Source organism: Carica papaya, chromosome 3 (assembly GCF_054855325.1).
Source record: "Carica papaya isolate Zhongbai chromosome 3, ASM5485532v1, whole genome shotgun sequence".
Classification (NCBI taxonomy): domain Eukaryota; kingdom Viridiplantae; phylum Streptophyta; class Magnoliopsida; order Brassicales; family Caricaceae; genus Carica; species Carica papaya.
In genome coordinates this window covers 6,626,906-6,764,709 of record NC_142311.1, presented here as the reverse complement: position 1 = coordinate 6,764,709, position 137,804 = coordinate 6,626,906, and the positions used below count along the sequence as shown (strand labels likewise).

General features: G+C 33.9%; 20 protein-coding genes and 2 pseudogenes across 45 annotated transcripts in view; 14 read left to right on the top strand and 8 right to left on the bottom strand.

Moving 5' to 3' along the window:
* Positions 1 to 279, top strand: part of LOC110814019 (holliday junction resolvase) — an 11,717-nt gene extending 11,438 nt beyond the window's left edge. For all 5 annotated transcript variants that reach the window (XM_088215350.1, XM_088215352.1, XM_022041331.2 and 2 more), the window contains one exon: positions 1 to 279. This exon is cut by the window's left edge and continues 43 nt beyond it. The gene's annotated coding sequence lies outside the window, so the exon portion shown is untranslated.
* A 135-nt stretch (positions 280 to 414) lies between these two features.
* LOC110814011 (Plant self-incompatibility protein S1 family) lies at positions 415 to 3,918 on the top strand. Its single transcript, XM_088215355.1, has one exon. The coding sequence runs from the start codon at positions 3,332 to 3,334 to the stop codon at positions 3,785 to 3,787; it is 456 nt and encodes a 151-aa protein (XP_088071481.1). The 5' UTR covers positions 415 to 3,331; the 3' UTR covers positions 3,788 to 3,918.
* Positions 3,919 to 9,358: 5,440 nt separating this feature from the next.
* LOC148266643 (Plant self-incompatibility protein S1 family) lies at positions 9,359 to 15,030 on the top strand. Its single transcript, XM_088214693.1, is given in 3 exon segments — positions 9,359 to 9,406; positions 12,827 to 13,135; positions 14,541 to 15,030. Coding segments are annotated over 3 exon segments (843 nt in total). The 3' UTR covers positions 15,027 to 15,030.
* Positions 15,031 to 16,426: 1,396 nt separating this feature from the next.
* Positions 16,427 to 22,134, bottom strand: LOC110813969 (Leucine-rich repeat receptor-like protein kinase family protein). Its single transcript, XM_022041271.2, has 3 exons — positions 21,520 to 22,134; positions 18,023 to 21,015; positions 16,427 to 17,086 (listed from the first exon to the last, which is right to left on the bottom strand). Exons 1-3 carry the CDS (start codon positions 21,534 to 21,536, stop codon positions 16,704 to 16,706), a joined length of 3,393 nt encoding a protein of 1,130 aa, XP_021896963.2. The 5' UTR covers positions 21,537 to 22,134; the 3' UTR covers positions 16,427 to 16,703.
* A 2,727-nt stretch (positions 22,135 to 24,861) lies between these two features.
* Positions 24,862 to 32,464, top strand: LOC110813928 (protein PAM71-homolog, chloroplastic). Of its 2 annotated transcripts, none has more exons than XM_022041212.2 (10): positions 24,862 to 25,234; positions 26,568 to 26,717; positions 27,096 to 27,279; positions 28,890 to 28,937; positions 29,344 to 29,440; positions 30,778 to 30,941; positions 31,088 to 31,153; positions 31,623 to 31,673; positions 31,770 to 31,874; positions 31,951 to 32,464. In XM_022041212.2, the coding sequence occupies exons 1-10, from the start codon at positions 25,194 to 25,196 to the stop codon at positions 32,014 to 32,016; spliced, it is 972 nt and encodes a 323-aa protein (XP_021896904.2). In that variant the 5' UTR covers positions 24,862 to 25,193; the 3' UTR covers positions 32,017 to 32,464. The 2 variants fall into 2 exon arrangements, with proteins under 2 accessions (XP_021896904.2, XP_021896902.2); XM_022041210.2 differs by having other exon boundaries at positions 24,864 to 25,234; positions 26,558 to 26,717.
* Positions 32,465 to 32,751: 287 nt separating this feature from the next.
* Positions 32,752 to 34,519, top strand: LOC110813929 (uncharacterized). 9 transcript variants are annotated; one of them, XR_015817663.1, is made up of 5 exons: positions 32,752 to 33,069; positions 33,273 to 33,309; positions 33,409 to 33,504; positions 33,609 to 33,677; positions 34,323 to 34,519. XR_015817663.1 is itself a non-coding variant. In XM_022041216.2 (5 exons), exons 1-4 carry the CDS (start codon positions 32,809 to 32,811, stop codon positions 33,669 to 33,671), a joined length of 483 nt encoding a protein of 160 aa, XP_021896908.1. In that variant the 5' UTR covers positions 32,758 to 32,808; the 3' UTR covers positions 33,672 to 33,677; positions 34,323 to 34,519. The 9 variants fall into 9 exon arrangements, 5 of the variants coding, with proteins under 5 accessions (XP_088071475.1, XP_021896908.1, XP_021896907.1 ...); XR_002539586.2 differs by having other exon boundaries at positions 34,271 to 34,519; XR_002539587.2 differs by having other exon boundaries at positions 33,609 to 33,682.
* A 160-nt stretch (positions 34,520 to 34,679) lies between these two features.
* Positions 34,680 to 41,950, bottom strand: LOC110813970 (Core-2/I-branching beta-1,6-N-acetylglucosaminyltransferase family protein). The gene is made up of 4 exons (XM_088215342.1): positions 41,222 to 41,950; positions 41,031 to 41,106; positions 40,783 to 40,898; positions 34,680 to 35,567 (listed from the first exon to the last, which is right to left on the bottom strand). The coding sequence occupies exons 1-4, from the start codon at positions 41,781 to 41,783 to the stop codon at positions 35,053 to 35,055; spliced, it is 1,269 nt and encodes a 422-aa protein (XP_088071468.1). The 5' UTR covers positions 41,784 to 41,950; the 3' UTR covers positions 34,680 to 35,052.
* Positions 41,951 to 42,540: 590 nt separating this feature from the next.
* On the bottom strand, positions 42,541 to 44,989 carry LOC110814015 (dirigent protein 18 pseudogene; annotated as a pseudogene). 2 transcript variants are annotated; one of them, XR_015817660.1, is made up of 2 exons: positions 44,347 to 44,989; positions 42,541 to 43,368 (listed from the first exon to the last, which is right to left on the bottom strand). The product of XR_015817660.1 is annotated as a dirigent protein 18 pseudogene, transcript variant X2 (transcript). The 2 variants fall into 2 exon arrangements; XR_015817659.1 differs by lacking the exon at positions 44,347 to 44,989 and having other exon boundaries at positions 42,541 to 44,340.
* Positions 44,990 to 45,554: 565 nt separating this feature from the next.
* On the top strand, positions 45,555 to 48,481 carry LOC110814010 (hydroxyethylthiazole kinase-like). 4 transcript variants are annotated; one of them, XM_088215346.1, is made up of 3 exons: positions 45,555 to 45,864; positions 47,172 to 47,686; positions 47,801 to 48,481. In XM_088215346.1, the coding sequence occupies exons 2-3, from the start codon at positions 47,213 to 47,215 to the stop codon at positions 48,191 to 48,193; spliced, it is 867 nt and encodes a 288-aa protein (XP_088071472.1). In that variant the 5' UTR covers positions 45,555 to 45,864; positions 47,172 to 47,212; the 3' UTR covers positions 48,194 to 48,481. The 4 variants fall into 4 exon arrangements, with proteins under 4 accessions (XP_088071472.1, XP_021897009.1, XP_021897010.1 ...); XM_022041317.2 differs by having other exon boundaries at positions 45,558 to 45,964; XM_022041318.2 differs by lacking the exon at positions 45,555 to 45,864 and adding an exon at positions 46,002 to 46,795.
* Positions 48,482 to 48,868: 387 nt separating this feature from the next.
* LOC110813946 (dirigent protein 18-like) lies at positions 48,869 to 49,721 on the bottom strand. Its single transcript, XM_022041236.2, has one exon. It carries the CDS (start codon positions 49,695 to 49,697, stop codon positions 48,975 to 48,977), a length of 723 nt encoding a protein of 240 aa, XP_021896928.2. The 5' UTR covers positions 49,698 to 49,721; the 3' UTR covers positions 48,869 to 48,974.
* A 770-nt stretch (positions 49,722 to 50,491) lies between these two features.
* LOC110813986 (hydroxyethylthiazole kinase-like) lies at positions 50,492 to 52,867 on the top strand (annotated as a pseudogene). The gene is made up of 2 exons (XR_015817658.1): positions 50,492 to 51,529; positions 51,634 to 52,867. The product of XR_015817658.1 is annotated as a hydroxyethylthiazole kinase-like (transcript).
* A 107-nt stretch (positions 52,868 to 52,974) lies between these two features.
* LOC110813945 (Serinc-domain containing serine and sphingolipid biosynthesis protein) lies at positions 52,975 to 55,822 on the bottom strand. 3 transcript variants are annotated; one of them, XM_088215344.1, is made up of 13 exons: positions 55,661 to 55,822; positions 55,400 to 55,578; positions 55,245 to 55,321; positions 54,923 to 55,082; positions 54,789 to 54,813; positions 54,480 to 54,569; positions 54,199 to 54,370; positions 54,012 to 54,085; positions 53,830 to 53,896; positions 53,664 to 53,735; positions 53,356 to 53,489; positions 53,208 to 53,281; positions 52,975 to 53,113 (listed from the first exon to the last, which is right to left on the bottom strand). In XM_088215344.1, the coding sequence occupies exons 2-13, from the start codon at positions 55,575 to 55,577 to the stop codon at positions 53,022 to 53,024; spliced, it is 1,215 nt and encodes a 404-aa protein (XP_088071470.1). In that variant the 5' UTR covers position 55,578; positions 55,661 to 55,822; the 3' UTR covers positions 52,975 to 53,021. The 3 variants fall into 3 exon arrangements, with proteins under 3 accessions (XP_088071470.1, XP_088071469.1, XP_088071471.1); XM_088215343.1 differs by having other exon boundaries at positions 55,665 to 55,822; XM_088215345.1 differs by having other exon boundaries at positions 54,923 to 55,091; positions 55,263 to 55,321; positions 55,665 to 55,822.
* A 1,235-nt stretch (positions 55,823 to 57,057) lies between these two features.
* On the top strand, positions 57,058 to 64,638 carry ING1 (RING/FYVE/PHD zinc finger superfamily protein). Of its 2 annotated transcripts, none has more exons than XM_088215340.1 (8): positions 57,058 to 57,368; positions 57,973 to 58,290; positions 59,801 to 59,872; positions 60,600 to 60,787; positions 62,918 to 62,993; positions 63,076 to 63,175; positions 64,143 to 64,305; positions 64,397 to 64,638. In XM_088215340.1, the coding sequence occupies exons 2-8, from the start codon at positions 58,263 to 58,265 to the stop codon at positions 64,505 to 64,507; spliced, it is 738 nt and encodes a 245-aa protein (XP_088071466.1). In that variant the 5' UTR covers positions 57,058 to 57,368; positions 57,973 to 58,262; the 3' UTR covers positions 64,508 to 64,638. The 2 variants fall into 2 exon arrangements, with proteins under 2 accessions (XP_088071466.1, XP_088071467.1); XM_088215341.1 differs by having other exon boundaries at positions 57,140 to 57,368; positions 62,918 to 62,981.
* Positions 64,639 to 65,119: 481 nt separating this feature from the next.
* Positions 65,120 to 69,756, bottom strand: LOC110813944 (chaperonin CPN60-2, mitochondrial). 2 transcript variants are annotated; one of them, XM_088215338.1, is made up of 18 exons: positions 69,582 to 69,756; positions 69,276 to 69,303; positions 69,059 to 69,190; positions 68,343 to 68,502; positions 67,969 to 68,144; positions 67,794 to 67,889; positions 67,604 to 67,708; positions 67,430 to 67,516; positions 67,139 to 67,228; positions 66,960 to 67,040; positions 66,794 to 66,862; positions 66,587 to 66,664; positions 66,346 to 66,441; positions 66,123 to 66,222; positions 65,940 to 66,043; positions 65,720 to 65,825; positions 65,541 to 65,619; positions 65,120 to 65,435 (listed from the first exon to the last, which is right to left on the bottom strand). In XM_088215338.1, the coding sequence occupies exons 1-18, from the start codon at positions 69,617 to 69,619 to the stop codon at positions 65,318 to 65,320; spliced, it is 1,743 nt and encodes a 580-aa protein (XP_088071464.1). In that variant the 5' UTR covers positions 69,620 to 69,756; the 3' UTR covers positions 65,120 to 65,317. The 2 variants fall into 2 exon arrangements, with proteins under 2 accessions (XP_088071464.1, XP_088071465.1); XM_088215339.1 differs by having other exon boundaries at positions 69,276 to 69,300.
* A 701-nt stretch (positions 69,757 to 70,457) lies between these two features.
* Positions 70,458 to 74,253, top strand: LOC110814004 (NADH dehydrogenase [ubiquinone] 1 alpha subcomplex subunit 13-A). Its single transcript, XM_022041309.2, has 3 exons — positions 70,458 to 70,802; positions 73,698 to 73,769; positions 73,872 to 74,253. The coding sequence occupies exons 1-3, from the start codon at positions 70,588 to 70,590 to the stop codon at positions 74,014 to 74,016; spliced, it is 432 nt and encodes a 143-aa protein (XP_021897001.1). The 5' UTR covers positions 70,458 to 70,587; the 3' UTR covers positions 74,017 to 74,253.
* Positions 74,254 to 79,609: 5,356 nt separating this feature from the next.
* Positions 79,610 to 96,470, bottom strand: LOC110814001 (uncharacterized). The gene is made up of 4 exons (XM_088215337.1): positions 95,925 to 96,470; positions 87,044 to 87,148; positions 86,866 to 86,922; positions 79,610 to 80,135 (listed from the first exon to the last, which is right to left on the bottom strand). The coding sequence occupies exons 1-4, from the start codon at positions 96,267 to 96,269 to the stop codon at positions 79,815 to 79,817; spliced, it is 828 nt and encodes a 275-aa protein (XP_088071463.1). The 5' UTR covers positions 96,270 to 96,470; the 3' UTR covers positions 79,610 to 79,814.
* A 2,988-nt stretch (positions 96,471 to 99,458) lies between these two features.
* LOC110813942 (putative glutathione S-transferase) lies at positions 99,459 to 100,742 on the top strand. The gene is made up of 2 exons (XM_022041232.2): positions 99,459 to 99,842; positions 100,229 to 100,742. The coding sequence occupies exons 1-2, from the start codon at positions 99,534 to 99,536 to the stop codon at positions 100,580 to 100,582; spliced, it is 663 nt and encodes a 220-aa protein (XP_021896924.2). The 5' UTR covers positions 99,459 to 99,533; the 3' UTR covers positions 100,583 to 100,742.
* A 376-nt stretch (positions 100,743 to 101,118) lies between these two features.
* LOC110813976 (putative glutathione S-transferase) lies at positions 101,119 to 102,403 on the top strand. Its single transcript, XM_022041277.2, has 2 exons — positions 101,119 to 101,487; positions 101,718 to 102,403. Exons 1-2 carry the CDS (start codon positions 101,179 to 101,181, stop codon positions 102,069 to 102,071), a joined length of 663 nt encoding a protein of 220 aa, XP_021896969.1. The 5' UTR covers positions 101,119 to 101,178; the 3' UTR covers positions 102,072 to 102,403.
* A 124-nt stretch (positions 102,404 to 102,527) lies between these two features.
* LOC110813941 (putative glutathione S-transferase) lies at positions 102,528 to 104,357 on the top strand. The gene is made up of 2 exons (XM_022041231.2): positions 102,528 to 103,627; positions 103,875 to 104,357. Exons 1-2 carry the CDS (start codon positions 103,319 to 103,321, stop codon positions 104,229 to 104,231), a joined length of 666 nt encoding a protein of 221 aa, XP_021896923.2. The 5' UTR covers positions 102,528 to 103,318; the 3' UTR covers positions 104,232 to 104,357.
* A 1,637-nt stretch (positions 104,358 to 105,994) lies between these two features.
* BLI (protein BLISTER) lies at positions 105,995 to 122,939 on the top strand. Of its 2 annotated transcripts, none has more exons than XM_022041311.2 (13): positions 105,995 to 106,645; positions 107,896 to 108,580; positions 108,688 to 109,292; positions 109,837 to 109,956; positions 110,729 to 110,794; positions 112,697 to 112,807; positions 114,446 to 114,522; positions 115,728 to 115,795; positions 115,901 to 116,014; positions 120,288 to 120,472; positions 120,648 to 120,716; positions 121,426 to 121,581; positions 122,402 to 122,939. In XM_022041311.2, the coding sequence occupies exons 1-13, from the start codon at positions 106,580 to 106,582 to the stop codon at positions 122,480 to 122,482; spliced, it is 2,403 nt and encodes an 800-aa protein (XP_021897003.2). In that variant the 5' UTR covers positions 105,995 to 106,579; the 3' UTR covers positions 122,483 to 122,939. The 2 variants fall into 2 exon arrangements, with proteins under 2 accessions (XP_021897003.2, XP_021897004.2); XM_022041312.2 differs by having other exon boundaries at positions 105,996 to 106,645; positions 120,291 to 120,472.
* Positions 122,940 to 123,905: 966 nt separating this feature from the next.
* On the top strand, positions 123,906 to 132,582 carry HCAR (coenzyme F420 hydrogenase family / dehydrogenase, beta subunit family). Of its 2 annotated transcripts, XM_022041205.2 has the most exons (19): positions 123,906 to 124,067; positions 124,166 to 124,268; positions 124,437 to 124,521; positions 125,404 to 125,515; positions 126,141 to 126,225; positions 126,327 to 126,368; positions 126,450 to 126,528; positions 127,192 to 127,243; positions 127,339 to 127,401; positions 128,209 to 128,306; positions 128,508 to 128,543; positions 128,627 to 128,688; positions 129,604 to 129,631; positions 131,180 to 131,259; positions 131,417 to 131,486; positions 131,567 to 131,624; positions 132,025 to 132,089; positions 132,167 to 132,261; positions 132,336 to 132,582. In XM_022041205.2, the coding sequence occupies exons 1-19, from the start codon at positions 123,986 to 123,988 to the stop codon at positions 132,424 to 132,426; spliced, it is 1,386 nt and encodes a 461-aa protein (XP_021896897.2). In that variant the 5' UTR covers positions 123,906 to 123,985; the 3' UTR covers positions 132,427 to 132,582. The 2 variants fall into 2 exon arrangements, with proteins under 2 accessions (XP_021896897.2, XP_021896898.2); XM_022041206.2 differs by lacking the exon at positions 123,906 to 124,067 and having other exon boundaries at positions 124,166 to 124,272.
* Positions 132,583 to 135,148: 2,566 nt separating this feature from the next.
* On the bottom strand, positions 135,149 to 137,598 carry YUC7 (YUCCA 7). The gene is made up of 3 exons (XM_022041230.2): positions 136,853 to 137,598; positions 136,378 to 136,749; positions 135,149 to 135,666 (listed from the first exon to the last, which is right to left on the bottom strand). Exons 1-3 carry the CDS (start codon positions 137,513 to 137,515, stop codon positions 135,439 to 135,441), a joined length of 1,263 nt encoding a protein of 420 aa, XP_021896922.2. The 5' UTR covers positions 137,516 to 137,598; the 3' UTR covers positions 135,149 to 135,438.
* Between the last annotated feature and the right edge of the window lie 206 nt (positions 137,599 to 137,804).

Genomic DNA, 137,804 nt, shown 5'->3' with positions numbered 1-137,804 from the left:
TTGAGGGAAGACTGAATCCACGACTTCTGTAGTGTTATCATTAGTACTTGCCAGAGTGTCAAAGTGGTATAGTAATTTGCTCTTTATGTTCGTTGGCTTGTTTTTGGCTCAAAGATAAGGGTTTTTTCTTTTATTTCGAAACACAGATGGCTAGTTTTGATTGCTATGATAAGTGAGATAATAGCTAATTTTGACATTCAATCTTGAACGTTCTTTTCATAAGTGAAGAGAAAGAGATAATCAAATAAATAGAATCCTAACAGTAATTGATTTAAATAATTTGCTGTTTGTTGGATTGCTTACCATGCAGTTGAATTTAATTTTCTTATATATTGAGTAGAATTATTGTTAGAATAAGGTCAAACTATTATAGATTTTGGATAAACTTGTTTTATATTCTTTGCAAACACGTTGATGCCCGTATGCAGAGGCTAATATGAAGTTTGGAATTAGATTAATCTCGGACTACTAACAATTGATTTTGTTCATCTCTTAATCTATTGCTATTTTCTGCTTTGTTTCTCTTACACTTGTGCTTTGATCAGATTGAATATGGATTAGTTCATTGCATAATTTAATCTTTACCACATAACAAGGGAAAATTTTTTAATCATGCTAATTGCAAGGGTATGAGACTTGAGTCTCACAGAAAACGCGTGGCTTTGATGTGCAGTTTATGAGTTTGAGCTATTCATATTTTAATAGCTCCTTTTGTTTGTCTGAGACTAGTTAAAGAGAGATTGTGTAAAACCAGCCCCCGTGGCCGTTTGCCCAGGACTAGTTCAAGACAGTTAGTGAAAAGCCAGTCTGCATGGTGTCAAGATTACAGTGTGCTAATTGCAAAATATGAAGACTTGTATTTCACACTGAAGGTGTATAACTTCGTTGTGAGATGTATGAGTTTGGGGTTTCCAACCTTAATAACTAGGTTTTGAGCAGTTCTCCTAAACTCATCAATTTGATTATGAGGATGGCTGAATGCAGTTGTAGAGAGATGCTATTTGCAACCACTGACATGATGGGAATGTTACTTTGCGTGAAGGCCAGTTGTGCAAGATGTTGACGGCATGACTAGATAGATAACAGGGTTTTGGATGGTGTATGGCGTGAGCCATTTGAAATTCCAATGCAGGCTTAAGAATCATTATGCTGGAAGGGGCAATATAGTCATCCTCATCTTTGTAGATAAACATATTTCTAGATTTCCAAACTAACCAGGCCACAGTCACGAGGACGACCTTCCCAACTGGTGACACCATGTGAGCGCGTCTCCGTCCCCATGTTTTGAAGAATCCACCTGTCAAAAAGTAAGAGAAAAGAAAATATCATCAACTAAGTCAAAGCAAAATCTATTTAAATGACATGGAGAATAGTTCTGCTATCGCTATGACATGTAGGGTAAGAATTATCTTGAATTATAATTAACTTTAACATCATGTGAACTGACACTAAACAACTGTTCAAAAAACAATAATTAATACTATCGAATAATAACAAATAATAGTGAAAAGAAAGTTTATAAAAAAATGCTAGTGAAAGATGATAGCAAATTGTAATGAAAACAGCAATAATAATAGTCAAATTGTTCATTAGTTTTAAACAAATTTTGAGAACAAAAGAAATATCACTACTACCATTATATATTACTACTAGTATATCTCAGTTTGTAAATCTTGCCCTTTTATCTCTAGTGGCATGTATAGAAGAACCCACCTATTTTATTTATTTATTTAAAATTTTACCCAACTCATCACGAAAATTTTGAAACTTGACTTTTCTTAAACCCAAATGAAAACTTCGACCAGCAAAAAGCCCAAATTACTTTAAAGTCAAACCCAAATCAGATTCAAATACAGCCCAAGATTATACCCTTCTCAGCCCACGAGTTTCTTTTCTTTTTTTTTTTTGTTTCGTTCAATCCATGAAGCCCAAGGCAACAAATAATTCAAGCCCAAGCGAGCATCCACTTCCTTATGTTCCTGAAACGACATCGTTTTGGAAGATATTATTTTCTCCTGACGTCAGTTTCAAGAGAGAGAGAAACAGCGGGAGACGGCAGCGGCAGGGCATGGGGAAGGATGGTAGGGCGGCCGACAGAGCAGAGAAGCGAGGACGCTTGAAAGAAAGGGTTCTGAGGGAGAAGAGCAGAAAGTCAGGGAAGAGGGAGGTCGAGTGAAGAAATAAAAAGGGAGAGGGAGAGAGACTATAGGAAAAAGGAAAAGAAGGTTAGAGCAGATTCGGGTTTAAGTCTCCTTGCCTTGAGGAAGGCGAGAGAAGAGCAGAGAAGGAGAAAGGAAAATCAGTGGAGAAATTGAGGGTTAGGGGAGAACCAAGAGTGAACAAAGAACAGAGGAGATAGGAATGAAAGGGAGTTACTGTTGGATTATTGATAATTCATTGTTATTCAATGAAATCGTAGTCGACATTGATAATGAGTTGGCAAGTGCTATTTGCTATTTAGTTTATTTCCAAAAAACGAGTTACACTTTCATTTGTTCGTATCTGGTTATTTTAATTTTGGAATTTAGCTTCGTGTTGATACACAGAAGCATATCCCAGATACGGTGGTGGTGATCAGAAGTCTCATTTGGATTTTTATGGGAGAAAAGAAATCCTTTTAAAAATGATAAGAGGTTTTGTTGGGTCTGCTCTGTTGGATAGATATAAGAGAAGGGATGAGTCTAGACACAGAGTCATTGTTTTTTTTATAAATGTCAAATTTTAACATCTCATCCTGCTTCTTATAAAGTCCGGTGACAGTTCTTATTGGTTTTGAGATTGAGTCAGGTGTTAATAATAATGAAATGTAAATTATATGTTTCAGGAAGGGGTTGTCACATGGTGTAAAATGGTAATTATAATCAGTCATATTATATTGTATCTAACAATTTTCTTATTTAAGGCGGTAGGCTCCATCTAAACTCGCATCAAGTAGTCAAAGTTGGAAGAGGCAGGTCAGCTTAACTTGCTTTAATTTATATTTTTATCAAAAGATTGTGTGAAGTACAAATTGATAAATATCTATATGTATATATATATATATATATATAAAGTCGAAGCAAATGATTAAATCATATAGAAAATATATGGTGGTGTGTGGCTGCTTGCTCACACCAGTTGGAGTTGCCATTATATGTAAACACCATATCGGATTCACTTTTATAAGTGGATTTCAATTGTGTAGATATAAGGAATGAGATCATGAGATATTAAAGAGAGAATTTGGCTATACCTAAGGAATAAGATCATGAGATTTTAAGATTTCGTGCATGTACACTTAGATAAACAGCGCGGTGAGATAGAGGTAGACATTTTTTTCGCATCACTAAACATGGCTACCTTTGCAAACCAAAGAAACAGCACAAAGACACTGACGACCATTCTGCTTTTATCATTTCTGGGCCTGTGCATCTTCTTCTTATCCATCTTTGAGCCTGAGCAGTTCTACGGTATGGAGATCGATGTTCGTGTAATCAATGGCTTTAGGAACAACTCATCCCTACCTCTGGTGATTTGGTGTTCATCGCAGGATAGTGATTTGGGCGGACGAGCCCTTCAAGAAGGTGACGACTTTGGATGGAGAGTAAGGACCAACTTTTGGGGAACCACCCGATACTTTTGCACGATGAAATGGGACTCGAAGAGGAAGAGTTTTGATGCGTTTAAGGCTCCCGAGGATAGCCATCGATGTAGCCTCTTCAAGAAATGCTCATGGTTGGTGAAAGAAGATGGTTTCTATTTCAGTAACGATGAAGTTGTCTGGAAGAAAGACTTCTCCTGGGTATGAACTATAATAATGATAATCCTTCAAAGACACTGTAAGCATAATGTGATTCAGATTTCATTATGCACTTCTAATCTTAGTAAATTTAACAGTTTTGTTATCAATATAATCTACTTAAGAGTACTTATGGTTTATTATATACATATACATATATATATATATATATATATTGTTCTTAATCTTTAATTATCTAATTCGGGTTTGTCTCAATAACATTAAGTGTCTTGAAAGTACAATTAAGTTGACAAATTCTTCAAATGTAATTGATTCATTTTAAATTTTCGTCCAAGAACATTACAAAGACCACATATTTTAAAACTATGTTATTTCATGTTCTAATTAAGTTTCAAGAATTAAAGTATTAGCTTTAGGAGTTCGAAAGATTTTATCCCATCGATTTTTCATTTTGATACGAACTAAACTCATTATTGTTGGTAGTTTAGTATATTCTAGTGGAGTATCTGCTTTGGATCAAATTGGAGAAGAATTATAATTTTGATTATTGTATCTGCTTCTGGGGTTAGATCTCTATCCTGTGCCAAATTATGTGTGCGTATATACGCGTGTATACGTACAATACATACATACATATATATATATATATATATAGAAGTCAACAGTGGAAAAATGTTTCTGAAATTATTAAAAAAATGAAGGGAAAAGAAAAAAGATTGCTAATATTGATGTGACCTTCAAGATTTAGCTGGTGACCACATGAAGGAAACATATCCTTAAAGTACCTACATATGTATATATATTATGATATTGTATGTATATATATATATATATATATTATATTTGAACTCTTTTTTTTTTTTTTTTTTAATCTCCGATTGAGTCAACTGTCTGCTTTCACTAATCATCAAAACTTTTTATCCCAACACTGTTAAGAAAAGTTTTTTCGACATTTGCAGGTTCTTATTAACTCAAAAGAAATTTGCTGGTTAATTTAATTGGGTAAGTATATATTTATATTTATTTGTTGGATTTATTTTGTACGAAGATGAAAAACTCTTTTTTACTTGCCGACAGAGAATGTAACACACAAAGAGGGTAGGTTGATAATATATATGTATATCGTGCTTGCCACTTAAATGTTAGCTTTGACAGATTAATAAAATCGGACTTAGCCTACCTATATATATATATATATATATATGTATATATTCACGCTCACGCCCATGCCCATGCACTTTATTACAATACCCTTACACAGACACACACACACACGCATATATATACATATTTATCAACTTGCATTTCCTCCTTATCGACAAAAATAAATAAACTAAGTGGATATATTATTTTAGGTTGCTAGTTGTGATTAGAATTAGTTCGAAAGGTGAAGTCCAGCTTTTGTCGTTTCCTCAATTTCCATGCAGGGAGTTCATCTTTGAATCCAAAATCACCATCTTTTCATATTGCTTTCTTATCTTTACAACTTTATTTCAACTCATTCCACCAATGATTTACACTTAAATGCTCCCAAATCTTTACCTTTTACAATATTCTATACCCAAAAACTTTCACCCTTCCCATCCAAACTATATATACATATATATATGTATATAGTTTTTATCTTGATATGGGTTCTATTACAGATAATATAGATTTGTTTTATTCATATTATGTAATCTACATTTCTATAATATTTGAATCAAACTTTTCTTTTTCAGAGTTGAGAGATATAACCGAAACTATTATTATTTAATGATACATCTTATTTATTTAATTTTTAAGTTATCGATACTTTAACTTAATTTTTAGAATTTAGTAAGTATTTGATGTAATTTTTTGTATAGTTAAAAATTTACTATCTCATTTCGTTCTTATTTTAGATGAGAACTTTACAATTTAAGTCCATATATTTTTTTTTACCTTTTTCATGATATGACGTTATATTAATATCTTTATTAAGTACAATATCTTACGTATTAAAATATAATAATTCATTTAAAATTTTGTTATAATGCTTAAAAAAAAACGATATTTGTTCACATTTAATATTGTCGATTGTAATAATCTTATGAAGAAATTAATTAAGAGAACTATATAATACATTTTAATCAGAGAATCAAATTATATTTTTGTCCAAATAAGAGAATATTTAGAATTTCTTATTGTGTGGGCTCTTATAGCTCGAGTTTAAAGAGAACCAAATTAGTTTGAATATCAATTTTAGGAAATATGTTGTTTGGCTCCTTTAGATATGATATGTAATAATTCAATACTTATATTAATGTATAACTTGAAACCAATATGGATTAATGGTTATAATTGTGGGTCTTGTGAAAGCCAACTTTTCATAGTGGATAGTTTTGTTCAATTATGTGAACACAATGAGAGGTCCATATTCTCACCTCCATTTTATATTTTTGGTTGTGATATTGAGTAAATTGTAGATAAGAAGGCTACAAAACTATTTTGGATTTTCTAATTTTAAGAAACAGTCTCGCAACTCATGTATACGATGTTCAATTTGATTGATATAATTGTACAATTGTTAAAATTTTAATGGTTTTATCGCGTTCGTGTTATAATTAATGTTAATATCTTTAAAAGAATAACTCTCTACTAATTTCAAAAGAGTTAAAATGTAATTTACTATAAGTAAAAATATCAAAATCATCATTTCTTCACTATCAAATTAGAGGATAACGCCAAGAATCCAAATTAGATATTTTTTCAATTTTTTTCTCACACACCCACCCACCCAAATACGAAATTCAACATTTGTTCTATTAGAAGTTAAATATACATATAAGTTCGAGATAATATCTCTAGAAAAATTAAGTAATTTTTGGACCACCAAACCCTTTCAATTCTAAATCAATACTTTTTTAGAAAAAAAAAAAAAAAAAACATAATCTATCAAACATCTATTTATTTTTATTTAATGATATTTAACCAAATAACGAAAAAGAAAAATTAAAAGCCTTAAAAGAATACTCTCGAATCAAAAGTATCTCAAACCCTAAACACTCTTTAATTAAAAAACTATTATAATAAATTAATTTAGGATTTAAAAAAAGTGACAGTAATTCGCAATTAACTCTATTATCAGCAATATATATATATATATATTATTGGGTTTAATTAATTAGTAACAAATTTACATACAATTATATTCTTCAAAATGTGATTAAGAAATTCAATAACTTTTCTAGCATTTCAAAAAAAAAAAAAAAAAAAAAAGAAAGAATATAGTGGGGTGGAAGACAAAGTCCCACAAGAGAATAATGGGTGTAGTCTAGAGATTGAATGAGTCACCAATGGACTACCATGATGATGATTTATCAAGCTATCTCACTTCCTCTTATGACATATATATACACATCATACTAAGTGAACAAAAAGCAAAAGCACATCACACCAATATACATGACCATATAGATATACATATACATACACACACACATATATATATATATATAGAGAGAGAGAGAGAGAGAGAGATCTATAAGAGTGTATATATATAGGAAGTAGAGGATAAGATAAAGAGCCCCTACCTTCCTCCTCCATCTTCTCCTGGGATTTCTGTACTCCAATTATATATTGCACTTCCATCCCTTGAACAGTAAAACATATAGATATAGATATAGATATGGATACGTACATTTTCTTTTTCTCTGAAACAAACAAAAGCCATGCGCGTGCGCAGGACACTCCAGACCCACATTATCAACTTAATCGCCTCCAACAGTTCCCTCACTGTGAGCCTTTTTTTTAAAAAAATAAATAAATAAATAAATGTTATTAATATAACAAAAAAATATTAAATATATATATATATATAGTGAAGCCTTCTATAAATATAGAGATAAATTAATAAAATAATACTTGTTACAATTAAATTTATAATATATACTTTTTTTATTTATTATAAGATATTTTATTTAAAAACTTATTTGTTAAGTAATAGTTGCATGCAGGAGTCACTACTAAAAGGAACCCAAACATATATGTACATGTTGACACAACAAAAACTGTTTTAGATTGTGGGAGAGCGCATGCCAAGAAAGCATATATGTATATGTATATGTATATGTATATGTATATGTTTCAATTGGAATTCGACATGATTATGATATAACTCTATCATCGTTTACTACACATCCACATCATTCCTCACATGTTGTCATTTCATGGCATGACCATAACATTTCACTCCCATAAAACCTAATAATAATAATAATAATAAATAAATAAATAAATAAAAACATTACGATCCAATTTAATTGTAATTAAAATAAAAAAAATAAAATTCTTGTAAAATTTTATATTATAATTCGTGATTTTGAGTTAGTAATTTTATTATTTTCTAATTAAAAATAGATTACAATAAAATTATAAAATTATTTTGAATTTATTTTATGTAAATATTTGGAGAAGTCAAAATTTATAAATAAGCTACTTCGTTCAGCCCAGCTTATTGGATCTTTACATGGCCTTAATTTTTGGGCTTAGGCATTATCAAAATTTTAGGCCCAGCTTGATTCCACTGCCAATACAATTTTATCTACATATTAATTTACTCCAAATATATATATATATATGTGTGTGTGTGTGAGGTCATAATACATTTTTTGAAGTTAAATATATCTCATTTTGTTTATGTAACATTTTCTAATCTTTTGTAAAAATGTATAATTAATATTTATGGCAGAATATAATATTTTCAATTGCAACCCATTAAATATTTTCTTTAATTAATTAATTAATTAAAACATTTAATTTAATTTTCAACAACATTCTATGCGGCTGTGATGGTTTTGGTTTTAATTGAAAAACTCTACATAATTTGCACCTCTAAATCTGGTAAGAAATCTCCCAAAATTAATTCTCAAATCCAGTGAGATTGATTCCTAAATCTCTTTAGGAGAGATTGTTTTTGAAATTTGTCAACACCATACATTAAAAACCATTGACTCATTCGTACCCACATACCAAAATAACGAGATCTATTATATATATATATATATATTCACATGGGTACTGAGAGAGAAGAAATCCATAAAAGAAAATGACGCTAGGCCTTGCACTTGCAATGTACCTGTTGACAGTACGAGGTGATGAAGCCGGGAAAGCAAACCTAGACGTGTTGAACCAAATGCCAAACACGATAAACATAGGGTGTCCAGTAGAGGAGGATCCGGGAAACATGGTGAATCCCGGAGATCATCTCCGATGGAAAGCATTCCTCAAAGATACATGGAAATGTGGGGCAAAAGCCGGGAGTACTGAATTCTCAAACTGGTACGTGTATATGCCGACGAGAGATGCAGGGCACGAGAATGTGTATTGGCAGGTGAAAAAAGAAGGTTTCTTCATCAGTTATGATAATAGTAAATGGGAGCTCCAGTATACATGGCCAACTTCTAAGTTTATCAATCACGTTTCTGGAAATATTGCTTCCTGATCATACAAATTTACATGTTTCTCAGCCACCTTTCACTGTAATTTCTACTTTCATACTCTAATAAAATTATATACTCAAACGTGTGGTTTTCGGGTGCGTTCTCGACGGACACCTTATTAGGTACCTTCGGATGTGTTATATACATACACATATATATGATTTTTAAGAAGAATAAATATATATTTATTTTTCTATATTGATTATTAATTTGTTATATTAATTAAGATAAAATTCCAATTTGTTATATTACATTTTAGTCTCAAAATATTCTTTCTCCTTATAAACTTGCACATGAACCCTACACAAAACATATTTCAGTACATGATTTTCTAAATAATTTATTTATTAGAATACAGAAATTCTTATCATCTTGCTTCGTTAATATATAAGAAATTAATCAAAATATATAATTTTTTGTTTAGGACTAAAAATTATAAAATAATTTTTAAAGCCGTGTGTTGATTCAGAATTATTTATCGTAAAATGCAATCAAATCTTCCATAATAGATTCGTGTACGCTTCCATTTATTCAATTTCATTGATTCGGTACGAGATTATATGTTTAAATTTATTACATTTGGTTTGATTTAAAAAAAATTTCTAACAGAAAAACCATATATACTACTACATAAAATGATGTCTAGCCGTGTCTCAAAACTTTTTTTTGATGCAATACAATTATTCCAATTAAGAGAATTTAACAATGTTTATTTTACTATAAAATATAATAGTTTTGCAAAAATTTTATTAAATTTAATCACTGTAACCTCAATAATATATTAGTGAGTTATGTCATAAGTTATATTGAATTAAATATTATAAATTATACACTCATAAAATAACGAACTTAATATTCTCATTAAAATTCGACATTTAAATATTATTATAGTCTAATTTTAGTATATACTTATATTTAAAAATTTTGGCAAATTAAAAACTACTAATTTGGTAAATTATATACTCCCTTCTCCTGAGGTTGAAAAACTACTTTCTGAAACGGTCTTGTAAAAGTAATCAAATTTGAGTAAGCTTCGCGGTCTTAATGCATTGCTTGTATTTGGATCGATTCATGTTCTTTTAAGATAAAAATATAAAATGTGTTTGATTGAGAATCAAAATAAATAAGTTTTTTTTTTTTTTAATTAATTATAGAAGATATCGAAACAACGGTGAATTCAGACATAATATCTAATATGATTTATTTTTTTATTAATTAATTTTTTTATACCAAATTGATTTTGACAAATTTGGTTTGAATCGAAACATTTTAGACAATTTGCTCTTAACAAATCTCTGAATTCTAATTTTCCAAATCTGTTAAAAAATCTCAAAAAATTAATTCTCAAATCTAGAGATATTGATTCCTAAATCCATTGGGGATTATTTTCCAAATCTGTCAACACCATACATTAAAAACCGTTGACTCATTCATACCCATTTACCCACATACTAAAATAGTGAGAGCTAATATATATATTCACATGTTGTGTATTACATTATTTCTCAAAACCCTATTGGGAGAGAGAAGAAATCCATAAAGGAAAATGAGCAGGCACAAATGCTCGATGCTAGGTCTTGCATTTGCGATGTGTCTATTGATAGTAGGAGGTGATGAAGCCGGGAAAGTGAACCTAGACGTGCTGAATCAAATGCCAGACACGTTAGACATAGGGTGTCCGCTCGAGGAGGCTCCGGGAGACCTGGTGAGTCCTGGAAATCATCTCCGATTGGAAGCATTCCTCAAAGATACATGGAAATGTGTGACGAAAACTGACAACACTCGTCTATTCTCGAATTGGTACGTGTATACGCCGACGAGAGATGCAGGGCATGAGAATGTTTATTGGCAGGTGAAAAAAGAAGGTTTCTTCGTCAGTTATGATAATAGTAAATGGGAGCTCAAGTATACATGGCCTAATTCTAAGTTTATGACTAGAAAAATTGCTTCCTGATCATTCAAATTTACATGCTGTTGGACATGGAATGTTTTTCTCAGCCACCTTTCATTGTAATTTCTAGTTTCGTACTCTAATAAAATTATATACTTAATATATGGTTTTCGGGTGCATTTTGGACGCCTTAACAGGTACCCTTTTGGGGGTGTTGTATATAGATATATACGTATCCACACATATATACACATACATATATATAAGATTCCTTCAAAAATATTTTTGAAGCATAATATAAGATATATATATATATATATATATTTACTCTTGCAATAAAGTAGAGAAATATCACTCTCGAAAAGTTAAATTAACGAAGCAATTTTTCTATATTAATTATTAATTTACAATATTAATTAAGATAAATTGTCAATTAAGTCCGTGTATTATGGATTATGTTACATTTTAATCTTAAAATGTTCTTTCGTTATAAACTTTTGGATGAACTTACAAAAAAATATATTTCAGTACATGATTTTCTAGATTTTTTTTAAAATATTTTTTAATTTATAAACTCTATAATAAATATGTAAAAAAAAAAAAAGAGTATGTGTTTTCTTTTAAAAATTTTATGTTTGTATAAAAAAAAAAATTGCAAATTGGAATAATTTTATAAGTTCAAATAAGAATTAAGTGGTAACAAAGAAATTTTTAGACTTAATTCTAACATTAAAAATAATTTCATCCTAATTATTGATTTTTTTTATCTCAATTATTACGACTTAAATTTTTTATGTTATATTAATTATTTTTAATCTTTAAAAAATATAAAGGACACTTAACTATTGGTCGTGTTTTAAGAGAATTTAACAATGTTTATTTTGTCAAAAAAGTATAATAAATTTACTGAAATTTTGCTAAACTTAATCAGTATAACTCTAACAATATATTAGTGAGGTATGTCGTAACTTATATTAAATTAAATATTACAAATTATATTCATAAAATAACAGATTTTATATTCTCGGTGAAATTCAAACTTTTAAATATTATTATAGTCTAGTTTTAGTAAAGATTTATATTTGAAGATATGGCAAATTGAAAACTACTAATTTGGTAAACTGCATACTATTTTCTCCTATAGTTGAAAAAGTACTTTATGAAATAGTCCCGTAAAAATAATCAAATTTGAGTAAGCCTCGTGGCCTTAATACATTGCTTGTGTTTGGATTGATTCATATTATTCAAGATAAAAATATAAAATGTGTTTGAATGAGAATCGAAGTAGTAATTTTTCTTTTTTTAATTGATTGTAGAAGATATCGAAATAAATGTGAACACAGTATCTTATATGATTTAATTTTTTTAAAAGTTATTTCATGTGATTCTGATAGTATTAATTCTAAATTAAAAGAGGATATTATTTTTTTTTTCTTTTTATATTAATCAATATTTTTAATACCAAATTGATTTTAATAAATCTGGTTTTAATTGAAACACTTTAGACAGTTTGAACAAATCTTTAAATTATAATTTTCTAAATATGTTAAGAAATCTAGAGATATTTATTCCTAAATCCGTTAGAAGATTATTTTCCAAATCTGTAACACTATACATTAAAAACCATTGATTCATTCACACCCACGTACTAAAATAGTGAGAATTATTATATATATTCACACGTTGTATATTATTTCTGAAAACCCTATTAAGAGAGAAGACATACCATAAAAGAAAATGAGCACCAACAAGTGCTTGCTGCTGGGCCTTGCACTGGCAATGTGCCTGTTGATAGTAGAAGGTGATGAAGCCGGGAAAGCAGACATAGACGCGTTGAATCAAATGCCAGATACGATAAACATCGGGTGTCCGCTGGGGGAGGATCCGGGGAACATGGTGAAGCCCGGAGATCACTTGCGATGGAAAGTATTCCTCAAAGATACACGTAAATGTGGGGCAAAACCCGCCAGCGGTGCTGAATTCTCGAATTGGTACGTGTATATGCCGACGAGAGATGCAGGGCATGAGAATGTTTATTGGCAGGTGAAAAAAGAAGGTTTCTTCATCAGCTATGATAACAGTAAATGGGAGCTCAAGTATACATGGCCTAGTTCTAAGTAAACTTAACATGCTGTTGGACACAGATCCATCGTACTCTAATAAAGTTTTTATTATGATTTTGTGTTGCATTTCTACACACCTTATTAAGTACCTCTCTCTCTCTCTATATATATATATATGTATATGTATATGTATATATTTAATAAAAAAAAAATAGAATTTTTTACTTACAATTTGATAAATGTTTAGTAGTGTTTGGATGTAAAAATATATTGGGCTAATGGTGTTTGGGCCGAAAGGACTCAAAAACTATAAACTATCTGTTTGAATAGTTTAAACCTTATTTTCTTTATAAGAGATTGTATGTTTGAGTTGAATTATATATTTTTACTAAAAATATATATTATGATGAACAAGTATGTGTCCCGTAATTATAAAAAAAATATGTTCAAAATTTAAAATGTACATATGAGTTTTTGAATAGAATAAAAAGTTTTTCTTTTAAGAATAATTTTACTCTCAATTTCCAACCTAATGGATTTCATTTTCTTTTCTTTTAAGGATGGTTTTATTTTTTCAATAGCTATACGTGCATATATTTATAATATAAATTTACAAACATCTTATCACTTTATTCTTATATATCTACTAATTTTTGAAAGAAGTAAGTTTGATTTAAATTATCAAAATCCGATTTAAATGAAATATACGAAATCGGTTTAATTTAAAAGATTATCAAAAAAATAATAGGAAAGTCTTGAGATGTATAAGGCCAATTATATTATATTGCAACATGATTTTTTTCCTCTCTCTCTCTCACATAGTAACCAGTAAAAAGGAAACTACATTAAATTATTGAGGAACAATTCTAAAAATACAAGACAAATAATTACGCCAATATTATCGAATTACAAGGAAGAAATTAATGTACAAATAATTAGATTTTGCACAACAACAACTAATCACAAACAGCAAATATATACATACATTATTATATGCATTTATCTGGTCAATAAACAGAGAGCAAATTAAGCAATTGAAAACAAAAAAAAAAAAAAAAAAAAAAACTGTAGAAATTATGGATTATTATGATCACCATTAAGAACATGGATCCTCGTTTAGTTGTGGGTTTGATTTAATTCACCATTTAATTAGCATTCAAGAGCAGAGTGCAATCATATGTTTATTATGATATTCTTTTTTTTTTCTTCTAGGGAAAATTAAGTCCAAAACTAGTAACTTGCAGATATTTTGCTCAAACAATCAGTCTGATCTCTAGCTAATTTATAGCATTATTCTTTTTACGAGAGTGAATCTTGTATAATTCTAATCTACTTACCAAAATCAGCAAACACATATGTGTATATATGTAGTGAATAACAGCTAGAGAGAAATTACTGAGAAAACGAAAATGAAAATAGGTTGCAGTCCGAAAACCCTATCATTATTCAACCTTGTTGTATTTGTATTGTTTATAGATTCGTGCGATGCATGGTCATTTTTCCTACGTAAAGAACACATTCATATCAAGAACACTCTTGGAGAGGGTGTTGACCTAATTTTCCAATGCAAATCGAAGGACGACGATCTCGGAGCAAAACGACTTGCGTCTCAAGAGAGCTGGGAGTTTGTGTTTCGTCCAAATTTTTGGGGGACTACACTTTTCTACTGCAACTTTTCATGGAATGGACGGGTTGAGTCGTTTGATATTTATATGTATCGCAGGGATTATAATAGGTGTAATGATCACACTTGTTTGTGGGAGATAAACCAGTCTGGACCTTGCAAGAAAACTAGTCTATACGGTGATCTTTGCTTCGACTGGACTAAACCTAATTTTTTAGCTGAATATGACTGGAATACACAATTATAACTATGACCCGAAGTCAATTTCTTTTCTTCATTACTAATAAATTCTTCTCTGTAATCTTTATACGTACCTTCTTCTGCTATGGAATAATAAAATCTTCCTTGTAATTCTTTTTTTTTTTTATTTATTGTTTTTGATGTTTCTGTTTTAAGCATAATACATACACATACATATATATATATATACACACTCAAAAATTGAGATATTTTTGTAATAAGTACTTTTATACAAAAGGAGAGTAAAGTTGCAGATCATTTATTTATATATAAATCTTTCTCTTATATTAAAATAAATATTATCTTTTATTTATTAAATAAAATTTTACGAAAGATGATATTAACTCGATTACCAAGTTAAAAATAAAATTGAAAATTAAATTAAAAAAAAAAACCGATACCTACCCTTTTCCGAGGATCTTTACAAGAATAGCATAGATAATAAAAACATGCTATATTACAGAAAAAAGAAAGATTAATAAAATTACCAAGTTTTTGAACGAACTTATTGTAGAAATTTTAAGTAAAATCCAACTAAGTAAAGTGTGATCAGATTTTTTTTGGAATGACAAATGGAAGATATGATTAGATTTAGCATTCATTATCTTTCAAATAAGCATCTACGTATCTCCCAACTCTATGTTTATATAAATTGAAGAACATAAGCTAAACAGAAAGAGAAAAAAGAAATTCAAAAGTCTAGCAGCATGAAGAAAGAGAGGAATCAGTAGTGCATTATAATAAATAGATGAGCACTCTACCAGGGAACTCTCTGGTTCTGCTAACATGGGCATTAAGCCTCACTATTTGCTTTCAAACCGCAGCGTTAGCGTTCGATGAGAATCGTATACTCTTCACATATCGGGTTCACATTATTGATAATTTACCTACTAGTAACCCAAAATTATCGGTACATTGCAAATCCAAGGACGATGATCTCGGTGACAAGATTCTGACACCAAATCAGGAGTTCTCATGGAAGTTTAAAATTAACATATGGGGGACTACTCTCTTTTACTGCGATGCACAATGGGGAACCAGAAGGAAACATTTTGATGCTTTTGTGGTGACCAGAGACGAAAGGCGGTGTCAAAGGCCTCTTCTTTGTTTGTGGTCGATAAGAGAAAATGGATTTTACTTCAGTAATAATAATGTTACATGGTCGAGTGAATATCTTTGGAACAGTACGGATGACAAATCAAACTAATAATTTAGATTTGTCATCTAAATTTTCAAACAATAAATCTTGGTAACCCTCGCCGAATAAAATATTTTAGTGTATTATTTTTTTGTTGCATACAACTTTTACAGTAAATACAAAATAACAAGAGGACTGAAAGATAAAAGAAGAAAGAGACAGTGAAGAAGAGGTGAAGTGCAAAATAGCACAAGATGCATCCAGCTGGGTAAAGAATTCATCATCAAAACCTTTGAGATATATATACATGTATATAAATTGTACTAACTGTCAACTGTATACAATTTCCTGTACTGTTTAAAACAAAATGAAATACAGATTCAGGGAGTAAAATCAATTACTCCCGTAATGTAATCACAGAAATGTGCAGTATGTACTTTCTTCTAAGAAAGATGTACAGAAGGCCTTACACAAATAACGTGCAGAATCAGTGTGAAAAGAAATAATCTCAGTTAAAAAACAAAGCTGGAAAATTGTCACATACTTTCATGAGGTATCCTTCAAAGGAAGATCGTAAGTTATTGGTAAAACATACTCTCCTTCTCCTTCTCCTTCACTAGATTCAATAAGCATAGACACAACTTCCCGCATTGAAGGTCGCTTTGCAGGTGATAGACTTGTGCACATTATAGCAATTTTTAAGACAGCAATCATGTGATTAACCATATTTTTATCTTCAAGATTCAATCGTTCATCAAAAATCTTATATGTGAATGAATGGCTTCGAATATAATGTCTCATCCATGTGACAAGATCGCCTCCTTGATCCAGATGCTGTACAGGCGTTCTACCAGTAAGCAACTCCAATAGAACTACCCCATAGCTATAAATGTCACATTTTTCGGTAACCTTCATAGTGTAGGCATATTCTGCAGTGAAATAGAGGTCAATGATCAATTTTGATATTTATTCGGAAAAAAATAGAGCAAGAAGCTAAGAAACATGAAGGAAGCCCAGCCAAAACAGATGTCCTTAACTCTCTAATCTGTATTGTATCTCCATAGAGAGATGAAACTCTAGTCATTCAAAGAAATCCCAAAGAGTTAACATCAAAACGAATCAATACAGTTTCAGGATTATAAGACTAGGAATCAATTCAGCCTTCTGCTTTCCTTTCTGGTGTTTATTCCCCTTGTTTATTCCAAGATTCATCTTATAGGATGTTTACTTCTTGTTCCTTGTTTCAGTAATAAGCATCATGAGTGGGCTGTTTAGTTTCATCATGGTTGGATTCCTTTGTAAACTACTAAACTCTTTATGCTAAAGAATATAACTTTTACATTTCAAAAAAAAAGAAAAAGAATCAAATTCAGTAAATATAATATCATGCTCCAAATATCTCTAATATATTGAGCCAACTAACTTTTCTGGGAGATCCAACTTTCTGAAGCCATCACAAACTCTTTCCCCAAGAAATGCAGAAAAGCATATAAATTATCAAAAATACACATAACATAAATCATTTTAAGAACATTAGGCAAAATAAATCTGCATTGGAGACTCAGCTCCCCAACAACAATCTTTTACGTCCCTTTTTCTCTCTGCTTCATGGACATCAACTGATAGTAAAAAGACCTTAATTTTCCAAAATAGTATGAAGATAAAAAACGTAACAAAGAAAGAATCAAAACTCATGTGGGATTGGCTGGCGCTTGCAAAAATTAATATGTACTGAATGCAACAAGACATCCGTAATCACTAAAAGATCTTAAATATGCATAAATATATGGATGTAAAAATGTCTATTCATAAACAGTAAACGTTTGTAGTGCGTCTTATCTTATATTGTGAAACAGGGAGCTTACCGGGAGCAATATATCCATATGATCCTGCAATAGCTGACATTGATTTAGACTGAGGCATATCAATCACTTTTGCCAAGCCAAAATCACCGACATGGGCTTCAAAGTTTTCATCAAGTAGAATATTGTTGGACTTAATGTCGCGGTGAATAATCCTCGGCTTGCAATCATGATGTAAATAAGCAAGACCTTCAGCAGCTCCAAGAGCAATCATGAAGCGGATTGGCCACTCTAAGACACTAGAGGCCCCATGAAGCAATTCTCCCAAGCTTCCCCTTTCCATATATTCATAGATAAGAAGATTAGAGCCATGGTGATAGCAAAAACCATAAAGCTTCACAATATTGCGATGCCTGATCTTTCCAAGGGTTAAAATCTCAGCTCGGAAACTGTTCTCAATGTTGTTACCCTCCCTATTAGATGCTAACCTTTTAACAGCAACCGTTTCCCCAGAATACATGGTTGCCTTGTATACTGTTCCACACGCACCCCTTCCAACAACATAGCTATCATGAAAATTGTTCGTGGCCTCAACTATATCTTGGAAAGTGAACCCTTCCTTTGGAGGGAAGTATATGTCCGAATCAAGGGACGGTACCCCATTATCTTGCAACGAAGGAACTGTCTCAACAGGACGTCTTATGAAATATAGGATAATAATTATTAGAATAAAAGAGACACCACCTGTTGTAGCAGCAGCTATTGTTATGATTCTACCTGTAGGAGCATTCACGCCTTCCAATGATGAAAGTGAGGGAGAAGATGTATCTGCACTGCAACTGGGAAGAGGCCTACCACAAAGCCCTTTATTTCCAATAAAGCTACTAGTAGCCATATTCTGGAATAGCGGAATGGAGGGTAAAGGACCAGTAAGGTCATTATAAGAGAAATTGCAGCCCAATAAGCTCGAAAGATTTTCAAATGAGCTGGGAATTTCACCACTCAAATGGTTGTTATTAAGCAGGAGGAGTTCAAGTACGTTAAGATTTCCAAGATGGGGTGGTATACTCCCAGAAAAGTTATTATTGCTGAGATTCATTGCAATCTGCAAGCTTGAAAGAGCACCTAATTCTGGAGGTATATCACCAGAAAGTAAATTTCCCCCCATTTGTAGCTCAGTCAAACGAGAAAGGTTTCCTATACTTGCAGGTATCTTCCCCGAGAATTTATTTTCAGAAAGCTTGAGAAGTTCAAGTTGCATAAGGTTTCCAAGTTCATCTGGCAAAGCATTAACAAAGTTATTCCGGCTGAAATCAAGTCGTTGAAGTTTCTTGCATTTAACAATTTGAGACGGAATCCTCCCAGTAAGAAAATTCGATGAGATATTGAAGATCACCAGTTGAGACAGATTACCAATTTCCCTAGGCAGCTCAGATGTAAAATAATTTGCTGCAGCATGAAGCCTTTGCAATTTTTGGCAGTTCCCTATCTCTGGAGGAATTGGTCCACTGAACTCATTCTGGTCCAAGTCAATAGCAGAAAGGTTCACTAATTTGCACAGTTCTGCAGGAAAGCTACCAGTAAGCCTATTTGCTACCAGACGGAGTTGTATCAATGTTTTGCAATTCATGACCCCAGTTGGAATATTTCCATACAGGTTATTAGAACCAAGGTTCAACAAAATTAGGTTCGAATGCCTACAAAGATAAGGAGGTATTTTTCCAGAAAGGTGATTATTTGAAAAATCAACCACCCAAAGTGGACTATGTAGTCCGAGCCTCCGAGGAATGCTGCCACTCAGAGAGTTGTCAAAAAGCTGCAACTGACGCATTTCTGTCAAATATTCAAAACCAAATGGAATAGGGCCTGTCAAAAAATTGATGGAGAGGTCAATCTTTGTTAAGTTCCTCAAGTTACTAAACTCGTTTGGTATAATACCAGTGAGCTGGTTCTGGAACAGATACAACAATTTTAAACCTCTTATCTTGCCCAACTCAATTGGAATTTCACCAGTTAAATAATTCTCTGATAAATCAATTTCTGTTGTCATAGATAGATTTCCAATTTCCTTTGGAATGGTTCCATTCAACTTATTTCTATATAGGTACAACTTCTTCAGAAACTTGAGATTCCCAAGTTCTGCTGGTATTTGTCCCACCAGACAATTTCCATATAATGCAAGGGTCTCCAGATGAGAGCAATTTCCAAGCTCCTCAGGGATAAAACCTGACAATTTGTTATCCCACATAATAAAATCTTTCAAGCTCCCCAGTACACCAATTTCCTTGGGAATTTGCCCTCCAATAACATTCTGGGCAAGACCAAGTACTTCCAAGCTTTGACACCCTCCAATTTCTGCAGGGAGGCTACCAGAGAATGCATTCTGTCCCGCTCGTAATACTCTCAGATGCTTCAGATTTCCTATCGAACGTGGCAGTGGACCAGTCAATTTGTTGGTGAATGCCATAAACTCATCCAGGTGATATAAGTCGCCAAGCTCCTCTGGAAGAGAACCAGATATTTTATTATTGCAGATATCCAAACTTTTCAGGTAGAACAGTCTACCCAATTCAGCAGGAATGGTCCCACTGAGTTGATTATCGTTCAAATAAAGGAATGCCAACACGGAACAGTTTCCAATCTCCTTAGGCATGCTTCCAGTTAACTCATTGTCACCAAGGTCCAGATATATTAAGTTGATCAGACAACCAATGCTGGGGCTCAGTGTTCCAGACAGATTCATGGAACTCAAATTAAGAGACACGACCACCGGGTCATAACCTGAAGTGCAATTCACACCTGTCCACCTACAAGGTGTGTCATCAGTAGACTTCCAGTTCTCCAGATAGTTGAATTCATCATGGAGGCCATTCTTCAGCTCTAATAGGCATTGCCCCTCATGATTTAAACCCTCTGAAGTATGGAGAAAAAGTATAGCAACAAGAATGAACCCTGCAAATCCAAGATCCAAAAATCTTCCTAACTTTAAATTCCTCAACATTTTAGTGACCCTTGGTTCCATCAAATTCATCACACAATCTGATAAAATCTTGAATCTGCATATGAAGGGATCTCTTAGTGAGAAATTCTTAAAAGCAAAAAAAAAAAAAGCTTTGACACTCGCCAGAAAGTCATATTCTATCTCATAATTTCCAGAAGAGCCAACTTCAAAATCAACTCCAAAACAGAATGTTCAAAACCAATTTGTGGATAAGAGGAATTTAAGAATATAGATGAGAAATAACTTTTAACATTTCTAGAAATCTAAATTGCAATATACGTATTCAGAAACAGATATAAGAATTGTGAACATGAAGCTAGAAAACTCAAGCTCCAAGGAGAACAAAGAGATCAAAGTAAATGCTCAACCATGTCTGGCAGGCATGCTAATAAGAGTGTTCAATCATTTGAATGCATCAAACAAATCTATATTTAGAAAACACGGAATTTAAGAAAGCAAGCATTGTAAATTTTAATCAACAACCACAATGGCAACTGCTATATGACACTGAGAAACAAACCCAACAAATATCAAAACAAATACAAGTTAAGTTTCTTACCTGGAAAAAGCACTCATCCATCAAAGAAGAGATAATAATTAATAGCAGCAACATTCAGACCAACTCCATGAAAGCAGAAAGAAAGAATAAGGGAATTCATGAATCAGCAGCACGTACAAGAAAAACCCACTTCACTTCAAACCAAAAATAAGATCTGAAAACCGCCAAAAGGACGCAGGAATCTACTTGGCCTTTTTTTTTTCCCCAACCCATGAAGATCTCCCTCAACATAATAAAGAGAAAAAGAGGCAGAGAGAGAGAAGTCCGTTATGGGTAAGTGTAAATTATATTAAAGATACTGAGAATCAATGAAAAAGATAATGAGAAGGGGATCTACGGTTGAATCAAAGAGACGGGTCGTAGCTCCATTCTTTGAAGCTCTAATGGCCGACAAGGCATGCCACCATTTAAATATATATCTCCCTCCTTCCTGTACGTACATAGATACTTTACACACAATTGTTATTTTCTCAAGAAGCTGAACAGTTTCTCTCTTTTTCTTTTTTGGTTCAAGTGGTTGCAAAAAGGTGAAGATAACTGAGAACTTTTTCGGCTTTGAAATTTTCTGGAGAAAATTTTGGACTTTCTTGATTGAGACAGCTTGCTTTGGTGGGTTGCTTACACTGCAATTTCGAACTCCCAAAACTCACGTGGTTATACCTAAAATACGGTGAAAAATAATAAACTATTTATTAAATATTAATCACTCTGATAAATTATTTAATTATATAACCTATTTTTTTCTTAGTGTAAATAAATACATTTAATTAGTTTAATCATTTTTAAAAATTTTGCTGTTTATTTTTAAATATGGTTAATTAAATGTTGTATATAATCAATTATTCATATTTATTAAAATACTTATTTTTAGAATGTTTATCATATTTTAGAAATAAATATGTTTGCATTTAAATAATATAACGTTTGAATTTTGTATGAAATTCTTTTCTAAAATTGAAATAAATTGAATATATAAATATATACATACATATCATAAAAAATCTTAAATACAATATAATCATATTAATATCATTTAACTACAAATATTAAAAAAAATCGAGTTAATTAATTATATGAATAATAAATAAGAAAAAATAATTTAAATTTTTTTTTTCGAAAAGGTTGGCGGTGATGGATAATGTGGAAGCGCCTCCAGCAAGAAGGATATTATGATGAGAGAGGATCATAATATCCTGTGCCCGGACCCACACACTCCGTCCAAATCAGACGGTCAATATTATACAATCCTGTGGGCCCAAAAAAAAGCAAAATAAAACTAAATGTGACTTTTTTTTTTTAATAAAAGACAGGTTAATTTACACTAAATGTTTTTTTTTTAAAGTACTTTTTCTTTCCTTAGTCAAATAATATAATATTTATGAATAAATTCAAATTCTATTTTCATTCTGTCCAATTTATTTTGAAGTATTTGGGTATTATGATATAATTGTATGTTATTTTTAAAAATTTTTAATATAATATTTTACTTTATTACGTATCAATTAATTTTTAATACATCGATTATTACTTGCGTATCAATTAATCATAATATAAAAATAATATTTTAATCTAAACTTTATAAATTATGAAACACTAGTTAGAAGCTTGGTCGGAGATGGGTCCAAATTCTTTTATCTTATAATAGATTCTTATGGCAATGTCTTCTATGTTTTAATACATTATATACTTTCAATCAATTCAATCATAAACATAAGCTTGTTACTCCCAATTATATCGCTTATTTTCAACAACAATTTAATTTCTTTGATAATAAATATTTTCAATTTATTCAAAAAAAACTAACAAATTTTTTGTATTAAATAATTTTATCTTCGCTATTTATTTATACAATTTAATTCATAGTAAATTTAAAATTTATTATTATTATTTTTTTCTGTATTATGATCAAGCCGATTTTCAAAAATATATTTTAATAGTAGAATTAAATTTATATATTCAAAATTTATCCTCTAATAATCTATTTAGTTCATGTTGGTAATGATGGTTTATTGCATAAACTTTGCAATATATTCAACAATTGATTATTTTATGTATTACTATAGAACTCTATGTGTTTAATATTTTAATTTGTTGTAAGGTTAAAAATGTCTTCATCTTCCCTCAAGTTAGGCAGCAATAATATGCATTTAAAAATATTTAAGATTGTTCGTAATTAATCCATAAGTAGGCAACTATACAAAATAAATTATATTGTCATTGTAGAGGAAAACAATATGTATAACTATTAGTTATAAAGTATGAATGAAAAATTATAATTAAATAAAAATAATTGTAAGAATGAATATATGGTAGTGATTAGTATGCTGATAGAACTGTAATGATTAAATTAAAATAACTATCAATAAATTTTTTTATATTTTTAATAAAATAAATATTTTATGATAATTAAATTTTTTAAATATTTTTTAAAAAAGATAATACTGTTAACTAAAAATTTTATAAAACTAAAAAAAAAAGAATTCAAAAAGAGCATGCTAAATTTAACGTGAAAGAAAAATCATTCAGAAATGATAAAATATTAATTTTTTTTCTTTCCAAAATTAAGAAAATTTTAATAAAATTAATTGACAAATGTATAGAATAAAATTATCTGGATAATAAAATCATCAGAATCTTTTATCTTTAATATAATAAGATGAGAAGATAATATAAAATATATTTATAATTATTGTGGACCAAGTTATTAACAATAAATACCTTCTAAAACATGTTCTTACACAAATCTCAAAATTCAAAACCTTATACATACTCTTCAATCTAACGACAAACTTATGTGATGCATATATAATTAACTTTAGATGCTTACGTTTGCTGATGCAAATAAGTTCATAAATAATTACACACATATAGATTTTCATATCATGTACACATACATATGTAAGCTGGGTCACTCTCATTTTAAAAGAACTAATTACTTAATATAAAGATCACCTTAAACCTTATAAAATAATCATATATGTGTTATTAAATAATAATTATTTCTACGGGTGTTACACAAATAGTAAACTTGAAATTCAACTTGAGTTAAAATTATTTTAATATCGAGATCATATTTATAATAAATATAAAATTTGTGTGATATCTATTTAAAAATTACATTTACTTCAATTAAAATATAATAAAAATTCACATATAAAATCATAAAAATTGAACTTCTATAATTTAATCAAACTTAATAGAATTTAAAACCAATTTAATATTGTCAATTATACACAAAATTTTCATATAATTTACTTGTCCATTTGTCAAAGTTTCATTACAAACATGGATTTCCTCTAAACGGGCAAAACGTCGTCGTTTAAGTCTTCGTTGAGCCTCGAAGTTCAGGAGACTTCCCATTTTATCTCTCGCGTACGCATACACGTGGCAGACAGCCAAAGCTCCATCCTCAATAGCAGTAAAAACTTTCCTTCTCCTGCGTTTGCGTGCTCCGTCTGAACTGAGAATCGGCCTTCTCAGCTCCTCCTCGATCCACTCACTCAAATTTCGACTGTTCAGTAAGAGAACAGCCGATAGGGAGATGGAGTTGTGAAACCAGTGATTTTCTTGTTCTCCAAAAGGAAAAAGAACATGCAGGGTTGCGCTGTTAATAAGTCACCACCAATCATTTCAAGAGCGAAGCTTCCTTTTTGTGTTCTTGTAGGCTCATTACCATGTTTTCGTACCATATCGACAAAGCCTCTCTCTCCCTCATGTAAGTTCACTCTTCAGATTTTGTTTTGTTTTTGTTTTGGTGTTTTTGTCTTTTATACTAGAATTTTTTTATGTAATTAATGTAGTAAATTAAATCAATGGCATAAACTCGGTTTCTTGATTGAACTTAAGGGCTGATGTAAGTTAACTTCTTTTGAAAATTAAATTTAGATTAGTTATAGGCTATTCATAAGCTTGGGTCTTTCTGTGGGGTGGAATGGGGACCTAAATTTGATGTGCGGAAGGTAAAATAATTCACAATAATTTAGTTATGCGGTGTGGAAAATATCGACAGGCAATTGAGATTTCGAGAAGAGACCATTTTTAACTGCTATATATAATGAGGAATTATTATGTACGACGAGTATATACTGATATACCATCACACTTTCATTAATAGCTTATTGGACAGCTAACTTGTCTGGTATAAATTTTTATGGTGAAATCTTTTTTCTTCTTGTTAATGAAAATGTGATACTATATGGATAAGTACCTATTACATAAACTAATTTTTCATATGAACATAGCATTTTGGGAGTTTTATATGTCTGAAATTGTCTTTGGGGTGGCAACAATTATTTGAATCTTGGTGCTTATGTTAGTGGTTCTGTGTAACCTTAAAGAAGTTGCAAGCGATGATGATATAAATCCAAGTAATTTATATTATTTGGTGTTTCTACATTATCTTTCTATAGCATTTGGCTTATAGGAAGCGAGAGTGCTAATGAATTTACTGATTTTTCACAAATCTGTTTATGGAACATGATGAATGGCAAGCTCTTATTATTTAACCTTGATGGTTTGCAGGGTTACAAATTTGCATCGGATCATGTTCAGTTATCAAAAATGATGTTTTCATTCTCTTACCATGTTTAAATTCTTAGACATTGGTTGCTAGCCAGAATCCAGAAGAGTACTCCATTTTTTTTTCTCTCTCCTAGGATTTCTAGATATGTACTTTATTATTCTGATTTTGTCATGTGAATTAGAATTTTTTTTTTGAAATAAATATGAATTAGTAAAATAATTTTGTAATTGTACATTCTGGGGAAAAAACGATTTTGAAACTTCCAATTTGATTTTATTAAGTAAATAATTTAAATCATGTTGCCTCATACAGTAGTTTGGATGATACAAATTTACTAATGTTGGATTGAAGCTGTTTCTGGATAATATTCTTGGACCATATTTGTATTTTTAATAATGCTGTGCTCTTAAAATAGTCTACTTTTTCCTGTTTTATGTATTGGTATTTTTTCCATTGGAAAATATTGTTTTCCAAAATCATTACATGTAATGATGCATACACCTAACTGTTTTATAGTAAGATGTAGACAAATATCAAGGTTGCATTCAGCATGCTGCAGATTTAGAGCGCAAGCATCCAATGTTAGTATTGGATCTGGAGGCTATGAAGGTAGAGAGGAGAAACATGATCAAGAGAGTTATGTCAATGATCCGTCTGGTGACGGCTTAACTAATATGTGAGTGTTACCTAATTGATGGTTTTTGTTTCTACTTTTATTTCAGTTTCTTTTTGGCCTATACTTTGCATGTACAGAAAAAAAATGAACTCATTAGCTTTGTCTTTACCCATGATGAATTTCCTTCTAGAGAAACTAGTGATCCTTCTGCATATTGTATTAGTCTACCAATAACGTGGTTAAGTGTGAGACTTCATAATACCTTGAATGGTTACTGCCTTGCCCATAAATGCATAGGTAGCTGTCAATATGTGAACAAGAACCAGATAGGTTGGCCTCTGCTTTTTATTTTCAGGCAGATGTCATTAAAATGAAATAATTTTAACAACTGTACCTAATTCATTTTTAATCTTTGTCCATATGTTCACAATTTTGCAGTGTGAAGCCTCCCACTCGAATCCCTTATCCTTTGTCTGTAGCCCTTGTGCTATTTGGATGTGCTTTACTATTTTCACTGATTGCCTTCGGGAAGGGAGGGTCATCATCAGCCTTAGCAGCAATTGCAAAGTCTGGATTTACTGCTGCTTTCTCGTTAATATTTGTCTCTGAAATAGGGGACAAGGTAACTAATCCACTCTGGCAAGATTTATGATTGATACATTAAATCAACCATAGAGATAACAAAATTTATCTTAAACCCCATCCATGTTTGTGCTTACTCGTGTGCTCGTCTGCTTCTTTTGCTGGGCAGGTTGTACATCTTTGATGACTCATTTTCTGATTTATTCAGATCAACTAGATTATTTGTGTCTTCACCACTTTCAAATGTTCTAAACAGCTGAAAGCTGTACATTGATGCTAAATGTGCTGGCTTTACAACTTACATGCTTGAATTTATTTTACCCTATATTACTCAAAATTGAGTGCGAGTATCCATTGGGAGTAGATCTAAGTGTTTATATCGATAACTCTAGGGTGAAAGATATGGGAAGTTGGTCAATAAGAATGCAACAGTTGGGTTAAGCTTTTGGATTCATATGAAAAATAATAAAGCTAATATAAGCAATAGGAAACTAAGATGATGTCGTATCCATAACAGAATATATCAAGTATATAGAGCAACAAAGAAAAAACATCAGATTTATATTTGTAGTGAAAATGAAAAAAATATCAATTAGTAATATATAATTCAGTATTTAGTAATTAATATATTGCAAATTGGTATATATATATATATATATATATATATTTTTTTTTTCATTTAGACATTCAAAAGCTAGTTTTTTCATTCTCGTATTCCTTTTCAACATCTAACCTAAGAGTCTTATGACGTCTTCATATTATTATCTATCATAGTCTCTAGTTCTAGATCATCAAGTGTCTGAGATGCATCAAATGTTGGACGTAAATCTAACACCACATCTATATTGGGCCATATTTGACACATTAATGGTAGCAACAGGGTTTGCAGGTTGATACATGTGTTATGTTACTATGCGATAGCCTGTGGTATTGGGTGCTAGCATGTTCAGTTTTCAGCTTGTCTAGTTAATAGTTTTTCCATTAGTGGAAGTCTCCAGTGGTCATACTCTTAGAGTATCTCAAGTAGACACGGATACTTCTAGGATGAAGTTTGTGTAAAAATGCTTCTGTGATCTTTGTGCAGCAGAATTGACAGCTGTAATACCAAACTGAATTTTATACATGAGGAGTATATCTGAACGCCACTTCAGTTGGTTATAGTCAAATTTGAAGTAGACTGAAATGAACAATAGCAAAGCAGACAATGTCAATACATTTTGAGTTTTGAAACTAACTTCCAAGTAAAAGGGAAGGATAATATAAAAAGATTGAGTTTTCGAGTTAAAATAAACTTTTTTTTATCAACCTCAAAACATCACGCAAAATGAGTAGAATATTTATACTGACTAATAAGCTAAACGGGTTAACAATATGTAGCTTGCTGCTTTTTTTTTTTTTTTTTTGTGAATGTAGCTTCCTGCTTTTGTAAGCTTCTTTATTGTGCTTTACTCCATGGAATATCATGAAAGTTGTTTTTGTGCATATTCTATATCTAATTAGGAGTTTTTTTTTTGTTAGTTTACTATATTTAACTGATTGGATGTATTCATTGGATTGAAAATTTAAACATGAGAAATTTCTCCGACACCTATTTTTCGCATTTCATATTGTGGAATGGTCCTTAAGTTTGACTTTTTATTTGTTGATCAGACGTTCTTTATTGCTGCACTCTTGGCCATGCAATACGAGAAGGCACTGGTATATTTTCTTTTAACTCTCTCTCTCTTCCTCTTAAATGGTGTTTATGTACAGTAATTTTATTTTTTATTTTTGATAACTTTTTGTTTCTTCTAATAACCGAAGCTTTAAGAGATGAATCCACCCAAATTTTAAATTTTTGCTTTCACTGTTTCCTAACAGATTGAACATTTGACACAGAAGTGCTCTTACTTATTACCTAGTTGTAGATTTGTGATCATAAATATATCTATTTTAATGATCTTTCTGCAACGTCAAGGTATATGATGTATGCATCACCTGCATGATGAATTTCTGAATATAAAAGTAAGTTTTATTGCTAAGGTTTGTAGGACTGTATGAAAATTTTATTGGCAAATGCATGCTTTTATAAGACGTTACTAATAAGAATTAAATTGTTGGCAAGGTTCTTTTGGGGTCAATGGCTGCTCTGTCTCTTATGACAATTTTGTCAGTTATAATTGGGAGAATTTTTCAGTCTGTGCCTGCTCAGTTCCAGACTAGTAAGTTTTACTTCGGTTATCTATCATTTCAGTGACATTATTGGCATGTTTGATAACTGCTACTCCAATGTAACAACATGAGCCTTTGGGTGACTCAGTAGTAACATTATGCTATAACTTCGTGACCATCCTTGATTTCAAGATGATCACTTTGATTTGGTAATGGCACCAATGAAGATCTTCAAAATTTAATTGGCTTTTTTCATGTCAATGTAGTGATTCAGCTCTAAACCATTTTGCTATTCTAGTATGTATTTTTTTATTTATGTAGTTTTTTTGTTTCCTCAGTGCCTTGACAGACTTTTATGACCTTGTCTGCCACTTATTTCTGTGATTTCTGTCACTTGATTGACACCCACTTGTGGTTTAATTTACTCATATTGGCAGTTCAACTGTAAATGTGTTATACACCACTATATAGCTTGAATGCAAGTCGTTGTGTACCGTATAATTGCAAGAAAGATTTTTTGTCTGATGATATTGTTATGATAATCAGAAATGCATACCAAAGTTCAGAGAATAGAGATTGTCAGAGTATATCAACTTAAGTGTTTGGATTATTAGTCATTGAAATCTATTATTCACATGGTACTTAAGCAAAATATCTTAGGGTTAAATCTTTGGATCTTCACCCCTATTACTGTTTGCTGGTTTCTTGCTCATAGTCGGGCATCTGTGCCTGTGTCTGGCTTGCACCAATTCAGCTTTAGGTTCATATATTAAGTTTATCCTACTTCATGCAAGATGTTATGTTAGAACACATATAACAAAATTAGATTCTTTCCTGCTATAAGCTTAAGCTTTTTGATTAATTTATCTTGCCTCCACTGATAATTAATCTGTCTTTTATATTGTATTATTATTTTAGATTTAAGCAATTAGAAATCCTTCCTTCAAAGGTTCCAAACCATGTAGAGTCATTGTGGTAGAAGAATGCAAATTCTGTCACAATTTTTTGTAGTTTAAGAATAAATTAATTCCCACCACCTTCTTTATTTCAAAAATTTTCACCTTCTTGGTCCCAATCCTCATGATGAAAAATTTCAACCTTAAAAGTTTTCTAGTAACTGCCATTTGTTAGCAAATATTAGTTTAACATGAGAAAGGTTGCAAGTCTCTAGTGGTACAGAAGTTAATATCTTTTGATACTTCCAGGCTTCATATTTTTGAAAGGTTGTAGGTCCGAATCCTTTGTAACTTATGATGCTATGCTTAAAATTCTCAAATTCATTAGGCTCCATATTTTTGAAATCTGATATTTTTATCTGATGTGCTAGAACCTAGCGGTTACTTTTCATACAAAATAATCTAACATGTGTCATCCTTTGGTAAAACAGCTTTGCCAATTGGAGAATATGCGGCAGTGGCTCTTCTATTGTTTTTTGGTCTAAAATCTATTAAAGATGCATGGGACCTTCCATCTAGTGATGTAAAGAGGGGTGAGAAAAATGGCCCTGAACTTGATGAACTAGCTGAAGCTGAGGAACTTGTGAAAGAAAAGGTATTGTTCTGAGTGCTTCCAATACATTTACTTTTTATTATTTTTCTAAACAATTACTACAGATCTCTATGTTTGCATGTATTTTTTTTTTCTTTCTAGTATATTTTGCTAAATATTTTGATGTTTTCTGTTCAAACTGTTCTCAGGTGACCAAACGACTGTCAAATCCGCTTGAAATTCTCTGGAAGTCATTCAGCCTTGTATTCTTTGCTGTAAGCATTTCTTTGCCATTTCTTTCCTGAGAGAACCTATAATGGGAAAAAGTTTCTGCTTGAGTTTTATTTCAACAAATATGGCTGCGGTAGTCTCCATTATATTGGGGATTGCCAGCCTTTTTTAGCCTAATGTCTGGCTGGAGGTGCCATTTTCTGAATTCTGGGAAGTCCTATTGTGAAAATGTATTCATAAATGTCATTTTTGTTAAATAGCCACGCATATCTGTGCACATCTTATGTAACATACAAGTGGAATCCTTTCATGCCATGATATGGTTGTTTTATTCTAGATCAAACCCATTGTAGCAGATATGATACTAATAGATGGATGCTGAGTATTGTTTATCATGTCTTGATTTGAATGTAACATTCTCCTCGAAATCTTTTTTGTTTTGGTAAACGCTCTTTAAAAGTTTCTGTCCTTAAGCATGTTCTCCAATTTAAGTATCTGCCTTATTGCTCTTAGGAATGGGGGGACCGCTCAATGCTTGCAACAATTGCTCTTGCTGCTGCACAGGTGCAATTTTGCGAACTTTTATTCATGATAATAATATGAACTTGCTCTTAAGCAAGTCAAAGTGTCTCTTAACATTCCCTTGTTTCCCCTTTATAGTCTCCATGGGGCGTGGCAAGCGGAGCCATTGCTGGACATCTAGTTGCAACATCGCTGGCAATTCTAGGAGGAGCATTTCTTGCAAATTATGTTTCAGAAAAACTGGTAATAGTAACAACAGTCTTTACTCTGGAGCTAAAAATGTATCTCGATGGCTACTCAGTTTGTCTTGTTTCTCCAGGTTGGCTACTTGGGAGGATTCTTGTTTCTAGGTTTTGCTGCCGCCACATTTTTCGGAGTTTTCTGATAAATCATCGGGAACTCGAAGAGAGAGAGAAAGAGGAAAATAAGGAAGAGTTTTTTTGCAACCATCCTGAAACATTGCGTTTCTTAAGATCAGAACAGTTTGATCTGACAGAGAAATTGTAGGAAATGGAGAAGATAATTGGATCTAGAGATTTGGGGGTGGGGGGAGTAATCATATTATTCAAAAGTCCAAAGTTCGTTGAAAGTTATGCTTCTTGTAACAATTGAGCATGCTCAAGAGTAATCTGATCTGAGGAAAAGATTAGTTTTTGTAACATGAAGTTCTTTTAGATACAGTTAACTGTCGTTAATTAGCTTCATTGATCTATTATTTCTATTTAAAAAATCTTGACATTAGAGGGTCACTGAAAGTTTAATGTACCATATGTAATCATATTTTTTATTTTTATTTTCGTTTTCTGAAATAAATGTCTTTTTCAATAAAACAATGCTTATTTCAATATATATATATATATATATATATATATAATTTCTTTAAGACTAGATGCGAAATTAGATGCAGATCCAGTTAAATACCAAATAGGACGTAACCCTTTTAAAATTCCTCTGGTTTACCTTGTTAAATTCTATGATTTAGAATAAACAGATGAAGAGAGATTTACTTATGAATTCACAGAATCAGATGGCATGATGTAAAAAAGCATCTTGTCTTGTAGCAGGGAGTGGTGAAGAAGTGGCCACGCCAGCAGCAACCAGGTCCATTTTATCACTACATGTACAACACTGAATCACTAACAAAAATTGCAGAAGCAGAAAGAAGGATTTTCCTTCAATGGAGCTGGCTACTTTCCCTTCTCAATATTATCACCTGAACCGACTATACACACCATTACCATTACTTCTGTGTTGCAGAATCAGATCCAGGAATAGACTAGTTCCAAAGTTCACACGAAGAACTAGTGGTATTATAAACACAAGTAGAAGAAAATCATCATTCTTAACAGCATCAGCATCAGCAGCAGGAATCCCACTTCCACCTTTGGATTTGACCGAAGAAAACATTCAACAAGTCTTAGCAGATGCCCGTGTTGAGGTAATCATCTCCCTTCTCCTTCGTTCAATAACAATGCATGGTTTAGATTGATAGGTTAAGACTTCATTCGACCTTACTGGTGCTTGTGCTGTAAGTAAAAGTGCTTTGAGGAGAACTTTCAGATTTTAGAATAAGGAACATTTTTAACGTTGATGCTCTATTTGGGTTCAATGACGTAGTGGAGTCTACTTTGTTTGTTGCAGCTGGGACAACTGTTTGATACATCAGTTGGCATAACAGGTGATTCTCTATAAGGTAGTTTGTGGGTTTGGTTTATGCTAAAAGATTTGTTTGTTTTTTTATAGATTAAGATTATTTGAGAGTGTAAAATTGTTGTAGGGGAAGCTGAATTGGCAGAACTAGATGGACCATTTGTAAAGATACGTCTGAAAGGTAGATTTTGGCACATGCGCTCTACTGTTGTTGCAAGAATTGGTAATTATCTGAAGCAGAGGATCCCTGTAAGTCATGTTCGTGTAACTTGTTATCGATGAGACGAATGTATTGCCGTAACTTCGTTTGATGTTTTCTGTGATCAGGAAATCTTGGAGGTTGACATAGAGGAGGAGAAACAACTAGATGACAGCCCTGAAAATTTTTGAGAACATGTAAGGTAAATTACATTAACCTCTTGTTCCAAAAGCATACGCTTCCGCCCTATATTACCAACGAGTTCCGTTAGCCATAACGAAATGATATAAAATTACAGAATTGTCTTCATATAGAATTAAAAAAACAGAGAAAGGTCAAAACTTTCTTTCTGACTCAAACAAAAAGCCTCAAAAACCCTCTTCTGCTCCTAATGGGAAGCAGAGAAGTTTCTCCACACCCTGCAAGTATTGCCCTTCCCTTGATTGTTGGAAAATCCCTTGAATTTTTTTTGGCTTTTATCTATAAGGAGAATACTATAATTTTATATTTCTTTTGGTCATAGTTAACAAAATCTGTTAATGATAGAGCGCAAAGTTTTATGTTTTGAAGTTAAGAGGGAGGAAAGTGTTAGATATAGAAAACTCAAGGGTACTTATTGTAATTTATCCTAATTATTTAGGCTATTAGCTTCTCTCTTTTTTTTTTTTTTCTTTAAATTGACAATTAGGATTACAGAAATGTTTTCTTTTTCCCTTTCATGTGTTATAAAATGCTGCAATTAATTTTATTACCTTCTTCAAGGAAAATTAATTTTTGATTATTATTGTAGATGCTTGGCAAGCTAACAGAACCTGCCTCATCTTCATCCTCTTACTCTATAGATGTTACATGTTGTTGGGAGCACAATAAATCCATCAATGGGCAAAGAAGATGACATTTGGCTGCAAACTGCATCAGAACATACTTCAGTGATTTTTGAAATCGAAACTTCTTACCGACATTGAAAGCACCAAATAAACTCAAGTTTATCCCCAAAAGAACTCAAGTTTAATCGGTAATATATGCTATTTTGGATAAATTTAGTAAGTCTGTACAATTTATTTATAAAATTTACATCTATGTTAATTACCAAAAAAATATAACTTCACCACAAGAGAGAAAACAGCTCGATTCATACGTTTCAAATCCCATCAAAACTAATAATGACAATAATAATAATAATAATCTGACACAAGTAATGTTCTGATAAACCAATGGTGGGAGAGATTATCATATTTACCAAAGAAGTAATCAGAAACTTTGAATTCCCAAACCCCAATTCACTTGACTTTGTGAGAGTAATACAACAATCATACACTTTGATTTTCTACTAGTAGAGGTATCAAAAGAAATTGTTCTGCAGTAGAACACTGGTCAGGGTCAGCTCAGCTCCAATCCTAGCATAAATATCTGCATTTGACTTTACAATAATTTCAGATTGAATGATCTAAACATCTAAACGTGGCTACAAAAAATAATGGGCAGGCGGCTAAAATTAATTTCTTCCATCCAAACTGAAAATGGTAAAAGGAAAATCTCCATCCATTTTCTCTTCTCTCAATGAGCGGCATATCATTCGTCTATACACTGGTGAGACCGGAACCAATTGTTTGAAAGCAATTCAACTATGCGCTTTTCAAGTCTTGTTGCTCCTGGCCCAGGTCTCAGAATATCAGCATCACCCCAGACTGAACAAGTACCATTCCCAGGCTCACCTAAGCACCATCCACCAGGTACAACTTTACCAGGACTGCGTTCCAATATTTCGCGGTCAATTCGATCAAGAACTGAATCATCAAATGGAAATTCTGTGGCAAAGGCAGCTCCACTCTCAACCATAATATCAAATTCCTTAGAATTAAGTTGGCGATGCTTCTCTTTTGAGGAGTCATTGAAGGTTACATATAATAAGTTGTGGTTTATGACAGTCCTGTTAAACTGCGGTGAATTACATAGGATAGTGGGGAAGTAGTTGGATAGAGAAGAAGGTGTGTTTGACAAATACATCAGTAGAGTCCTAGGGAAGTTGTCTGCACCCAGGACGCAGAACTCAATAAAGTTACGACTTAAGATAGAGAAAGATGGACCTGCAAGGGAGAAAAACACTCCATATAGCGATGACATTCTACCAACAAATAATAATTCTCATGAGCAGAATTTACCAAAAAAAGAATCTGATAGGCACCCAAAAAAAAACCCATGCTGTGATGCATATCTTAAATAAATCAGAAAAATGTATAAAATATATTGACAGGATTTTTTATGCTTCCAGGCGACTTATTAAAGTAATTGCTAGAAATTCTGCTATTCCAAAAGAAAAAAAACAACTTTCTTATAATCATTCCGTGATTGAAGGTGTAACATACTAGCTGCATAGAAATTCACACCTACTAGAGGCAAGCACTTCATCCATAATTGAGCTCAAAATCTAATGGCTGAATGTAAGTTCTAGATAACGTCGTTCAAACTACGAGACAAACTTGAACCACGGCATTCTAGAATCATGCATAAAACTGAAACAGCTCAAAATTTTTCCTGATATCTAATGGATCCTAAGGTAATAAATGGTAGGAAAAGTTCGTAACCTTCTAGATAAGCATACTAGAGAATTAGATGACGTCCCAAATGTTCAAGTTTTCAGGATGCTATTTTTTTTTTTCGGCATGCAGTGAATACCACTTTTGGGCTAAGATTCTGACATTAGTGCAATTCATCTGAATCTCAAACTAAAATTGTTCTGCGCAGAATTGGGAAATTCAGTTGAGCATAATTGGTAACTTCCAGATTGACTTCGTAATGGCTCCTATGACTAACAATTTATAGGAAAAGGATAAACTAGTGAGTTCAACAAGAAATAGAGCAATATTGCAAGTTCATTAGAGATTCACAGGAAAATAGTTTGAGAAAATATAAAGGTCTAACTCCTATATGCATCCCCAATGACCCCTGAGCACTGTGACAAAAACACCACTTGCCATCATGACGATTAATGTCTCTTTGCCATAGACTGAACTTTATGAAGACTACACAAAGCTACTTGAGACTGAAACCTATACGTTGCTGTCACCGCCAATGTAACTGGCAGGCCCAAGGACATCACTAAGGAGGAAATCCAAGCTGGGACATAGTAAGTGATCCAGCCCAGACATAGTTGATACCACAGTTCGGTTTACTTGATTTCTTTATTGCTTGCTTCTAATAATGTAACTGATTGATTTGAGAATTAGGTGGTATCGTGGCAGCTGTCAATAAGTTGCAATATTCATCTGGTACATTGTTTCAGTTCTGGGTTCTTGCTGAGTCATTGAATTCTATTGTTTCAGTTCTGGGTTCTTGCTGAGTCATTGAATTCTATTATTGGTACTGTAATAACCTAATTTTGCCCAGTTGGGGTCTTTTGTGAAGTTTTTGATCTCCTCTTTTTTGGTACTTATTCCTAAGGTAGAGGGGGCAGTTAATATTAAGTATTTCCTATCAGCCAAGTTGGTAGTGTTTACAACTCATTTTGAAGTTGTTAGCTAGAAGAATGGGTAAGGTGTTGGGTAAGATAGTTGGTAAATGTCAACACATCTTTGTGGAAGGAATGCAAATTATGGATGCAGTACTAGTGGCCAATGAAGTGGTGGACGATTTGATTTTTCGGAATAGAGAAGGGTTCTTACGCAAACTTCATATGGTCAAAGCCTATGATCATGTTAATTAGGACTTCATTGAATATATACTCAAGAAATTGGTCTTTGGAGATAAATGGTGTAAGTGGATCAATTCCTGCATTACCACGTCATCTTTTATGGTCATGGTGCACAGGAGTTCATCTTCTTTCTTAAGGCATACAGTAGACAAGAGGATCCATTATCTCCTTTGCTATTTATAGTTGTCATAGAAGTTATGTACTTCAAAAAAACAAGTTGCCGTAGAAGTTTTGAATAAATTTGCAGTGGAGTTGCATCATCATTTTCGGAATCCATCTATCCTCGATTTGGCAGAGGATTTTAATGATCGAGATAATTAGATCAGTCACCAGCCATCAAGAACAATTAAAGGAGCTAAAATCCATTATGCAACTTATTAACCATGGTCTTAATGAACCCTATTTCCTCTCAAGTTTCATCGGTGGCTTGGATGAAGAATTAAGACTAACAATGAAAATCTTTAAACCATAAACACTAAACCAAAGATTTGAGCAAGCTATCGATACATCAAGAACAAACTTTTGAAACCATACTTAAGAAACAGATATTACTATTGAAATGTACCACAATCTCATCTAGAAACTATTATTCTAAGATTGCTATTCAATCCTCTAACAAGCGTACCTCAGCTTACCATGAATCCATGTCTAAACCATCCAAAACATCTCATCCTGAACCCACTCAAATAGAACCTAAACGTTTCTCAACCAATGGTTCAAGCGTGATGACAAATATTATCCCAGACGGCATTGCAAGTTTAAAGAGTTGATGCTTCAAGAAGAAGAGTAGGAAGAGAAAGAAACTGGAGAGAGGGAAGTGGTTGATGATCCAGAGGAAGAAACATGGAGATTTTCTATCCATGCAATTGAAGCTCATAGCGGGGCTACTACTATTAGGTTAAGGCTTCATTGGTAATCAACCTATAATTATATTAGCTGATAGTGGTAGCTCTCACACTTTTATAGATGAAAGTTACATATAGACAGATGAAGGGAAATTTATGGCAAAAAGGCTACTTTCCTTAGTGGTAGTGAATGGTGGTAGAGTGATTAGTTGCTTAAAATTTACTAGTATCAGATGAAGCACACAGGAGTATACTTCAAACACATCTTCAAGATGCTTCAATTGAGTTGGCAATGATTGATTCTGGGATGATTGGATGAAGTGTTTCAACCAAGTCCTTTCTTATATTTTACACTAGCAAGTGTCATTTGAGAGGGAATGACAGAAGTTCACTTTGCAGAGGATATTCCTATAAGCCTAAATTATAGCCCCTATCCTGCAATTCATTATAGAGGATGATAAGATGGAGGATGGGATAGTAATATGGGGGTGCTTCTTTTTCTTTTGTGTGCGGTGGGGGGCCTCTAAGGTGGTAGATGAAAGCAGATCCACCAAGCCAGACTATGGGTGAGCTTAATTATCAGCAATTAACAAAAGGGATAATAGTAAATGACACTGAAAGCTCGCTTGCCTCCAGTAAAAATGTGTGATAGTGCCAATTCTCTATCGCTTGGTGTGCCACCAATTAACCTGAGGCTTCATAGATACTCACACTTCCAAAAGCAAAGACTGAAAAACATAGTTCCTAAATGCTGGAGTCATCTATTTTTACCTCAACCACAGCCCCTTTGCCTCGTTTGTTCTGTTAGTCAAGAAAAATGATAAAAATAGGCAGTTTTGTGTTGAGTACATGGAGTTTAACTCGATCACTATCAAAGATAAAATTTTCATCCCAATCACTAATGATTTGTTAGATGAATTACATCATTAAGTGTCTTCATTTCTAACATTGATTTAAAGTCAGCCTATCATCAAATTCAGGATAACCTAAAGATGTTTTCATAACAACTTTTTGGACTCTCAGGAATCATGTGTTCATGGACCATTTGAGAGAGTTTTTTTATCAGTATTTTCCAATAATATTTCAGTTTGAAGCCCTTCATCCAATACATACTTTGGAACACTTAAAATATATTCGTAAAACTTCAAAGGGAGTACTAATTGTTTGCCTAATCGCTCCAAGTGCTCTTTTTGACAGGCTCAGGTGCAATACTGCAACACATTATCACTGCAGATGGTGTGCTGACAAATCTGGTAGCCATGAACTCCTAGTGATGTAGAATGGTCTAACTCTAGATTGGCTAAATAGATTAGAAATTATAAATTTTTTAAATATAAAATTTTGGACATTTTATGAGTATATTATTGTAATTTTAGTAAGTTTAAGATTTTATTCTTTTTAGTATTTAGTTTTTCTATTTTTATTATTTAAATCTTATTAGTATTATATTTCTTAGTCTAATTATTAGGTAAAGGATAGTTACTAAGCCTATAAGTGTTTTTTGTAATTTCACTTGTTCTAAGAATTCAATTATTCAATAAAATATTTTGAGAGTTTTATCAATTTTCTCATCGTGAGATTTAAATAAACCCTTGAGTGTGATGCTTAAGATTTCTTAAATCTGATGTTTAAGATACTGTACATATAATGTCTAGGTTTATCCATAAATCCTTAAGAAAGAGAAAACTTAAATTAAGGACTTTTCTGGGGTTGCCAGGATATTATCACAACTTTGTGCAAAGATATGGTTCTATCAGTAAATCGTCTATACACCTGCTCAAAAAAAAATTTGCAGGATCGCAATCCTGAAAGTAATGATTACGGACAGTTCAAGGTTGAACCCTTTGGCCATTTTGCAACAGAGAGCTATCCACAGGCAGGACAAGCATGTGGATCAAGTCTTGGTTCAGTCAGTTAACCTCAGTCTTGACTTAAAGAAACTACTTGGGAAGACATCACTTATTTGATGTAGGTTCCATAAATTCAACCTAATGATGGACAATGGCAGGTGGTTCAGCCACCAGCAGCTGATGCTATAATTTGATTTGCTTAATGTTCTCTGTTGCTTATAATAATGTGATTAATTGATATGAGATTTATTAGAAAACTTTAGAGCTATCAATAGGTAGCAATATTAGTCGGTGACAGTGTGTTGGTTACAGTTTCTTGTAGAGTGACACAATTCTGTTACTGGCATGAGTTAAAGGGCATTGTAAAGCTGAGGAAGAATCTAATGAAAGTACATTAGAAAATAATAGTTTCTGAATTTCCAGGATTCTTGGAATTTCTTTCGTATTCTTTCTTCTTCCGCCCTATTCTTTATATTCTACCTCTATCTTCTTCTAAAATTCCTATCCTCTATTATCTTTATCTGGTTAATGCCCCTGGATCCTCACAGTAACATATACGACTTCGAATTTGCAGCAAGATGCTAATAGCAAATTTATCCAATTGTTGCTTGTGTGCCATTACTTCAAAGAATATTAATGAAGTCTAGTTATTCGAGTCTATATCTTAATCACTATATTGACCTAAATTCACATTCATCATCACCTTCCTTTCTGGTAAGATTATCTTGTGGTCCATTCCATATGAATATGAGCTTGTAAAATTTCAGGTCGAACAAGAATCTCGATGTATTAAACTACACAAATAAGTCAATCCATGAAAAGATTAGCTCACAGTTGGTGGTTACTTGATTCAAAATTCAAACATTTCCACTGAGCTTAAGATAAGAACTTATAAGCGCAGAGATAGAGAACTTACCTAAGAACAATCTGAAAGCATTGGGCAGTTCTCGCTTTTGAGTACCATAAAACATTGCAGATTTGTCCAAAAGATAAAGCCCCGGATCAACAATTATAGGTTTCAATTTCTTCGACCTGGAACGGATTTCAGAACATAAAAATTCACCAATTGATTTATTCCATAAAATCACTTAAAAGATAGCAAGTCAAAATCCAAAAGGGAAAAAAATTAACAAAGTCATAAATGTAGTAAGTGAAGCGTCGTACTCTCTCCAGCCAATGTAACTTGTATGATTCACAAAGTTGAGATCTTTGGGCAAATACGATAAAATGTGAAGAAGATCTGCAAAAGCATTACAAAAAAAGGATCAAATCCCCAGGAATCCCAAGAATTAACCCACAATCATGTCCGGCTAAAAAGGTAAAAACAAAACTGCAGTGCAAAGAAAAGTATTTACCATCTTGAGTAACAAGCGGGTAATCACCAGCACTGAGATTGATGAACCAATCCCAATTAGCCGATAAACGCAAAAGAATGGAGGCACCGTGAAGCGTGGAGGAAATGGGAGAGGAGCCTTTCGTGTAGGCAAAATCGGCCTTGCCGATAACGTCAACATTCTGGGCGGCTCGAAAGACAGGCACGGACTGGACCGTGATGGCCAGTCGGTCGCGGTCGGTCTGCGGAGCGAATCGGTCGAGGTGAAGAAGGTAGTGGTTCTTGGGATGGTAGGTGGCGAAGAGAAGACGCAGAATACGACCCGAGTCGCCAGACGATCCGGAGATGAGATAAGCGATGGAAGGAGGAGTAGGGTCAGTCGGGATCTTGGTGGCGAGAGGGGAGCGGGAGGGGAAGAGAAACGGGTCGGGTCGGGAAGGGCTTGGGGCGGATGAGGTGGAGGAAAGAGAAAGGATGACGAAAACAGAGAAGAAGGAAGTGGCGAGAATAACGTAAAGAGTGGGTTTTGATTGGGCGATGGCTGCAAAAGTTTGTTGCGGTGGTGATTGTGGCGGGCTTTGCATTGTTATTGGCCTCAGTTTCGTTCCGCTTCGTCTTCTTCCTTTTCTCTGAGTTTGCTTCTCTGCGACTGGTTAGTTTATTACAGGCATCGTTGCAGCTGTACCTTCAATGTTACAGCAGTCAATCTGTCTTTCTCAGAAAAATAAAATCATTAAACAAGTTTCTGTTCATTAGCAGTGTTAAATAATTGTTTCTTTTCTTTTGACAAAATTGAATTTTAAGCCACATTTATTTTTCAATTCATTAATATTAAAAGTGTATAAAATCATTGGACCAGTTATACTTATTAATTTTTTTAAATATTTACAGTCTAAATCAGTTTATTTTGATCTAGTCAGAGAGTGGACTGAGATGAATATATTTTTTCATTCTCTATATGTGTCAATAAAGGATTGGACAAAATAATATTTGGTATAGTCTCCAATCAAACGAGCTAATCCACTCTGATTTTAACTTCCAATAGGGAAATGCACACTCTTAATCTTGATTCTGAGCCAACTTATGAATGAATGAGATATATATAAATATAATATTTAAGAACAACTAAGACACATTTTGCAAGATCGAATATACTCATAGTAAAAATTTTTTAAAAAATATCATGAGTCTCATTATTATTCTTAAAGATTATTCTACTTCACTTTTGGTTGTTAGATTTCATCTTTGATAATGATATTAGTTCTTAGTGCATAGAGGGAAGCTGATTTGTTTAGTTTGAATTTTGCATCTTCTTTCGATAAAGTAGCATTACAATCAGGCTGCAAAAACATAAAAGTTTTACATGCCAGTGTCAAATTTCATCATAACATTTAACTTTGTCTTGCAACAAAGAATACAAATGAAAATTTTGAATCTTGAGAATCTTCCAACAGTTTTGACCTCAATTTACACAAATCTCTTTTCAATAGTTAAGATGGACAGTGATCCTGAGTAGCATCTCTGCTCCATCAGTAACATGTTGGCCAGGAGGAATAAGCGCCCTGAGTTCTGCAAATCCACTAGCATTCTTAAACTTACCTGTCCCTCCGGTCACTGACAATCGCGACATGGGACTGCCAATCTTGAATATGCCATAGAAGTTCAGAGTGTCACCATATTCACCTCCTTCAATCATGGCAGTGAATACCATCATCTGAGTAGTTCCATCTAATGAACTTGCTACATACACTCCTTGAGCTTTACCAATTCCCTGTGATTCCAGATCAGGACCAGTGGTCAATATATCATCAATAACAGTGATTGTTCCAAAACCTAATCCCAGTCCATCACCACCTAAAGTTGTCTGAGTATTTTGTGACTGTCCTGCAAATGTTGTGCCAGCCAAACCAGTTCCTAGTGGAATCCCAGTAAGACCATTTACGGTTGGAATGGCTCCGTTGGTATTAGGAATGGCAACTCCACTTGGAGGAAAGAATCCTACTGGTTTGGCAAATGGCACTTGTCCATTATATATATTCCCAAGCAAGCCAGTTATAGGCCTAGCAGTTGGGCTGCTGCCTCCTAGAATGTCATGCATATAGAGCTCAAGAATTGTTTCTTCGTCTGTGGCTGTTGCCATTGCCACCCGCAAAACAGCAATGGCCAGTGCTGCAAAGAAATGAAGAGGTGAGATTCCCTTAGACATCTTGAATGAGAGTTTGTGGTGGTAAATTGGGTTTGTAGGATTTTAAGAATGAAAGTCTTCGATGAATATACAAATGGGATAGAGTTCATGATCTTTATATACTTGATTGAATGGAGTTGGTGTTATTGCAGAAATGGTGAGGTTGTTGGAAGACTATTCCACTTTGGGAATCTCTTCAGCCACTAGTATTTATCTATTTTTAATCAAGCTGCAATTGGAAGGCCACGAGTGGTTGAGGACCTGATGTAATATTCAGTCAACTGGTGATTTTCTGTGACGAGAGAGTTTAATTTTTACACTAAGTCAATACTAAAATGTTCTGCCATTTCTAACCTGTTCTATCATCTGGAAACTTACGCACCCAGAGAAAGCGTCACAAGTTGCTTGGTGCAGCAGGCCCAACTAATCCAGAATATCAATCTTAATGCAAGATTTAACATGACATATATATATATATATATGTATACACACACTAGTGAAGAAGACTGCAAATATGTGACTTCTACATATATACGTGCGTATCATATACATGTATATATATATATACACCTGATCTTCTATTTGTAGATCATAGTGTTCATTACTGGAAAATTAAGATGCAAGATAAGCGACCATTTATACAATCAAAGGGGTCCATATGCATCCCATGCAGACCCAATAACCCATATTGCAAACTGATCAAAAAGCTCTTCATTATTTCTAAATGATCCTCCTTATTAATCATACACAAATCACAGTTCTCAGAGGCATTTATACAAGCAGGTAACGTACACGCATTATAACCATATCTACCACAACCGAACCTACAGTTCGCCTGCTCAACAATACTCATGAAAGAGGAAATGAATCAAAACAACATGGAGAAATGTCAATTGAACTGTAATGCAACTAACTAATTCATTGATTGGAAATTTGCAAAACATAGGAGAAGGGAATTTTACCAAGACATGATATAGATAGTCCGAGCCATCTTTCTCTTTACTTTCCACCAAACTGCCTCAATCTCACGGCGTCCTTTCTGCTCTACTTTCCCCTTTTAGAACTCTCAAAGGAAACCCGGAAATTTTTCTCGTCTGGATTTATTTTTCCCTCGAAAAGCTCTCTCCTTTTCCCAATCAGTTCTCTCTCTTTTCTTCGCTTCTCTCTGATTGGGACCGGAACATAACCATACGCCTATCCTCCTCTAACCTGCTCTTTGTTCGTTGTCAGAACCTCTTTCTGTTCTCCTTGTTCATTCACACCCGAAGCCCCAGATCCTCCCCTTTTCTCCTATATCCTTCACTGCTTTATAAATGAAAAACGCCAAAGGTCAACGCATCTTTTCCATTTTCCTCCGCTGCATCTCGGTCCCATCGCAAAAGACTTGTCTGCTTTCTAAATCCAGGTGCCTCCCTGATTTTAGCTTCTTCAGGCTTCCTTCATCCTCGAGCCAGACGCCTGCTGCGAGCCTTTCGAGTCACGGATCCTTCCCTGGTTTGCCGTTGCTTCTCTGCCAAAACGCGTCGAGTTAAAGAATCCTGGTTTCTGCTTCTGTTTTCCATTCTCGTGTAGAGAAAGCACGGGAAGATGGAGGGAGCGGGAGGAAATCTGTAGGGACGGAAGCAAAGAAAACTAAGGTTTTTTTGGAGTAAAACGGTGTCGTTTAGAGACTATTTGATTATTTTTATTATTATAATTTAAGAGAATTTGATAATTTTTATTTGCTAAATTTCAAAAATTTCTCCAACTTTAAACATTTTGTAAACTGAAAATTAAATTGCTAAAGAATCAATTAAATTAAAATATTATAATAGGATTTTAATTATTAAATTATGAATTTAGAACTTAAAATGTTTCAAATATATAAATAAATTATTCATAGCACTTAATATATTGTACCGTAATTGAAATTCCTAAATGAATTTACTTTTAACATAAATTATCAATATAACTTACGAATTACTCGTTACATTATAACTATTTTAATTTTTATTATTATGACTTGGTCATTAAATATAAAGCATTATTTTAATTTATAATTTGGTATATAATTATAAGTATTTGAGCGTAAAAAAAATTAAAACTTAATTGCAACTCAAATTAAACCCAATTCTTGGCCCAACCCATTGTTCCTTCACAAGAAACGCCACCGTTTTAGGGTCTACTGACTTGGAATCACCGTCAAGAGGGAAGGAGATAGAGAGACCCTTTGTTTTGGTTGCTAGAGAACGAGAAAGTAGAGACGACAGGATGCACCCGTGAAGAGTTCACACTTACAACCTGGAAACGATCCATGTAGAAGCGACAAAGGGAGAGAACGAAGCAGAATTCATGCAATCGCAGAGTTCGCTCGCCACCATTTGTTGCAGAAGGTATATGGCTTTGGAAAGGAAGTAAAAGAAGCAGAAACAGAGAGAATAGAAGGAGAAGAATTGGCTGCGGTTTCTTTTGAGATTCAAAAATCAGAAGGAAATTTCTTTGTGAGTTTTTTCTTTTCCTGTTTGTTTTGGGTAGACTAACAGAGAGGATCTGGGAAAGAAGAGAAACTCGGGTTTTCCTGTTCATCATAATTCATAAAAAGTAAGAATCGACATGCTCTTGCTTTATATGCTGTATCCTCTTTTATGTACTTGGATGGTGTTGTTGATTGATGAATGTTGAATATCAATGCTTCCCTTTCCTCTTATTTCCGTTATTCTTCCGTTTGATTCTCATTTACTATATACAATTGTTGCCTTATCTGTTTGGTTCTGAAATGTGGCCATGGAATAGTAAAATATGGTGAGTGATAACGTCCCATCTGTTTGATCAGCCCTGGGAAGTGCATACTCTTCTGGGCAGATTAATACATGACTGATTGAGCTTACAAGATATTGTTGTACTCCTGGAAGATGGTTCCTTCAAGTTTTGAATGCATGAACACTATTAGATTGCTCAATGTAGGATTTGTAGATTTTCCTTTCTTTTCTTGTTTCTGCATGTCTTGTAGCATGGTGTGATGTTTACTATTTTTGATTCGGTATTCCTTTTTTTTGGCATACATTCGATATGATACTAAAGCGTAGTTGCTCCGTGCGTAAACTTAACCATGAAGCCAGCTGAGTTCATGGTAGCTAGAGTCATCCTTGCTATATTCCAGACATCCTTCTTAAGCATATTTTAGGTCCATCCTTTAGGTTCCTTTTTCTATATTCGCCTTTTCTTTTGTCTTTTCTATCTCTCTTTATTTTCTTCACTTTTATGATTTAAAATGACTTTCACTTGGCTTTTGCATCTCATTGCTAGTCCAGGCATTTAAAATGTGTGAATTGCATATAGTCATCTACTCAGAGTTCTCCTCATTCTTTCACCGTGTGGCTTATTTTTTTTTTAACAAAACTCTATTTTGAAGTTTGTTTCTTTAAGAAACAGGTATGCAATGCAAAATTGCTCACTCGTTCCGTTCATTTTTAGCTATTATTTTGGCAGTAATTTTACCATGTAGTTATTGTTTTGAAGGTTTTTATAGTTTGGTCTGATTTTGGTATAAGAACTTTAGTTAGTCTCATGGTTCTTTAGTCTTTTGATTTAGAATGTAAATAGAAAAATTTTAGCCAAAATTATTTAGCCTAGTTATCAGATAGGTGCCTTACCCATTCTGATCCTATTTTTCTGAAACAACTTTTTGAATCTAATTTTTCCAGAAATTAACCAATGCATGTTAAATTTAGCATCTGATCTTGTTCTAATAAGATCCATGACGGTTCTTCCCTTTTGATTTTGAATTATTTAAATTTAATTTTTGCAGATTTGCGACAGCTTACCACTATTAGACACTCATTAAATTTCATGGAGAGTGGAAGGCCAGATGCCGATCATAGCAGGGAACCCAAGGAAATGGAACCAAGCGGCTGGGGCCCAACAGCATGGTCACATCTCAGCTTGCTCCGCTGCCAATCACCACTTGTTCAATGCATCACCAACTTTGTCTCCATGGATCTTGTTGCCAACACACTCCTCTCAGCTGGTGCATCACCTGCCATGATCCACTCCCCGCATGAGATCCCCGATTTCACCCCCAACACCAGTGCCCTTTGCATCAATGTTGGCACTCTCTCTGCCGACTGGCTACCACCTATGAAGATGGCTGCCAACCTCATCTCCAAGTCCTCTAAACCTTGGGTTCTCGACCCAGTCGCTGTCGGCTCTTCCACTTTCCGCTTACAAGCTTGTTTGGAGCTCATCAAGCTCAAGCCTACTGTCATTAAGGGAAATGGCTCTGAGATTATCGCACTTTCGGAGGCATCGACTGGTCATGCTAAGGTATTTTCTCGATTTTGATTCATGATCATGACTTTATATAAATGTGTGCAACTAAAAGCTATGATCTCCATTAATCTTAATTTCAGAATAACACTTTGCTTTTCATGTACAAAGGGTGTAGACAGCGCCCATGAGTCAATGGATGCAGTTGAAGCAGCCAAGTTATTGGCTCAAGCCACTGGTGCCATAGTTGCAGTGTCGGGGGCAGTTGACATTATCACAGATGGGCAACGAGTTGTTGGTGTGCGTAATGGAGTGCGCATGATGCAGAAGATCACTGCAACAGGATGTGCAGCTTCTGCCCTTGTGGCTGCCTTTCTTGCTGTGGACCAATCACATGCTCTGGAGGCAACAGCCTCGGCGATGTCCGTATTTGGTGTTGCTGGCGAGATGGGGATGAGCATGGCCAAAGGTCCAGCTTCTTTGAGGATGCACTTGATAGATTCTCTGTATGGGCTTGATGAAGGTGTTGTGCTTGGTCGCACTAATATCAGTAGTTTGGCATGATACTTGAAGGAATTCAGTCAATTAACATCAAATATAAAAGGCATGTCAAAAACCTGACATATCCAGAGTTTTGTTTACTCATAGTCAATAACAGACTTTAGGAATATGCTCGATCAATCTGCTGGGGTTCTATTTATGCAGTATAACTATTTATAGGAACAAAATGATGAACTTAGCGTTATAGGAGTTCACTGGCCTAGCTTAAGGGCTTATTCTCATGTAAGATGTTCAAATTGTGGGACCAACTGGCAAGAAGGAAATAAAAATTCTCTCTTTAACGCTGGCAAAGGATTATGATGCGTTCATCATGTGGAATACCTTAAAGGGTGTTATAGGTTGTTGATAAGTGTCTTCCTTTATTTTCATTAAAAAAACTAACTGGACCGTTCGACAAAGAGAGCCGGTACTCCCGCAAAACTTTATGAACTTGAGAACCAACTTCATTTTATGTGCATCAAAACTGTGGAGGTGCTCATATATACATCTATTCTTTTAGAATCTTTCTTTGATTGCTTGGTGTTTTCTTTTTTTCTTTTTCCTGATATTTTGAAGAGATATGGAATGCATTTCTATGGTTCATGTTTGCTAAGAAAATCACAGTTTGATTATCATTGGAATTGAAGTATTCTGAAGGAACAATAAAAGACCTTATGGTAATCTGGTGGGGAAGTGATGTTTTACAAAGTTATCCATATTAACTTTTCATTAAGCAAAAGAAGCTTCAGTACATCACCAAATTCATCACACACAAACAAGTGATATAATTCTTAGCCGTACGTTCTCAGTATTTTAGATGGACAGTGATCCTTAACAATGTTTCTGCACCATCAGTGACATGTTGACCAGGTGGGATTAAGGGACGAATCTCAGCAAACCCATAAGCATTCTTAAACTTGCCGGTCCCACCAGTCACCGACAAATGTGACATTGCGCTTCCAATCTTGTAAACTCCGTAGAGATTGAGGTTGTCGTTGTATTCTCCTCCTTCCATCATGATTGTAAATGCCATCATCTGTGTAGTACCATCTGCAGAGCTTGCTACATACACTCCCTGAGCTTTCCCCAGTTGTTGTGACCCCAAGTCAGGACTGGCTGTCAATATGTCATCAATGACAGTTATAGTCCCAAAACCTAGGCCAAGACCATCCGGTCCTAGTTGGGTCTGAACATTATTAGGATTGCCTGCAAAAGTTGAACCAGCCAAGCCTGTTCCCAGAGGGACGCCATTGATACCGTTGACTGTTGGAATGGCACCGTTGGCATTTGGAATTGCCACGCCACCTTTGGGAGGGAGGAAGCCTATCTGCTTAGCAAAGGGTACTTGACCATTATAGATGTTTCCCAGCAGGCCAGTGATTGGCCTTGCTGTGGGGCTGTTGCCTCCAAGTATGTCATGCATGTAAAATTCAAGAACAGGTTCTTCTCCTCCTGCAGCAACAAATGTTGCCAAGAGCCCAACTGCAGCTAGCACTGAGAAAGTATATGATAATGATTTGTTGCACATCTTTGCCACTTTGGAAAGTGTCTAATGGGTTTGGATAAGTTTTTGAGTACGGGTGATTAGGGGCTATCGTTTCTTAAATAGGAAAGATGGGTGGAGTTGTTTTAGGCTTTAGAACGTGAAGTTGTTGTAGCAGTTACTATGCAAGTTCCCTAATTTTGGTCTTTTAGCTTGTTTTGGCAGTCGATCTTTTTCTTCCCCCACTTAAAAACTGATAGTACAATACTCAGGCTTATTCAGATTAGTGCCCCACTATCTTCATTAGTAAAATGTACTAGAATGTTAAAAGTAGTTCCTTCAACTCTATCCCATTTGCTTGTAGTCTCATTTGGCCAACTAGATGTTACCTTACTAATAGTACTCTTCAAATTATAGCTTTTAGTTTCTTTTAACTACAAATCCGATCCCGAAAGTAGCGAACCGCATATAATCCAGATGAAAATTTATTTACTGCAAGACACCATGTTGAGGATTGATGGATAGGTGTTGGTCGTAAATGAACATAATTCTGCATCTCAAATTTTAAAAGTTGGAGTTGTTGAACTGAATCTTCATTTTAATGGAGTAGACGACATATTTAAACAAATGATGGTTGCTGACAGTTAACCTTGATATATACATACCCCTTTAGATCATGTTTACCAATTATTTAATTTTTACAAAATTTTAGTGATAAAAAGTCAATTAATTACTTCAGGGAAGAACCATATACTTACTTTTCCAAAACAACAAAATTAGCCTATACAATATCTATAAATCCCCAAAGCAACATATGTTTAAAAGACAGTAGCATTAACTGAAAGTGCAGATTGCAAAGGATCTCAGAATAGAAAAGTTCAGTCTTAGCCCAGATCCAATTATTCATTAAAAACCCAAATCTGGTCCGAATTCGAAGATTAAGCCCAAAAAGAAGGGCCGATCTTTACACGTTTTCTTCCCGCCATCATTCTGCACGTTCTTTGAGTTGTCCCTTCTGCTTCATCAAACGAAAAAACAAGAAAGAGAGAGCTGCAACAAACCTACAGCGAACGGAGACGACCAGACCCAGACTAGCACCGTGAAGAAGACGCATGTAAGTGATATGAAGAGCTGCCGCTAAGCGACAAAGAGCAGAGAGAATGCGGCGAAAGCGACGGGACTGAGGAAGAAGACAAGGAGACATCTGCATATGGTGAAATCAGAGCGGAGGAGGTTGCGGCTAGGAAAGGAAGAAGGAGACGCGATCGAGATGGAGAAGATTCGAGGGCTTCGATTTTGGGGGCGGGCTTCTGGGAATTTCTTTAAGAATACGGGCGCGGCTGAGAGAGTGGGAGCCGAGGAATTGAGCGCAGAGGAGAGGAAAAAGAGAGGTCTTTGTCCATGGAGAGTGGAAACCCAGTTGCCGATGGTTGCAAAGGACCCAACAAAACTGAACCAAGCAGCTGGAGGCCTACAGCATGGTTTCATCTCAGCTTGCTGCGCAGCCAGTCACCGCTGATTCAATGTATCACCAACTTTATCTCCCTGGATCTTGTTGCCAAAACGCTTCTTGCTTCCGGTGCATCACCTGCCATGGTTTCCACTCTACACGTGAGATCCCTGATTTCACCACCAACGCCAATGCCCTTTACATCAACATTGGTACTCTCTCTGCTGATCGGGTACCATCCATGAAGATAGCTGCTAATCTCATCTCCTAGTTCCACAAGCCCTGGGTTCTCCACCCGGCCGCTGTCGGCTCTTCCCCTTTTCGGTCACAGGTCTGTTTGGAGCTCTTCCATCTCAAGCCCGCGGTTATTAAGGGAAACGGCTCCGAGATTATCGCGCTTTGGGAGGCATCGACAGATCATGCTAAGGTATTTGATTAATGATCATGGATTTATATTAGTGACTACAACTGAAAGTTCTGATCTTTATCGGTTTTAACTTCAGAATAGTACTTTGTTTTTCGTGTTGAAAGGTTGCAGACAGCGCCCACGATTCAATGGATGCAGTTGAAGCAGCCAAATAGTTGGCTCAAGCAACATGAGCCATAGTTGCAGTATCAGGGGCAGTTGATATTATCACGGACGGGAAACGAGTTGGTGGTGTGCATAATGGAGTGGGAATGATGCAGAAGATCACTGCAACAGGATGTGCAGCCTCTGCCCTTGTGGTTGCCTTTGTTGCTATGGACCAATCACATGCTTTGGAGGCAACAGCCTCGGCAATGTCCATATTTGGTGTTGCTGGTGAGATGGGGATGAGCATGGCCAAAGGTCCAGCTTCTTTGAGGATGCACTTGATAGATTCTCTGTATGGGCTTGACGAAGGTGTTGTGCTTAATTGTGTAAATATCAGTAGTTTGGCATGATAGGTGAAGGAATACAATCATACACATCAAATATAGAAGGTATGTCTATAACCTCACTTATTCAGTGTTCTGTCTGTGTAAGGTCAATAAGGACTTTAAGAAGATACTTGATCAATCTGCAGAGTTTGGCCCCTTCTCTGCAATACCATTATCTATAGGAATAAAGTGATGAGCTTGGCCTTAAAGGAGTCCATTGGTCTGGTGTAAGACCCTGATGGTTGTCCAGAGGAAATATAACATTTTACAAAGTTACCAATGTTAGCTTTTCATGAATCAGTAGAAGCTTCAATATGTTACCACATTTATTCGTGCACAAACTAGTGATATAATTCTTCACCATTCATTCTCGGTATTTTAGATAGACAGTGATCATTAGCAATGTTTCTGCACCATTAGTGACATGTTGTGATAGAAGGGACGAACCTCGACAAATCCATAAGCATTCTTAAACTTGCCTGTCCCACCAGTCACCAACAAATGTTAGATAGCACTTACAACCTTGCATACTTCATGGAGATTGAGGTTATCGTTGGATTCCTTTCCTTCCTTCATGACTGTAAATGCCATCATTTGTGTGATGCCAATTGCGGAGCTTGCTATGGTAACTCCTTGGACATTCCCCATTTGGTGTGACCCCAAGTCAGGATTGGATGTCAATATGTTTTTATGGACCTTGCTATGTTTTTCTAGAGCATTAACCTAGAATGCAGATTGCGAAAGGTCCATAATAAAATTCTGCAACTCAGAGTCATGCTAAAGATCAAGATCACTATTCTGTCATGTTCTATTTGTTAGATTATAGTGTTCAAAACTTACAAATTGATACGCTTATACATCACAAGCATACCCAATGGACCATATTATCGTACACCACTTCATGATTTCTCAATTATCAAGATTTTATGCGTTATATAGATGAATAGATAGACAGATATAGATTAAATATAGAGGGGGACAAAAAACAACAAAGAGGTAAGGCGAATTTTCAAACAAAATCAGGGCAAGTTTGAATCATTTGTGTGTTGTCCAGCCTCCTCATGATTCATGACTTTATTCTGTCTCAGAACAGGTGCAATCAATTTCCATGCTGCATTTAAACAAGAAAAAACAGACGGAGTTAATCATTATTATCTTACGAAGTTCATGTAGTTGGTTCATTGTTACTATAAATATTCTCTCACAGTATATTGCAGCTGCAAACCACTCGTTAACAATTTTCACCCAAGTACTAGTCCAGCCAATATCAATACTCCACCTACACAACCAGATGAGAATAAGAAAATGGCATTATTTGTAGATTGAATATCGACAAAGTAACCCGTTCCTTACATCTTTGCTGATTTCTGTAGATTCCAACTGATGAACAACATTGCAAAGTACATCGCTCCCAATGAAAATACAAGGTGGAAAAATCCATAATTGTAAGGAACATCATCTTCCTGTTGCACTACATCTTTGCGAAACTGAACACCATTGTCATATAAACGAAGCTCTTCTTTACACTTCCACAAAATATTAAGGATGACTATTTGTTTATTTATGTATAGACAAGTATTAATTACGGAAAAAAAAACAAAAATCTTCAACTACAAATGACTAAACTGAAATTTATCTATTGATATATGTGTATTCAAGACCTGAAATGATTGCGAGTCAATCCCAGTTGAGAAGGTTGCCATGACAATGGCACATATTGCTATCAAGAAGCTCTGTAAGCAGAGAAAAAAGTGAACATAATCAAAAGCTCCAAGTTTTGAAATTTAAAGACAATCTAGAAGATAGTAAGACTAATAAAAGTCTTACAAGTATGGTAGTCCAATCACTATTTCCAGTTTGCTCGTGTGAATTGCATTTTGCATCAGCAGGCTCACTGAAAATCATGTCAATATAAAATTATGACTACCATGGAAGAAAAATATATCAACATTTTAATTATTATTGAATAAACCCAAATAGCTAACTCATACATGAACTAAATTTCTGACCTTCTGATGGCAGACCAACAGAGAAATACAACATAGGAAGCCATTATTCCTGAAGATAAAAGGCCTCTGTTCACCTGTGTTAACCATCCAAATCATAGACATAATGTTTGTTTATGTATATAATCGTTGTCCAGTTGCGAACGCTCATGTGATTGTGCAATTTATTTAACATGAAATTTTACGATACCTTCGAATGTAAAGATATAGCCATCATCACTAGCAGCAGAATTGCAGTCCAAGTAATGAAGAAAATGTTGAGATAGCATGTTGATCTTGAGGTATACAGATAGTACATCAATATAATTCCACATATGGAAGCAATGTAAAATATTGTTGACATGAATAATCCGAAGAAGCAGCTGTGAAATATCACAAAAGTAAAAAATATATATGTATATATATCACAAAATAATATTTTAAATGAATAAAATGAAAAGAAGAGTTGGAATTTGGTGATGGACTGTATACCTTTGCTTCCTCTCCTCATCTGGCATCCAGTAGTTATTCCACCATGTGATAAACTCGATCACGCTCACTAGTTGGAGAAGAAGAAAAACTCTGTACCAGAAAATGGAACAACTTTAGCATTCACCCAGTTCAGAATCCCAAAAATCAAATGAGATTCAAATGATGGCTGGTAATTCGTTTGTTCTTATATCTTGGAAGCTTTTGTCTATCATCTATCATCTACTTTCCCAATTTTGTAATATAGTTATATATATGCATGGTAATTAAATGCAGTATTTGTTCAAAGGATATGAAGAATATTTATATTACCCAGCACCAAATCTTGCAAACTCACCTGCAAGAAAATCAGATAAGCTTGTGACTCAACTGACATTATAACCATAACTTGTATTGAAATTGAAGGTGGGATTTGAATTCTTGGTTCTCAACTAAATGTCACGTACCATATAATTGTATATAATCTGAAGGAAAGACGAAAGGAAGCAGCATTGACAGAATCAATATGAAAATTTTGAACGGCCAGTATCTAGAATGCCATTTGTTGCGAGCTCCATATAGCTTGCTCGTATTAAATGTAGCGAGAAACATAAGGAAGAAAAATATCTGAGCTCTCTGTCAAGGATACGAATATAGTTTTTTCGTATTTTATCATCAAAATTATATGATATATGGAAGAATTGTCTAATATGTATATAAACTAATATAAATTCTCTCGCACTTGGTCTACGTGAAATCACATTTTTGAACGTGAAACATAAAGAATACAAAGCATCCTAAACTCACACGAAGTACTCCTAACGTATGAAAACAATCACCTCCATCAACTCCGCAAGTTCGTATATCTGCAAAAGAAGCTCGCACATTGAAAGAGAAATATATATAAAACATCAACCTGAAAGTGAGAAAATCATTCTGCTTACAAGTAATTTCAGTTAAAAGAATCTGCCCGTAGTCACGAATAAACCAGGCAAATAGATTTGTTACTAAAAAAATAATTCCGTACGAATAACGAGCTCTCAGACATTTCTTTTTTTCTTCTTCAAGAACAACTTCAGAGTTTGTTTGTACTTGTCTACTTCCTCCCCCAGACAAGCTCATTCTGCAAGTTCAAAGCAGTAAAACACAATTTGCAGAATGTAAATGACAAAACCAGTTACATTATCTCTAATCAACATACATACTTACAGACACCTCTAGTTTTGTGCCATGAGGAATTGGAAATCTTCAAGTTGATAATTTGAGCTCAAGGTATAGAAATGTAAACTAGCAAGGGGACAGCTCAAATCTGGAAAACTGGGCAAATTCAAGCACCCTACTTACTTTCTTGTAAGTGAAAGAGAAGTATGAGTCTGAAAGAAAATAATTAATTAATTAACCATTTAATAGTTAATTTGTAAACCCATTTATTGTCGTGTTCTATGTTGTCATTATTTGTAAATTGGTTTATAGCACATGAATTCACCAACTTCTTTTCTTAAATCTTCAATCCAACATTTATATACGAACACACACATATATATATATATACACACACACACATATATATTCAATTTCCTTATTTTCTATATTGTCTTTTTGACTTTTGGACGTCTAAGAGATTAATTTCTGGGTTTCTTTTTTTTTTTTTTTCTTTAAACGTCTTGAAATTAGCAACAACATATAAAATAATTTATTTAAAAAACAATATAAATATTGGTTACTTATGGTACATATAGGTAAGTCTTATCATAAATTCAACAAGAAGCAATAATATCAATACAAATATATATATATATATATATGTCTATACAAAATTATTTTAATAAGGAGTGTAATATAAAATTCAAAACTTGAATAGGGAATTTTTATATAAAATATTATATTATTTGAACTATAATTTTTTAATTAATATAATTTAAAAAATTGACTAATTGATTTAATTATAATGATATGATTTATGAGAGCTGGAGCAGCGTGTGGGACCAGAGCCTGTAATCACCGGTTTAGTTAACTAATACCAACAAAATAGATAATTTATTTTATGGGTTAAATAAATCCACTTTACTTGTGAGACTAATCATACTAATAATTGGGTTTAGCTTTGCCTTGTAGAATTACCAAAACTCATCTTAATCATATTGATTAGAGATTTGAACTTAATTAACATTCAATTAGAATTGGTGAAAGTTGGCAAGACCCCATGAAATTATATATATATATACAAGAAAAGGATTTCCAACTATGTTTATAATTTAATTTAATATGTAAATAAAAACACAATTAAACCCAGCCCAAAATAGAAGGTCTCAGCCCAGCCCATTAAACCTTTTATCGAATGGGCCCCAACGAGAAGCTCAGCCCATCAAGTTGTCTCAGTCTCTGTCCTTCTCCGGACGGCGTCGTTTTGAAGTTTCTTGTTTCGCCTTCCTGGTTTCTTCAAGCTCCTCGATGGAAGACGGGGAAAGACGGCCTAGGGTTTCTTCTCTGAGGACAGAGGGCAGGTACACATGAAACGAGGTCGAGGCTTCGCGAAAGAATAGGGGTATTCAAATCAGAGGCAATCCGAGGGTATAAAGAAGGAAGAGAACACGGGCTTGAAGGGGTGTTTATCAGAAAAGAAGAAGAGGGATATAAAGGAAAAAGAACGAGAGAGAGAGAGAGAGAGAACTAGAGAACTAGAGGAGTCGAGCAGTGAAAAAGAAAGAGAGCAGTTCATCAGTAGCTGAAGGAAAACAGAGAGGGACGAGGAGGGCGTTAAGAAAAGGAAAAGGGAAGAGCTCGAAATTGAAAGAAAACAAGGTGATAGAATAGTGGCTGAAGCGAAGAGATAGCAGAAGAGGAGTCAACCACCGAAGGAGGAAGTTGGTACTGGTGTTCACATACTGTTACTGGCTTCTGTCTTGTCTAGAGGTAATTTTCTGTGGACTTAAATTTTTTAAAACGTATCTAATATAGTCAGCTTTTCCCTTATTGAATGATTTGTATTAAATTTCCAGCATTGTTTCATTTCTTTATCCATTTCTGATATAGATTATGCTTCATTATGTTTGGAGGTTTAATATGATTAAAAATAGCCCTTTTAGTTATTGTTCAGTAACTTCCTATACCATTGAAGTCTGGGCTTTTGATAATTTCCAATTGTGCGCCTAATGTCTTACGAGATCAAACACTCTTTCATGTAGACATAGTATGTATTAGTCTCTCTGAATTAAATAGTATTCATGTCATGTTGGTCTCTTGACCTGAGATGTTTAGAAACTATATTTAAAGTTAAGGCATCTCATAACAATCACTATCCAAATAGTATTGTATATTTAATAATATTTATCATTTATGAATTTGAACAGTTATTTTTTAAACAAGTGATTTTTTCTTTTATAGTTGAATAACAATTGTATTCATAATATTTAAAATAAACTGTGATGGTAATATTCTTAATTTTATTGTATGATTGGCTTCTAGGCATGCTATTTACTAGCACATTTTAATTTAGTTCCTATGTATATGTAAATAGTGTAAAGACACAAAGAGTATGGAAGGGGACTTAAAGAGATATTGATCCGATTGAGTCCAGTTCAGTCTGAATCTATCTTGAAATACCAAAAGCAAAAAGGGCAAAGCAAAACTTAAGCGGCATCGTTCTTACACTCACCGGAAAATTCTCTGGCTGTAATTGGTATTATGGTGGAAGGAGAAGACTATTGTGGCCTTTCTTGATCACAAAGCACAACATCCTCTTCTCCAGCCTTGAAATTGGAAAACTTTTGCACCTCTATGATGAAAACAAAACCCTGACTCCACAACATGTCTTTCATTGACGAATTCGAAGCCAGTAAGCCCCTTCATTTTATCTAACATAGTCTCTTTATTATTGCTTCTGTCATCATCTTTCAATATTGTATGGCTTGCATAGAGATAAAGTGCAGTTCCAGGAACCCTAACTTTTTAATTGACATAGAAAATTAATTCAACAGTTCTTACACTTCATTTCACTTTTTGGGCTCTGCTTGCATTTCTGCATTTGCTTAGGGACTGTTCCGTAAAAAGAAACTAATTTGTTTAAAATAACTTAGCTTTTTTAAGTGAAATGTATAAGATCTTGTCTTGTATTGGCTTCATGAGTTTTAGCTTCCCATACTATTCTATTGAAGAAAAAATTATTGGTATTAGATGTAAGGAATTTTGGGTAAAGAGCTTTAGAAACACTTGAATCTGCAGAAATTATATGAGGTCTATGTTTTTGTCCTTCATTTTTTGAGTTCATAAGTTGATCTGTTAAATTAACAATGGGACAAATCTTCCTGTCAATTCAGGTGTCTTAAACATTTCTCTTTTAAAATTTGGGAGGGGAGAAAAGAGGGAGATGTCAGCATCATGTTTGGAAGTTTAGAGAATGCAGCTTGATCTTGGTTTGGATAGAGCTCACAAGACAATCTCTAAGCTTCTTACTCTTAAAATCCTACAAGTAAAGAATTACTAAATTGCAACTATCATAGAATGGTTAGCTCAATATAAATATCAAGACAATGAAAATCATATCCATAATCGAGAGAAATATCATGATGTTGGTTTTAACAGTATGCCACTTCCTTCCTTTCCTATGAGTAATTAATAGAGCTCACAAGACAATCTCTAAGCTTCTTACTCTTAAAATCCTACAAGTAAAGAATTAAACTAAATTGCAATTATCATAGAATGATCAGCTCAATATAAATATGAAGACAATGAAAATCATATCCATAATCGAGAGAAATATGATGATGTTGGTTTTAACAGTATGCCACTTCCTTCCTTTCATATGAGTAATTAATTGCAAACTATGCTCAACTTTACCAAAGTTTGTTTTGATAATTTTATAGATGTTTCTCTTGTTTAGAAATGAAGTTCTTCCAAAATCCTAAAAATTCCATTTAATCATTGCAAACTAAGTGAGCATAAAGTTTCAAGCTTAATAAACGGAAGTATAATTCTATGTTAGCTTCAACTCCTTCATATCAGTTCAACTCAAGAATGCATAAGCTATTGATGAATGGTTTTTATATTTGAATCCATACTGGAAAGAAAGCTAGACATCAAGGGTTAGTTCTAGTGTTTGCTCTTCTACTGAGTTAATATTACAATAAATGGATTTTTCTTTTGCCTTTTCTTTCTGATTTCCAAAAATGGAAACTGGTTAGCTTAAAAGGGGAAGTATGTTCTCTTTCTTTTTTTTTTTTTTTTTGATAAAGATGAAGTATGTTTAATTTACTTGATTTTAGTTTGCTGCAGGTTGATTTAGATTGTGTTGTTTCAATTAAAGTTGTCTTTGTAACTATAAATCTTGTTTCACTGACTTTTTGCAGATCTGGAATCACTGCCCCATATTCTGCAGAAGAAATATGCGTTGCTACGTGATCTAGATAAAAGTTTACAAGGTATCGTAAGAGCAGTTCTTATTGGCTCATCATGTCATAATCATTGTTACTGTTAAGGTTAATGTCAAAATTTTTTGTTTCTGCTCCCTTTGTCTTTGCTTTGGCTGGTTTCTTTCCCTTTCTACTCAAATTGTAATTGTAAGAGAAAGCAAATTGGTAGGTTTAGAATGTTAAAAATTGAAAAAAAAAAAACACTAGTGAATACCTTTTAACTTCAATTTGTTTGTACCCGTTTCTGTTTCCCATGGATGAGTAGATTTTCCTGATGGATGATACTGAAACTGAAATCATAGTTGCCTCCTGTTTAGAATCAAATTTATGCTTATTATAATAGCAACCTGTGAGGAGGTGTACCATTGTTGGAAGCAATCTACTAGGTATAACCAAAAGGAGAATATTCATGTCCCCTGCAATTAACTTCTTACTTCATACTTGAAATGTTATTAAGCAAGATGTTTTATTAGCATGAAATAATATGTTTAGCGTGCTAATTTCTTCAATATTTTCTATAAGATTCTAGTTTCTATTTATTTTTATTTCTTTTCTCCATTTTGTGTAAATCTGCAATAGCATGTTAATTGTGCCAAAAATTTCTTCCTCATATTTCTGTTAAAAGCATATTGATATATTGGCTTGCAGAACTAGAGATTTTAAAGCTTTTATGCCCATGCTTCCATTCCCTGTATCTGGATTCTCAGCTCCACCGCTTTGTTCTTTATATGAACAGAAATTCAGAGACAAAACAAACAGCGGTGTGAACAAGAAATAGAGGATATAAGAAAAGGTGTTAGGGCTGGAAATATTACACCAAATACCTCATTAATTAGATTTTCAGATGATGCACTTGACGAGCAAAAGCATAGCATCAGGATTGCTGATGAAAAAGTTGCATTGGCTATTCAGGCATATGATTTGGTATGTGAAGTCTCTGTTATGCCTTCGAATTTCATCAGCTTATTTAAAACTTGTTTCCAACTGCAATAACAATGGCTGAGACCTTTTTTTTTCATTTGTTTCTGTTCTCTTGTGATTCTTGTTTTGACTCGGTCTTTCTCTTCCTAAATGCACAGTATATGATTCCTAAGTGCATGGAGTGCCATGTAATTTTTATTCTTAGTATATATTATATAAAATTTTCTTTTTACAAATATTTTTAAGGTGGAAGAACATTCTTTAACTTTTACGATCTAGCAGTGGTTACATTGTTAATTTGAGTTAAAAGGCATACCTCAGAACAAATTTTGAGTCAAAAGGTTGGGACGAAAGATGCATATCCATGGAAGCAGGAATTAGTAATTATAAGAAGATTCACTTTATTTTCTTTTAATTGACACAAGTATTTCTGTATTATGCTGAACACTTCATTTTTTTCCTAGGTGATATACTAAACTCAACTTGTACTGAGTATACACATAACATGTATGCACCCATGGGAAAGGGGGTGTATATATATGTATATGTAGAACCCATCCATTTATAAAAAAAATATTACTAGTTTAGTGGCCAACAGAGCACTAAACAAGTGTAGGGTTATTAATTGTGTGTTAAGGCTCACCCTTCAACTAGTGCCTTTTGAACCATGAACTTACCAGCAAAGAACTACATACATCATGCAATTTTATGTAGATGTACTTAGTGTTCCTTTGAAGTAGCTTTAATATATAGTGATAATTCATGCCATAAACAAATTCTCAGAATTTTATAATTTGAAATATATTAAAGAATACAGATCATGGAACCGAACTGCTCGTTAAAGTGTTGGTTGGGAGTTATTTGCTTACTATATGTTGATCAGCCACACGCAATGGACTTAGGAAATTATAAATAAATGGACCTGTTAGGTGAGCCCAACAAGATAGAGCGTAAAGATTACCAATTTCTGTACTTTGGGCTAGGGGTTTAATCGAGAATGATTGGTATATTCAAAGGTTTAAAATCTTAGAAAATAGTGTTGTTCATAGTCTTCCTAATAGATTTATTAACTCAGCATCCTACATGGATGGTGCTTTGGGCAAAGTAACGGTATGCATTTGTGGTCTCCAGTTCTCAAAAACAACAATCAACTAATACTTTTAGGTGACAGGCCCTTGTTTTAGAGCCAACCTAACCTACGACCTGTTTTGGATTGAATATGTGGATTCCTTTTTATGTGTCATCTGAACCTGAAAGATTTGAGTGTATCTTTTTTTTGAGGTCTGTTGAGATGCCAGTAGCTGCAACCATTAAGGCCAAAGGATACTTTTGAGGAGACTTCTCATCAGTTCTGTAAAGGGATTGACTTGCTGTTCTCTCAAATGATTACCTAGTCTTTCTCCTCTATTTTGCTTTCTTTTGGAGGATATCTAACCCTCTTTGTTTGTATTCCTTCCGCTTAATTCGATGTATTCTCTTTTTATCTTAAAAAAATATTTATGGACTAAATAGTCATGGTATTACACAATCATTGCAACTAACAAGCAATTTAGCAAAAAGCTGTAAGACAGTGGTTAACATGGTCACTGTGGTGAAGATGTGAGAATGCAATTGTTTTTCGTAATTTTGCTGAACATTGCATTTCTGGTAAATTTTTATTTTATCTATGTCTTCATATTCTGCTGCTCCTTTTAACAGTTGAAGGCCTTTGATCTTGGGTTGTATTTGTTAAAGAATATAAAGAATTAAGTTGGACAATCCAATTAATTATTTCATATGGTATCAGAATTAATAGGGCAAGAAATATTAAATCCTAGCTTCCCTTTATATTAGAAATTAGGTTTATGCATTATACTTATGGACAAGAAGGCATGTTGAAGTATATAAGTAATTAGTCGGGCTCTTTTACATCAGTTTAACCTTTTCGGTTAGTTAACTATCTGACTCAATTATTTTACAATTTTGCTATTCTTTAATGACTTGGATTTTTCTCCACGATGTATACGAACCCACTTTGTGGGGATGTGCAGCATTTGTGGAGACAGAAGGAGCCCGATAGGTTCCCCTTATTGACTTAGCCCTGGCCTACGTAAGTGCTGTAGTGTTAATCTTGTTTAATATCTGGTGTTTCAGGTGGATACACACATACAACAACTTGATCGATATTTGAAAAAATCTGATGAAGAGCTACGGCGTGGTACCATACTCAGTTATTACATCTTCTTTGTCTTTGTCTAGTGCATATTTGGTTGGAATTTTCCTTGTCAGGGCTCATAATTGGCTTCATGCAGAAAGAGAGATTGCTGATACAACTTCATTCCCTGCCTCAAGTCAAGATAGTAGTAAAAAATCTGGAAGGAGCAATGACAGTGGAAGAGGAGGGCGTAAAAAGTATTTCCCTTTCTTAGACATGCATGTCTACAGTGTTCTTAGAGATTCATTCACATATGTTTCTTATTTGAGGCTTTTGAATCTGGGCTTATGTTAGATTAATAATGCAAATAAAAGACAATTTCAATATCAACCTCTTATCCTAAAAAATTATAGAAAAATTATAGACTTTTTTTTCCTTTTCTTAATTGTTATTATGGATTAGTCTAGTTAAATAATCAAATGACCTTGGAAGGTAACATGCTTGAGAAAGGTACATGGCAACAAGGGGGTTTCATGCTATAAGCTAAAAAGGTCAGAGAAATGATATTATTATCACTAGTTATTTTTCTCGTAATCATGCTGCTTATATGGCTGATTAATAGGATATCTAGTTCATATGTAGACTGGATTGAGAAAGAAACTAATTAGATAGAAATATTTTATTATTCCTGAAACTGACATGAAATGAAGTTCAGGGAGAAAGCAACAGTCTGCTGGCATTATTTGAGAAATTGTTCTGTTTGACAAGAGTGAAATATTGAAAGCAACTGGATATAATTGAAGAGAAGGATTAGTTTGCCAAGACACATGTTATGGCAATTTATTTTTTCAATATGACAGATGCCAATCAAAGAAAATTTTTTGTTGGGTAAACATATGATCCACTCTTAAGTCAACTTATTAACTAATTTGTTTGGATCTGCCAGCTACTGATGTGATCTGTCTAACCCGTCCTTGTTTTCCAGATAATTTAATCTCAAAAGTGTATACTGGCATTAAGATATATTTAATATGCAATCTAGTCGCAGGAATGAATATATAGATATGTATCTTGTTTTAGAAAGCCTGTGGAATGTTGTAGAAAACAGTTCTTGGTAAACTACCTGCATATTGAAGGATGTTTATGGAACGTAACATTTTGGTCCATGGTGCTTTTTTAAGGATTTTGTTATAGCACTAATTTTGTCATTATCCATCACTGCAGAACACGCCTTGCAATGACTGCAGCGGCAGCAACAGATGTGACAGCGGCAGCTGCAAATCCTACAGCTATGGATTTAGATTTGCCAGTGGATCCAAATGAACCCACATACTGTTTCTGCAACCAAGTTAGCTATGGGGAGATGGTTGCGTGTGATAATCCTGATGTATGTCATCATGGCCTTGTTTCTCCTTGTCATTTCAGTTCTTTGATGTCCTCTTTCAGTTATTTGATTTGAGGAATGGTTCATTATGCAGTGCAAGATAGAATGGTTCCACTTTGGCTGCGTTGGTCTTAAAGAGCAACCAAAAGGAAAATGGTACTGTTCAGACTGTGCTGCTGTCAAGAATCGTAGAAAAGGTAGATGATGCGAAGCAGTTATTATAGGACCCTGTATGTTTATGAATTTTAGACGGGCTTAACGCAGAATTCTCTGTTGAATTCTGTGTTTCTACATCAAACGTGTGATAATTTCATGTTTCAATAGTCTGTTTGATAATGGTTCTCAGTGTTTTAGGTTTTTTTTCTTCGGTAAAAATTCTGTAGATAATCCAGTCCTCGGCGAAGCCTTCTTCCCATTCATAAAATGTTTATGGCTTTGAATTGGGGATCATTAAATGCATAAGTTCTTACATCGAGATTTTGCCTGGCTAATTGTGGGATAAATCTGTTGTAGATTGGTAAATGAATGTTAACATTCAATTTCATCAAGAGACATTTTTTATTAATGAATATTAACACTTTACCATAAATAAATTTTAATAACACTGTCTAAATTTGTTAAGAAACTAAATTTTCTTTGCATCTGTCTGATTTTCACTCAACTAGAACAGCTGCTTTCATCTTGACTTATGGGAAACATGGACAAAATACAAAAACTAAAACACTTAGTTGTAAATCATGCAGGAAGAACACTACTTTTATTTCTGAAAAAATCATTCCCCTACAAAGCCCAATTCTTTCCAGCACTGGAAGTCTGATAATTTAAAATAACTAATCTACACCTCTAATTTCTCATTATGGTTACATTAATGCCTTGGACCATACCATTAACAATCTCCCCAAACTGGTAACAAAAAAAGAGGAAAAAAAAAAGAACCCACGTACATTATGTTCGTGGACTTGGGGAAAATATTCTGTAAATGGGAAATTTGTAAATTGGAATTTATCTAGAGACCTCAATAATCCATGCCACCCATGCCACCCATGCCACCAGGACCCATTCCTGGAGCCTCTTTCTCATCTTTGGGAAGTTCAGTCACAACTGCTTCAGTTGTTGTCATCAAAGATGATACACTGAGAAAGGGCAACATATAATCGTTGGTTAATTAGCTGAAAAATCAAATTCACTTTGGAAGATTAACAAGGACTTCTTAACTTAAATTGCCTTCTCTAGCTTACCTTGCAGCATCAACCAAAGCAGTTCTAATTACTTTCAATGGGTCAATAATACCAGCTTTGACCATATCAACATATTCACCTGATTTTTCCAAGGACAATGAAGCCCAATGGTTGTTAGCATATGTAAAAGTGTGTGTTACAAATAATGGCCAAAAAAGCTGGCGTGATGTCAAACTAACCTTTGGCAGCATCATAACCAAGATCAGAGTTATCTTGTTCCAACAGCTTACCAACAATCACAGCTCCCTCTACCCCTGCATTAGAAGCAATTGTGTACACGGGTGTCTGCAAAACCAAAGTTGATTCACTATCAAAGTTGGTTTAAACAAAGAGCCAACTTACATTACAAGTTTCATACAGAACCGGACCCCCAGTTCACATGAAAGAAGATTTACAAACCTTCAGAGCATTTTGAATTATCTGAACACCAATCTTCTGATCGAAGTTAGCAGTGGGCAGCTTGTCCAACTCTTTTGATGCATAGAGAAGAGCAACCCCACCACCTGAGAGTAAATTTTTATCAAGGATCTGAAATAGTATCTGAAATTTAGACGAGAACTTACAGAATATTTAAATAAATACCTGGCAGAATACCCTCTTCTACAGCTGCTTTTGTGGAATTTAAGGCATCTGTTACTCTATCTTTCTTTTCACCAACTTCAGCTTCACTTGCTCCTCCAATCTGTGACCACAAGTAGATTTCCATATTTTTATCCATTATATGCTAACTTTAGAAATAGCAATCAATGAACTGCTGTACAATTATAATGAACCCATTGGATAGGACATAAGAAAGCAGACAGACCTTCAGCACAGCAACACCTCCGGAAAGCTTTGCCAATCTTTCTTGGAGCTTCTCTCTGTCATAATCAGATGTGCTTAATTCAATTGCTGACCGGATCTATACAGCAGTTAGCAGGCAAATCAAGTTAGCAATTGGAAGATTCGTTAAAAGACTTTTTCTGTTCTTATGCTTAACTTACAACAAATAAACCATCTAACACGTCCCCAAGGAAGCACATGTTTTAGAAGGAAACAATACAAACCTGCTCACATCTTTCCTCAATGCCCTTCTTGTCACCAGCACCATCGAGAATAATACTATCATCCTTCGAGATTGTAACCTGCAACAACAAAAATCATGTATCAGAGAAAATCTAAAGATTGAAAAGCTGCATTCACTAAATGTTCTGTAGGGTAACATACTGACTCTAGAATTGCTACATAAAACTTCCAAGTAGAAAAATGCTCACCTTCTTACAAGTGCCAAGCATATCAAGGTCCACCTTTTCCAGATTCAGGCCAAGCTCTTCAGTTATAAGCTACAAAAGAAAAGTAAGACAAGCCATTACCTAATCAGGTTCACAAGATGCAGGCATCCTTTTATTTTACATTACATAGGACGGGCAGCAAATTTACTTGGCCTCCCGTAAGAACAGCAAGATCTTGTAAAGCAGCTTTCCTGTTCTCCCCAAAACCAGGGGCCTTGATGGCACAGACCTAGAGCAATCATAATCCATATTAGAGCCCCAACAACAACACCAGTAAATAAGATAAATATAAAATTCACTCTCATAATCAAATGTAAAAAGATATACCTTGATTCCAGCACGAAGCTTATTTAGAATAAGAGTTGCAAGTGCATCACTTTCCACATCTTCAGCAACAATCAGTAAAGGTCTTTGCCTCTGCACAAAGATAACAAGAACAAAACTTCCTTAAATGAAGTAACCTATCAACAAGTTAGACTAAAATTTCTCTTTTTTTGGAGGGGGGATGGGGTTAGCTAAATTCACTTTTCAGATAGGAGGATAATGAAAAAAAGTATATCCACAAAAATACGCATGTTAGAGAGCAAAAAGAACACACTATAGCTTACCAACACCTACCTTCAGAGCTAATTCTAAGACTTTCACCACGGCATTTATGCTTGAGATTTTCTTCTCATGGATTAGAATTAGAGGGTCTTCTAGTTCCTGTCAGTATGAACACATATACCCATTCATTACAGCGATCATGTATATGCCATTTTGGTATTAAAAAAACATGCTTTGAGGCCTTACACATTTTTGGTTTTTCTGGTTGGTGATGAAGTAAGGAGATATATAACCTCTGTCCAGCTTCATGCCCTCAACAACTTCCAACTCATTATATAAAGTCTTCCCATCCTGCAAGTGTTTTGAAATATCAGAATCCTGAGAAATTTTCGTTAATTATCTCCGATGATTAATGAATGCATTAGTAGCAGCTTACTTGGATTGTGATTACTCCCTCTTTGCCAACTTTCTCCATGGCCTTTGCAATTAATTCACCAATTTCTCTTTCACCATTTGCTGATATTGTCCCAACCTACACAAGTACACTTAGCTTATAGTTCAGGCTAAAAGTTACAGATTTACAATATATTTAGACCTTTGTTTCAACCAACCTGTGCAATTTCTTCTGATGTGCTAATCATTCTTGCTCTGCTTTTCAAGTTTGTTACCACAGCATCTACTGCCATTGAAATTCCACGCCTTAGGTCCATTGCATTCATCCCTGCAGCAACAGACTTGCATCCTTCTGTAAATATTGCTCGCGTGAGGACTGTAGCACATGTTGTCCCTGCAAAGCATAAAAAGAATCTCAGATCATGCATTCAAATAAGGAAAGAATGATGCAAGTGTGTATTGAATATAAATTAATTGCTCTGGAAAACTGAAAACACGAAAGTCATACAACACTGGACTTATTATCAGAAAAAATTGTACAATCACTAAAGTTGTTCATTTGCAAGCATCTTATCACTGGATGAAGCCTTACCATCACCAGCTTCGTCATTAGTAGCATTTGCAACCTGTTTGACAAGACTAGCACCAACATTCTTGACTTTATCTTTGAATTCAATACTCTTTGCAACAGTGACACCATCTTTTGTCACTTTCGGTGCACCCCAACTTTGTTCAATTACCACATTCCGCCCCTTCAAAAGTTTTAGAAAAACGTAAATAAAAATGCTCAAAAATGAACGCCATGGCAATAGCCTAAGAGAAGCACAAACAAAAGAAATGCAAATAAAAAACGATGCAAAATAATGCCGTCATCTTTGCCCCTATAATATGAAAGCTGCCAGAAACTCACTATTTACTATTTCCTTAAGAGATATTTAATATATTTATTACCTAGAACAAATTTATCTTTTCTCCTCAAATACATAACAGTTAAATTTTAACAGCACAAAGTTCTTAAAACCAGGAATCTTTTCCACAAGGTGAAGCTAGTGATAAGTCTCAAAACCATTGGGCGTCAACCCCAAAGTACAGAATACAACTAAGCTTGGAAGATTGCTATACAAACAGTAAATCACTATTTGTTTATTAGCCTAGATAGATCTATGATCAACTAACTTACTCGGGGAAAGCTGATTTTTTTTTTATAACATGATTAAAATAACAGTGATCCTTCAGTCTAAACCAGCGCCAGACTATATATCTCTTAAAGCAAAACTAGAAAGCATTGGGTGACATTAGCAACAGTACCTTAGGACCCATAGTGACTTTGACTGCATCTGCGAGCTCTTCAACACCCCTGAGCATCAAAGCTCGAGCCTCCACGCCAAATCTTATGTCTTTCGCGGCATAGTTCCTGCTCCAACTTAATCTACTCCCAACCTGATTACCAACAAAATTATAGATCAGTACAAACCCATCATGATTACGAACAGTAAAATAATAAAAACAAACAGCTGGTAATCACCTGATGAGTGCTGTTCCTAGCAATCCTGCTAACCATTAAAAAAGTGAGAAAAATTAAAACCCATTCACAACGGAAATTAAATAAAATTAAATCTGGGATCTCTTGCTTTGGAACTGGGTTTAATTTCCCAACACAAAAAGATATAATTCAACTAAGCTATGTAGTTCATTTTCATTCCCTCTTAATTGTTTTCTTCTTCCTTACACTTAGGAAGTGGCATTTTCCAATAGCTGGATAGAAACAAAGAAAAAAAATACAGAAGCCACCTGCATAAGTGTAGAAATACGGTATAACAAAGCAAAATACCTTGCTTTGGAGACGAGACCTGAAGCAAAACGGTGCATGGTGGAGAAATGGAAGATGACACCGGTGGGTCTAGACAGCAGGAATGGAGAACTGAGCGTGTCGTACAAATGGAAGGTATTGAGGAGGAAGGAGCGTGGTCTTTTGAAGGGAAGAGAAGAGTCTAGAAGCAGCAGCTTCTAGTTTTTACTTGCTGTTGTGGCTAGGGTTTAGGGTTTTGCGCTTCAGGCGGGTTAACTGTTAAAAGGGTTTTAGGGTTCAGGCCTGGAAGCTCAAGCCCACAAGTGTTGACGAATCGTACACTTAAGCCAAAACAGCGTCGTTTTAGTGGAGGCTATTTAGTGAGCCCAAGCCCATTTGGGCTCACTAAAAAGTTAAATAAATATTTTATTACATATAAAAATTACATTAAGTTTATCTTTATAGTTCAAAATTTAAATAGATAATAACATTTAAAATATTATCTTCATATAATAAATATAATTATAATAAATATTAACATATTATATTTATTTTTTATTTTAAAAAATAAAAAAAATATTATATGAAAATTTTCAGTATTATATACATATATATAATTGGTATATTAAAAAAGATATGTTAGAATTTTACTAATTACTACACCAAAATTAAAAATATGCAATTAAAAATCTAAAAAATTATATTGTAGAAAAAAATTAAGAAAATGAAGTACATGCGTTATATTTTTGCCTACTATATATTATTAAAATAAAAAATTTAAAATTATAATAATTAGCGTATTAAAAATTTTATTATAACTAAATCAATATAATTAAAATTAATATTATTAGATAATTGCATAATTTGCCCGGTTTTCTATTAATTAAAAAAACCGGTTTACCATTTCACCGTCTTTGTTCTCCACTGATCCCTTTCCGTCTTCCCCTCAAAAAATCATCAGGGAAGCGAGAAACGAAATCATAGAAGCCCTCTAAGTCTCATCGCCATCGCAAAGAGAGACTCAGATAGCAAGTACAAAGAAGCAAAGATGACGGAGGCAATGATAAGGAACAAGCCAGGGATGGCCAGCGTCAAGGACATGCCGATCTTGCAGGACGGCCCGCCTCCGGGAGGATTCGCTCCGGTTCGATACGCCCGGCGGATCCCCAATAAAGGGCCCAGTGCCATTGCTATCTTCCTCGCTGCCTTTGGTGCATTCTCTTATGGCATGTACCAGGTCGGCCAGGGCAATAAGATCCGCAGGTGTTTCCCTAACCCACTTTATCATTTAACCTAGATGAACATTTACTTTTGCTATCTGCCGTTTCAGTTGAATTTCGCTTTTAATTCAAGTCAAGTCTTTTTTCTTGTGATTTTATTCTGATTTACGCTTGTGGTTTGGTTTTTGCCATTTTGGATTTAATCTGGCATTTAAGATAGTTGGCACTGGAAATATGGATTCTCCCTATTGATTTCTACTGCTTGCTGTTAGAAACATCGTTTTAGTGCTTCTTTGACTTCTCATTGGTGATGGTCTTGTCATCTGGGGTTCTGTTGGTTCTGGAATTTGACGCTGGAAAAGTGTGAGATTTGGTTATAATCATAATTGAGTTCAGTCTTTGAGATGGGTTTCTCTGCTATATGCTCCTGCGTATTTCTTGGAAAGTTACTTGTTTTCCAGGAACTACCTTTTGGAACAGGTGAAGCTAAATTACCTACTGCTACTAGCGCTACAATGACATTTCTCTTTAAATTTAGTTTGCCCTCTTAGGAACAGTTTGCTCCTTTCTCCTGCTCTCTGTGGTCTTGGTTGGTGGAAGGAGGTTAAGTCTTTATGGCACAATTCACTCCTTGTCTGATTCTCCGGAATCCATTGTCCTTCTTTAGTGTTTTTTTGGGCTAAGGCAAATGTAATCAGATTGACTGGCTTATTGTTAATCAAGAGATGACTCGTTTTGCTCATTTTAAGATGCTATGTTCTTTTTGCTTTTTTCCTTTTGAGAGGATATCTAGTCCTTCAATGCTGTATTCTTCTTTATTAATCTATTTCATTTTCTATCAAAGAGATGGTTTGACGTGGTTTTAGTTAGCCATTTCTTTTCCCCAATATTGTATTCGAATTCACTAGGGATCTTGTAGTTGTCATGGGCTTTCTTTGTTGGTTTATTTTTAAACCTGGGTTTTTTATTGTGATGTGTTCTCTGGTTGTATTGGAAACAGATGCTGGTCCATCTTGTTGGTTAGTTTTGTTGTATGTACCGCCATCTTGTTCTTTCTTTTTGTCTTGGTTACTTTTGCTTATAGAGATTGCTATTGTTGTTTGGATTTTTGTGTGCAAAAAGAATGAGCTGTTGTTTGGACCTTACATAGATTTGCTTGTTGTCTGGAAAACCTTACTGTTTGATTGGTTGTTTTGGACCTTTGTTATCATTTGAATAATCTGCATGATGTGAATGGTTTTGGTTGTCATGATTGAATGATCTTTGTGTTCAAATTTTTACTTTTGGGTAACTTTTATTAATTAGACTGCAAGGGTTTGATAGTTCTCTGGTAGGGGGCTCAGAAATGTTTAATAGGATTCACAGATTTGTTGTTTTAGGGTGACTAGATCTGTTTTATCCTTTGTTATGATATTTATATATTAATCACTGAACAATCACTAGAGATATTGAGCATCTTGTTGGTTATTTGAAAAGAAATATGTTACATCTTAAATTTTACTGAATGATCTTACTTCCACTTATGTTAAATTACTATATTTCAGAAAAAAAAAAACTTATGTTGAATTACTATAAGCTGGGTATATTTTTAACTTGGGCATAAGGGACTTTTAACTTGGGTATATTTTTAACATGTGACAAACTCACTGTGGTTTTTTTGAGACTAAGAAGACCTGGTGGCATTAGGAGATCTTTCGAGACATTAGAGGGAGCAATGATATTATTGGGGAGACCTCTATTCTTGATAGAATGGTTTTGAACTATGTTCTTGATGAAGATCAATGAGTGTGTTTGTGTACATTTAAGAATGAAGCTTAGAGCTTGAGGATGATGCCTATTAAAGCTCTTCAATGGGTTGGTCAATGGGAGGAAGAACTACTATTTAAAACAAAGGGAGGAACAATTACGTTAAGGAATCATAGCTTGAGGGTGGTGTTTTTGGAGAGAGATTAAGAGGCGGTTAACCATTTGACTGTGGATTTCTATACTCCAGTTTATTCGAATGAGATAATTGATCACTCTTTTATTCAAGGCACTGATTGGTGTCTGATTAACGGGGAGAGAGCGCATTAATGAAGAGACGCTGTGAGGAGTTTGAGATTGAGAGAGCAATGTGGGAACTTGGTTTGGAGAAAGCTCCTGGACCAGATGGTTATATCATAGCTTTTTCTTATACCTATTAAGAAGTCATAGAAGGTGTTTAAATTGAAGCTTTTGGGAGGAATTTAAGCTTAATGCAATGATGAGTTTATTATATATTCCGTTTCCATTAGTTTGATTCTTAAGAAAGATTGCTCAGCTGAAGTTTTTGATTATTCAGCCTACGAGTCTGGTTATGAGCATATACAAGATTATCAGTAAGGTGCTCTATTTAAGGTTGAGTGAGGTTCTTGGTAAGACGATTTCTGCGCCACTAAACTGCTTTTATTGGGGGGTGAACAGATTCTTGATGGCTTTCTTATTGCTAAGAGATGGTGGAGGATGTTCAAAGGAGGAACATGGGCTGATCTTTAGATTAGATTTCAATAAAGCCTATGATTGAGTGAAATGGGATTTCCTTCATAAGAGGTGTTTTAGTCCCCACACAGTAATTTTTTGTTAAAGACTATACTTATGGTAGCAGGCATGTTTGTTATGAGACTATATCTCAAGATTGCATGCAAGATGGGGCATGGTCATCTCTAAGAAATTCATTGGTGTTGTATTCTTTTGATTGGTTTGGTGGTCCCGATTTTAATACAAAATTTTGGATAAAATGGATTGATACTTTCTCCTCTATGTTCAGATATCTTATTCGTGATTCTGCTTCAGTCTCACGGATGAAAAGTAGAAATGCTGCTAATTGTTTATTTATATGAATAAAATCTCAAGCTTGCTTCTTTTTCAGAATTAGATATATATATATTTACTGTAGGCTTGGGATGTTTCTTTGACGTAGGGCGCTTAAGGAGGAGAAGTATGCTGCCCGTAGGGCAATACTCCCCGTGCTTCAAGCTGAAGAAGATGAAAGGTGTCATAGCTCTTTTCTACCACATGCTTATTTGCTTCTCTTCCCATCTATGGAACAGGGAACCTTTTTTTTCTTTCCTGATCTCCTTTATTTTTTCTTTAGATTTGTGAAAGAGTGGAAGAAGTATCTTGACTACGAGGCAGAAGTGATGAAGGATGTGCCTGGTTGGAAGGTTGGTGAAAGTGTGTACAATTCAGGGAAATGGATGCCTCCAGCAACTGGCGAGCTCCGTCCAGATGTCTGGTGATATTTGTTTTTGTTTTCTTTTTTTTTTTTTTTTTTTTTTTCCCCTCAGCGGTGCATATTTTACTGTTGGCATGACCTCGTCCGGCGTATGGCATGTGAAATTTCTTTAGTTACTTGGGTCTTGCTCTCTTGCCAGGAAAATAAAATGTAGTTGGATGCCTTCTTACATTAAGAATACTGCCAATACTTTATTGTCTTTCATAGCAGAATAACATGTAAGACAATATACTTCTAGTCATTTCTTGTTTAGTTTTAAATCAAATAACTAAGAAGCATAAAACAAATTGATTACTACATATAAAACTTTTATTTGAAGGGTAATATGACCTACATAGATGTTGTCATTATTATCCTTACTGCGGCATGAAAAGTTCACAATTCTTTATCCCAGGTATAACATATATCAAATTTGGCAGTATCATAATTGAGCATGCAGGGACCATTTGGTTTTATGTGCCACACACAATCTTTAGAACATTTAGGATAATCTCTATTTTGAACATAAATATCAAACCTGTGATACTGATTCTTCCATGTAAAGCCACAAAAATATAGAGTGGTGCCCCAAAAATCTGGTCGAAACACAAACACCCAATTACCTTGATATGGAATTATCTGTGACCCAAGATCATGATGGGCATCTTTACAGTGCAATGTCAAGTCCAATCCCGCACCTAATTCATTGTAAATATGGATATGTTCTTTCGACAACAAAAAGCCAGCATCGCATGAGCCTGTTAGAACGATTAATGCCGCATGAAACACCAACAAGGTTCTGACCATAGAAACCATTTTGCATAAGGATTTGGCTACTCTATTTTACCTTTTCTTTATTTATAGGTCAAATTAGATACATAATTACCACATTCAATTATAGAGAAAAAAAAAATCCTATTCATTTATTTATTGTATCATAAATGCAAAATGTCTGAGAATAAATAAACTCATCATAAATTTAATATGAACATCTTTTATTTCTTTAAGAAATATATAGAACCTACTATTTTTTTTTTAAATATGTAATAAATGAGTATGTCTTTTAAACCGTAACGTTATTATAATATTATAATAACATTCCAGATTGTTCGAAATTATTATAATATGATAAGTTATCAAATTAGTTTTTTTTTTTATTAAATATATAATAGATGAGTAATAAATGAGTACGACTTTTAAATTATAATGTAATTTGCAGATTATTCATTTTTAAGCATTATATTTAAAATAATTTTTTGGTCAAACATATGATGTAATATTCGAGATTATTTAAAATTGTTATAATATCATAAATTATCAAATTAGTTTTTTTTTTTTTTTGTCAAATGTATAATAAATGAGTACGTTTTTTTTTTGGTTAAACCTATGATGTAATATTCGGGATTAAATTGTAGTGTAGTTTGCATGTTACTTATTTTCAGACATTATATGTAAAATAACTTTTTGGTCAAACCTCTTATGTAATATTCGAGATTGTTTGAAGTTTAAAATTATTATAATATAATAAATTATCAAATTAATTTTTTTGGTCAAATATGTAATAAATAAGCAATAAATGAGTATGATTTTTAAGTTACAGTGTAGTATGTATGTTACTTATGTATAAACATTATATTTAAAACAACTTTTTGGTCAAACATTTAATGATCAGGATTGTTTAAAATTATTATAATATGATAAATTATCAAATTAATCTTTTTGATTAAATATGTCGTAAATGAGTATGTCTTCTGACCGTAATGTAGTTTGTATGTTACTTATTTTAAAATATTATATTTAAAATTATTTTTTTTTATCAAATGTCTGATATAATATTTAAAATTATTATAAGATAATAAATTACCCAATTAATCTTTAAAATATGATATCTATTATTATATAGTCTTTAATATTTTTTTATTACAATTTGATCCACTACCTTTTTGATTCTATTTTAAAGGTTTGGTTTTTATCTATTTATTAACATAAAAAGTTTAAATTATTAGACTATGTTTGAATGCTTTTAAAAAGAACTCGTTTTGGATTTTAAAGTGAAATTAAAGAAATAAAAAAACATTTCATTTTGAGTAAACATGAAGCTATTTTTAATTTTTTAATTACTTTAAAATTTAAATTTAGTTTAGTTTTTTTGTAAGTTTGCAAATATAATATAATAATTTTAAGTTCTTTTTTTTTTATAGTTTGAAGATAAATAAAAATTGAACGTTTGAAATTATAATAATAAAAAAAATTAGGAATTAAACTATAACACGTGCAAAAATTTAAGATTAATTATGTAATTTGTCGATAATAATATTATAATACTAAAATAATAATCCTAATTACATAGTTAATATACTATAAAATATTATCTAATGAGATATTTAATATTTGTTTTTTTTTTTTTGTTTGATAAAAAAGCACAAAAGATTAAGTCCTCAAGGGATTTAATATTTCAAACTCCAAATTTTATATACATTCACATATAAATTATTAAATTATTGTAAACATTGATGTGAGTTAATAATATATATATATATATATTGACATATGTCATATCAATTATATTAAGTAAAATTTCAGCATAATGTCTCATGAATTGTATTCCATTTGCTTTGATAGTAGTCTAAACATATTAAATATTTAAGAATTAAAAGATTATACAATTATTTTATGAATTTCATAGTTTATAGGAGTTATGTAGCAATTAACTATATCATTATTTATTTTTTATGATAAAAATAAATATCATATGATATTCGTTATTATTTTTTTGAGCTACATAAAAAAAAATAAAAAAATAAAAAAACTATCTCAAAGTTAATTCATTATCTTTTTTTCCATCTTAATAGTTTTCTATTCACTTTGAAATTAAACAATTAAAGAACATAAGAATAATTGATTATTACGTACGGGTAAAACTAAAATTTTTATCAGAAGTAAAACGATTTACATACACGTCGTCATTATACTACTGAAAACATAAAAAGTTCACGATATATTCCACGGATAACATATATCAAATTTGCCCGTCTCATAATTGAGCATGCATGGACCATTTGGTTGTATGTGCCACACACAATCCTTAGAACATTTAGGATAATCTCTATTTTGAATATAAATATCAAACCAATGAAATTGATTATTCCATGTAAAACCACAAAAATATTGAGTGGTGCCCCAAAAACCAGGTCGAAATACAAATACCCAATTACCTCGATATGAAATTTTTTGCTCCCAAAGATCATGATGTTTATCTTTACAATGCACCCTCAAGTCCAACCCCGTACCTAATTCATTGTAAATATGAATATGGGTTTTCGACAGCAAGAAGCCAGCATCGCATGAACCTACTAGGATGATTGATTCTACAAGAAACACCAACAAGGTTTTAATGATAGAACTCATTTTGCAATAGGTTTTGGTTCGAGTTTTTTAGTTTCTCTTTATTTATAGGCTAAGTTAAATAAACAATTGTCATAATTACCACGTTTAATTATGAAAAACAAAAAAAAAAAAAAAGAATCTCATGCATGTATTATATCATAAGTACGTGTCTAAAAACAAAGAATCTTATATATTATAAGAAAATCTTTAACAATAAAGAAACTTATTATAAATATATGAGTGTAATAATATCGAAACTCATCGTAAATTTAATAGGAGTATGTTTTATTTTTTTAAGAAATGTACAAAACCTATTACTCTTTTAAACATGTAAAAAACAGAGTAATATTTTAAAACTGTAATATAGTTTGCACGTTACTTATTTTTAAACATTATATGTAAAATATCATTTAAATCAAAACCCTTATATATAATATTCGTGATTGTTTGAAATTATTATACAACCCGACAAATTATCAAATTAGTTCTCAGAAGTACGACATTCATTATTGTCTAATCTTTAATCTATTTTATTTATTATTATAATTTGGTTAGGATATATTTGAAGGTTTTTAAAAAACAATTCTTTTTCGATTTTGAAGTAATTAAAAATTAAAAAAAAAACAGTTTATTTTGTATAAACATGAGCTATTTTTTAATTACTCTAAAATTTAAATTGAATTAGTTTTTAAAGTCTCTAAATATAATTTAGTCATTTTAAATTTTTTCTGTTAGAAAATAAATAAAAACTGAATTTTAAATTGAATTAATTTTTGATTAAATTAGTTTAATTATTTATTAATTTGTGTAGTCATTTTAAATTTAATGTAATTTAAACATTATTATGTACTTTTACTGTGGAATCGTTGTGATAATTATTTCATTGATTTGTTACACGTATGCATTGGAGGCCTTCGTAGTGATAATTATTATGCTGCGTCACCAAAAAAACATTAATTATTTCCATAATTAATTTACTAAATGCATATGTATATGTATATGTATATTTCATATTCAATTTAAGTGATAATTAGCTATAATTAAACATTTTAAACATTATGATTATAGTGTCAGATTAAATTGATTATTATTATTTTACTCAAAAGTTAAACTTTTAATCGTTTTTAGAAAGTATTAAAAATATTATTCTTTTTAATCTTCTTGACTCTATATAACATTAATTGAGATTTGAAGAGCATTTACTTCACATGAGAGTTTTAAGATTATATATTCTTAAATAACTTTTAAAGTAAAAATTCATATGTTGTTTTATTCATCCACTTCAGCTCTAACTTGTTAACCTAAAGTTTATTCTTCACAAATCTACTAATTATAAGAATTCAAGAATATACTTCTTGAAATTTTACAGTCCATTGATAACTTATCTACAATGTTTATATTATTTTAAAAATTTAAGACTCACTACAAAAATTTAAAGATGATTCAGAATCTTAAATTTTATTTAGATGATGGTTCGATAATAATAGTATAATTTTTTTTTTTGATATTTATTTACATTTCCAAATATATGATATAAATTTTTGGTGGTTGAATCATAATTCTCAAAACTAGAATTTTTTTTTATTTTTTTAAACTACCGATCCAGTAATTTTATGAAAATTCGCTTATTTTTTCTTGTTATACCCTTAATTTTTTTTTTTATTTTCTAATTTACCATTTATTTTATTATTATTATTCTTCTTCTAAACTCGACGCAGAGCCACACACCGCAAACCATCTTCATCTCCGGCTTCTCTTATTCAATTTTATTGTATCTATATATGTTTATATATTTAATTATATATAAATATAGATTTATAATATTTTAATTGTATGGTATGTTAAGATTTCCACTAAGGGTTTTACAGATGTTAGAAGGTAAAATTGACCTTATGAAGGAGAATGAAGAAATAAAATTTAACCACCAATTTTCTCCCTCCCAATAACGAACAACAAAACAAAAGAAAAATAATAATAATAATCGATTTTCTGTTCCCTTTTTTCCCACTGCCAAACATACCTTTAGTAATAAATTATAAAGGGGATGTACACCCCCTCAACAAACACACACAGAAGAAAGAAAGTAGGGTGTCAATATATAACAAGAAAGCAGAAAGTAGATAAAAGTGTTTTTTTTCTTTTTTTCTTTTTCCCTTTTAGATAAGAAGTATTCTATGTAAATTACATTCATATGCATACCATAGCATGAGGCAATGGTTGACATATAACTATACAGAACCGATAATCTTTTCATGAGAATGTACAAACATAAAAGACAACTACAGAGAAATATACTATATGAATTTGAGAAACATGGATGCAAAAAACTCATGTATATAATTCTAAAACATAACGGATGTAATCTAAGTAGACAAACGAAAAAAGGACTATTGTATATGATCCTAAACCAAAACGGATGCAATGTACATAGAAAAACTAAAAAGGAGGCCCAGTCCCACCTTCCTTGTCAGCATCAGGAATGCTGGAGTAGCAGCAGAGGCTGTTGGACATCTCCCAGCTCCAATCTTGGTTCCTAGAAACAAACATCGGTGGCCATCGGTTTATTCTCACATAGTGCTCCCTGATTTTTCCTTCACCAATGAAACTGGTAACAATGCAGTAGCAGCTTTCATGACCACCCCATACACTGTCACCAGGATCCCCCGTCTGACTTCCATCTGGATGGAAGTACCGACGCATGGGAGGGCCAGTGCCCTTCCAGTAAGGATCCAGATTTCGCCAATATTCTGGAGCCTCCTGATCGAGAGCAACATGCAATATTAGAAATAATGTTGACTAGACTCGTGCAAACTCCACCACTCGAACTTGCTCAAAAGTTAAGATCCAAGTGTTGGTCAGAACTATATGCCCTCTGAAATTTAATAATTAGTAGAAGTACAAGCTGAAATCACTTGAAATTTCTTGGTTCTGACAGGACTAATGATGCCAATGCAATAAGAGCCTCGTCCAGTTACTGGGATGGACGGCACAACAACACTTCTTTTCAAGAAGACTTTGATGAAATTAATAACAATATTTTAAGATTTGTAAGTAGCAAATATTAGTTAGTGAAAAACAAGTCTTTGAATTATATGCAACTCTTTGTAATAGGACAATAAATGCCAAAAATAGTTCACGAGTTGCTCTTCTTGATGATTCAAGATTTCCTCCGAAAAGCTCCAAGTGCTAACAGTGATAACAGCATAACAAACGACCAAAAATGTTTTGATACTTGTATATTTTTGAGAATCCTAGGTTAAGTTTCAATCTCTTGAATAATAGTTCATCATATCATAAGAATATAAGATTGTTTTCCTCTTTTTCTCATGCTAAGAGAAAAACACTAAGGAGATTCTTACAAAATCCTGAAGTTCAATTATTAACAACGAAAACTTTGATGATCCCTTTGAGATGTAGGAAACGGAGGAAACAGGAGGAAAGAAAATGGGGATCTGCAGAATGCTTTTAGCTCAAGATAGAAAACTCCCAGGACCAGTTTCTTTTAGGGATATAACTAGAGACTTCGTGAGAAATGATATTAGTTTAAATTGTGAGTCCTAGAAAGAGAGAAAGTCTTAGAGTGTAGCTGGTGTTTCTTCGTGAACTATTGCTGAGCGGTGACGGTTGCTCGGAATACTATGGTTGTGGGCCTGAGGTGATTTTTAGTGGTTGAGCAAAAGTCTTGACGTGGTAGGAGGGGGTAGTGGAGTTAGGATCTACGAAAACAGAAAGGGCTTTCAGAAATCAATTTTCTTCTAGCATGGTGATATTGAATGGCTCATCCAGTGTTTTAGAGAGTTCAAATGGAAGAAGGAGAGAGCTTGAGGGAGGAGCAAAAGAAGCAGTTGGAGGAATCTTTGGATGGCATTGAGTGGTAACAAAAGAGGGAAGTTTCTGGTACTGTCGGAAGGCATAGATGGACCCAAGGGGAGAATCAACAGGATTGTCCTTCCGGAGGGGGAGAAAGTTGAGGGGTGTGGTGGCAAATGATAGAAGCAATCCATGAGGTGGTGGGAGTGAAGTTAATCCCTCCTGATTGGGTTACGAAGAAAGGAGGTAAGAGTGCACCGATGTTGGACAGTATGAAGGATTAGGCTATTTTTATGTTCAGATGACCGGGGTGCTGCCTAGAATTAGGTCTACAAGAGGGGGAATGATTTGGAAATTCGTTCGCTGAGGCCTTGCTGAAACTGGCGACTAATGCCACTCGGGTAGGGCAGGAGAGTCTGTCGGGTTTGAATGAGGTGGGTCAGATCAATTCAAATTTTGAATCTAAAAAGAGAAGGGGGCACGTGAGGGAGTTTGAGCGGGAATCATATGGTGGAAAGGTTGATCAACCTGGGCCTAGTAGGAGTTGGGGTAGGAAGCAGGTCAAAGTCTGGAGACCGAAGTAGGTTAAACCCGATACTCCAAGAATTAGGTTACCTGAGAGCCAACTTCAATCGGTTCCCGAGGGCTCAGAAAAGAAAGAGGAGGAAGTAGTGAGGGTTTCTCATGGTGTAGAAGTAGAAATGTCAGAAAGTGAAATGGTGTATAGGGAAGTGGTTGCAGAGGGGAGGGAAGAAGCATATTTCGATGATTCCTCTGTGGGTACTCATTCTGACGTTGAAGGAGAACTAGTTAATGAAGCCCTAGCCCTGACAAGAGGTGAGATGTACTCTAATGAAGAGGTGTCTAAAGTTGTACGAGATAATGGTTCGAGACAAAAAAAGTGAAGAAGGCCTGAATGTGACACCCATCAATTGTGAGAACCCATCAATTGTGAGAATCAGTTGGTTCATGCACCGGTGTCTCTGACGGAATAGGGAAGTTTGGACAAACAATATTCTGATTGGGTCCCGAGGAATTTCTTAAAGGTTAACAAAATATTTGGTGTTTCTTTTCAAGGTCTGGAAAATAGAATTCTCTCTCTGCTTGAGCAAATCGAAACTAGATTTATAGAGGAAGGAAATGAGAGGAAAATAGTGAAGAAAAGCAAAAAGAAGCAGGGGGAGGGAGGAAGCCGAGAATTAAAAAGATTGTAGTGGTCTATCAACTATGAAAAAAAGAAGAGATGTGGGAAGGAGAAGGGAGTTCGTTTGTTGGAATTGTCTCCATGATAGGAAAAATAATCTCTTGAAATGTGAGGGGTTTGAATGATAGAAAAAAAAAGGGGTTATCAAAGGATGTATTAGAAAATGGAAGCCTGATGTTATGTACCTGCAAGAAACGAAGATGGAGAAGGTTAATCAGTAAGTGATTAACAATCTTTGGAAGGAAGGCAAAATCAATTGGGTTCGTCTTTCGGCGGTGGGGACGACTGGGGGCATTCTGTTGATGTAGGATGGGGATAAAATGAAATGTAAAGAGGCAGTGAGGGGCAGGGTCTCCATTTCGTGCCTTTTTGAATGGAGTGACGGGGGGAATGATTGGGTTTTTTTCGATATCTACTGTAGAGGTTCCAGGGAGGAGAGAGATTGCTTATGGGATGAGCTCGTGACTTGCAAAGTGAAGTGGTCTGATCGTTGGATGATTTTTAACATGATTTTAAATAAGGGTAAAAGGTCCAGGGAGAATGCTAATCAGAGGGAAATCGAGGAATTTGGAGAGTGGGTGGATAAGCTTGAGTTGGTAGATATCCCGTTGATGGAGGGAAAGTGGACGTGGTCCAACAATTCGGAAAGGCTCACTTGGTTGAGAATCGACCGGTTTTTGATTTCTAACAGGTTGCTTGTGCAGCTTGCAGGGTTAAGTCAAAGGGTATTACAAAGATCTATTTCAGACTACTTTCCTATTTTCATTATCCCGGATGGTATCATTTGGGGACCGGGACTGTTTAGATTGGATAACAAATGGCTGAAGATGGAGGGTTTCAGGAAGTTGGTGGAGGAAGTGTGGAATTAGAAGAGTGAAAGAGGTACGACCAGCTTTATGTTTGCTTCCAAATTGAAGAGGTTGAAGTTAGAGATTAAAAAATGGGCTAAGGAGGAAGATGGCAAATCTGTCAGAATACTTAATGACAATTTAGAGGAGCTGCGTGAGTTGGACCGATTGGAGATGGATGGGCTGTTAGAGGAGGGGGAAGGGGGAGGAGAGGGGAACTAGAATTGTAAATCGCCACCAAGATGAACTTGGAGGCGATTTCATGGAGGCAAAAGGATAGAGAGAGGTGGAATAACAAGGGTGATATAAATACAAAATATTTTCATAGTTTGACAAATTTTAAGAGGAAGAAGAACTATGTTGAGTGGCTGGAGTTTGACGGGGATACTGTTAGGGATAATGCTGTTTTGAGGGAGAAAGCTAAGGATTACTTTACTAAGCTTTATATAAAAAAGGAGGAAAGGAGACCGAGACTGGATAAGCTTCCTTTTAGGCAACTATTGGCTTGCAGCAAGGAGAGCCTGGAGGTGCTGTTCACGGAGGAGGAAACTCTGGACTGTTTGAGGCAATGCAATGGCGACAAAGTCCTGGGACCAGATGGATTCAATATGAAATTTTTTCAAGATTTTTGGACTGTCATTAAGTAGGATATTATGGCTATTTTTCATGATTTTTACAGAACTAGGGTTTTTTTCCAATCTATTAACACAACCTCCTTGATTATTGTCCCAAAGATTGCTGCTGTTAGTAACATAAAAGATTTCATACCAATTAGCCTGGTCGGTAGTATTTATAAACTGATCTCTAAAGTTCTGACTAAAAGAATGTCTAAGGTCTTGGGCGAGATTATTGGGGAGAACTAAAATGCATTTGTGGAAGGAAAGCAAATCCTTGATGCTGTTATAGTGGCTAATGAGGTAGTTGATGATATGATGAGACAGAGAAAAGAAGGTATCATCTGTAACATTGATATGGAGAAGACTTATTATCGTATTTGTTGAGATTTTGTTATTTACATGCTTGAGAGGATGAGATTTGGCTGTAAATGGAGGAAATGGATAAAGAATTGTCCCTCTATGACCTTTTTTGTTGTGATGGTGAATGATGGTCCTTCGTCTTTCTTCAGGGCGTCGAGGGGCCTTTGCCAAGGTGACCCACTGTCACCCCTTCTTTTTCTTACTGTTATAGAAGCTTTTAGTAAGCTGATGGAGAGGGCTGGAGAGCTTGATCTGGTGAGAGGCATATCAGTTGGGGAGGGTGATTCAAGGGTGAAGGTCTCATTTATTTTTTGCTGACGACATTTTTTGTGAATCGGATTTATCCTCTTTGCTCTATTTGAGATGTATTTTAATTTGTTTTCAAATGGTGTCCGGCTTGAGAATCAATATGAGAAAGACGGAAATGCTTATGATGGGGGATAGGAGGGATGAGCTGGAGATGGCTAGAGTGTTGGGCTGTAAAATCATTTCGCTGCCCATCAAATATTTTGGGATTCCTTTTATGGCAAAATTTAAAGATGTTAGAACTTGGGACCCAATTGTGAAGATGGTTGAGAGGAGGCTTACAGGATGGAAGAGGAGTTTTTTGGTCTAAAAGGGGGAGATTTACCTTAATCAAGAGTACGTTAGCTAACCTCCCAATCTACTATCTTTCTATATTAACTATTCTGGTTAGCATTGTTTCAACGCTTAAAAGGATCCAATGTAGATTCCTTTAGAGTGATGATGATGGTTGTAGAAAATATCATTTGGTAAGGTAGGAGGAGGTGAAAAAACCTATGGATAGGGACAGACTTGGCCTTAGTTCCATTGTGGATTTGAATGTTGCACTTCAAGGAAAATGGCTATGGAGGTATTGTAATGAGGAAGACAAACTTTGGAGGAAGATGGTGGAGGCGAGATTGGGGGATTGGGAGCGGGATGGTGGGAGAAGAGGGAAATACAAACCACATGGGATGAGTTTATGGAAGAGAATCAGTGGGGAAGGCAGTAGATTTTGGGAATGTATGGGATGGAAGGTGGGAAATGGAGAAAGGGTGAGATTCTGGCAGGATGAATGGGTGGGGGTTTTTAAAATGAAAAACAGATTCCCTAACATCCATAATATTGCTTGTGAGAGGGACATTACAGTGGATAAAGTGCATGGAAATGTTGGTGGAGGAAGGGGGTAGAGTGTACAAGTCAAAAGGAATTTGTAGAACTGGGAGATTGATTAATATTGTAATTTACTCAATGTACTGGATATTAATATGGATGTTCGGAAGGATAGGAGGATCTGGAAGTTGGATGAGAAGAATGGGTTTTCGATGAAGTCCTATTACAATTTTATATCCAAAGAGGACAATGAGAATAATATGGCAGGTCCATTTAGATAAATCTGAAAAATTACAGCTCCCCATAGGATGACTTCCTTTACTTGGGAAGCCTCAAGAGAAAATATTTTGACTATTGATATGTTAAAGATGCGGGGCAACATTCTTATTAATCGATGTTACTTATGCAAAGCTGATGAGGAGAGATGCGACCACAATTTATTATTTTGCCCGGTTACTCACAGTTTATGAATGTCGGTGTTCAAGTTGTTAGGGATGAGATAGGTTATACCGGATAACGTAAATAAAGAGTTGTGGGCTTGGACAGGTATTTGTAAACAGAAAAAACATTTATTTTTGATTCAACTTACCATTTCTTGGGTTGTGTGGAAGGAAATGAATGTTAGAGCTTTTGAGAGAATCGAAATGGACTTTGTAAACATCAAGAATAGATGATTTCATATTTTTGGTTTCATTTTGCTGGGTCATAACATATTAGATTGGGAAGATTTGGGGTGCGTCATTGATTACTTAATTGATATGTAACTATTTTGTAATCGGGTGATACTTCCTTAAAACCTTTGTGAATAATAACACTTTCATTTTTATTTCAAAAAATAATTAGAGACTTCGTACCCTGGTTGAACATTATTTTGAACCACTATGCCCCTTATTAGAATGAAAAATTGGAATCCTACCACTTAAAAGATAGAACAATACCACTTTAATTTTCACCCGAAATTTTCAGTTGGATATATTAAGTACTTGGAATTGAATTCACCTTAAACTTATATTGAGAACAACTATAGAAATAGAAAACTACTTTTCTTTTCATAACTTCAATTATTTTTTATATAATAAACATAATTAATTTTAGACAAAAACTAATAAGATACTCATAAATTACTTAAAATTCTTATGTTCATAAACTTTATTTGAAATTATTTTTCAAGTATATTTTGCATAAAAGGTTACATAGGTAACTTTTAATGAAAAAAACAATTAAGGTCATTTTTTTATTATTTTAATTTCAACTTAACCTCTTAATTCTACCAAATTCCTGACAGCCTTTTAAAGTTAATCCAAATGGCCGCACCATAAACCATTATCTTTTTCACGCGAACCATTTTTATTTATGTACATTCTATCTTAATTAACGTGTTATTATGAGGTGAGGAGCAAATATACTTTTTATTTTCAGGGGAAAAAAAAGGAAGTACGGAATAGAATCTAAACAACTTCCCATATTGAAATGTGTAGTATAAACTCCAGTTTCTTCCCTTTTCAACAAATGTGTAGTATAAACGCACATACCTTGTTAAAATGAAATACCCAAACATGGTCACAAAGATCGTCCTTCGTGATACGCGTCTGACAACGAAAAGGAAAACAAATTAAGTGCAAGTATCCGAACACGAAAACTCTATTCATCTAGGCAGAGGTGCCTCTGAAAAAGAAAGAGAAGGATCTTGCCGGTTCAATCATCACTTACACGTTTTCCATCCATAACAGATAATGAATAGGCAGCCAGTTTCGATAATCTTGGGATCTGTGACAAGCGAGGTATATGTGCTTTTCCCTTCCAAAGCTCCTTGCACTGAAAAGCACATCGAGGTAAAGTAAATCTTGAATTACCAAGATTCAGCTAAAATTACTTCACATGCACCACATAGCATAACCATAAAAAAAACCTTCTTTTAGTGAAACTATCAAATACCCTTAATTTCTCATTTGGTTGTAATCAACTGAAATATCAAACAATGGTAGATAGGTAAAAGTTTTTAGCAGATATATCACAAAAATATGCAAGAACATCCAACTTGTAACACAGAGACTACATAACATCTGCAAGTATGCAACTCATGACAGATAGACTACATAATGTGTGCAAGTACACATCAAAATTTGTTGTACAGAACTAACCAAAAAATGTGTAAGTGTACAAAATATTTGCCAAGTCCTATATTAGAGTTGAGGAAATCTCCTTATTCACAAGAAGAGGCCACCTCCCTCGAGCAATATTTAACAATTCAAATTTGCAGATAGGATGGTACTTCCCTTAAGCTCGGCCTAAGTTTTGGCCACATCAGTACCTATTCAAGAAAAAAGGTAAAACAATCCTAAACCTCAAATATATATTTTAAGCACATCAGCCAAGGTATGATCCTGAACACCTGGATTTGATCCATATCAGTTCCTATCCGCTATGCCCATAAAAAGACATAACTCATGACTACTCAGATAAATCATGATCTTGTCAAGTCCAAATTAAATACAATGTAAGTCAGGAAACATGTTCTCTCGAAACTTTCCATATAACCAATTATCAAAGTAGGTAGGAAAAACATATTTTTTATGGAAAAGAAAATCCAATAGAAAGAATGATCTTATAAACATGAAACTTAGTAAGAGAACCCTGTCAGGAAACTTGTTAGAGATTCAGATAGCATAACACTCTTATACCTTATAGGAAACCTAAATTATTTAAGTTCAAGTCCTATCCTCCACCCATGTTTCAAAAGAAAAGTTAAAAGTACCAAGGAAATAAATTTTATCAAGTTTGTTTCTTTTGCTTGGACTTTAATTAGGATGTTATTTTATGCTCAATGGATTACTGAGGGTTGAGTTTGTTGTGGAAAAAAAGACTATTAATCATCAGATATGAGAAGGGGATGAGGGAGAAATTAAAATTGAGGAGGAAATCAACCATCATTCTTATAAGATGAGTTGGAAACACAAGCAGTAGAATGGATGAGGAACAGCTTAAACAACATGCTCTCCAAGGAAATAATCTGCCCTCCAGTTAGTCTGTCAAGTGGCAAAGGAATATCTGCTGGCAGAAATCAATCAAAAAAGAGGGGGAAGATTTCTGGTCTTGTCGTGTTGTAATGGAAATCGACAGAAATGTATATGTTGTGCTGGCAAAGTGGTAGAAAAGTGTTAAATTAGGGTGTTGGTCCAAAAGGTCAATGGTTCAAATCTTACTTCAACATTTAGAGAACTTGTTGGGGTCCTTCAAAAAACTTTACCCCAGCCCACATCTGATCATTTTCCTATATGCCTTATTGCTGATGGTGTCCAATGGGGTCCTGTCCCTTTTAGATTTGACAATAAATGATTAGAGAATGACTATTTTAGATCCATGGTTGAAGAAAAATGGAAAATTTATGAGTTCAGGGGGTGTGCAAGCTTCAAGATTGCTTCTAAGTTGAGAGAACTGAAAAATGACTTCAAAGGTTGGTCTAAGATTGAGAGGGAGAAGGAAGCGGTTATATCTGATTCTATTTTGGTTGAGATCAATGAGCTGGACTTAAAAGAAGAGAGTGGTGGGCTTAATGATGTTGAGCGCGAGAAGGTAGATCTAAGGTTATAGATAGCCTCTTCCATGAAAAACGAGAAAATCTCGTGGAGACAGAAATTCAGAGAGAGGTGGATTGCTGAGGGTGACCACAATACAAAGTATTTTCATGTTCTGGCCACCCATAGAAGAGGTTGTAACTTTATTGATGAAATATGGTGTGGGGATAGGATGATCTCGGTCAATGAGAAGTTAAGGGAGGCGGCCAGGCAACACTTATTTATGCTTTTCAATGAGGAGGCCTGTGTTCGGCCTGCCCTTGATGGCTTGCAGTTCAAAGAATCTTCGAGAATACTTCCAGTATGCTGGAGGAGGAATTCTCTCTAGAGGAAGTGGAGGGCTGCTTAAAATCTTGTGACGGCACCAAGGCTCCCAATCCTGATGGCTTCAATATGAAATTCCGCCAAATTTTTTAGTACTTATTGAAAGATGATGTCATGGGTGTTTTTAAGGACTTTTATAAAACTGAAAAATTTATTAGATCACTAAATTCCACATCATTGTCTTCATTTGAAAGAAAATGAATCCTAAAGAGTTCAAATATTTCAGAACTATAAGTTTAGTGAGATGCATCTAAAATTGATTGCTAAAGTGTTGGCAAAATTACTGTCTAGGGTGCTTAGCGAGTTGATTGGGGAATGTCAGCATGCCTTTGTGGAAGGCAGACAAATACTGGATGTTGTAATGACTACTAACGAATTTGTGGATGACCTTAGGGGTAAAGATGGCCTGTTGTGTAAATTGGATATGGAGAAAGCATATGATCATATCAATTGAAACTTTGTGGGTTACATGCTTAATAAGTTAGGGTTCGGCCAAAGATGGTAAGCTTGGATGAAACACTACATGTCCACCTCTTCGTTTGCGGTGCTCATCAATGGTAGACCATCCAAATTCTATGGCGCATCCAGAGATTTAAGACAAGGTGACCCCTTATCCCCATTATTGTTTATCATTATCATAGAAGTTCTAAATGACCTTTTAACTTGGGTTGTTGACCTTCAACTTGTGTGTGGGATCGTGGTAGGTAAAAAGAATAATGCGGTTCAGGTGTCTCACCTATTCTTTGCGGACGATACGCTCATATTTTGCCAACTAGATGTGAGATGCTTGCCGAATTTGAGATATGTTTTCCTTTGCTTTCAGGTTGTATCTGGTTTAAAGATTAATCTCGATAAGTCTGAATTGGCCAGGATTGGTGGGAATGGGGAGGCAAATTTGTTTGCTAGGGTGTTAGGGTGTAAAACGATTAGGTTTCCCATGAAATACTTGAGAATACCTTTGGGGTCTAAATATAAAGACATTTCCTCTTGAGAGGTGATATTAGAATTATTTGAAAGGAAACTTGTTAGGTGGAAGCGTAACTTCCTTTCGAATGGTGAAAAATATACTTTAATCAAAAGTACATTGGCCAACCTTCCCATATATTATCTTTTAATCCTTAACAATACCGGCAAAGATGGCCAAGAGACTAGAATCAATTCATCGTCGTTTCCTCTAGAGTGATGATGACGGGAACCAAATACCACTTGGTAAAGTGGGAGGACATTAAAATGTCCAACTGTCTGGGCAGACTTGGCATTAAATCTTTGGTGAAAATGAACGATGCCTTCCTTAACAAATGGTTGTGGAAGTACATAAATGAGGATAACAGGTTGGGATGAGGATTGTGGAGACTCGTTGGAGCGACCTCAATAAGATCCTGAGAAGTAGACTCTCCACCCCTCATGGCAAGGACTTATGGCAGAAGATCTTAACTCAATTGCCTCAGTTCAGCCTATGCTCACAATGGAAGCTGAGGAGAGATAATAAAATCAAATTTTGGACTGACGAATGGTTGAAGGGTGGCAGTTTCAAAAATCGTTTTCTAAGAACTTTTTCTATCGCCTAATTCAAGAAAATGCTCATTAAAGATGCATACCAGCGGTCGAATAGAAATGTAAATTGATTCATAAATGTTGTAAGAAACTTAAATGATTGAAAATAAGTGATTATGTGAAAATTCTTAAGGTGTTATCATCACAACAAATCTCTCTAACTCCTAACAAATTTGTTTGGAAATTAAAGAAGTTTGAAAGATTTTCGGTTAGATCCTACTACAACTTTTTAATAAAGGATCCTACTGTGGTTCACCGGAACTTCCCTTACAAACAGATCTAGAAAACTAATGTCTCTCTAAGGGTTGCTTTCTTTGCTTGGGAAGCCTGTTGGAAGAAGATTCTCACAATAGATAAACTCAGAGTTAGAGGACAAATTCTTGTGAACAGGTGTTATATGTGTCTGATGGCTGAGGAATCCTGTAATCATCTACTGCTTCAATGTCCTGTAGCTCATGACCTATGGTATAGGATTTATGGGTTATTAGAGATTCATTGGGTGGTGTCGGGTTCTGTCCGCGAGGAAATTTGGGCTTGGGATGGGTTATATGTAAAAAAAAAACATTGTAAACATTATTTCATTAACTGTTTTTTGAGTTATCTGAAAAGAACGAAATTTGAGAGTTTTTTAGGATAAAATTAGTTATTCAAATCGCATTAAAGATATATGGCTGTATTTTTTTCAGACCATCTTGTTAGGTCATGACATTATTAGTGATGTGTATTTTAATAATGTCAATGATGCTCTAACTCTTGTGTAAATCTTTTGAATTGCTGGAACTCCCGTTTTGGTATCATGTTAATACAATATTTCACACTTTTTATTTAAAAAAAAAAATAATGAAAATTGACGGAAGTTCAAATTATGTATGACAGAAGGAAAAGACGGCACGAGGTGGAAAGAGATGAAGGAAGTGCTGACTAGGTTTGGAGGAAGATAAGAAAAGAGAGATGGAATGCTACCATTGATGGAGGGCTTGGTAAAAACCAGCATAGTGAAAGAGCAGAGGAGAGAAACACGAGCAGTGCTGCTCTTTGCAACTAGGAAACATATTATGAATATAAGAACAGGTTAGGAGAAGATAGAGTGGCGACTAGTGGCTCTATCTCGTTTAATGACATCAGTTTGGTACCTGTTAATTTTTTTAAAAAATAATAATAATTTTATTATCACCCTTTATGTTATTATACCTGAAGTATTTATAAAATTCTTAACCTATTAATTAGAAAATAACTATTCTACTAAAATTCTAATTACATGATATTCATATTCTATTAGAATTTTAATTATATAATATCAACTAATTAAATTATAAACTAAAATAATAAAATAAGCCATAATTTAGATACTTTGATTGGAAGACACAAACAACCCCATCAGCCAATTGGATTTTAGGCTAGTGGGGAGTTGGGAAAGGAGGTGAGGGTAGTGGTATCATTAAGAACGTAAATGCAAAGGAAGAATAAGGTGGTATGGGAAATCAAGGAGGTAGGGAAGAGGGTAGCATTAGGTGGGTCAAGGACGGAGAGGGGATTATCAAAATGTACATGAAGATTGAAAGCTTGAATGTCAATGGGATAGAGTTGGGATTGAAAAAGAAACAAATGAATAAGTAATAGTGAGATCAAAAATCCGGAATTTGTGATGATTCAAGAGACAGAGGAAAGAGATTAATATCATGAAAATCCATACTGTGTGGGTTCCCGACTTAAAGGTTGAGTTTTCCTCCATTAGTAGGGGCATTAGGAGGAATCTGTTCATTTTGGACACTAGGTGGGCAGCAAGGGTTGATACTGTGAAGAGGAAATTCTCATTGTCAGTCTTGCACAAAGTGAAAGACCAAGGGTGTCAGTGGTTTACAAGTGTCTATGGGCCAAATAGACCTAGCCTTGGACCTCTCTTTCGGGAATAGATGTCATATTCATCCGGCCTTTCAACTCTTTTTGATGTGTAGAAGGGACTTCAACTTCTGTAGGTTTCCGTAAGAAAAACTGAATGATAACATTAATGAGAAGATTTAATGATTTTATTCAAGATTGTAAACGTAGAGATCTTCCTTTAGCAAATGCCCGAGTCACATGGTCGGTAGATAGGCGAGGTACTATGTCATCACATCTAGACTGATTTCTGATATCTATGCATTAGGAGGATAGCTATCCCGATATGGCACAGGAAGTGATCCCATGTCATGTTTCATATCATTTCCTTATCATGCTGAAACCCCACGGATCAGATGGGTCTTACCCTTTTCCAGTTTAAAACATGCAGCTTCAACACCTAAAATTCATCCAAAGGATAAGAAAATGGTGGCAGGAAGGTGAAACAAATGAGTGGGACGGATATAAGTTTATAAGGAAATTGAAGTTCACAAGGAAAAAATGAAAAGGTGGAAAAGGAGGTGTTTGGAAATATAGGAGTAAGAAAAGCAGAGATCTAGGTGGTAGAGAATAATATTTCTGAAAGCCAAAAGGATCACTTAATAGGACCAAGAAACAAGTTAGATGAAGCGATGCTGGAGGAGGAGACTGCAGACAAAAGCAAGAACAAGTGGGTAAAGGAGGGGGATACAAACACACGTCTCTACCATAGAGTTGTGAATGGTTGTGGAAGGAAAAGCCTAACAAAAGAGTTGGAGCACAAGAATAGGGTTGTTGAGAGGAATGTAGAAACCATAAAGAGAGCCATTACTCAGTTTTACAGGAGCCTATATACTGAAGAAAAGGTGAGAAGGCCATTCAAGAAAGACTGTTTGAGGAGGGGAAATAAGGAGTGTGGTGTCGAATTAGGGAATGACAAGACCCAGACCTATACAACGTTTCCACGCCTTTCTCCCAAAGCTGCTGGGATGCACTCAAAATGGTCGTAGTCAAAATGTTAGATGAAGTTTAATTGATTGCCAATATTTGTAAAAGCATGAACACGACATTTACTACCCTTATTTCTAAAAAGGACAAGTCTCTAACGGTCTCTAACAGTTTAGTGACAAGTGTATGCAAGAGGATCAGTAAGGTGCTTTCTTTAAGAGTTAGTGACATTCTGTATGACACAAATACCACTGACTTAAAATACCTCTGTGAAAGATAGACAAATCCTTGACACTTCATTAAAATAGAAAACGAGGTTATGGAAGCCATCAAATGGCCGAAAAGAAAAGGTATGATGCTCAAGCTTGATCATGAAAAAGCCTATGGTATGGTAAATTGGAATTTTTTTAGATGGAATCATGGAGCATAAGAGGTTCAGGTCTTGATGGAGAGGGTGGATAAATGGATGTTTAACATCTGTTGCTTTGCAGTAATGATAATTAGGAAACCACATGAATGGTTTCAAGCATCCGGAGGTGTGAGGCAAGGAAACCCACTCCCAACTTTACTGTTTACCCTAATGGTGGATTGGAAAATGGTACATTGAAAGGGTTTCTGGCAGGGAGAGATATGAAAGAGATATTACACGATCTTATTTCTACAACCGAACAAAAGAATTATTAATAACAAGCTCACACTTATCCCAGTTTCCAGTAAGTGTCCGGCTTACAATCAACTTGGCTAAGAGTGGACTAATCAAGATTAATGTACATGAGAGTATAGTCAAGTAGATAACAGGTTTGATAGGATGCACTAGATTAGCTTGGCACATCACATATTTAAGCGTCTCATTTGGGTAACCTAGGAGTAGGAGTTTTTAGACTGGGGTAGTAGACAAAGTGGCTAAGTGGTGGGAGTGTTGGAAAGACAGATTTTCTCTCTAGCTGGAAGGTAACTCTTATTCAAACATGTTTGTCTAGTATCCCTATCTATCATTTGTCCTTATTTAGAATTTCCATAGGGATAGGGAGAGAACTTGAGGGGTATATGCGTCACTTCCTATGGTAGGCCAGGGAGGAGAACAGGGACTGCTTAGTGAGTTGGAAGTAACATTATCAGTCTAGTGTTTGGAAGGGGCTTGGTATTGGGAATTTAGATAAAAAACTTTATCTATATTGACTAAATGACATGAATCAAACTCTTTGTGGCATAAAATGGTTAACAAAATTCACAGGGTTGCAGGGATGGATGGAATGTCTTAGCAAGAATCCAGTTCTTATAGAAGTCCAGGAAAGCCATCTCCCACGTACAACCATTGTTTGTTCCATTCACTCACCTAAACTCCGAAGACAGTTCTAGAGTGTTGTTTTCGAAGGATAAATGGATTAGCAATCAACCTTTGGCTAGCGAATTCCCACAACTGTACAACCTATCAACTAAACATCATGCTCCTATATCAAGTTTTACACCCACCATAGAGGGATGGGTAGATTGGAACTTTCATTTTTATCTTAACGCATCCAATAGGGAGACTCATAACATGCTCTACCTCCTAAACATATTGGAACCAGTTCACCTAACTTCCCAGTTAGATACCAGAACTTGGTCATTTAAACCTATATGTCTAGACACTTTTAATCTTTCTTTTCTCACCTCATCAACCACCCAACATCCAACCATCACATTGTTTCCAAGGACTTTTGGAGAGCTCCAATTCCATCAAAGACAAGGCTCCTAGACAAGTGCTGTTTGCTTGCACAACCATTCATCACAGGCTCAACACTTATGAGATACTTCAAGTCTGTCGGCAAAACTAAGTCTTGTCTCTTGGTGTCTGCATGACGCATTATAATGGAGGGAAGACGAACTCTCACTTATTCATTTATTGCGAAATAATGTGGAAATTGTGGACAAGAATCATTAACTGGTTTTGTTTGTTCAGGTGGGTCCTCCTACGGCTGAGAGCTTTATGAGATTGTGTTTTCGTGGAGAAAGGATCAAGAAGTTGGCAAAGGTCTCGTTTTTGCTGCCTTGTATTTTATGTGGCTTGCGAGGAACAGAACTGGAGGATTTTTCAAGACACCACTCGTCATTTCAGGAGACGTGGGAGGGCATAACGTTCTTGGCCACCTTATGGGCCAAAGCTAATGTAATATTCTGATTTAGAGATATCTGAGCTAAAAAACCTATTTCTGAATGTAAGAGAGGTCTAACAAGTAAAAACAAATTCTCAAATTCTCAAACCCCGAAAACAAAATTCAAGTCTAGTCGCAAACAGGAGACATGAGAATTAAGGAAAAAAAGTTATTAAGAGCAGAAGTAAGAAATGGTACCTTGGAGCTCCACAACCTGTCGCTCGAAGCGACATCGTGCCAGCCATGGGACACAAGGAGAGATAGGGCGATACTGCGTGCGTCTAGGTTCCCCAAAATCATCATCATTAAGTCGCGGCCAAAAACCTCCAACGGGTCCTTGACTCGCACAGCCCCTTCTTCTTCTTCTTCTACAGGGACTTGGAATTTTGGCCTCTTCCTGTTGTTTATTCTCCTCTTCCACTTCCTCTTCTTGGATTGTCTGTCGACGAACGTCTCCTCCTCTTCCCAAATGGCGCCATTTCCATGTCCTTCAATATGTTTTCCCTGTTTTTCCTGCAAGTCGTGCTCTACGACCCTCGCCATTGAAGAGCGAGAGGAGGAAGAGGAGAGGAGAGGAGAGGCGAGGAGAGCACGTGAATGGTGGGGTATGGATTGTGGAAAAAGGGAGCTTCTATGACTCAGTGACTCAGTGAATCGTCGTTTTGCAGAGGAGGAATCGGGTGCGCCGACATGACCTCAGCGGAAAGCGGTATTACCAGACAAAATGGATGTTTTCGGTTTGACGTGGCAACGGATTCGGTTGCTGCACGTGCCTTGGAAATATCTATATTATCCTTTCAAACAACAATATCTATATTATCTTTAACATGATATTTATGTTTTTTTTTTCTTAAATTGTTTTACTTCTATAACTCACTTTTTTTTATTTAGATAAATATTATAATTGCCAAAATTGTTATTAAAATATAAATCCACTTTAAAAAGTTTAAGATTAAACAAATTAAAATTAAAAAAAAAATAATATATAAGATATTAGCCTAAAAAATAAAAATCTTATATAGAATAAAAATTTAATTAGTATCTAATAATGTAACAATTTTGTAATAACCCGGTCCAAGAAAAACAAACCCAATTTATTTGTTTCTTAAAAGTAAGAAAAGCCAAAATAACGTTGTTTTGGGAAACTTCAAAAATGACATCGTTTTGATGCGAATGAATGAAAAATAAAAATAGGTGAAACGACGTTGTTTTGAGAGCATCAAAACAATGTCGTTTTGGTCATAGAAAAAGAAAAAAAAATTAGGGCAACTAGAGGCGTGTACGCCTTTGGCCGCCAGATGAGGACGAAGTAAGAACCTGCACACTGAAGAAGAAGGAAGAAGAGGCGTGTAGGGCTCTCCGTCCTCCCGTCTATTAAAGGAAAAATGAAAATTTTGAAAATGAGAGAGAGAGAGTGGATCACGAAAAGAGAGAAAACAACTTAGGAAAGAAAGAGAGAGAGAGAGAGAGATAAGGTGGGTCTGGTGCGTGCGATGACCAGATCTGTATAGTCGACAGCCGTGTGAATCCAAAAAAATGAGAGGACTTGGCGCACGACTAAGAAAAAAGGAGACCCGCGACGATTAGCAGCCGAAGAAGAAGGAGATTCGCAATGGTTGGTCATGCGATCCCGCATACTCCTTGCTCCTTTGGTGCGATTTTACCATGTACATGTTGGATCTGCACGTGCAACTCATTCTGTGATGAGTTCCGGCTGAAGCATGGCGACGTGTGGGTGGTTCTACTGGTGCCTACTGGTTCCACCGGCATGTGTGGTAGCTGTGACACTCTGGCAACAACGCATGGTGAACAAAGGACACACGTATGGTGGCATGTAGCGATTCTAGTGATCAGGATTGCGCTATGATAAAACTCGATCCCCTTTTTATATTCTAATTATTTTTACAAGTGCTCATCATTAATTCACATATTTTTTGTTTGTAAACGAGAGAATTATCTGAACAATACTGAATTTAGAGGAGAGCGTAGACCTAAGCCAATGAGGATTCCGACACCTTTCAGAGGACCCCATGTTTTTATGAAACCTTATTTTATGTTGAAATGACTTGTTTATAGACTTTACAAACTGTTTAAATTTTTTACCATGAGTTCTACGAACTTATCATATTCGCATGTGTACAATTGCATATAATTAGAAACCTACATAATATTGTGTATGAAGTATAATTATGTATTCAAATTGTAGGTTGTGCAACATGTGTATGTATGAGTGAACAACTTGTATGTGTCTACTTATAGAATACATATATGTTTTGTATAAATATAAATATATTCATGTTGCATGTATTGCATGTTTAGATATACTTATTTGAGTAGATAACTATGTGTATAGAGTATATATATTATGTTGATTGTGTAGGCATGTTGATGTATGATATATATGATATATAAGTAGGTGCATGTCTGAGTAAGTCACTAGTGATGAACCTGATTAGTAAAAGAATCACATAAAAATCTTTAAAAGACGAGAAAATTTGTTTAACTGGTATCATCGAGGGATGTGGATGTGTGTAGTCTTTTGGTGTATGACTGTGGTGAACCTTACTCGTGGATACGGCTTCAGCCAGATTTAGCGAAACGATAAGAACTATAAAATATATACTATGTACTGCAATTGTAAACTATAAACTGAATTGTAACGTATTCACGTGATAGAGGGGATCCTTGCCGCCATCGTTGATGCCGACAGAAATGGTATCACACAGTGAAACTATTTTAAATAAAATATAAACTGACGGGAACGAATATGAAAGTCATAAGTAAAATTTACGATACTAAAATACTGAATTAATATCTACTGAACTGTTTACTGCTTAAATTGTGATACTGAATGCTGAATGATGTTATTTATTGTACTGTTTATGTCCTAAATTATGATATTAATATAAAAAATTCTGAATGTTTACTGAATAAACTGATTTAGAAGATTTGATGATTGAGTGTATGCATGTCTTTATTGTGGGCATTGCCCACTTTTCTTACTGAGTCTGTGAAGTTCACTTCAATTCACACCCCCAATGCAGATTAGTTTAGATCAAGAATAAGTCTAAGGTCGAAAGAAGATTTTAAAGAAATTTCATTGACTATAAGAGTTTGTGTTATAAAGTCAGTTTAATTATATTATAATGATGTAATATAAAGAATCTTGTAAGTCTCATGAATTGTAATTTCGTATAGAAGATAATTGAATTTTAAATTTTCGCTAACTACTACGTAAATTTATCAGGTTATGTGTGTGAAGTAGCGCTCATTTTTCAAAGGAGAAAACAGGTGGCTACTATTAAATTTAGAGATAAATAAGTGTTTAAGACTTCTGAATTATCAATTATTTAAGTTTAAATTTTATTTTTATTTTTTATTTACCCAATTTAAATGATTTAGTTATTTAATGATTAATCTCTTTTATTAATCTAACTTGAGATTAATTAAGACTTTACATGTTTATGAATTTATAACATTTTTTTTATGTATTTAATTTAAAACTTTAGAAGAATAAATTATAAGTCAAAGTGATAAACAAATATATTTTCGACTTAGTCACATATTTTTTCAATATTATAAAAAATTAATGATCACTTACTAATAATTAATTAGAAGAAAAGTTAAATATGAATAGAAACATATACTAATTATATAATTAAATTAATTAAGTATAATTGTTTGAATTCAAAGCTCAATTGCATTGAAATTAAGACTTTGCTAAGCTTGATGGCCAAGAAAGAAGGACTCCATTAGTGACTATAAAAGCTGATTGTATGAGTGGAAGTATTCTGAATCATCTCTGAGATGGGTGAAGTTAAGTTGCATGGAAATTGGGCTAGTCCCTTCAGTTGCAGGGTGATATGGGCTCTTGAAATCAAAGGCATAGCATATGAAAACATTGAAGAAGCTCTTCCTAATAAGAGTGATTTGCTTTTGCAGTACAATCCTGTTTATAAGAAGATCCCAGTTCTTGTTCATGCTGGAAAACCCATCAGTGAATCTATGGTGATTGTTGAATATATTGAAGAAATATGGCCTCAAAATCCCTTGCTGCCTACCCGCTCTTACGACAGAGCTCTCGCTAGAATTTGGATTAAATTTGCCAATGACAAGGTATATCTTCGCACTTCCTACATGTAGAATAGAAATCTCGTATCAATCTTTTTTTGTTATCAAAATCGTGTTCATACAATAAAGCCAAAGCTATATTGAATTTGATTTAAGTTTATTTCATCTTTATTCAAAATTCAAAATTTTAGTTATTTTATACGTAGAAATTAGTCATAATTTATATATTTGATAGATAACTATTTTTATTTTGTATCTTAACCTATTAAAGAAGAAATCATAAAAAATATTTAATTTAAATTAAACATAAAATTGATTTAGAATTGTACTACCATTTTTGTTCAAACCAATATCATATTTATGTTATATTAGAATTGGAATTTGAACTAAACTTAATTAAGAATTTAACATTAATGATTCGGTTTTTGTAGAGTCCTTTAATGTGGGTAATTTATAGAACCGAAGGTTTAGAACAAGAAAAAGCAGTAAAGGATTGTGTTGAGATGCTACGGATGATAGAAGAACATGGCCTGGAAAACAAGAAATTTTTTGGTGGGGACAAAATTAACATGGTAGACATTGCGTTTGGCGGGATTGCTCATTGGTTGGGGGTGATCGAAGATGTTGTAGGCATTAAGCTACTCGAAGCCAACAAGTTCCCTCGTTTAAAAGCATGGATCAACAATTTCAAGCAACACTCGATCATCAAGGATAATCTTCCCGATAGAGAAAAGCTTTTCTTCTTTCTAAAGCAAAGGAGAGAAATGTTGTTAGCATCTAAATGATGCTATAAGTGGAAAGTCAATGTGTTCTATCCTTATATAAATCAAATGAATGTTTACCAAGTCATCTAATTTGTAATGCCTGTTTTTGCCTATATTGTCTTCTGGATCAAGAGTATTTCATGGGATAAATAATTATTCTTTTCCATTGCAGCATAAATTTTATTTTTTTAATTAAAAGTATTTTAAAAAATTCGAAAAAAGTTAACTCATATGAAACAACGTTTTCATACGAAATTAAATTCTTGAGTTCTAATCTTACTCGTTATCCATATCTCCATCACCTACAGGAAGTCACACCAACTGGGGCTTTCTGGGTCAGGCTTATCTTCCACATTATCCTCCTAATTCTCAAACCTAACTTCATTTTCCACAAAAAATGTACACAAAATTCCAGTCCATCCCCCTTGATCAACCAAACTACAGTCTGTAATGTTGAAAAGTCATCCCTCTTTTTCTATACATCTATTATTTGTCAACACAATATTAATTACTATGATAATGAAATCTCCAATATATATTTGATATTTCATCATTTACCAGGACTTCCTATACATAATAGCCATTAGAAGACCTCCACGGCTCCACATCTTCTAACTATGGAAGAAGTAAAACTACATGGATTCTGGCCTAGTCCATATAGCCATAGAGTTATATGGGCACTGAAACTGAAGGGTGTCAAGTACGATTACATCGAAGAAGACCTATCCAACAAGAGTGATTTGTTATTACAATACAACCCAATTTATAAGAAGATCCCTGTACTTGTTCATGATGGCAAGCCAATTGTTGAGTCTTGTGTTATTCTTGAATACATCGAAGAAACTTGGCCGGAGAATCCATTGCTGCCTAAAGATGCTTATGGCAGGGCATTAGCTCGGTTTTGGATTAAATTTGTAGAAGAAAAGGTAGTTTATCCTGTACATATTGCTCTCCTTTCCAGCTTTTGTTTCAGGCTTTTTACCCCATATATCTTCTTGTTCATATAAATATCATACTTCAGGACTATACTTTTTCTCATTGACTAAAGAAATTATTCAAGGGTAGACATGAATCTTAATTAATATATTCTGATTATCATTAACCTTTTAGTTACATATTTAAGTCATGCTGATAACCAATATGGAAAATCATACAGGGCCTAGTTTTCTTTGCATTTTTCAAAAGTAGAGGAAGTGAACAAGAGAAGGCTGCAAAAGAAGTAGTAGAAGTACTGCAAGTGTTAGAAGAGCAGGGTTTAGGTGACAAGAAGTTCTTCAACGGTGACTCTATAGGATTGGTAGACATAGTATGCGGATGGCTGGCTCACTGGTTCGAGTGCACAGAAGAAGTAGTGGGCGTCAAATTGCTTGATTCAAACACTTTGCCTCGCTTGCATGCATGGATCAAGAATTTCAGACAAGTTCCAGTAATCAAAGACAACCTTCCTGACCGTCATAAATTCGTTCTGCACCTTAAGTGCTTGAGGGACAAGTTTGTTGCGGAAGCTTGATGGCCATAATGGACATGTTGACTTGATCAAGAATAAAAGAAACATCATAAGTTGATTTTCTCTATTTTCATTTTCTTAAAGCTATTGGTTAGTTATTATGACAAACATAGTATTGATCTAGTGTATTTGGATACCCTGTGGTAAGAGTTCTGTCATTTTGTCATACTGTATTGACAAAGAAAAAAATTTCAGAGAGAAGTTTGTACCAAAAGGGAAAAGCTTCAGGTACAATGAACAAGAATGTTGTAAAACTAGCCACCAAATCAATGCTGTTTTAACTGGAATCTGTACCAATAAAGGAACCCCAAAAAGGGCGTTGTTCAGTTGGACCATCATTTGTCTCAAGTTTGAATCTAACATGGTATCAGAACCAATTCCATCTAATAGTTTAGTCATGCCTAATATCCTGCCAGTAAATCTATGTGTACGATGGCGTAAGACCTCATTTTTTTGTGTGCCTTCCAATTTATTTCCTATAGTTTTGGGCTCATGTATGAATCTATGTTGCAAAGATCTGCAGCCAAGTAAAATGGAAAGATGATGATGGCGTTAAGTAACTTTCAGCAATAAATTACTTTGATACAGAAAACTTGAGAGCTGAAAAGGGCATGAAGAATGCCATAGGATGCTACAGTTTTCTAAAGAAGATTAAAAGAAAAGAAAAACCCAGTTGGGAAGTTGGGTGAATTGATATTTAGTCTTGAGCTTTCATCAAGCTTCTTATCTAATTGAGGTTCGATGTTGTTTATATATACCTAGATGACAGAACATAACACTAGGCCAACACTCATTCTCAGGCTTGATTTCTAGAGCTATCTTGGTTAATGGGTAATCTCTTATATGATATTAAAAGCTCTGGAAAGTTATATATCTCCACTAAATTGGAAAACAAGCCATTAAAACAAGCGAATCGGATCCAAGATCCATCCCTCCCAAATTATTCAGATTATTTTAGGTTATCTTAATGTACTTTGCTTTCAATATTGAACTATAAACTGGGTGAGATTCTTCATAACATGTCATGACAATAAAAATAAAATAAAAAAAGGTACAAACCATATTATTAGTTTTCATGATTAGGAAGAAGAAGCCATGAAACATGATGCATTTTAATAATTAAGAAGAAAATCACTTGCTACCATTATTTTCATATAATACTGGAGTATTATGGCCAGACAATATTATATTTCACTAACCACTATAAGTTGACTTGATCTACACCTTGCATACACTGATCTAACACAACAATGGAGGATGTGAAGCTACACGGATTCTGGAGCAGCTCATTTTGTTACAGAGTGATATGGGCACTCAAACTGAAGGGTGTGAATTATGAGTACATAGAAGAAAACCTTCTTAATAAGAGTGAATTGTTGTTACAGTACAACCCAGTTTACAAGAAGGTTCCAGTGCTCGTTCATCGTGGTAAACCAATTGTTGATTCCCTGATAATCCTCGAGTACATCGAAGAAACATGGCCTGAAAATCCATTGCTGCCAATTGATGCTTATGAAAGAGCTCAATGTCGGTTTTGGATTGAATTTATAGCAGGAAAGGTAACAAATTTTCATCCTTTTTTTAACAAGTCTTTCTATTTTTTTTTTCTTTAAATATGTTACCTGTTTGCAGTATCTTTAACAAAATTTTCTTTGTTAGTTCTTTAGACCCGAGTACAAATGATCTGTTTTTGATCAAATCGGAAAAGTACTAAATTTCAGTTTGTAAAAACTGACATAAAAATAGGTAAACACTAAATTAAAAATATATATATATAGTAATTAGTCAAGTGTTGCATTGATACAGCATTCGAGCTTCCATTCCATATTGGACAAAACCGGAGAAGAGCAAGAGAAGGCGATAAACGAGACAAAGGAAGCACTGAAAATAGTAGAAGAGCAGGCACTTGGGAACGATAACAAGTATTTTGGTGGCAAAAGTATCAACTTGGTAGACATCTGCTATGGATTTTTAGGACGTTGGTTTGAGGTAATGGAACAAGCAGTAGGCATAAAATTGATGGATCCAAATACTTTTCCTCGCTTGCATGCTTGGATTACGAATTTCAATCAAATTCCGATTATCAAAGAAAACCTTCCGAATCATGATAAAATGCTAGCTTTCTTCACATATTTGAGGACGAAATTTGCAGCACAAGGTTAAAATGATTGATGCATTGTATGTACCTTGTTTATGTATTACAATAATTTATATGTATGCATATACATATAATATATCGAGAATACAAATTTTTACAACAATTTTACTCTCAAACGTTTTTAAGATTTACGAAGATGTATATTTAGATAAGATTTACAAGTAAGAATTCACTTTATAATTAAATTTATTTGCTAATGTTTATCTTAAATTTTTTCACAAATAAAATAAATGTTTAATTCAATATATTTAAACCGAAAATTTTAAATTAGAATAGAAGTATCCTATATGTGATTAGATGTTATAACTAAATATGTTATCTATCCGTATCGATAACACGTAATATAATTATTAACGATATTATGACTATTGGAGGAAAAAATTAATTCAAATATTTTTTTTTTAAAAATTATGATCTAATTTAATATCAAATTACGATAAATAATATGTCATGGTACTATTAAATTGACCAAGATTTAAATACTTATATAATTATTATATATTTTAACTAAATATGTAAGTCATGCTACACATGGATTTAACTATACTAATTTATTATAATAAAAATTTAATTAGACCCTTTATGTTGTTTTAATTTTAAAAATTACACTTCATTAACACTATTAATATAATAATATCTAATTTTTCATAATAGAATTTTTAATAATTAATTTTAATTTAGTGAAATTTGATTAGACAATTTATCGGTGTCGTAAAATTTTTAATTATATAATTTTAAATTATATAACTGAATTAATTTTAAAATTAAACAGTTGGTAGATTTTTTTTTTTAATTAAGTCATTCTAATTCATAATTAATGCGATTGCAATTTCTATATTAAATTCTTAGGTAGATATTTAATAGAGACAATTTCAATTTCAGTAGACTATTTAACTAAATTGTAATAGTATTTTTAATTTTAATTTTAATATAATGTTTAATTAAACTGTTAGTAGTGCTTTTAAACAAACAGTTATAGTTTTTAGTATAATTTTTAATTAATATGATTGTGATTGTTTATTGTAGTTTTTAGTTAGATAGTCCCTGTAAAATTGATAATTAGATAATTTTAATTTTTATATAATTTTTTAATTAGAGGAATCACAAGACATATTATTTTAATTAAAATAATAGTCTTAATTAAATATTTATCAAAAATTTCAAATATAAATTTTAATCTTAATGTAGTTTGATAAAAAAAATAAATTAAAATTTTTTGTTTATTTTTATATGTTGATATATATATCTCATGGGTTTATAAGCAAAAATTTTTATTTTTATTTTTATGTTGATTTACAAATTAACTAAAAAATTAATTTTAATTTTTTTTTATAATTTCGATTAAAATATTCGTATCATAAATTATTAAATTTTTATTTGTATTGTTATTAATTATTTTGTCAATTTTTTAATTTAAAAATTATTATTTATATCGAATTTATAAATCAAATAAAATTATTTATTTCTCATCGATTTATTAATTTCGGAAGATTATACGTTTTTAAAAAATAAATAAATAAAAATAAATTTATTTATTCATTTATTACATTTTTTAAAAAATTAAACGATTTTCCTTGACAAAGAAGTTGCTATTTTTATTATTGCAATATTTTTCTAATTTTTCTTCAATTTGTTTTCATTTTTTTTTAAAAAAATACAAATGTAGGAAATAAAAATGTGGAAACATGTAATTAAGAATAATAATTAAGATTTTTGAATTATTTAGGAACGAGATTAGCAGATTTGCTTCAAAATCAAAACAGATTTGGCACCAAACATAGGTAGTTCATAAGTTTTGTTTTCTTACAGGTGACCCTATCATCTACCAACGACTCATACGTGAAAATTGAAAACATAACAGTTGGGAGCTATGGAGAGAGAGGAAAGCGGGGAGATCTACCAGGAGGAAGAACGTAATTACTTTTTTTCTTTTTAATGCACAACGCAAACTCCTGTTCTCTTTTTTCCTCTCTCCTTCTTCCCGATCAAGATCGGACCCTAATTCCTTTTGCTCTCTATTGGAGTTTTTTGTTGGGTTTTTCTTTTTTATCATCTCCCATTTGGATAATTCCAAAACTTACACGACCGTTTTAAGAGGAAACCCGACCGTTTGTTCTTTTCTGAAATCGTCGGGTTCATATTGTTTTCATCAGCTATCGGCTGATCTGATAATACTCTCATTTTTTGGGCTCTCTTTTAAGGACTCGAGATCGTGAATTGCGAGAATTGTATATTTGGTTGTTTGATTAGGGTTTTGAAGGAATTCTGATTCGAGGTGATGACGGAGGTGTAAATTGGAGACTAATTTGATTTAGTTTGGGTTTTTTTTTTTCTTTGAGATTTTGGGATTCAAATGGCTTCTGCTCAGGTGTTGCCGAGTTCTCGAAAACAAGAGCATTTGGCAGCCGGGAAACGTCGGGTACTTGTTACATTTCACATATCTTTTTTGAATTCACGTTGCCGTTGGTATGTGATTATTGATTCTATCATAGCCACTGATGTTTTGTTAAACCTCTTGTTCAACGTGTTATAAATTGTGTATGTGAGATTATCCCGTTGGCTTTATTTCGAGTTTCGGATGGTGGTTCTTGTCTGGTTACGGAACTTCATGCGCGCGTTGTATATGATTTTTCATTAAATATTGGAAAGAGATATGTGTTTGTCTTCTGGATTCATTAACTGACGGCTAATGGAATATGTGGACGTGATCTGCAATTGGTTGGTTATTGTCATGTCTTGCATTTTTTAATCAATCCTGTAAATCTATTGTTTTGTTAATCTTTTGAGCTTAAGGATGGATTTTTAATTGGAAGCTTCTGGATTTCCTGTTTAACTCAAGTTTCCAACAAGTTTCCATGTGCGGAACCAAGTGTTCTTCACCTGTATGTTTGTGCGTGTCTGAGCTTGGAGAGCGGGGAGCGGGATTAGGGGAGAATATGGGATTTCCTTGTAAGAGAACTGAAGCATTGCTGTTGTCTGCTTTTATAGTTCTTCTCAAAGGGGCACTGCAGTTGGGCTTTTAATTCTAAGGAACGCAAACTCATGAGTGATTTTGTAAAATAGCTGTATGAGGTGATTTCAGTGATACCTGGATCAACGAAGCAAATGCTAGGTTACATACTCAAGTTGTAAAGATCAAGAGTTTTTGTTTGATGCTGTGAATAGAGATCTTAGAAGAGCAGTAACGTACTAGAGAGTTTAGAGATAATGGATGAATAGGAAAAATTACTATGACCTGCGATATAGCTAATATACTGATTGGGGCTTGCATTACAGTGTTTATGTATTGTGGGACTTATTATTTTTCTTGGTTTGAAAATTTGGGCTAGTCTGTTCTGTCGTGGTGTTTGTTCAATTGTTTGTAGATAACATTAAGTATTTTTCTAAATCATAAATGAAGCACGGATGCATAATGGATCCAAAAAAAAAAAACAGACTAAAAAAGTATCCTAGATATCTTCTTTTGTTTTGCATAGACTTTGGACACAGATTCTGGATATTTATATGTTTCTGTTTGGAACAGCTAATTTGTAATTGTTATTATTACAGTCAAGGCATTATTGATGTATTGTCTCTTGTAATCAGCTATTATACAACTAAAATATCCCCCGACAAAAGAAAAACAACTTTTGAAATTTTGTTCGAAATGTGTTTTGGTTTCTCTTGCAGCTAGAGGAGTTCCGCAAGAAAAAAGCAGCTGAGCGGGCTAAGAAGGCTGCTTCGAGTAGTCAGTCTAATGCTCATGATGTTGCAACTGAGCATGTACGAGATACAGAATCAGATGGGGCTGGCACATCTGACGGACCCACTGAAATAATAACGTCCGGCAAAGCGGATGTTTTTTCCCAGAAAAATCACCAAATTCCTTCAAATGGCATCCATGGTAGTAATCCTCCTTCCATAAATGATTATGTTATATCTTCAGCAGATTTTGTGCCGACACATGTAAACAATCAAGAAATTAAGAAACATGAGGTGTCTGAGTCTGTCGAATCAATGGATGTTTATAATAGCCAAGAAGCAAAAGATTCAAATAATGACTTCGAAGTACACAATAACAGTAGAGGTTTACTTTCATATGGGAGTATGCCCAACAATCTTATGGGTAGATATACGGAAGGGAACCAAGGTTATGACAGCAGTTCTAGTAAATCTAGTCTTTATGAGATGGAGGAATCCCACTTAAAAGGAAGTGACAGTTCCATACGTGTTCCAGCAGTCATAAATCCAGCTTTTCCTCATGATTTTGGTGCTAAAGTTTCCTCTCAGATTTCTGGGAACACAGTACTGCAAAGTAAGTCCGGTGATGTCAGCATGCTGGATAATGGCCCTGGGTTAACCTCAAACTATGAAGGTAAATTTATGTAAGTGAAAAAATGATTTGTGTCCTTGTTTATTATCACCTATCTTGTTTTAGGGAGGAACTGGCCAAATTATATGTGTCTTCGGTTTTCATTACAGGTTCTATCCAACCTGCTACCAGCATGAGCAACAAACTCCTTAAATCTGGGCTAAACCTGCAGGGTAGTGCAGAATTTGGAGAACCTGGCACTTCTAATTATGGGGAAAGAATGCCGAATATCACTGCCAACAGTTTGACCAGTTTGTTTAGTGACCCTTTCCGAACATCTGAATCTTCAGCTTTCGCTTTTGATAACAGAAGTTCCGTAAGTGAGTTGCCACTTCACTCAGTTAGAAATGAAACTAATGCCAGGAGATCTCGTCCTTCTTTCCTTGATTCTCTTAATGTCTCAAGAGCTTCTTCGGGTGCATGTTCTCAGCATACTGAACTGGAGGAAGGTTCAGTTAAATCTAGTAGTTTGCAAGTAAATGGTGTGGATGGCCAAGGATCATACCATTTTCAGAACCAACATACAGAGACCAATAGTATGGGATCTTTCACAAACCTTAAAACACCTAGTTCCTTCACCACACTTGAAAATCCTACTAAATACTCAGCTTCTGCCAATAATGGGGCCCTGCTGGGTGTTAATGATAATAGCATGGAGGGGAAGCATGAATTCTACTCCAACAAACAGAACGAAGACTTTGCGGCTTTGGAACAGGTGCCTCAATGGTTTTTGGCCCATTCTCTTTAGTGGTTTTTTTCTCCTGTTTTCTGTTGACATACTGCTTGTAGAGATATGCTTCTTAATTAATTGATTTTTCATTTCCAACCTTTGTTATTTATCAAGAAAGGGAAGAAAGGTTTCTCAGGGGCCACGTGGGAAGAGGGTGTGGGAGAGCAACAGGTTTCCATTTGATAATATTTGAACCATGGCTAGAGATGAATTGATTTTGGAAAAAGGGTGTTAATCATGTGAATATCTTCAGATTTTTGGAACACTACTTGTTTGGAATCTCAACCAACTCTGAGGCTGTTGGAACATTTCCTTCAAGGCATTGTGATGAACATTTATATGCCTTAGAAAATGTTCAATATTTCTTTTATTGGAATAAAATTCAGATAAGATTTTGCAGTTACAAAAATAATTTAGATGACATCTATTTTTGATAATATCTATTCAGTTGTGAATTGATGCATCAATTTTTTTTCATGACTCTTCACCTCTGAATCATTCTTCCATTCTACGTTCTGTTTCCTTCCAGCACATTGAAGATTTGACACAAGAAAAATTTTCATTGCAACGAGCTCTTGAGGCTTCACGTGCATTAGCAGAATCCTTAGCGGCTGAAAATTCATCCTTGACAGATAGTTACAACCAACAGGTTTATCTGTGAATTTTGATACTTCTGCATTACATCTGTGTTATCAGTAGTGTTTCTTTATCTATCCATGTTGTGGTGATGTGAAGTAGCTTGGTAGAATGCTATGTATTTTGTTATGTTAAAAGAAAGCAAGTCTTTGCTATTTCTTTTCATCATTCCTATGCATTGCTAGTTACCAATTATTATTAGTTGGATGTGATACTTGAATGCTTGCTGATGACTCTCTTTCTGTGGGAGAGGGTTGGTGGTTTTGGGTTGTTCCTGTGACCTTTCAACTGACAACAAGGGAACAGAGGACAATACAAGTTGGATTCATCTCATCATTCTTATTTTCTATCTATGGAGGGAATTTTAAAATCTCTCAAACAATAAAATAGCTAAATCTCATTCAATACATCTTCCTTCCTTGTAGAAATCAATTTTTTTTTATTTGTGGAAACCTGAAAATCTTTAGACATAAGAAGACCCTTTGAAAAACCTATTGTTGCATATTCTGTGTGGTAGTTGATGCATAGAGTTCATATTTTTGTAGAGTCCTTAGGCATCCTCTTGGGGCACTTAAGCTATGCTGGACTGGAACAGAATATAGTGAAATTACATTTTCAAAATTTACCATCAGGAAGTTGGCTATAGCCATTTGTAGTCCTCAATGTGCTTTCTAAGTGGATTAGTTTTTATGATAATCACAGCTTACTTATGAGGTGTCTAATTGCTCTGAAAATCTTCATTGACCCATATTTGAGTACTTTTTAACATTTTTTTTTTCATCCAGAGAAGTATTGTCAACCAACTAAAATCTGACATGGAGATGCTGCAAGAAGAAATCAAGGCCCACTTGGTAAGTGTTGAGTATTCCTTATTCTCAAGGAGTTCAGTCTTGTAATTTCTTTGTATAGTTAATACCTGTATGATGTAATAATATACTGCTCAAGCATATTGTTTTATTGATAGTGATTCCTGTAGTTAGCAAAAGATTTACATATATTATCCTCAGTTGTAGCTATCTTGTGTTGTATGACATTGCTTCTTTGCAACCATTAGCCTCAATATATGTACTTAATATTGTGCACAAACGTAAATGCACAAACTAGGCATTACTCATCCATCATTTAATGCTAATCTTGATGTTGTTCTACAGAGCATGCTGGGATCATTAGTAAGCATACAAAGTTATACAAAGACAACATTTTTTAAATGAGCTTATTTTGATTGAACAATCGTTTCTATGGGCTTTTTCTTGCTGGGAAAAATAACAATAATTTCAGTGTTCTCTTTGAATGAGATTTTTTTTTATATACGTAAAATAATGGACTTAGGTGGTCAATTATTCTAAAAGTTTTAAGTTTTGAAAATGTTCCAAGTTTATTATCTATATTATAATACACCCCTTTGTCTACAAGACTTTCAAAATTTTACTGCTAAGGAGAAACAATTGGAAGGATTTTTTTCCCATTCCCATGGATGAAGAAAACTTGGATATTGTTTCTTTGAATTTAATTAAAGTCTTTTTGATTTTGTGTCCCAGTAATTTGAATAAAGTTTTAGGGGTTTTGCATAAATTATATTTTTAAAAGAAAAATAAGAACCATGGTAATGAAAAGGGTCTAAGGGGGTATCACTCATGACAAATCTTACTGATGAAAAAAACCATCAAGTTCTATTGAAATTAGCTCCATCTGAAATAGGTTGGCCCATAGCAGAAGACAATGGGTTCTAAACCATCGAACCCTAATAGAATCTCTGAAAAAATTATATACATATATATACATATAGCAAATTTCTTTTGCAGCCCATATTCGATTGAAACAATTGTTCACTTGCGTTGTGTCTGATTGTATTGTTAAATTTATGAAATTGTATAATTCAAATTAAAAAAATATTATGCTTAGATATTTTAATTTATTTCATTTCAAATGAAACTACCAGAAAAGAAAATTATAAAATAAATGGAATTAAACAATATGTAAATTTTAGATTTTTCCTAGTGACATATATCATTAAAAATAGTTGATGTGTTTTTTATTGAATATCATGATCCTATATATAAAGGTTTTCTAGAATAAAAAAGGAAATAGAATTAATTATATAGGGTGCATTTTTCATTTATACCCTTTAATCTAATTTCACAATCCTTAACATATATACATATATATATATATAAATATATCAAAAGAACATATATGTAATTCAAGCTAACTTTCATAAGATTTCTGTTAGATTTGAGGAGCTGAATTGATAAAAAGCCACAATTTGAAATTATAAACTAGCACTTGGTAGAAGTTTCACAATTGAAAGTTTGGAGTGATCAATTAAGATTGACTAGAAAATAGAAGGATATAGTTTGTTAAAGGCTTTCTAATAAAGAATGTAAAAAGTGCAAACTTTTGTCATGGTCCTGATGGGGTTGGGTTGAGATTAGGGACACAGTAAGGATTGATATTCCTCCAAAAAAATTTGATAATTGTTGGCACTATTTTGTCATATCAGCAAGATGCTGTGCAAAGTAATCATATTTTTCTTTATATATGATTAAAATTTGTTCGTGTTACTGTTTTGCTGTATATATATTACAAAGCTGTCTAAAGATGTGAGAACTTTCACCTCATGATCTTTTGTGGAACCATTTGAATGGTGTTTGTCCAGTTACTAAAGCATTGAGTTAGATAAGTGTCTTCTGGATCTATAAATATTGTTAGGTTGATCATATTGTTTTATATGATATTTGGTTTGGTGTTTGCAGCTGGAACTTGAGAGTTTCAAAAATGAATATGCGAATGCACGATTAGAATGTAATGCTGCCGATGAACGTGCCAGTATTTTGGCTTCTGAGGTCATTGGTTTGGAAGAGAAGGTAAAGAAATTTTAAACTTAATATTCTTTTCTCAAAGTTATTTCTTGCAAAGGAAAGTTGTCTTCAAACATTTTGGATACATATGGGAAGACTTTGTTTTAAATAAATGAAAGTAGCAATCCATTTGGGAGTCGTCTACAACAAACATAGTGTATTATTCCTTAACGTCCAAAGAAAGGACACCCTCAAGAGAAGAGGGAACAACCCCAGTGTAGCCAAAAGTAGCAAATAATCTAGACCAAAGCCTTCTAGCCAGCTCACAATGCAAAAACGATGTAATAGGATTAAGGTTTTCAGTAACAAATCTCACATACGTATGCAGAAATAGCATCATTAGCTGAGCAAACTTGCAAGAGATAGTTATGTGTTAAGTCTATCAGTCCCACACAAAAACCTCAATCTTTGAGGGGACTTTGGCATTTCAAAAGGTGCTAGTGAAAACCTCATTGACTAGGATTTAAGTGTGTACATTTGAATAGTCCAAATTCCAGTGTCCAAATTTTGATGTCGGGTTTAGGAGTTGAGGTTCCCTAAATTACCATAGTAATTGCAATCAAAGCCTTCACAAGCTTCAAGAATCATTCCAGCATGGTGAAATTAGGTTGGTACATGCTTTAATTCCATTCAAAATGTTTTAGGTTAAAAAGCTTGACTGACCTAGCAATTTTTTAGTCACAATTCCGAGTGCTTAAATGCTTTTTTCTTTTTTGATAAAAAAATAATATTTATTGGTTTAATTCTTTTAAAAAGAAAATTTATTAAAGTAAGAGGAAAACTATGCAAAGGAAGGAGGAAGCGGAATCCTCCTGAAAATACAGACAATAGTAAGCCAAAAAAATTGTAAATAAATAAATTCATAAATAATATACTAAATTAATGACCACAAATAATAATCTACCAATTCCGATGCTGTTCAGAAATAGGCAGATCAGAGAAATTTCCATGTGCCTTGATCCATAAAGATGCCGAAAAGGTCACTCTGTCCCATATCTCATGGAAAGACGTATTACAGTCGTCAAAGATTTTTGATTTCGTGCAAGCAATATTGTTCATAAGCCAGCAAGGATAGCCCCTCACCACAAATGTTTTGCTTCCTTGTCACTCCATCACCCTTAAAGTACCCCCATAAAAGGCCTTTAACCATAGGAAAAGTGACCCATATAATGCCAAAGAGAGTTAACAATTTAGGCTAAAGCTTCCAAGGAACACTAGTCCTTCAATGCATAGCCTAAAGTTGGTAGCAATACGAGTTTAGTTAAAGTTGCTAGCAATGAATAATAAAGCTTTTTGAGCTTAGTTAATTACATTCTTCTCTTAGGTGGGATGAAAGTATCATCCATATACTTGTGAAACTCATGGATTACCTTTTTGACTTGAATAATTTTTTTTTGAAATAACAAATTTTTTTTTTTGAAATAATTTTGACTTGGATCATCTTTGAACAAACTAGAGAAGATTCTTTGTTTTGTTTTAGTTATTCAACATTGATCCTCAAGATATTTTCTTCTTTAGGTTTGTTCGTCGTATTTATGTAATTTTTATCCAACCTATGGTGGAGTTGCATAATCTTGGATATTGTTCTTGTTTCTTTTTTCCCCCACTTAATCTGCAATACTTATTATAGATGACAATTTTTAGGCACTCAGACTCAGGTCTAATGAACTGAAGCTGGAGAGGCAGCTGGAGAACTCACAAGCTGAAATCTCTTCTTGCAAGTATGCTTTAAGTTAAATAACATGTCTACATTAATATATTTTTGATTTCTGCACAAGCTGTGTTTGGTATGAGCTATAACTTGCATAATTTGGGGGTTATATGGAGCCAAATGCCAGGAATAATTTTGTTGTTGGCAAAAAACAAAGAATTTCATCAAAGTGACATAGTGACATCAATCAGAAATCAAGAAGGATGGAAATAGATACAGTGATTTCAGAATGTGTACCGACTACAGTTCATCATGAAAAATTTGAATGTTATAATGTATTTGAAAATTCAATGGCCTCCAATGCCGTTATTTTATGATGTCTTGTTTTTGTCGGGTATAATTATTAATATATGATCCATTGTGCTGTGACTCTTTCAATTATATGAGAAATAATAGTCTCCAGTAGCAGTATAAAAAATGTTTAGTACTGTTCTTTTCTAAATATAAGGACGGATATTTCTGTTTCATAAGTATAAAGATATCAATTTGTTGTGTTAAATAATATTCTTCTTTCTATTTGTGACTTTTGAAACTTTGTTATGGTATATTCTTTGAGCTTGAAGCACAAAGGACGAACTTGCTATTTTCAATCATTTACTTCTTCCACTCTCAAAAAAAGTCTCAAAATATCAACTTACTTTTGCTAGCAAATCCTCATTATGGGTTTGGTGTTTGCACCAAAACTATTATAACCTAACCCTTTCAGGGTTTTCTTTTTTTCTATTTGGCAATGAAAATCAAATTGGGTTTAGAATTAAGATTAAAGTTTCTTTTACCGAAAGCTCTGATACTATGTTAAAAATGGTTGATGTGTATTCTACTGAAAATTACTGCCATATATGTACAAGTTTTGTAGGACAAAAAAGAAAATAACCTAGAATGTAATTTACTCTTATTAATTTAAAAAAATTAATTTACTCCTGTATCTTTTAACTTAATTCACCATTTCTCTAACAGTCTAATTTCAACTTCAGATTAGAAGTTCTTGTACTTCATTCATTGACACGTGAAAATGCAATTTGATCTTTGGGGATTAAGAATACGAGTGGAATTTGTCCAAACATGAAACAATGACTAAATTCTATATATTGAATAATTAAGATCTAGAAATTGAAGGAGAGTAATGTAGTCTTGAAGCAAATGCAATGTTAGAGATTTTCGAATTGGATTCTTGCATAATTTCATAGGATGTCTGATTCTTATTAAATCTTGCAGAAAGAAAATGTCAAGTCTAGAGAAAGATCGTCAGGATTTGCAGTCAACTATTAGTGCTCTTCAAGAAGGTGAGGGTTTAAATTATCAATATAGCAATTTTATTGGTTTCGTCTAAATTGAATATTGTGAATAATATGGTTTCTGGCCATGCTCTTTTTGTTTCTATTATGCAGAGAAGAAGGTCTTGCAGTCTAAGCTACGAAAAGCTTCTACCAACAATAAATCTGTTGATGTAAATCAGAGTCCGACTAGCAGGAAAGACATCTCAACTTCAACAGAAGATCTAGGTAATGGAGTCCTTGCATTTTGGCCACTTGATAAGCTTCAATTTTTGCTTCAGTGTGAACAGTTTTTCTTGTATGGTCAAATCAGTATTTTCTCAATTTTAACCTTTAATTAATATTTTGAAATGAAGTCCAGACATTTTTATGTTTTATGTTTGAGGTAAAAAATTATGACTGTTGATTAAATTATATAAGGGTAAGTACAATTACCACCCTTAAGGTTGATACAAAACTACACTTCCTCCATTTAAGAACTACAATTACTTATCCACCTCACCTTGTAAGAAACCCTACAATTGCTTACCCACCTCATGTTGTAAAAAACCCTACAGTTACCTCCCTTTAGTTAGTCAATAGGAAGATGAGGATATTTAAGGATTATTTCTAATGCAAGATAAGCAGCGGTTAAACTAATTTATTTCAGGGATAATTTATAAATAGAAAAAATTTAGATGAGAAACAAAAGAATAGATACAGGCTAGAAACAATTAGAGATTGAAGTGAAGAAATATAATGAAAAAGAAAATGAACAAGATAAGTTGTAGACAGAACAATTAGAAGAATGAAACAGAGAGGGATAACAGGGACTTAACCCTAAAGACGAAATTCTAAATTCATCATGGTCTTTTTTCCCTTTTTTCTTGGTAGCTATTAATCTTTATATAGACACTAAGTACAACTAATAAAAAGTGGGATAAGTACTTGAAAAGCCTTTATAGTATTCAAAATTTTTCATATTGACCCCTGTACTATTTTCGGTTGAGATATACCCTTAAAAGTTTCAAATTAGTTTGGTTTAGTTCTCCAAAATTAACACTGCTACTGTCATGCCCACGTGGCACACAGTGTGCCCTTGTCAGTAGAAACAAAAAACCATCACAAATTAATCTTTAAGTGCATGTGCCTTCCTTTTTCAAACAAGCTGAAGGTTGTTTTATGATGCATCATGTGGTCTGGAAACTATAAACAAAATCACTACAAACAATAACAAATAACATAAAAACTACCAAATGCAACTATCATGAATGGAAACCACTTCAATAGCAATAGGAGGTAGAAAATGGTTCTTGAAGGAAGAAAGTTTCTCAACATTTGAACAAAAACGACTTCAACAAGTGCCAATATCTTGAGCTGCCATTGGTGGTCATAAGGAACTTCAAACTGACTCTTCTAGTTTAGGAGAAGCCTTAGTTGAAGATGTAGAGTGTTCCATAATTCTTTAGTCCCGACACATGGGTCGAATACATACTGAGTACTCATCCAACATCTGAACAAAAACAACTTCAACAAGTGCCAATATCACTTGAGCTGCCATTGGTGGTCATAAGGAACTTCAAACTGACTCTTCTAGTTTAGAAGAAGCCTTAGTTGAAGATTCTATCACATTTTTATGTTCTTGTAGAGTGTTCCATAATTCTTTAGTCCCGACACATTGGTCAAATACATACTAACTACTCATCCAACAACAATAATCATGTATGTGACAATCATGTGAAGGCGAAGCCTTAGATGAAGATTTCACCTCATTTTTAAATTCTTGTGGGTGTCCCATAATTCTTTAGTCCACAAATATAGGTTGAACACATTTTCGATATTCATCCAACAACAATTGTCATATATGCACAATTTCTTCAAAAGATTTATAACATCAGATACAAGCTTGATTATGTGGAAATACATAGATATTTTCTATCCATCCATAAGGACCGAAAACTTTGTTCAACACATCATGAGTAATCAAGTAGATTAAATTTGAACTGTACCAAAAGTTTATCTGATTTCATGCCAAGTTACTACCTGTCACTTTGATTTGTTATTATCAGATGCACATATGATCAAAGTAAACTCAAAAATAGGTAGAACACACTGGAAAATCTTAGGGGAACCTTTCTGACTGGTCAGGGAGACGTGATCACCCTTTTCGGTAATTGGTGGTGGTCGAGCTTCTGATTATAGCTTTTTCTGGTCATGTGGATTCTAGATTGGTGGTCAGTGTTACTCGTGGGGGTTAGAAATAAGAAGATCCAGCATGGTGAAGGTTTGGGAGGCTAAGGTGACTGACATGGTGTTTGGTGGTTCTGCTTGGTGGTGCTCCATAATATATAGGTTTGTCACTGTTGTTTGAGTAGGGTGGTGGTGGTGGTGTTGATCACCCTCAATCGATATAAAGGTTGCGCGACTGTTCTAGCTGTTTGGATCTTTTTCCTTGAATTTTTTTTTCAAGGAATTGTTTTTTGGGCTAGATGTGATAGGAGAATCTGTTTTTGCGCCCTACGCAGTGCCAAAGTGGGAGAAAGTAGGGGTAGAAGTTTCGCTTTAGTACCAATTGATGCAGGACGACGACTAATGTTATACTAACTTGCCCAATTGATAATTTAGAAAGAGAGGAAATTTAGGTAGAAACAAAGAAATGAAGATAGGAAAAAGGAAATTAGAGATCAAGGTAAAGAGAGATATGGAGAAATTAATTGAAAGAGATATCTTAGACAGAACAATAATGAGAACAACGAATCTTACGAAGAAATTTTCAACAACTATTGTCATCTATTCTCCCTTTTCATGGTAGCTACTTTATATAGATATTATTACAATTAATAAAGAAAATTATAAAAGAGAAAATGTAAATAATTCTAATACCAATAATGTTTAAGATCTATGTTGATAGGAAACTGTAGTATAATGATACCTAACTAACATAAATAACTTAAAAACAAAAGATAGTGATTATTACTGCAGCAAGACTTTTTTAATTGAAAAGTTGTTCTGAAATAATATCTTTTTGTTGTGCATTAGTTTCTCTCCCTAATTGTTTCATTGGGATAGATTGACTTTTTTGGCGTCTCTTTAGCTTGAGTTATGGCCTCTATGAGCGTATCTTTTTTATGTACTTTATATAGAACTTGCCAGGCTATATGTTGAGTTATTTTGTTGCCTATGCCTTCATCCTTTTTATGTTGTTTTTCCTTTCTTATTTTTAGGAGGATATCTTGTTCTCTAATGTTGTGTCTCTGTTCCTTTCTAGTAATATATATATATATATATATATATATTTATCAATAGGAAAAAGGGTGTTTTAACATCTTGAGGTTATTGAAGTTATTCCATTTTATGTAAAGGATTATAGTCTTTCTCATTGAAGTACCAAACTACCACTTCCTTGTGTTTGGTCTCTAAGAAATTCTGAAGAATGTAGTTGTGTCTATCTCAATATGTTAGCTTTCAGATGCGTTCTTTTATTTTAGTATCTTAGTGTATGCTACAAGTTATTTATGATTTTTTTCTTGAAGTCCTATCTCAGAAAAATAAATCTTGAAGTCTCTATATATACATTGTTTTCTCTCAAAACCATGATATTTAGTACTTGGTGAGATTTGGGTGCTTTTGAGGATAGGGTTTGAGAGAGGGACCACGACTATAATTTTCAAAATTCTTCTATAACAAAATCAAGATCCATCTCTCAAGTGCAATACTGAACTAAGTATATTCTTGTGTTATTTATTATTCTTGTTTGGTAACTATTTGGGTAATTTACTTACTTCCACACCAGCTAGTTTGATGGAGACAAATTAAGATTGCCAAATATGTGAGTGTTTTGATATCGCTCAATTCTTAAGAGGGGAGCTTGTTCTTCAGGGTGTGAAATTGAGTTAAAAATTGGATAAAGTTTGGGCATAATTACAACTAGGTCAAGTGTTTCTGAAAACAACAATTTAGTTCTTGTATATAGAATAAATCTGTTCATTAAATTCGTTTCTTAAATGATGTTAAGTAATAGTTTAACATTCTTAAATAAGAAAAATAAAACAACATAACAAACCACACCACTTTAGAAAACAAAATGATCTTTTAGCTAATATGGTAGTTCTAAAACAACTGTAAGAATGTAAGAACATAGAACATGTATATGAACATATTATAGTTTTTTTTCCAGAACTTTTGCAACAGTAAAATAATTAGAAGACTAAGTTGTTGTTTTTAGAAATAATGGATCCAGTTATAATTATTCCCAAAGATCAACATAATTTTTCCAAAAATAGATTTAGCCTATGGGTGAACCTCTTACCTCTATTAGAGTTTATGTTAATTGGCTTTTCTGAGAAGTGATAGTTCTGAGTATATATTCCTGACTTCACTAGAGTTTATGGTGAGAAGCTGTCTTACAAATTATGTTATAGTGATAACAACATTATGGATGGATTCTTTTTCATGATTCAGTTTTAACTAAATGGATTTTTGGTTTCTCTTTTGGATGGTAAATAAATCCACCTTAATGCAGCAGATGTATACAGTACCTCAGACAGCTCTAACCAGGAAGCGGATAGCAGTTCTTCTCTTCTTGAAAATAATGCATCCATATCTCCCTTGCTGGCGAAAAATGGATCAGCTCTTGAAGTTTTGTCCGTGAATATTCCTTCTGATCAAATGAGAATGATTCAAAATATTAATGCTCTAATTTCTGAGGTAGCATCTGACCCATTATTCTGTGAACTCTATTTTCTTCACTTCTCTGAATCTAATTGTCAGATCTAGTACTACTCAAAAGAAAATTTCAGATTTAGTAGTCTAATATGTTTTATCATTCATTACTATTAATTTATCTCTTAAAAGTCATGTAAGGAGCTTTTTCTTGCTGCAGTTGATGTTGGAGAAAGAAGAAATGACACAAGCTTTGTCGTCGGAGATAAGTCAAAGTTCAAAGCTCAAGGTAATTAACTTGGAGTAGACTTATATGGAGTGTCTACCACAAAAGAGAAACTTACTCAAATTTCTTTAGTGTTTGGCTTATAGTTGTCTAACGTAAGTTATTTGATAATATCGCACTGAGAGGACATGTTGAACTAAAGAAGCAATTATGTTAGTAGTTTATTTTTGAAAGGCGCCAAGACAGGTGGGTAACTTTTTGATACTGATTAGAAGGGTAAACTTTTGCAAAGGATGATTTTTTCTTGTTAGTGCCTATGCATTTATAACTTTAAGAATATGAAATGTGCCACATGTGCATGCATCCTGTTTTGACATGCTATTGGCCATCAGCATGAAAAATTTTTAAATGGTTGGATAGGGTTAGTTAGCCAGCAAGTTATCCAGAAGCAGAAAAAGAAAGGGTGATCTCTGAGCTTGTTATAAAGACCAGTTTATGTATTGCAGATATATTTGCATTTCTTGTTTTGCAGCTGTATGTCTCTTTAGGCATACGAAAACATGCTGTACGATCATCATCCGAGTTTTCTATTTATGTACAGTTTGACCAGAAGGATGGGACTTCAAAAAGTCATTGTTTTGGAGCACTTACAAGATTATATTTGTTGTCATTTTTTATTATACATAATTACATTTATTGTGTGCTCTATCCGCATCCTTAATGTTTCATCTTACATGTTGCATTCTTTTCTGGTTTTGTTGCATGAATGAAGGAGTTTAACAAGGAGTTATCTAGAAAACTTGAAGCTCAAACTCAGAGATTAGAGCTTCTAACAGCTCAAAATATGGCAAATGACAATATTTCAGCAAGACAACCTGATTCTCACACCATACAGGAGAATACTGCATATGCAGATGAGGGTGATGAGGTTCTATCTCTTTCTCTCTCTCAGATACACAAATGCACATACACACACAATCAAGTACACACACAATCACATACGTGCTCACGCAATCTGAGGAACATGATTGTGCCACCATCAAGTTATCATTATTTAGACTTGTCTGGACCCATGTGGTTCTGGACGATGTTGCCCTTTTTGAACAGAAGTTAATTCAGCAGATGACCTTTCACAAGCAGTGGTTTGAAAATCTTAGATCTGAACTTTTCTCATAAACAATATATTAGTGATAGAGATGCAGAACATTTCCTTGGGATTTTAGTCTTGAGTGTGTATTGGGGAGAATCTGAAGGGAAGAGCTACTCCATGGCATATTGGCAAATGACATTCTTTGGTTTGGAATAAACAAATTATTTATGAAATTCATTTAGTTCAACCATAAAAGACTGGAAATTCGGTAATAAACGACTCTTGAGTGCAATTTAACAATATTCTGGTAAATTACATATGTTCTGGAATTTGAAATGTATTGTTTTAATTCTACTTGGAATTTATTTGGAGTAAATTTCCGCTTTTTAGAGTTGAATTTTTATCCTTTCTTGACCCAAGTGTATATTTATAACTGTATCTGAAAGAGTACACACATTTAAAATGAGTTTCACAAGAATGACTAATTTTTTTCAAAGATACCCTTAAAGGACTTGGTGAGAATTGGTGCACAACTTTGCTGGACACACATAATTGTTCAGATAGTAGTTAAAGTGGATTTTGAGCATGATACAAACTTATATCTGCTCACTAAGGTAGATAACAAAATATATTCTTCTCAACTTTTTTTTCTGATCAGGTGGTGGAAAGGGTGTTGGGGTGGATTATGAAGCTCTTTCCAGGAGGGCCATCAAGACGAAGAACAAGCAAGCTTCTCTGAAATCAAATGCAAATGAGGGTCTCAGCAACTTAGCTTATCCAATGAGTTCTACATGCAACTCTGGTTTTGTTCTCACTCACCTTCCCTTTGTTTTGGTGATAGGAGGAAGTAATCTGTACAGAATCAATTATAGTCCAATCTCAATTCTTTTTGGATGTAAGAAAATGAGGCCGTTCTGGGAGGCAGTCCCATTGATTGCGGAAATGAATATCATTTGTTTGGAATGAAGCAAAATAAACGTCCCATATTGTTTGTGTTTGTTCATGTTTGAATATGAAATTTTGATGACGTTTGGTGGATATTTTAAAAGAAAATGGAGATTGTCATGGCAGCATAGAAACCTAATGGAGTGTAGTATGCATAACTCGTGTATTGCTTCTCTGTTCTTGTCCACGTACTCTGTATTCTGAACAGCTTGAGGACTTAAACGCTATGAACCAAACAAGTTATTTCAATATTTCATCTGTTTGCCCATTTTTGTTTTTACTTCTCTTGACTCTTAACTGAAATTTAAGCAGGAAATTATCATATCATTTTTATGCCTTGGACAATCCAAATGTTTTGGGTAATGTAATATGTATTTTCTTAGACTAAACTTCAATTAATACACAGTATTAACATAAATTTATTGATAGCGGGTTCGGGTTCGGGTTTAGGACGCAAATATATTTCCAAGATGCTATATTTTCACCTTCTCTAAAAAATCCCTCTCTTCCTTTCAATATTGTGGGTGTACAAAAAAATTAATCTAAAACAAGTCAAGAGGTGCCTTTTAAACCCTGTAAATAACTCTTGAGAGTTACCGAAATGCTGTAAATGAAACGATATAAGTTGACCTTCTAATTTGAAATATAACTTAATATAACCAACACATAGAAATGACACCTCAATAAAGTAACTTAAGAAATACATAATTAGTGTAAAAATTTAAAAAATAACTAAATATATAAATATTGTTATATCCACTTATAATTAACAAAATTGTATTGCATATGCTGAAAAAAGATACATAATTGTATTTCTTTTCATAAATTGTGGCAAATGAGTGTTAAATATTCTTTGTTGGATAATATAATAAAGATTACATTTATCAAGTTCCAAGAAGTAATTTTTAGGAACAAAGAAAGCATATCTCGTCAATAGCGACGTATATCTTTTTTACACATTTGGGTATTTATCTTTTTATTAAAATATAAAAAATTTGACTTTACAGTATATATTTTTATTCAAATCCAAATTAATTCTTACACCTTACTTCAATTATTTCAAACAGTCCAAATCAAAAACCCAATTTTCTCACTTTAAAACTATAAAATACAATGCAATTAACAAAAGATAAAATAAGAAATGAAAATTGGAATACAAACCACCAGCAGAGCTTCCCAAAATAATAACTAAACCAGTAATAAAAGCTTGCTGTTATCCTGTGGATCAACAAAGGAATAAATAATATGTGATGGATATTTCATAGGAGCCACTCAGCTTCTTTCTCTCTCTCCTGCCATGTCTTCCTTCGTCTGCAACCTCTCTTCCATTCCTCCTCAATTCCCTATTGTTTATTCGACTTCTTCACCTCCTTCTAAAGGTGCCCAATAACCTCTTTCATCTCTTGCTCATGTTTTCAGGGTTATATAAATGCGCATGGAAGTTTATAATCTTGAAATATTGTTGACAATGGAGCAGATGTAAACTCAAGCCCAAAGACAGTGAAGCTGCGAGACGACTGGAGAAAGCGTTCAAGGCCCATTCCACCTGGAGGCACTTATCCAGCCAAAGACCATTGCAGGCAGGTTTCTGTCTTCCTTAAAGACCCTTTTTTTTTTTTCATTTTTATTGCTTATGCTTAATTATTATTGTTACTTTCTTGTTCTGTTATTCTAATTTTTTGGGGGTTTTCTAAGTTGAGTTTTGATGTTTTTGCTCAATGGTTTGGGGGGTGGGGACTTGGGGGCAGCCGGTGTGGGTTGTGTGACACATACTACATTGCTCATGTGAAGAACGCTTGTGCTTTCTTGGGAGATGGCATGTCCAAGGTTGAAGTAAGTTACTGGTTTTCTCTTGTCTTTCTTGACTTATAAATCATTTGTTGTTGATTTTTGTTTTGAACTTCTGGATTTGCTACTAATGTTATTTTTCCACAAGTACTAAAATGCCATTTACTAATAATCATTATTCTTTAATGGCAGACTGGCTCATGGTCTTAATAGACTGAATTGTAACACTATTATTTTGATGAGAAGTATGATCTTCAATGAAAACCAAATTATTTTGCATGTTTCTCTATTTATGACTATCTTGATATTTACCTTTTGCAAGTTACAGGTTGTCTCAGAATTGGAAGGGGGCTAACATGCCTATATGTTACTGAGAGGAAGAAAATTTAGTAGTATAAAGGAAATAGAGGAGTAAAAAGTAGACACCAAAACCTACGGGTTTCACTTTAATAGCCTATGATCACGGGCTAAGAAGTGGACATTTTTACTTCAATGGAAAAAATAATTACCTAGGGAGAGAACTCTCAATGTATCCAAAATCCCAACTAAACCAAAATCTCATGCCAGAAACTTGTCCAAATGGATAAACACTGTTCATACTCACGCATTGCCAGGCATTCATGGGGTATTTATAGGCTTGAGGGTACAAGAAGCAATCGAATTGTGGTTTTTTTTTTCTGCCACCCAAAAATCTACTATCTCAAACTATGATATGCCTATGTATAGGCTTGGTGAGGAGAGAGTCGAAATTGTGTGCTGTATGGTGGATTGTTGTTTCGGCCTTTAAATGCTTCCTTATTGCTTCATGTCTTAAGTAAAAAAGGCAACATGGGCTTCTTCCCAATTCAAGCTACATTGCAGGTTGTTTGTCTTTCTGATGCATTTATATTCCCTGTGCTTAAAGAAGTTTATGAATTTCTTATTCAGAACTTGGAACCTGTAGTCCATGGTCGAGGGAGGAAAGCAGATTCCTTGGATGAGATTTATTTAGGTGTCCATGAAGGGCTGTTATATGCACGTAAAATTAACCCCGTTGAAGGTGGGATTTGTGGTTCTGAAATTTACTGATTATGTTTTTATTACGTTCTTGTGAACTCTTTTTTTAATGACTGAAACTATTCTTTGAAACTCAGCTTTTTAGATGAAATAGTATTAGTAGTTATGTAATATATCACTCTACTCTTCAGTTGAAACAGCTACGTCGATAATTTGCTATTGATATTGCATCTTGATCTTGATATACGTCAGCAAAACCTTCTTGAGCTGCATTTTCTTCTGGCTATCCAATTGAATGAATGGGTTTTGTGACTTGGGAAGTATTTTGAAAGATCTGCACAGGAAATTTTTCTTGCCTAGAAAATTAACTTAGAAGCTTGTTATATTGTCTTCCTGTAATTGCAAGTTAATAAGCCTTTGTAGAAACTTAACAGTTTAGTAGTTTCCCAAGTACTTCTTAGAAGCTGAGAACCTTGTAGTGGTTTCACATCGACTTGTTGTTCATCTTCGAACAGATAGACGGGCTGCTTTACTTTCCTTCCCAAAAACTAGGAAGAAAATGGAAAAGAACTCTGGAGTCCTTCTATGATTTTTATCTACTTTTGGAAAATTTGAGGACAACTCTTATTCAGTATAAATTCTCTATTGTCAAACCTCTTTTATTGTAGGAGCTCAGTGGACTGGAATAGTTACAACCATTGCAATTGAGATGCTGAAAGCTGGCATGGTTGAGGCTGTAGTCTGTGTTCAGAGGTAGGAGGATACATTTTAGGTTAGAGGATGGTGAATTTGAGATAGTGTGACTTCAAGTGGCATTATCAACTGAACCTTCATGATCTTATTAATTTTAACAGTGATCCAGAAGATAGATTCAAACCAAGACCTGTATTAGCAAGGTCTGTTTCTACCTTTCTTCATTCGCATATGATTATTTTGCTGTCACCCTGTAGAACACTATTTTTACTCAATGCTAACAGGACACCTGATGAAGTTTTAGCTGCTAAAGGGGTCAAGCCAACATTGTCTCCTAATCTAAATACCCTTGCACTAGTAGAGGTATTTTGCTGCTTCAAGTAAACTATATATGCTTAGTTTTTCATTGGTGCAACACTAAAAACTTTATTTGGCACCACCTAGTTTAACCTGAATTTGCATTGTATAAGGTCTAAAACTGAATTTTTCTTTTGGGAATTCGACTTTTTAAACAAGTCCAATTTCTATACAGATTGGTATTTTTAGAAAAATATCTCTATAAAGCAAAATCATAGTCGACTTTCATCTTTAACCCAGTTTGAGGGGAAGCGTAGGAATCCAACTTCTTGTAGAAAGTCCAATTCCTACAAATTGGATATTTAGGGAAATCTCCTTACGAAGCATAATTTTATTGGACTTCCATAACTAGATTTTTTCCTTTTATGAGATTGATTTGTGTTTAGATTCCTGCTAAAACTCTTTATAATCTTTTCCTGTATATATGCAAATATTGTAAATTTAGTATCATGAATAAAAATTCAATTAAAAAAAATTTAATAAAAATTGTTGTAAATATTTTAAATACAAGTCGTGCCCTCTTTGGCACCTTGTGAATAATAATTTTCTTACTTTTTTTATTTAAAAAAAAAAAAAAAATTTAATCACAAACTTTTAGTTATAGATGAAGGTTATGACAATTTTACCTTGCTTGAAAGCTTCAATGATAGTCATATCTCAATGTAATAGGCAGCTGGTGTGAAACGTCTTCTTTTCTGTGGTGTGGGTTGCCAAGTGCAAGGTAAGATGTATATCATGCTTCTGCAGTTCATTCACGGTTATTTTCTTTGTTGTGACTTGTACTATTGTAATGCAGAGTGATTTCTTAAACTGCAGCATTAAGATCTGTGGAGCAGTATCTGAATCTGGAGAAGCTTTATGTATTAGGCACCAATTGTGGTAATTTAATGCTTTATATGAAATTTGTTTATTTTATCAAAAAGAAAAGAGGAGTTTCCATGAAGGGCGCCGAGGGCGTGCCCTCAAAAACAAAAGCTATGACACGAGGCATAATTTACAGATTAGTCAAGATGGCAAATCAGTCCTCTAACTGTTCAACTGAGATAAACATGTCGTATGTGACAAAAAACAAAGAGTTTGGAACCAAAGATCCTTAACTCTATTTGTTTATTTATTTATCAACTTTTCTCCTTTTAGTCAATTGGATGAAAAACCACAGAGGATGGTATTCTCATCCATTAAACCTTCACAAATCTTGGTGATGGAAATATTTAATATCATGTCCTATTGGCACACACATGCACGTGCATTTGTGCCCATGTGCATACGAAAGTGGGCAAATGGTATATTTCTGATTGTATTATCATTACTTTACCTAATTGCATCAATATACAATGTTATGTGAAATTGTTTTTTCATGTTACCGCTATTCTTTTGGATGAAGCATTATACTACTATTTACCAGAGTAAGAGATTGTCTGCAAATTTGAAGAAGATTGCAAACAAGAACTAGTTAAAACCTAATGCATTTAGCTTCGCTTTGTATCTTAAGATTTGAGTGGCAATACGGTTCTTTTGGATTTTAAGTTTTCACCATATTTTATCATTTTTTTGCCAGAAGGCCTTGTAAGTGAAACCTGTGTAACTAGCCCAGTGATTCCAATTTGACTCAGTTTGGGTGCCTTTTCTATTTCCGATCTTTCTATGGATTATGCGTGCTTCTTTACTAACACACTTCGTTGATAGTGGATAATGGAACACGGGAAGGACTGGATAAGTTTCTTAAGGCTGCAAGTAGCGAGCCAGAAAGTGTTCTTCATTATGAGTTTATGCAAGACTACAAGGTTTGTGGTGATAACCTTTTCCGTCTGTTGGGCATTGTGGTTATGGAGTTGAACATATTGTCAAAATTACTGTGTTAGAAGAACTCATCTCTTAAATGAGTATTACTTTATATATTTTCTAAAGTATATATCTTTCTACGAAGAAGAATGGAATCTCTTTGAACATTATCTTATAAGGTTCTTGTTTCCTTAATTATAAAGGTCCACTTGAAGCACTTGGATGGTCATATTGAAGAGGTAAAGCAGTTGCTGTGCTTACAGTCTGGTCTATGTCTTGGGATCATACAGCTTCATCCATTTCCAAATCTTAACTAAAACAGGTTCCTTATTTCTGTCTACCAGCGAATGAGTTAGTCGATGTTATTGCTCCTTCCTGCTATAGGTATTGTCCCCATCTTTATTTCTGTATAGTTCATTTTTCTTTTTTCAAACAATTAATAGATTTCAATAAGTTTTCTAACTAATGGAACCTGGAGGATAGTAGATTTATAGTGATAAAGTTGTGCAAATAATAATCATCATATATTTTTCCCCTCTGTGAGGTTCATCTCGAAGATATTGCAGGTGTTAGTGTAAACATCTGATAGATATTTGACCAGCTCATAACATTTTAGTCTCAGTGAACAATTTTATCTTGTCAATATCTTCATAGATGACAATTAGTATCCTCTTGTGAAAGATGTTAAAATTGTAAGAATGGTTGAAAAGGGGGGTTTAGAGGGAGCTAGCTACAATTGTCATTGGTGCAAGAAAGCTTCAAGTGTAAATAAAGTTTAGATAGAACTGGAATAATTTCTTTTCATTTGAACTGAGGGAGCATTAGCAGGCTTATTTTATTTATTATGGGGTTGAACTGTACGAGTCATTCAAAGTTGTAGGAGAAGAGTGATTTTGTTAGGGAATGGAACCAGAATGGCTTTTTCTTTTTTGGCAGTTGCAGAGAAGGTTAATGGACAGACAAAAACTTGTGAAACTTTGGGATGCAATTGAATTAATTTTACCTCTTAAAGGCTTTCAGGAAGCATTAGACGTGCTAACCAATAAGATACCAATTGCCATCTTTAGAGAAAGGATAGCAGTGGTAATGTGAGGCTTTTTTATGTTAGTTTATGCAAACCATATTAGAATACTCCCTTCTGGTCTTAGATGTACAAGTTGAGCTTTTCTCATAGTTTATAGAAAAGGAACAGGGGAAACAACTACATGAGAGGTAAAATAAGTGCAACTACTCATGATTATTTATCATGTTGCCCTTCTGTTGATAATCTTTTTCTGACTTTAATATTTTTCTGAACAGCTGTTTTGACTATACAAATGGATTGGCGGTAAGTTTTCATCTAATAAGCAAGTTCATCTTCTTCTTGATTTTAAGACATCTGTCCTAATCTTTTACTTAATAATATCTTTGTTATCAGGTAACAATAAAATGTATAGAATATAATATGAATTCTTCAAAATAAAATAAAACTTATGGTTGTGTTACAAGCCAACAACTGAATGACACGTGGTTGCTGGAACAGAATTGTTATTTTTATTTATTTAATTATGTAGTTCTCTGTTGCTCTTGTTTTATTTAGTTATGTAGTTCTATCTAAGGGCAAAATACAATTTGATACTATGTGGTTTAGGGTATTTTAGATTCAATATATATTGTTTATTTTTAACAGTTTCAATACTCTTGGTTTGACCATAGTCAGTTAAGATATTACTTTGAGTTTGAACACATTGATAATATGAAGTTAAAAAGTTAACACTTGTACGGCTCAGATTAGATTTTAAAAATTAACAAAAAATTTCTAAAAGTTATATTAGTTTTAATATGGACAAACTTTTCTAGAACTTCTCCCATGTGATATTCTTTAAAAAATATTTTTGTATTTAAAGTTTTGTTATTATTATCATTTTTAAATCTTTTTAATTCTTTTTCAATTGTAAAAGTCTGATAAGAACTGTTCGCATGTCAAGGTTTTTATAATTCAAATCGACTGCATATTCAAACTAATGATGTTAGTTTTAATACACATAAATTTTGCCCAAACTTTTTCAATCTGATTTTTTTTTTTTTAATTTTAGATTTTATTATTAGTTTTATTTTAGCTTAATTTTTAAATCTTTTTATATTTTAGTTTTGTTAATTTTAAAAGTTTAAATTTGAACCATCCAGATATTCAAACTAACATTGTTATGTTGCCTTGCTAACAGTAAAAATAGTAAAAAATGAACTACATGTACTTAATCTGACCAGAACTACATAGTATTAAATTGTAATATACTTTTTATTTAATGATACAATTAGATATCTGGATACGTGTGAAGATAGTTTCTTCTAATGTAGGAGTTTTACTTCCAACTAAAGAAGCTACTATTGCATAGGAGTAGTATTCTTGTGTGGAACTAGAATAGCAATCTGAATAAACTTTATACAAAGAAGTATAAGTAGGTTTCTTGATTACTTGCATTTGGTTCAAACTAATCGTATTATATTTCAGTTGTCTTCCCATTTCTATGCCTTGAAACTGGATTAACCAAACTCAACACAGACTCTAGGAGATCTTTGATTCTCAATTAACAAGCTCATACCATTAATCAAAATCCCATAACAAGATTCTAAGTGGGACCCTAAACATTATGATAACATATCAACTCGGCTATCCAATTGAAATTAAACAAAAGATGTCTTCAAGTTCTTGATTATGTTATTTTTATTTAAGTAATGGCAAGATACAAGTCTTTTCAGTTGAGCTTGACTCTTTAAATGGGGAGCCCTGGGGTACAGGATATGACCAACAGGCTAAGCCCTTGGTCTCTCCCTGATTATTTGGGTGCAGTATTTCAACTTGGTTTAATACTCTTTCACATGTTTGGCAATCTAGGATCTGGTGGTTGGGTACATGGGTGTGCCAAAATATCATGGATGCAGCATGACACAACATCCACAGTATGTGACAGTCAGGTAACAACACTGCTGTGCTGCTGGAGCTTATTTTTCTTTTATGTCTCAGTGCTTGTTTTAACCTGGCATCAGCGCCACCTAGTTTAATCATGGTGATGCTTGGGTTGTCAATAGTAACAAGGAGCTAAATTTTATTTTTGAAAATTTTAAATTGCAGAAATGAACGTGGAAGAGAAATGCTCAGTCTCGTAGAAAATCTATTGGAGATTACTCCAACAATCAGTAGTGTAAACACTGAGGCCTTTATCCTGTTTGGATTGCTTTAAATTTTCGTGAAACTGGAACACTGAGGCCTTTATCTTTTTAGGGTGATCGGCGACCATTTGTTATGGAAACTGTTAAGGCAGATGATAATGCTAAGTTGGGTATGTGACATTCTTTGTAGTTACCAAAAATATCTTCTCCTTCAGCCAGAGACTGGCATGTGATGCATGTTAATTGCATAGGACCAGTACGAAGTGCTTTAAGTTCCAAATTCATGATGTATTTTCTCCAGGATTAATTGCAAAGGTGCTTCTCTCTAGGAAACTATTCTGTCTAAATGACTTCACAACATCTTTTAAGACATGTTAATAGCCATAGACATTTGTGTGAAAGGATATGGTTATCTGTCTGGTTGAATAACAATATTCAGAAGTTCCCAACTAATTTTATATTCTAAAATTGTAGTCAGTTATAATTTTCAACTGATTCATGAATTTTTTGCCTCCTAATGATTTTATATTTTCCATGGACCTCATTTTTTCTCTCTTCTTTTATTCCTAGGGAGGGGTCCCTCTAAGCCAGCACCAAAGTTTGTTGGAAATTTGATAGCTTTTCTACTGAACTTGGTAAGTTGATCCTTTAGGAGCATTCCGTTGAAGAAAACTATATATACAGATAAATTCTACTTTGTTTCTTGGATCAGATTGGCCCAAAAGGTCTGGAATTTGCCCGTTATTCATTAGATTATCACACCATCAGGAACTATTTGCATATAAACCGCAATTGGGGAAAACAAAGGTATGACATAATGAATAATTCTTCACTGGGAACGAAGGGGATTGCTTCTGATATTGAAACCTCCATCTTTGCAGAGCTGACATCCACATGCCTTCATATGCAAAGAAAATTGTTGATATGTACAACAAAAATGGCCAAATTGATCAAATGCTTTCTGGAAAATGAATATCAAATGGCAATTATACTGGACCGATGAGCCTACATGTATGCAAATTTAAGATCGTACTTTTTGTGTGTGCATTTGTATTTTTGCATTATTGTGACATACTACTTTAGACAATTTTGGAGAGATTGTTTATAATAAAAATTATTGTTTTCTCACTTCTCATACTAGTAATTGTTCGCTATTACCAGCTCCCATAGTTAAGGTTTCATATTTTCAGCTTTATCACTAAAATCTGACCTTTTCATGCAGTAATCGGGATCATAACTTCTGGCCATAGATAGAAAAGTGTGTTCATGCCGTGATTTATGGTCATTAATTAAACTTTTAAATAATGATGTGTACTATCTTATATTATTGATTTGGATTTTTACCTTATATTGTTGATTCGGGACTTCTGAGTTGTTTTCAGGAAATGAATTAATTATTTTGCAATTCATGATTGTAAAGGTTTTGGTGCCATTAGATCCATGTAGTTTCTTTACCTGCTCTTTTGCTATCTGCTTCTCTTTCTGCTTGCCTTTGTTTTATATGATTTTGAACAATTTTTTGCTTTTAACTTCTTTTATTTTCTTGGTTGTATAGTTGTTGAGCAATTGTTGAAAAGTTTACCAGATTGCTGCCTCAGTTAATGGAGCAATTTGCATTTCCATCCTAGTCTCATTGTTTCTGAAAACCATAAACCTTGCCCATTCTTGTCGATTTTTTTTATGCCTTTTCTTTTTTTGTTTTAACATAACTAAGGTGATTACCTCTTGTTACTCCATGATCCACATTCCTTCAATGGAATCCAGTTTTTTGTCTGCTCTAGTAGTTTATGTTAATCATCATGCAGAAATCTTCGACAATTTACTGAGCTACCAACGTATTCCTTATTTTGCAAGAAAAAAGTAAAGAATAAAATAATGCCAAGGGGGATGCAACCCGTGTACAAGATCTTTATAGTTACCAACTTATTCCTAACATATACTGTAAATAATCAATTTATTTTCTTGCAGAATTTTCATAAGCTGTTGGTTCACTAGGGTTTATGTTAAATGACATGCAAATATACCAAACAATGCTTAATCATTCTTGGATATGCAAATGTCTTGTGGGCAATGGAATTGAAAATGAACCCTCTTTGCTAGACTGAAGTTTTAGTAGTACGATAGACCATTTACTAGAGAGCTCTCTCCGATCAGAGAGAAATAGTGTCAGCAATTGCAACAAATCTTCATTTTCAGTTCCAACTGCACCTAACTAGCTTATGACTGAGGAAACTAAGTGTTAGGTTAGTAAGATTTTTAGGAGTTAAAAGACAAAAATAGGAAGAACATGTGATTTCTGAGCATTAGATTTGGTGAATCAGACTCTTAACTTTAAGATGAATATTTCTCATACAAGTACATGAAGTATGGATGGATACAAGTACATAGAACTCCCACATACAAGCCTCTGTAGGCATTTTCTTTATATTAGGATATGCATTAGTTTATAAGCATGATCAGCTGTAGTGAACAGGACATGTCACAGTAATTCAGCAACAAGGAATGGGCTTTTGGTGCAAAACTAAGAAGGGTATAGGTAGTGGCCACCCCATGTGTTTTTCATTCTCGGTAACTGTGATGTCTAAGTAAGAGGTTGCGGTGTTTATGAGAACCTTAGCAATTCTAATTGAATTGGACAAATATACAGTTGTAGTTTTAATGTTGTGGGCAGGAAACAGTGCAATTTTCAGACTGTCAAATCTGTGCCCTCTCTTCTTTTTTTCCCTCTGAAACATGTTCAAGAAAAATAGCTGCATATAGAATGCATTAGAATGAGATGGCTGCATTATTTTCTTTTTTTAAAAAAAAAATTAAAGCAGCTTATTGATGTGTGGTGGTGAAGTAATTTTTGAATGGGCCACTTGAGGTAATGCTTTATTTTTATTTTTATTTTCCTTGGTTTGGATCAACAGCATGGGTACTCATATGGGTTTGTCTTGTACAATTCTCATTTTCTAATTTTTCCTTTTTTCTTTTTGTGAAAAGGTAATGTCTATTGCCAATAAACTATTTTCTAGCTCAATCATAAGAGAAAGAAAGAGCAAGAGAATTTTGTCTGATTGGCTGCACTTGGTTGTATCTATTAATGTGGGTGTTTCATGGAAGATCTATACATTTGCAGATTTCACAGCATTAACTTCATGTTAAAACCCTTTTTTGTCTTACAAGGTGAAAATTGCCATCTCTGGGTGTTGATGTGAAAACTTGCATGACCTAAATTTAGTATTTTGAGTTGTTGAAAGTCAAATTTTGATTATGCTACTTTAGTCTTTTCTTTATTTTCTTTATGGGTCTGAATTTGGATATAACAAAATATTTTCTTTACTAAAATTTCTTTTGTTAATGTGGGCTCTATCCATGTGGGAAGCAACAAGAAAACAAGAGTTGCCTCTCTTTTTATCCTTATTAGAAGAAGTGAGTGAGGGTCAGAGTCAGGATGAGGTTGTGTTGTAATGAATCTGGGACCCAGCCACTTTAATGGGACCTTGCTTGACCTAGATTCTGGAGAGAGAACCCATCAGTTGCATTAATGACTTACTTGGACCAGAATGACAAGTCAATAATATGTTAAGAAAAGATTTTTTCTATTTGTAATTTCAGTTTTTTAAAAGATTGTGTTATTATTGATATATATAATCACTTAATTAATAAAATATATAAATTTATTTAAAAAAAAAAAAAAAAAAAAAAAAACTTTGTATTTTCAAATAATAATAAATTATATCATTAGCAGAAAAAACTGGAAAACAAAACATTGACAAGCCTCATCTTCCTTTCTATAAATCTAGGAAAAGGAAAACAGATACTTATGACTTTCATGGAGTCTGCCTTTAGGAGAGGGCTACCTTTTTTTTCTGGGTGTATTTCATTTTTCTTTTCTTCTCTAAGATATTTTTTTACTACACAAACTAACTGATCTTTCTGAATCTCCAAGGGAATGAAAATGTAATTTTTTTTTTTTACTAGCAGGGGAGATCAATGATATTAGAAATGCGAAATGCATCGCCTATGCCTTGCTGCGATTGATTTCTTTTTCTGTTTGGTTTCTTCTTTCCAGCTCTTAGCAATATCATGAACTACACTAATGGCATCTAAAGATGCACCAGAGAGACCTCTTCTTGTGAACCCAACTGCATACAGCCCTGCCTTGCCTTTCCACCCGTTTGGGAATGGGTTTTTGGGTATTCCATCTTCTGTAAAGAATTCATTTTCCTGAAACACCCAAACAAACCCTTAGTTATCCCTCCTCCATATATATATATACACACAGACACACACACACTCAAAGAAACAAATAAACAATGAGTGAAATATCAAAACTCCAAAATAAATATGGTTAAAAAAAAAATGAAGTCAAGTCAGGGCATATAAGGAATAAGAAAACAGAACATGATGAATACATTATTTAAAAAATAAAGAAATAAATCAAAACCACAAACAATTGAAAAAAGAAAAAAAGAAAAGTAATTTGCAGAAAACCCAGTGAAATAAATATGAAGAAAATGCCAAGGTTTGACCATTCTCCAAACAATATGAATGTGTAAGAACACAGAACATGAGAGAGAGAGAGAGAGAGAGAGAGAGAGAGAGAGAGTGTGTGTATGTGTTTAATACAAAACCACTAAGTCCATTGTTTCCTATTCTGTTTCCCCCACCACAAAGATACAAATTAGAAGTGCAGAAAAATACAAGTAGATAGATAATAGAAGAAGCTTCTCAAATATATAATTCTATTTTCATCTCTGAACAAGACAAAATTTAAACCATCAAACAAAACCAACAATCCCTCCACTGTTTCAATCACTATCCTATTCTTTTTTTCTAATGATTTTATTGAAAAAAATTATAAAATAAGACCAACTTCCATAACTGTCACATGAATATAGATATAGAAAAATCAGAATAATAGATAATAATTCTCACCTTGAGCCATGAAGGAACATTGCTGCGATACCCAGTTGCCAGAACGACAGAATCAATCTCAAGACTTTCTCCATTGATAAACTCAACTTTGTCTCTGTAAAACTTTTTGATTCCAGGAGCAATCTTGATTTCGCCCGATTTGATTTTCTGCAGTGCACCAATATCCAACACTGGCGTCTTCCCCACTGTGTTCTTCAGCTCTAATGGACCCATTGGAGGTCTCTTAACTCCATATTTCTCGACATTTCCGAGTATAACCCTCGCAAGAATTAGCAGAATCTTGTCCACAACCCGAATCGGTATCCACTTCATCAGCATCACTGCCAATTCAAATGTTGATCTCCCAAGAATTTCTCTTGGCAACACATGAACCTGATCGTACACACATACATATACACGTACATGTTAGTATACATCAGATTGAATTGCGCGTAACAGACATGTAAGTAAACATTTATTAATGTTGAGTACTTACAGAATTTCGAACCACCATTGATGGACTTGCATTATGGTTACAAAGATCAAGAGACACTTCCATGCCCGAATTCCCACACCCAACAACAAGCACCTTTTTCCCACAATAACTTTCTCCAGATTTATACTGACAAGCATGTGAAACATCTCCTCCAAAATCTCCCAGACCTTCAAACTCCGGCACCACTTTCTCAGCATTTTCTCCGGTGGCCACCACGAGCCATCGACAAATATACTCAACTTCACCACCTGAACCGCTTATAGTCTTAACCAGCCATAACCCAAAAGTCTCATCGTACTTAGCGGACTGAACCGTCTCATTGAACTGAGGGGTGATATGAAAATGGTTAGCGTAAGACTCAAGATACTGAATGAACTGAGCCGTGGTAGGGTATTGAGGGAAGTGATCTGGAAAAGGAAAGTAGGGAAGTTGACAGAACTGTTTGGGAAGGTGAAGTCTGAGGCGATTGTAGGTTCGGTGTTGCCAAAGTGAGGCAATGCAGTTGGCTCTTTCAAGGATAATGAAGGGAACTCCTTGAGTTTTAAGTCCAGCAGCAACGGCTAGACCAGAAGGACCTGCACCAACTATCACAGGTCCATTCACCCAAATGGAACGCCGGGAAAACACGTCTGGCTCGTCGAACATGGAGCAAGGGTTAGTCATTTAGTTTCCTGTTCGGTAAGTACGTATTATATGCAGTCGACGGAGAGAAAGTGAGGGAGGTGGTGTTTGGAGGGGAAGAAAAATGGAAGGGTTTAAATAGAGAAAGACACATGGGATTGGGATTTGAAAATTAATGCTGCTCAAATCATAACCCTCATGCATTAAATTAATTAATATAAAATTAAAAAAATACTAAAATAATAACCCTGTAAAGTGAATTAAATAATATTTTAAATTTAAATTAATTTATTGTTCAATTCATATAATATTATTTTGAGAACTAAATATA

Bases quoted from the DNA above. Each gene is read 5' to 3' on its own strand.
- LOC110814011 (XM_088215355.1), top strand. From the start codon at position 3,332: ATGGCTACCTTTGCAAACCAAAGAAACAGCACAAAGACACTGACGACC.
- LOC110813969 (XM_022041271.2), bottom strand. The intron at 17,087-18,022 runs GTAAGCTCCCTG...ATTTCACTGCAG, and splicing joins ATATGGATATATTGCTCCCG to AATATGCCTACACTATGAAG.
- LOC110813928 (XM_022041210.2), top strand. From the start codon at position 25,111: ATGCAGGGTTGCGCTGTTAATAAGTCACCACCAATCATTTCAAGAGCG. The intron at 28,938-29,343 runs GTATATTTTCTT...ATTGTTGGCAAG, and splicing joins TGCAATACGAGAAGGCACTG to GTTCTTTTGGGGTCAATGGC. The intron at 31,875-31,950 runs GTAATAGTAACA...TTGTTTCTCCAG, and splicing joins ATTATGTTTCAGAAAAACTG to GTTGGCTACTTGGGAGGATT.
- LOC110813929 (XM_022041216.2), top strand. From the start codon at position 32,809: ATGGAGCTGGCTACTTTCCCTTCTCAATATTATCACCTGAACCGACTA. The intron at 33,070-33,272 runs GTAATCATCTCC...TGTTTGTTGCAG, and splicing joins TAGCAGATGCCCGTGTTGAG to CTGGGACAACTGTTTGATAC. The intron at 33,531-33,608 runs GTAAGTCATGTT...TTCTGTGATCAG, and splicing joins ATCTGAAGCAGAGGATCCCT to GAAATCTTGGAGGTTGACAT.
- LOC110813970 (XM_088215342.1), bottom strand. From the start codon at position 41,783: ATGCAAAGCCCGCCACAATCACCACCGCAACAAACTTTTGCAGCCATC. The intron at 41,107-41,221 runs GTAAATACTTTT...ATGCTTTTGCAG, and splicing joins CCCGCTTGTTACTCAAGATG to ATCTTCTTCACATTTTATCG. The intron at 35,568-40,782 runs GTAAGTTCTCTA...TCTCCCTTGCAG, and splicing joins TGCTTTCAGATTGTTCTTAG to GTCCATCTTTCTCTATCTTA.
- LOC110814010 (XM_088215346.1), top strand. From the start codon at position 47,213: ATGGAGAGTGGAAGGCCAGATGCCGATCATAGCAGGGAACCCAAGGAA. The intron at 47,687-47,800 runs GTATTTTCTCGA...TCATGTACAAAG, and splicing joins CATCGACTGGTCATGCTAAG to GGTGTAGACAGCGCCCATGA.
- LOC110813946 (XM_022041236.2), bottom strand. From the start codon at position 49,697: ATGTGCAACAAATCATTATCATATACTTTCTCAGTGCTAGCTGCAGTT.
- LOC110813945 (XM_088215344.1), bottom strand. From the start codon at position 55,577: ATGAGCTTGTCTGGGGGAGGAAGTAGACAAGTACAAACAAACTCTGAA. The intron at 54,570-54,788 runs GTAATATAAATA...TTTCTGGTACAG, and splicing joins TTTGCAAGATTTGGTGCTGG to AGTTTTTCTTCTTCTCCAAC. The intron at 53,282-53,355 runs GTAAGGAACGGG...CTGGTTGTGTAG, and splicing joins CTACAGAAATCAGCAAAGAT to GTGGAGTATTGATATTGGCT.
- ING1 (XM_088215340.1), top strand. From the start codon at position 58,263: ATGTCTTTCATTGACGAATTCGAAGCCA. The intron at 58,291-59,800 runs GTAAGCCCCTTC...GACTTTTTGCAG, and splicing joins CATTGACGAATTCGAAGCCA to ATCTGGAATCACTGCCCCAT. The intron at 64,306-64,396 runs GTATGTCATCAT...TTCATTATGCAG, and splicing joins TTGCGTGTGATAATCCTGAT to TGCAAGATAGAATGGTTCCA.
- LOC110813944 (XM_088215338.1), bottom strand. From the start codon at position 69,619: ATGCACCGTTTTGCTTCAGGTCTCGTCTCCAAAGCAAG. The intron at 67,041-67,138 runs GTATATCTTTTT...TGATTGCTCTAG, and splicing joins AGCTTCGTGCTGGAATCAAG to GTCTGTGCCATCAAGGCCCC. The intron at 66,223-66,345 runs GTCTGTCTGCTT...TTGTGGTCACAG, and splicing joins GAGGTGTTGCTGTGCTGAAG to ATTGGAGGAGCAAGTGAAGC.
- LOC110814004 (XM_022041309.2), top strand. From the start codon at position 70,588: ATGACGGAGGCAATGATAAGGAACAAGCCAGGGATGGCCAGCGTCAAG. The intron at 70,803-73,697 runs GTGTTTCCCTAA...TCTTTGACGTAG, and splicing joins CAGGGCAATAAGATCCGCAG to GGCGCTTAAGGAGGAGAAGT. The intron at 73,770-73,871 runs GTGTCATAGCTC...TTTTTTCTTTAG, and splicing joins CAAGCTGAAGAAGATGAAAG to ATTTGTGAAAGAGTGGAAGA.
- LOC110814001 (XM_088215337.1), bottom strand. From the start codon at position 96,269: ATGGCGAGGGTCGTAGAGCACGACTTGCAGGAAAAACAGGGAAAACAT. The intron at 86,923-87,043 runs GTAAGTGATGAT...TTTCGTTGTCAG, and splicing joins CTGTTATGGATGGAAAACGT to ACGCGTATCACGAAGGACGA. The intron at 80,136-86,865 runs GTATGTGCGTTT...GCTCTCGATCAG, and splicing joins GGGTATTTCATTTTAACAAG to GAGGCTCCAGAATATTGGCG.
- LOC110813942 (XM_022041232.2), top strand. From the start codon at position 99,534: ATGGGTGAAGTTAAGTTGCATGGAAATTGGGCTAGTCCCTTCAGTTGC. The intron at 99,843-100,228 runs GTATATCTTCGC...CGGTTTTTGTAG, and splicing joins TTAAATTTGCCAATGACAAG to AGTCCTTTAATGTGGGTAAT.
- LOC110813976 (XM_022041277.2), top strand. From the start codon at position 101,179: ATGGAAGAAGTAAAACTACATGGATTCTGGCCTAGTCCATATAGCCAT. The intron at 101,488-101,717 runs GTAGTTTATCCT...AAAATCATACAG, and splicing joins TTAAATTTGTAGAAGAAAAG to GGCCTAGTTTTCTTTGCATT.
- LOC110813941 (XM_022041231.2), top strand. From the start codon at position 103,319: ATGGAGGATGTGAAGCTACACGGATTCTGGAGCAGCTCATTTTGTTAC. The intron at 103,628-103,874 runs GTAACAAATTTT...GCATTGATACAG, and splicing joins TTGAATTTATAGCAGGAAAG to CATTCGAGCTTCCATTCCAT.
- BLI (XM_022041311.2), top strand. From the start codon at position 106,580: ATGGCTTCTGCTCAGGTGTTGCCGAGTTCTCGAAAACAAGAGCATTTG. The intron at 112,808-114,445 runs GTAAAGAAATTT...GACAATTTTTAG, and splicing joins TCATTGGTTTGGAAGAGAAG to GCACTCAGACTCAGGTCTAA. The intron at 120,717-121,425 runs GTAATTAACTTG...GCATGAATGAAG, and splicing joins GTCAAAGTTCAAAGCTCAAG to GAGTTTAACAAGGAGTTATC.
- HCAR (XM_022041205.2), top strand. From the start codon at position 123,986: ATGTCTTCCTTCGTCTGCAACCTCTCTTCCATTCCTCCTCAATTCCCT. The intron at 131,625-132,024 runs GTATGTGACATT...TTTTATTCCTAG, and splicing joins AGATGATAATGCTAAGTTGG to GGAGGGGTCCCTCTAAGCCA. The intron at 132,262-132,335 runs GTATGACATAAT...CCATCTTTGCAG, and splicing joins CGCAATTGGGGAAAACAAAG to AGCTGACATCCACATGCCTT.
- YUC7 (XM_022041230.2), bottom strand. From the start codon at position 137,515: ATGACTAACCCTTGCTCCATGTTCGACGAGCCAGACGTGTTTTCCCGG. The intron at 136,750-136,852 runs GTAAGTACTCAA...GTGTACGATCAG, and splicing joins CAATGGTGGTTCGAAATTCT to GTTCATGTGTTGCCAAGAGA. The intron at 135,667-136,377 runs GTGAGAATTATT...TGGGTGTTTCAG, and splicing joins ATGTTCCTTCATGGCTCAAG to GAAAATGAATTCTTTACAGA.